The 144,179-nt window shown below is 35.9% G+C and overlaps 1 protein-coding gene across 1 annotated transcript; it reads right to left on the bottom strand.

Moving 5' to 3' along the window:
• Positions 1-55,308: 55,308 nt before the first annotated feature.
• LOC122738186 (bromodomain-containing protein 2-like) lies at positions 55,309-142,325 on the bottom strand. The gene is given in 5 exon segments (XM_043980254.1): positions 55,309-55,476; positions 55,478-57,129; positions 57,132-57,430; positions 57,432-57,571; positions 142,233-142,325. Coding segments are annotated over 5 exon segments (2,352 nt in total).
• Between the last annotated feature and the right edge of the window lie 1,854 nt (positions 142,326-144,179).

Here is a 144,179-nt window from a genome sequence, read left to right as displayed (position 1 = left end):
AATTAAAATTTGTAGCAAGGTCATCTGACTCCAGATCTAGAGCTCTCCCAAGAGTATCAAGCATCCTACAAGACTTCTAGAAACTAGAGCTTTCTCCAGAATGTGAAACTTCTTTGAACTCTTCCCAGAAACTGGAGCTCTTTTCAGAATGTTACCCTTCCTAGGAGAAGTTTATAATAGAATAAAGTGTTTAAAGACAAAGTTATTACTTTATCACATTATTTCAACACTTGGGTGTTTGGTCAATTCCTTTGAATACAGAGATGCACCCACTGATTTCTATGCAGAGGTATGTCCTATGTCTTCAAATTTAGGAGCATAAGAATCTGTCTTATGGGCAGGGCTCTTATATAAGTGAACTAATTGCAAAGGGACAAAGTAAATTTCTGAGAGAAATTATTATTAATAACTAATGATTTGGGAAGATTCCCCATTTTCTCTATCTTCATTTCAAGACCTCAGTCTCTGAAGGTCTAACTAACCTTTTCCTCTATTTGACCCCACCCAACCTTACAAGGAATTTTTAGTATAAGGTGAATTCTATTCAATTAAGCTTGAGTGAATATACACCTTTTTCCCTAAATTGCCCAAGGCTGGTTGTTGTGTGGATATAGAAATAGCCTCTCTCTCCAAGGGTGACATAATATCACTTTCACCTTCTCACTGGAGTAAGGACATTTCTCTTTGTGAAGTTCACCTCTCATTAATTGTTAACCAATAAGACTTGATTGTAATCCTTTTGAACACTGCTCTTCTAAAAGAACATATAACCTATGAGTCTGGTGCCAGGATTGCCTTTGGTCTAAGAGAGATGGAAAATTGACCATCATTTATTAAAATGCTGGCATTATTAATAAAAATTATTAAATTACCCAGACATTATGCCTTGAATCTTTTTTGTAATGCCATATTTCCCATATATCAGTGTTTTTTATTAGATTGATGAATTCATCCTTTTGGTTAGTTTCTCCATTGATGCCAAACCTACCTCATCAGTGCCTTCTAAAGCAATTTTAACATTATCCATGTTCTTCCACAAATTCTCCATGGGGGACTTATATGACATGGTGGAGAATTTCCTATCATATTTCTTTATATCACATGGATACAGGTGTAGATCCAAGGCTGCCTATTTGTCACCATCCTTCTCTTTCATTTCACTGACTACATGATTAAGCTAGAAGAGAACCTCAGAGATCATCAAGTTGAAGACCCTAAATCCTTCTTTATACAGACAAGGAAACAGACTTGGAGAAATTATTTGATTTGCCTAGAGTAATCAAGATAGTATTCAATCTGTAATTTGAAAGCAGTTTCTATAATTCAATGGATTTTCCATTAAACTATGTTCCCTCTCAGATCCTATCATAAACTTTTTTATCGTACATCTCCTTGATGTTAGCTTTTATGCAATTATTTTTTCTATAAAATTGGTAATAAGGTGTAGTCAATATAGATGCTAAGAATTCAGCTCTTCTTTTCCCTTTGGGTTATCTGTAATTATAAATCCTCAGAGGTGTTTGTACTCATTTAGGTAATCTGGAAGCTATCTTTCTTTCTATTGTTGGTATCTTTGTGTTGTTATATATGCTTGTGCTCAGGGTTTTGTTAATGGTTTTCTTTCTCCTTGGGAATTTGGCAATTTTAGTCTTTTTTGCCTTACAATTACCAAGTTTTTTTGCTATGTTCCAGGCACTGTGATAAGTGCTTTATAACTATTATCTCATATGACTTTCACAACATGCTTGGGAGGTAGGTGTTATTATTACTCTCATTTTATAGATGAGGAAACAGGTATACAGAGGTAAAGTAACTTGCCCAGGGTGACAAAGTTAACAAGTTTCTGAGACTGGATTTGAACTCAGTTCCTCCTAACTCCAACTGTAACATTCTATCCACTATATCATCTAGCTGTCTATTTCTCAATCACTGCTGATTTTCTGACTTCTCCATTTATGACAGTTCTGCTGGGTATCCTATCACAAATATATATTATGCTCCTCCCATAATGGAGAATTCACAATTCACTGGCCTTAATCTCTGTCCAAATAATGTGGATGGGGACAAAAGGAGGGCAGGGCTGACCAAACTGGGACATCAGTCTCCATTCCTCTATGCCTTGTAAAGGGGCCCCTACAAACTCTGGCTCTCCATTACAATGCTTTATGCTACTGTGATTCTCCTTCCTGCCAGAAAAATTAAGATATTCCATTTTTATGCCTCTATAGCCATCCCACAGGGTACAACTGATTGTTAGAATGAGTTTTGTTCTTGAATGTGTCATAATGGTGGAAGGAAGGCAGGGGAAGAGAAGGGTTTTCTTTCAGAGACTGCAGGTATATCAAATTAATTATTGAAAGTATCTCAAGACCCAGACCTTTTGAACTAGTTGTGTAGCCCTGCCAGGTATGGCGTCTGGTGGAGGAAGAGATACTGAGTGAATGTGCAAGGGATCATAAATTACCTTTCTTTGCTATTAAATGATTGTTATTATCTTCTTAAGGTTCTTAGAATTTTGACTTCTGAAAATAACTGAAATAAGTTTTTTTTACGTTTTGAATGTAATTCATATTTTGGTACTGTATGAGAAGTGATATAGATAAGAGAAAATATCCAGCTCTCCATAATGTTGGTTACATGACCTAGAAGTACACATGAGGTTCATCCAACTAAGAGTCATTGGGCACATGATATAAACAAATAAATTATTTTTCGTTTAGTCTCCAGCAGCACCCAAAATTAAAACAAAAACTAAAACAAGCAATTTCATTTGTACCATAGTAAAATCATGTCATATATTGGGTTGAACAAGCAAGATATTTATGAGAAGCTATTTTATATTTAATTTGATTTTTTTTGGGGGGGTGGTTGGCTCCAGAATGCACAATAAAGAATGCACAATTGACATTCCAATCTATGTCTCTCAACTCCAACTCAAGCAATGCCCACATTATACCCTACCATTTTTATGTGTCTCAAAGAATAACAATCAAAATATGCCTATAAATGGTTAGAAATTGAAGATGATAATGTTAAAATAATGATGTGGAGGTTTAATGTGATTTTTTTTCCATGTAAAGAAAGCACATTGGTTTCAGGAGAGACCTTAAATAATCATTAACCCTCTCTTTTAATGTTCAGAAGAATGAAATTGTTGTAGAATGGAGTGGGACACATGAGGAAAACTTGAGTTTCTTCTTATTGGTAACTTTAAAGAGGATGGATGGGGAGCCAAGATGGCAGAGAGGAAACAGCAAGCTGCCTGAGCTCTCGTTCTGTTCCCTCAAATAGAACATTAAATCAAGCCTCTGGACAGATTGTGAAACTATAGAATCTGCAAATAGAAAGAGAGACACAGTCTTCCAACCAGAGATAATTTAGAAGACTTCAGGAAAAGGTCAGTCTGACTCGGGCAAAAGGGAGGCCCAGCACAGGGCAACAGCCCAGAGCCAAGGGGGTCGGGGCAAGTCAGCAGGAGTTGCAGGCCATAGCCAACAACTGAGGCCTCTGGAAGCTGGCTCAAAAATCTGGTGGCCAAGAAGGACAGTGGAAAAACCTACCTGCACCAGCCGAGAGGGCAAGTTGCCAGCTATAGTGCCACGATCAGGTGGGATCAGGTGCCTGACCCAGAGTGCTCAGACAGGAAGTGCAGGGGGGCAAACTGCACACACTATAAAGGCTTCAGAGTAAAAAGCCAGTCACACAGCACCTATACCCCTGCACAAGAAGCCCAAAACAGGGACCCTGTTGCCCCCAGAGCAGACCTCAACTTAAAAAAAAAATAAGCTGCAAGAATGAGTAAGAAGCAAAAAAGAGCCCTCTCCATTGAGAGCTTCTGTATCAATAGGGAAGAAGCCAACACAAGCTCAGATTAGGACAATACCCTCAAATTGCCTACATGTGAAGCCTCATGAGGGAAGGTGAATTGGTCCCAAGAACAAAAAGCCTTCCTCGAAGAGCTCAAAAAGATTTTTTTTTTTTAGTGAGGCAATTGGGGTTAAGTGACTTGCCCAGGGTCACACAGCTAGTAAGTATTAAGTGTCTGAGGCCGGATTTGAACTCAGGTACTCCTGACTCCAGGGCCAGTGCTCTATCCACTGCGCCATCTAGCTGCCCCTCAAAAAGAGTTTTAAAAATCAATTGAGAGAGGTAGGAAAAAAATGGGGAGAGAAATGAAAGCAAAACAAGAAAACTATGAAAAAAGAATCTGCAGCTTGGAAAAGGAAGCACAAAGATTGATTGGCCAAATGGAAAAAAACAAGTGCATAATTTCACTGAAGAAAACAATGCCTTAAAAAATTCATCTGGCCAAATGGAAAAAAAAGGTGCATAATCTCACTGAAGAAAACAATGCCTTAAAAATTAAAATTGGACAGTTGAAAGATAAGGAATCCAGGAGACACCAGGAATCAGTCAAGCAGAATAAAAAGAATGAAAAAATAGAAGAAAATGTGAAATACCTCATTGGAAAGACAACTGATCTGGAAAAAAGATCCAGCAGAGACAATTTGAGAGTCATTCGACTGCCTGAAAGCCATGACCAGAAAAAGAATCTAGACAACATATTCCAGGAAAATATTAAGGACAACTGCCCTGATATCATAGAATCAGAGGATAAAATCATCTTTGAAAGAATCCACTGATCACCTCCTGAAAGAGACCCCAAAAGGAAAACTCCCAAGAATATTGTAGCCAAATTCCAGAATTATCAGGTGAAACAGCAAATACTCCAAGCAGCCAGAAAGAAGCAATTTAAATATCATGGAGCCACAGTCAGGATTGCTCAGGACCTGGCAGCTTCAACATTAAAGGATCTCAAGGCTTGGAATATGATATTCCGGAAGGCAAAGGAGCTTGGATTGCAGCCAAGAATCTATTACCTAGCAAAAATGTGCATTTTCTTTCAGGGGAAAAGATGGACATTCAAGGAAATAGGGGACTTTCAATCTTTCCTGATGAAAAGACGAGAACTGAATAGAAAATCTAATCTTAACATACAAGACTCAAGAGAAGTTTAAAAAGGTAAACAGAGGGGGAAAAAAAGGTTACTCAATTAGTTTAAACTGTTTATATCCCTACGCAGGAAGATAATATTCAAACTCTTAAGAACTGTAAATATATTTGGGCAGAGAGAAGGACTTTACACAGAGGGTATAAATATACATTGTTTTTGATGTGATGATACAAAAAAAAATTAAGGGGTTAAAAAGGGAGTCTATGGGGAGGAGAGGAAAGGGGAGGTGGAATGCGAAGAATTATATCATATGAAGAAGTGAAAAAAAAAACTATTACAATAGAGGGAAAGAAAGGAGGGGGGAGCATTGTTTCAACCCTAATCTCATTATATTTGAATCAAAGAGGGAATAACTTATACATTCATTGGGATAAAGAAACTTAGCTCATTCTTTAGGGAAGCAAAAGGGGAAGGGAAAGGGTGGAACTGATAAAAGGGAGGACAAAAGCAAGGGAGAAAAAGGTAAAGAAAAGAGAGGGGGGTGATAAAAAGGGAGGGCAGATTGGGGGAGGCAGGGGTAAGAAGGAAAACATCGGCAAGGAGGAATAGGGAGAAAGAAGGGGGGAAAAGTACAAAGGGGATAAATAAAATGGAGGGGAATAGACAGTCAATAATAATAACTGTGAATGTGAATGGGATGAACTCTGCTATAAAACAGAAGCGAATTGCAGAGTGGATTAAAAACCAGAATCCTACAATGTACTGTTTACAAGAAACACATTTGAAGCAGAGAGATACACACAGAGTAAAGGTAAAAGGCTGGAGAAGAATATATTATGCTTCAGCTAAAGTAAAAAAAGCAGGGGTAGCAATCCTTATCTCAGACAAAGCACAGGCAAAAATAGATCTCATTAAAAGAGATAAGGAAGGAAATTACATCTTGCTAAAAGGTACTATAGATAATGAAGTAATATCAATATTAAACATGTATGCGCCAAGTGGTATAGCATCCAAATTCTCAGAGGAGAAGTTAAATGAGTTACAAAAGGAATTAGACAGTAATACTATACTAGTGGGGGATCTGAATCTCCCCCTCTCAGAATTAGATAAATCTAGCCAAAAAATAAATAAGAAAGAAGTGAAAGAGGTGAATAGATTACTAGAAAAGTTAGACATGATAGATGTCTGGAGAAAATTGAATGGAGATAGAAAGGAATATACCTTTTCTCAGCAGTACATGGCACATTTTCAAAAATTGACCATGTATTAGGGCACAAAAACATCATAGTCAAATGTAGAAAGGCAGAAATAGTAAATGCATCCTTCTCAGATCATGATGCAATAAGAATTACATGTAAGAAAGAGCCAGGGAAAAGTAGAATGAAAATAATTGGAAACTAAATAATGTCATTCTAAAGACTGAATGGGCCAAACAACAAATCATAGAAACAATCAATAACTATAACCAAGAGAATGACAATAATGAGACAACATACCAAAATCTATGGGATGCAGCCAAAGCAGTGCTCAGGGGAAAATTTATAGCTCTAAATGCTTACATGAATAAAAAAAAGAGAGAAAGAGGAGATTAATGAATTGGGCATGCAACTTAAAAAGATAGAAAAAGAAGAAATTAGAAATTGCCAATTAGATACTAACCTAGAGATCCTGAAAATTAAAGGAGAAAGTTATAAGATTGAAAGAAAAAAAAACTATAGAATTAATCAATAAAACTAAGAGCTTCTTTTATGAATAAAACAATAAAATAGATAAGATATTGGTTAATTTGATTTAAAAAAGAAAGAAGAAAACCAAATTACGAGTATCAAAAATGAAAAGGATGATGTTACCACCAATGAAGTGGAAATTAAATCAACAATTAGGATTTATTTTGCCCAACTGTATGCCAATAAATTTGACAATCTAAATGAAATGGATGAATATTTACAAAAATACAAACTGCCCAGGTTAACTGAAGAGGAAATAAATTCCTTAAATAAAGCCACATTAGAAAAAGAAATTGAACAAGCCATTAATGAACTCCCTAAGAAAAAATCCCCGGGGCCAGATGGCTTTACGGTTGAATTTTACCAAACATTTAAAGAACAATTAATTCCAATATTATGCAAATTATTTGGAAAAATAGGTGAAGAAGGTTTTCTACCAAGTTCATTTTATGACAGAAATATGGTGGTGGTACCAAAACTAGGCAAAGCAAAAACAGAGAAAGAAAATTATAGACCAATTTCCTTAATGAATATTGATGGTAAAATCTTAAATAAGATATTAGCAAGGAGATTACAGCAAATGAGCACCAGGACAATACACTATGACCAGGTGGGATTTATACCAGGAATGCAGGGGCTGGTTCAACATTAGGAAAACTATTAACATAATCAACCATGTCAATAAGAAAACCAACCAATATCATGATTATCTCAATAGATTCAGAGAAAGCTTTTGACAAAATACAGCACCCATTCCTAATAAAAACACTACAGAGTTTAAGAATAGGTGGAGCTTTCCTTAAAATAATAAACAATGTCTACCTAAAAACATCAGCAAGTATTATATGCAATGGAGATAAATTAGAGACCTTCCCAATAAGATCAGGGGTGAAACAGGGATGTCCATTATCACCCCTATTATTTAATATTGTACTAGAAATGTTAGCTTTAGCAATCAGAGGAGAAAAAGGAATTAAAGGAATTAAAATATGCAAGGAGGAAACAAAACTATCACTCTTTGCAGATGATATGATGGTATACTTAAAGAATCCTAGAGAATCAACTCAAAAATTACTTGAAACAATTAACAACTTTACCAAAGTAGCAAGATATAAAATAAATCCACATAAATCATCAGTATTTCTATACATTACCAACAAAGTCCAGCAGCAAGATAAAGAAAGAGAAATTCCATTTAAAGTAATGGTAGATAATATAAAATACTTGGGAGTCTACTTGCCAAGACAAATGCAGGAACTCTGTGAAGACAATTACCAAACACTCTTCACACAAATCAAATCAGATCTAAATAATTGGAAAGATATCAATTCCTCATGGATAGGCAGAGCTAATATAGTAAAAATAACAATTCTACCAAAATTAATTTACTTATTCAGTGCCATACCAATCAGACTACCAAAAATTATTTTATAGAGCTAGAAATAATAACAACAAAATTCATCTGACTAAACAAAATATCAAGAATATCCAGGGAAATAATGGGAAAAAAAATCACAGGAAGGTGGGTTAGCAGTGCCAAACCTGGAGCTTTACTATGAAGTGGCAGTCATCAAAACTATCTGGTACTGGCTAAGAAATAGAGTGGTAGATCAATGGAATAGGCTAGGCTCAGGAAATGCAGTAGTAAATGACACTAGTAATGTAGTGTTTGATAAACCCAAGGACTCCAGCTTCTGGGATAGGAACTCAGTATTTGACAAAAACTGCTGGGAAAACTGGAAGATAGTATGGCAGAAATTAGGCATAGACCAACATCTTACACCTTATACTAAAATAAGGTCAAAATGGATACATGATTTAGACATAAGAGGTGATACCATAGGTAAATTAGGAGAGAAAGGAATAGTCTACCTATCAGATCTTTGGAACAGAAAACAGTTTATGACCAAACAAGAGATAGAGTATACTATAAAATGGAAAATGGATGATTTTGATTACATTAAATTAAAAAAAATTATACGAACAGAAGTAATGCATCCAAAATTAGAAGGTAGGCAGAAACCTGGGAAACAATTTTTATGGCCAGTATTTCTGATAAAGGCCTCATTTCTAACATATATAGGGAACTAAATCAAATTTATAAGAATCCAAGTCATTCCCCTATTGAGAAATGGTCAAAGGATATGAACAGGCAGTTTTCTGATGAAGAAACCAAAGCTATCTATTCCCATAGAAAAAATGCTCTAAATCTCTAATGATTAGAGAAACACAAATTAAAACAACTCTGAGGTACCACCTGACACCTATCAGATTGGCTAAAATGACAAAAAAGTAAAATAATAAATGTTGGAGAAGCTGTGGAAAAATTGAAACACTAATGCATTGTTGGTGGAGTTGTGAACTGATCCAACCATTCTGGAGAGCAATTTGGAATTATGCCCAAAGGGTTATAAAGCTGTGCATACCCTTTGACCCAGAAATACCACATTTGGGTATTTTTCCCAAAGAAATCATGGAAAGGGGAAAGGGACCCACATGTACAAAAATATTTATAGCTGCTCTTTATGTGGTGGCAAGGAATTGGAAGTTGAGGGGATGCCCATCAATTGGGAAATGGCAGGACAATTTGTGGTATAGGAATACAATGGAATACTATTGTGCTGTAAGAAACGATGAGCAGGAGGAGTTCAGAGAAACCTGGAGGGTCTTGCATGGGCTGATGATAAGTGAGATGAGCACAACCAGAAGAACATTTTACATAGTATCATCAACATTGAGTGTTGATTTACTGTGATGGACTATATTCTTCTCACCAATGCAATGGTACAGAAGAGTTCCAGGGAACTCAAGATAGAAGAGAATCTCCAAATCCAGGGGAAAAAAAAAGAATTTTAGAGTATAGATGCTGAATGAACCATACTATTTCTTTAGTTTTTGGTCCTGATGTTTTTCTATTTTGAGGTGTTTTGTCATTGCTTTGATTTTTTTTTAATAACATGACTAATGCAGAAATATGTTTAATGTTATTACATATATATACATATATACATATACACACACACACACATACACACACACACACACACACACACACACACATATATATATATATATATATATATAAACCTATATAAGATTACCTGCTGTCTAGGGGACGGGGAGGAGGAAGGGGAGGGAGGGAGAAAAATCTGAAATTGGAAAGCTTGTATAAACAAAAGTTGAGAACTATCTTTACATGTAACGGGAAAAAATACTTTATTAATTAAAAAAAATAAAGAGGATGTATGGACATCTGTTAGATATATTGGACAAAGGAGATTATTTCAGTTATCATTGGAATAGATGGTCATTGAAATTTTGTGATTCTGATATTTTGAAGGGATATGGATAAGGCTGGAGCTAGTCTTTGCTTTGGCTAGAATGAATATTTGTTCTTCATTATATGGACAATATTAATTTTCTTTGGTCTGAAGACATTGAAAAAAGAGAAATGAGATATAGATTGAAGTAATGATTTTTACCATTAGATATACATATAGAATCTGTAATAATTCTCACAACTAATTGGTAGATAATTCTCATTTTGAACTAGACCAATTCTCCATTATTTTCTACATTTTTAATAATGATTTCATTTTTAGAGTAAATCAGTTTCTCAATATGATTCCCCCCTCCTGTCTTCTTAGCCAGTCTTTCTTTAAATCATGCAAACCCCCCAAAACAAAACAAAAAGAAAAAGTCAACAATATCAAAGAATATATTCGCTACACCTGAAATGATGTGTGACATACCACACTCATGCTCCTTTCCCACACTTCTTTCCAAAGAAAGGAAAGAGGCACATTTTGTTAGCTCTTCTGCAGAAATGAACTGAGTTATTATATTTACATGGCATTAAGCTCCATTTTACTGTTAAGCCCTAATTTGACTTTCATAGTTATACTTATTAGATATAACATTTTCTTGGTTATTCTTGTTTCATTGTAACTCAGTTCATTTCAGCTTTCTCATGTTTCTCTGCTTCTCTAATATTTACACTTTATTACATGGCAATATTATTGAATACATTCATTTGTCAGAATTTAATAATTCCCAATCAATGGACATTTATTACTACTTATTTGCAACCACAAAAGTACTGCCATGAATATTTAGATATAGCTAGAGCTATGGAAGCAATAGGCCTTTCAGATTATGTTTTTCTTGAGATGTCAAAGACTTTTCATAGATTGGGTATTGCTGGGCTGAAGAAATAATAGAAAGCAGAATGGGATACCATGATTTTCCTAGGCAGAATAATGGAAAAGTCCTGTTCAAGTTATTAAAATCAATTATTTTTCAATATTTTGCCTTTCTTAGAGTATCCCAAAAATTCTGCTTGATTATCAAGCTCATTGTATGTAGTCATGCACTCAGCAATCTCTTAACTTTGTAACTTTGTACTTCTAACTAATATTGTACTATCATTATTTCATTTCCATTTCCCAAAGTTATAAATAAATAATCTATCTCATTCAGCCAGGGAGAACATCTTTTTTTTATGACACTAAAAGCCTTGCCTGTGTCCCTCCCCTTAAAATCACATGTCTTGGATAAACCATAAACAGAGTACTTGGTTAATTTTTCAACAAGATATATTTTTTATTGTGTGTCTAGAAGTAGAATTTCTCAGTCCAAAGGTATGAATATTTTAATTATTTTTAGCATACTATAAAATTATTTTCCAGAATGATCAGACTAGTTTTTAACTCCATCAACAAAGTTCCCCTTTGCTTTTCCATATGCCTTCCATTTTCATCTTTTTTTTTTTGTAATTTCCCAATTTATTGGATATGAAGTGAAACCACTGGCTATTATGATTTTTATTTATCATATTATTACAGAGTTGGGGCAGTTTTTGATGTTGTTTTTCAGTTTGAAAATCTCATTTTATATACTCTGTTGATAACCTTTGCCCACCTATCTATCTATCTACCGTGTGTGTGTGTGTGTGTGTGTGTGTGTGTGTGTGTGTGTGTATAACTTTATATTACTTTATCATGACTCATTTTATATCAAAATGCAGGTGAATAATTAATATTTTTATGTGGAAAAATAATTATTTAAAACTATATTGAGTGTGGTTAATAACCATGGGACAATATTTATTATTGGAAGTAGAAATTTAGAAATTCTTAGAATGTATAAACTTCAAATATAGAGGGAACCTTGTAACGATTGGAATAACGCCACCTGCTGGATACTTACTGTAGAGGAGTTCTGCCCATGAAGGGAAGGTCTTTGAGGGCAAGACCAGGAGTCAGGAAGTGACGCGGGCTAGTGGGAGGAGGAAGGAAGAGACTGGCGCTCAGTCTCGCTCTCTTTCCTCTGGACTCTGGCGGAGAAGGGAGCTAGAAATGTGCTCTCCCTTTAATAGATAGGAATCTAGGCCTTTTTCTCTCTCTTTACCAAATTCTTATTCTCCTTAATAAATGCTTAAAAGTCTAACTCTTGCTAAAGCTTATAATTTATTGGCGACCACTCATTAGATATTTTAGACAGTCTAGCTAGAATTTTAGCCCTTTAACAACCTGCAAATCCTTTCACTCCAGCTAAGTTTAATAGACAAGTCTATGAGGTTTCAAAATGCAAAGCTTATGTAATAAAAGTTGGCCTTGAAAAACTCATTTCATTGATTTATGCTATGTGAGCAATAGTCTTTCCCTATTAAACTATGTGTTTATTTTATTTCTAAAACATTGGAACCTAAAGGCCATTTCTTCATCCTATGTAATTCTATAAGAATGGAGCCTTAAGGGGGGAAGGAAGGAAGTTACTCTGTTTCAATATTCTGCTAATATATACTTTCTTTATGACATTTTGGTGGCCTCCTCTTGGAACCACTATCAACATTTCCATTATGTAGCAAAATAGAAGCTTGGAAGAGATATGTCCTTATTGTAGTGAGGGAAAGAAAGGACGAGTCCATTCAGGTTTGGTGTGTATATATAGATGTGTGTGTGTGTGTGTGTGTGTGTCTTATAGGACATGAAGAGTGCCTTTTTATCATGCTTAATGCAGAATTCAGCAGGGTAAAATGTGCATATAGGGACTGTAGATAAGGAGGGTGTTTGTGATAATGAAAGTGAGTTTGTAAATGACAAAGAAATGATGAACTCAATATACAAAAGGAGACATATTTTTGAACATAGTGAATGTGGGAATTTGTTTTGCTTGATTATATTTATTTCATTTCTTTTTCCAAATTTGAAAAGGATGTGGGAGGGATAAAAAAATCATTATTTGAAAAAATATTATAAAACATAACAAAACAACCTGACGGTGAGAATTATGTTGCCTATATTATAAGCCTGTTTTGACATTTTTTTCATAAACCTTAAAATGCTTCTGAAATGTGAACAATTTTATCTGCAAAATGAGAGATAAAATAGTCCCTGACCTATTGTCCTTACAGGTGCTTTGAAGAAAAGTTAAAGAGCAATTGGGAGGAAAGATGATTCTGAACCCAGAAGACATTGCGGCTGAAGATGTTTTCACCTCTTACTCTATTCCTGTGATTAATTTACAGACTATAATGCTTCTGTCTCCTCTACCAACCCATCCACCAAAAAATAACCCAAATATTCCTCTATAGCACCAGTAAGGCCATGCTACAATTCTGTTCAATAAAAACCTTTGGTTTCCTTATTGGCCACGGGGGGGGGGGGGAATATATATATATATATATATATATATATATATATATATATATATATATATATATATATGATTATCTCTCCAGCTTTATGAGTCATGATAAAGTAATATAAAGTTATATAAACACACACACACATCTCTCCAGCTTTATTGGATAGTACTCTCCTTAATTCATTCTGTATTCCAGCTGTACCTCTTTACTTGGGAATCCATATACTTGATATGTCTATGAACAAACTCTTATGTGTATCTGAAATAAATTTCCTACTTTCTACAGTCCTAAAGGATCTTTAGTTTTCTTTAACTCTCATTTCTGTCATGACCTTTTGTATACAGTGTCTTTCCTTATCTTCCCTTCTCTGGATCTTTTTCTTCCTCAGATGGTCGTATTTTTTAATTTTTTTTATTTTTTAGGGCAATGAGGGTTAAGTGACTTGCCCAGGGTCACACAGCTAGTAAGTGTTAAGTGTCTGAGGCCGGATTTGAACTCAGGTACTCCTGAATCCAGGGCCGGCCCTTTATCCACTGCGCCACCTAGCTGCCCTGGTCATATATTTTTTAATGATGCAAATGTAGTAGATGACCTCTTGTGTTCTCTACCAGCTACAGATCTGTGATCACATTTACACTCAGTATAATGTATGCTCTTTCAGGGCAAAGACACACTTCCTTTGGTCTCATAACACCTAACAAAGTCCCTGGTATACTGCAATCTTGTCCTAGACTTTGGAAAGATTAGATTGGAATGGATTGGTCAGGAGAAACATTAGAGGAAAAGGACAAAGAAGGTACTCTATCCTTCTCCCTTTCTTGGTTATCCCTCTTCATTATTGCTGCTATAGCCAAACTGAAGGGGTATTGATTTTTCTCTGCTTTCTCCAGAAACAGATGGAACATGAACTATGTTTCTTGAGGTGAGTGAGTGAGTATGTCTGTGTGTATGTGCGTCTTTGAGTGTGTGCTTATGAGTGGGAACCTTCACATTACTTATGAAATATTAGCTTTGTTACTACTTTGGGGGAAAAATAGTTGATTGGATGGTACAAGAGACAGAGACCCTCCAATATGTTTGACTATTTCCCACCTTTGTCCCCAGCCTTAAAATAGGGTTTGCAATATGCCAAAGAAGTAAGTGTTCTAAATGACAACATTAGCTCTCAGGAAAAACTTTCTACAACAATTATCATTCCATACCTCCAATGGCCCTTACTCTACAAAAAGGGTGCTGCAGATCCTAGTCTTAATATGCCTCAAAGGAGCAGTTTTCAATCCCTGTCATTTCTAACTATGCTTTCACATCTGAGCATATGCTTGCTCCATGTTGTCATCATTAGCAATGCTTTATCTTTTTTTTTATTGTTTATGAAATAAACTGATTCATGTCAGCAATTGCTCAGCCCACAGTGCTGAAACCCTAAGTGATTGTAATTCTAAACAATGTATATAAAAACAATCAAATGCAGCCATGCACTTATTTGGGATGATGAGGTGTAAGATTAAACAGAAAAAAAAGGAACCACAACTTCAGTTGATGTTTGCCCAATGCTTTGATTAAACTTCCACATTTGGGGCATGGTTGTTAGGACAAGACTGTGCTTTCCTCTTGGAATTTGGCTCTTGGGACGTTTCTCTCCCATTTAATATTTTTTTAAATTTTTTATTTTTTGGTGAGGCGATTGGGGTTAAGTGACTTGCCCAGGGTCACACAGCTAGTAAGTGTTAAGTGTCTGAGGCTGGATTTGAACTCAGGTCCTCCTGAGTCCAGGACCAGTGCTCTATCCACTGCACCATCTAGCTGCCCCCTCTCCCATTTAATATTATGAACAGTGGAGGTAAAAAAAATCATTTTTCAAAAGGTGTTTTAGAAATTTTTCAGTTTTACTTAGGTAAGGAAATCTCTCAGCCTCCGGCTGCTCCATCCTGTTCAAATGATATTGTTGTCTTGTAGTAGGTTATGTGCATCAGCTTTTCAAGTAGGTGGAATATGTGAGTGCTAATTTGATACCCAGGAGAATGCAAGCACCTGGAGAGGAAAAACAAATAAACCTGTTTATCTCCAAGACATAGAACCATCCTTGGAACATATAGGAAAGACAAGGACTGACTCTCTTATTTACTGCTATAGGGAACTCCCAGATGAGGAAGGTCCATCTACCAATGTAGGTTGATATCCCTTTTTTACTTAAAGGTCTTAGAGAATCACATAGAAAACTAATCAATTAAGTTCTTTGGCGAGGATCAGAGAGCCAATATGCATCAGAGAAAGGACTTGACACCAAGCCTTCCTGGTTCTAAGGCCAACTGTCTATCCACTAGTCCATATTTTCTTATTTCCTGATATATGATTGGGTCATTCTGCCCTCCCCAAATAGCCATGCTTCCTCTGACGGTCATCTATAGTTCCCAAATCCACTTCATCACAGCCAATCTTTTGGCTTACTGTTTCATTTTCAATAAATAGATTATGTTAGCATAGATCAATTTATTTCATTTCCCCAGAATGGGACACAGACAGTACTGTAATCATATTAAAGCTTTCCCATCATTCCATTTACTTCAAAATGGCACATTTTTATTACCTGACTGTTATTTTCCTTAGGGAATCATTACTACTATATTTTCACATATGACCATCAACACAGGATAGATACAGTTTGATGAGTAATGGAAACTTAACTAAAGGGACCTGGGGGGAGGAGATGGTTAGATCTATGTGGACTGCATCTGGCAAGGTGTCAGACAAATTTGGCTATTTTGAGGAAGTTGCAGAATGCTCTTCAGCTAAACTTAGGCAACTTTTCCATTTGTTTCTGTGTATCCATCCTATTTCTGCTTTCTTAGGGCAGAGAATGGTATCATTTTGTCCTCAGTGCCTGACACAGTGTATATGACAAATAAATTATTTTATTTATTTAATTGATTGCTTGATATGGATTAGAAAACACTTTCTGACACAGTGACATTTACATTTGCCTATGTGAGGTTAATCTAGTTTTGTTTTTGTTTTGCATTATTTTGTTTTTAAGTAACACAGATTTGTTTAATATATGGGGGTATCCTTCACAGTTGAATTTTGAATATTACCTTGTTTAGGGGAAATAGCTTGTAATCTTAACAGGACAATAGATCCAGAAAGAAGTTTTATCTTTGGATTATAAGAAGACCTAGTTCTCTATCTGATCAAACCCTGTTCCCCTCTAAGATTCAGTTTTATCTCTGAAAATTAATAATAAATTCATTTGTGTGGTAATAAGCACTATAATAAAAAGCCTTTGAAACTAAGGGGCTGCCTTTCTTTCAAGGAATGGGCAACAAAGGGTGTTATATAAATTGATGAAATGTTGTATCATGAGAAATGATGAACAGGACAGTTTCAAAGGAAACTGTGAAGACCTTCAAGAACTAATGTAGAGTAAATTGAGAGGAATTAGGAGAACATTTTTGTATAAAAATAGGAACATTATAGTAAAAAAGTCAACTTTGAAAGACTTTAAGAACCCTAATAAACACAATGATTAATGAAAAGTGTAAGTGAATGAAAATGGAACCTTCTACACACATTCTGACAGAGAAGTGATATGCTTAAAATTCAGAAATATATTTGGATATGTTGAATGTGGGAATTTTGTTTGGCCATAATAACCCTATCTATCCAGAATACACACATACACACACAGAGAATATATATATATATATGTATGTATATATATATATGTATATGTATATATGTATATATATACACATACATACATACATCATATATACACATATACATACATATATTTGTGTGTGCCTATATAAATATATCCCTCTATGTGCATATGATTGTGTATTTGTTGTTCAGAAGTTCAGTAATGTCCAATTCTTTGTGACACCATGGGCTACAGCACACAAAGAACTTCTATCCTCCATTATCTCTCCAAGTCTTTCCAATCTCATGTTCATTGCTTCCATGACACTAGCTATTCATCCCATCCTGTTCTATCCCCTTCTTTTTACCTTCAATCTTTCCCAAAACCAGAGTTTGTTCCAAAGAGTCCTGTCTTCTCATTATGTGGCCAAAGTATTTTACCTTCAATATTTTACCTTCCAATGAATAGTCTGAATTGATTTCTTTAAATATTGATGGGTTTTACCTCTTTGCTGTGTAAGGGACTCTGAAAAGTCTTCTCTAGCGCCATAATTTGAAGGCATCTACTCTGTGGTGCTCAGCTTTATTTATAGACTGGCACTCATAGCCATACATCACTATTGGAAAAACCACAGTTTTTACTATATGGACCCTTGTTGGCAAGGTAATGTCTCTGCCTTATAGCGCGTTGTCTGTCTATATTTGTTATAGATTTCCTACCAAGAAACAAGTTTCTTTTACTTTCATGGTTACAGTTGCCATTTTCAGTGACCTTTGAGCCCAAGAATAGGAAACTGACACTGCTTCCATTTTTTTTCTTCTATTTGCCAGGAAATAATGGGACTAGTTGCTATAATCTTAATTTGGTTTTGTTTTCTTTATTTGTTCATTAAGATTCAATTCAGCTTTTGTTCTCTCCTCTTTTACCCTCCTGAAGAGGCTTCTTAATTTTTCTTCACTTTATGGGATCAGAGTGCTGTTGTGTGCATATCAGAGATTCTTTCTATTTCTCCTGACAACCTTAATTTAAGCTTTGAAAGAGAGAGAGATAGAGAGATTTTTTTGTAATATGATTAATGTAGGACAGTAGTGAGAGGGACCAATTAAATTACTTATTACTTAAATAACAAGTTATCAACAAACCAATAATTACAAAGGAGGGAGGGCCCTGACAGTTTTCAAACAAAAAGCTAGGAGGGTAGGCATACTGAGCAATGGAATTAGAGTTTCAAAGGCTCTCAACCACCTGGAAATAAGGAAGGAAAATTATTTAGTAAAATAATATTTAATAAATTTAAATAATATGTATAAATCTCTAATATTAAATCACTACATAAATATTAGATCTTATCAGTATCATGATTATCGATGTCATTATTAGCATGTATAATAAGATGGAATGCTTGAAGAATCAGCCTCAGAGTTAGGACAAGCTGGGTTTATGTCTTACTTTTGTGACTGATGTCAGGGAAGTCTTTTCACTTATTACTGCTATTTGCAGATCTTTAAGACTATAAATTGTAGATAAGGTGTCTACCTACTTTGGTAGATGGCATTTCTACTTCTGGGAGTTCCTTATCCCAACGAAGTTATGGTTCTAGTACTTTTTACCTATTCCTTTAGATGGATTCAGGTGAAGTTTGAACATAGGATTCAAAGATATTAACTGCCTGGCAGGAAATAAAATAAGGTATGAGGACAATAAAGTTGCAGGCTCCGAGTGAGTCGATTGTGAAATGTCAACTCATAACACTGTGAACATCTCAATAGCACTGATAGAACACTGAATCCGGGGGCGGGGGGGAAGCAATAATCCTACTATGCTATGACCCAGTCACATCGCATCTGTACTGTTGTGAATAGGCCTGAATGAATCACCTGTGTTGAATGATTTTGACAATCTATAAATGATCAGAGGAAGATTGCAAGGCTAGAGAGGGCTCATGAAAATATAATAAATGAGAATAGAGTATAGCAGCTGGCAATATTTAGTTAGGAGATGGACAATTATTGGGAAGGAGGAGCATAATAACTGTCTTGAAATATTTAAGAACTTTCTTGTGATAGAGAGATTAGATTCTACCCCCACCTTGCCACATGAAGGTGTAATAGTACTAATGGATGGAGGCTGATTTCTGTTCAATAGAAGGGGGGTAAATGTAGTTGTCCAATAAAAAAAAATGCATTCCTGGTGAAGTCAAGAGTTCTCTGTCAGAGAGTAAAAGATCATGTATTTAAATCTCTATGTGACTTTGGAGATCAAATATAAATCAAATATTTTACGAGTGATATAACATGTATAGAGAAGTTTGAATTGTCTAGGATCACATGTTAAAAGTATCTGTGACAGGATTTGAAATCAGATATCGCTGACTTGAAGCATTGTGCATTATGCACTCTGTCACCCACCTACCCATCACAGGGGAGCTTGATAGATAATTGTTAGAGATGATACATTAGGTATCCTTGTTTCACATGTGGTTTGACTTATCTAACCTATGATTCCAAGAAATAACTGGATTTGAATAATAAAGCAAGAATTGAATTCATGTTGTTAAGGTCTTCAAATGACAAAAAGGGGAATTTCAATTTGATACTACAGGTGATCAGTCACCAGAATTGAATGATTAAGGGAGTGACATTTTTTGACTTATCTTTAGGACTATCTTTTGTTTTGTTTTTGTTTGTTTGTTTCATTTTTGTTTTGTTTTTTTGGGGGGGGGAGTTGGTGAGGCAGTTGGGGTTAAGTGACTTGCCCAGGGTCACACAGCTAGTAAGTGTCAAGTGTTTTAGGTCGGATTTGAATTCAGGTCCTCCCGAATCCAGGGCCAGTGCTTTATCCACTGTACCACCTAGCTGCCCCAGGACTGTATCTTTGATGGCTGTGTGGATGACACATCAGAGAAGGGAGAGACCAGAGGTAGAAAGAGTGGTACTCTCTTTGTATTTTTAAAGACTGGAATAAAAGTTCTTTCTTCCCACATTTAAACCAGCACCTTTCTTCTTAAGGTTGTCAAAGTTCTGCTAACATAATAAGAGCATAATCTTCCTCCCTACTTCCCTTACTCCTTCCTCCTTCCTTCTTCCCCTTTCCTGTCTTCCTCAGTCTCTTCTTCCTTTTCTCCCTCTCCCTTCCTTTTTTCTTTCCTTCCTTCCTTCCTCCCTTCTTTCCTTCCTTTCTTTCTTCCCTCCTCAAAAAGAAATGTGTTTCACATGTCTTGCAATGACTTATCATTTAATATTTTTAAATATAGTGGTTCATTTTGGAGTCATAAATTCCTGCTAGGCTGAACACTTTGGGATGAAAAATGTCATTCAAGTGAGAAAAAGTAAATATTAAGTTTCTGCCCTGTCCCTGACTATGTTTCTTTGGATAAATCAATTTAATTTTGATGAGTCATATTCTGTATCTATTAAATGATTAGACTCTACTAGATTATACCACGATATGTTTCATCTTTACAAATCTTTGATTTTTATAAGGGAGTTCTTCTTGAGTGGAACATTATAAACTGCCACAGTTAAATATAAAAACATGAGGAAAGTGGTAAAAGAAAGAAAGAAAGAATGAAAGAAAGAAAGAGAGAGGGAAAGAAAGAAAAAAAAGGAAAGAAGAAACATCTACACCATCACATATTCCATGCTCCCCACTTCCTATGCCTGGCCCAGGAAATACCTAATCTAGCACTATGAGAAATCAACATTATACTTTATTAAAGATGAAAAATAATCTGCAATGCATAATTAATTCAGTATGTACAAGACAGAAAGGTTATATTGTGATCAGTGTTCACACAATTTAATTCTCAGTTTAAAGGGTTGATCCTCAGGAAGAATGTTTTCAATATTCCTTGATCCTTCCCACTGTAATTATTTGACCTGACACTAACCTCTAGAAATTAAATCATTTAAATTGCAAAATAAGCTAATAGACTTCAACTATTTTAAGTAGGGTTTTTTTGGTTCATATGATTTATTGCTATTATTTAGATGAATCTGCACAATATTCAATGGGTATTTGGGAACTTTCTGAATGGAGAACAAAAGAAAAAATTATTGCACTTTGTTACTTCAAATAGAAGTTTGAACAATGTTTGGAAATTCATAAATATTTAGAGTTTGAATCAATATTTTTGAAGGCCATAGACAGCTTCTTGCTTATATTAAGGGGCAAAAACAAACCAGAGTTAGACACTTTTCAGAGAATAAAAGTTGATGTTCAGAAACATGATCCATATCCAGATGGGGACTACTATAAAGAGGTTTTTGATATCAGAAGACTCAAGTGCCAAACATGAGTATGAATGACCTCTTGAAAAGCCAAGGCTATGCTCACAAATTTCCATAATTTTCTTTCATTCACCCAAGAGCTAGGATTTTGTCCATCTGTGAATTCCATTTACCAAAATAAGTTATATCCTGCCTATAAATAAGGCAATGCCATAAGGTTCAGACTGGTTAGGTAATTTATCCAAGGTCAGGATTTGAATGTGGAATTTCAGAACTGAAGTCCAGTACTCTATTCAATATGGCTACCTGCTCCTCACTTTTCCTTCATAATCCATTTCATGACCATTTTCTTTTCTTTTCTTTTTTTTTTTGGTGGCTCATGAGCTTTAATATTACTCCCTGTAATGAGGACCAAAGACTTTCTGCTCACTTTACTTACTTTTACTTATGTTAAAGACATCTCTTTCAAGTTTCTAGATAGCTTCCCATAACCCAGTGTTGTGGTATTTGGTGAATACATTTAATCCTCTTGATGATTCATTGGACTTGTTCTTTTTTTTTCGGGGCAATGGGGGTTAAGTGACTTGCCCAGGGTCACACAGCTAGTAAGTGTTAAGTGTCTGAGGTTGGATTTGAACTCAGGTCCTCCTGAATCCAGGGCCAGCGCTTTAACCACTGCACCATCTAGCTGCCCCCTGGACTTGTTCTTTACCCCTCCAAATCCCTCTCATTCATGGCCATGAGATTCTCAGTGTTTTCACCTAATTCATATTTAATTTCAGACAAATAGAACAGGAATAAACATTATCATGTATCTCAATTTGATGTTATTAATTTTCCCCTTTTTCTCTCCATAACCTCTTCTATTTTCCAATCTTTGTCCTCCAGTTCAATATATCAAATGTATCTGACATCTATTTTTTATGGACAGTACCTTTATCATGTGAATAAGAGATACTTTATAAACCAACATGAGAAAATCAGCAGATAGTTTTGACATCCTCATAGAGAGGATTACATTTTTTGTCATTTGTTTTTTTTTCCCTATAAAAAACATAAGTATTTAGGGAGTCAATTAGATATATCTGAGTTGCATAGCAGGTGTAGTGGAAAGATTATAGGACTGGAGCTCCAGAAACTCCATATTGACCACAATGTTTTTGCATATAGCCATGCTATTTTGGAGAAATCAAATCTCTCTGAGGATCAAGGTCCTCCATTTATAAACTGAGAAATGCAAAATGGAAACATTGAGAAGAATACCATTCATCTTCTTTACATGTTGCAGTATATATATTTTATGTTAAAAAAATATGAATATGTTGCTTGCTGGAATTGGTAGAGAGTTAGAAATAAACACAAGTCAGATATTTTCATAAAAAGAGGCAATGGGAGTCTCTCTGGGTAGAGTAAAAGAGAAGTCATATTGAAATGATTGTTGAGTTTTCAAAATTAACCCCAGTCCAAATAACAAGGGTATCTAATGTAATGTTTCTATTACTTTAGGTCACAAAAGCGATAAGAGGGATCTGGATTAAAATATATATATATACATATATATATATATACATATATACATATATATGTATATATGTATATATATGTATATATGTATATATATGTATATATATATATAACCAGCACCTTTATCCTTTAGATATGATATTTAAATGAATCAGATACAAGCTATGAATATTATAGTAATTAACAATATACCATAAGTAGTTGCCATTATAAAGACAGAATAAAAATGATTATGTCTTAGGGATTTTTCCAAGGATCTAGAGCAGAGATTCATCACACATTCTGGGATCTCGTCTGGTAACAATCTGACTATTTTTGTGATAATAATAATATACTTTGTAACTGATAAATGAAAATGTATATAGTATGTTTTTGAATATATTCAAAAACCAGCATAAAATTCTGTCTTTATTGCAAGGTGGGGAGGGAGGGAGGAAGTTCAAAACAAAATGTAACAAAAATATCCATAAACTTAAATTGAAAATATACTTTCTTGTTCATAATAACTTACATGAATTTATCAGTCTGTTTGGAAAAGGATTTGCATACTTTTTTCACATTAAATCTTCAATGAAACACTTTAATGTTTAATGGAGGTGCTATACGAATATTAACCCACCCTATTTTTCTTTTTGTTTTTTGTTTTTTGGCAGGGCAGTGAGGGTTAAGTGACTTGCCTAGGATCACACAGCTAGTAAGTGTCAAGTGTCTGAGGCCGGATTTGAACTCAGGTCCTCCTGGATCCAGGGCCAGTGCTTTATCCACTGAGCCACCTAGCTGCTCCCCCCCTACTTTTCAGATGAAGAAACTAAGACAGCAAAAGGGTATGTGACTTGCCAATGGACCACATACATTCTAGGTTTCAGAAGAAAGATTTTAAAGTGTTCTTCCTCATTCCAATTTTGGTACTATATTTATTATACCATATTTTCTCTGTAATATAACGGCCTAATAAAAATCATAGTGAGATTAAGAAGAAAAGCATTTTTATATAATAAACCTTTTTATTTAAAGTTTTGAGTTCTAAGTTTATCCCTCCTTCCCTACCTCCTCACCCCACTCCCTAAGGCAGTAAGCAAGCAGATATAGGTTGTACATGTGGTATTATGTAAAACATGACCATATTAGTCATTTTGTATAAGAAAAGTTAAATAGAAGAAAAAATGAAAGAAAGGAAAATGGCATTCTTTGGTATGCATTCAATCAGCATCAGTTCTTTCTTTGGAGGTGAATAGTCTGCTTCATTATTAGTCCTTCGGGATTATCTTGGATCATTGAATTACTGAGAATAGTTGTCATTCACAGTTCTTCATCAAACAATATTGCTGTCACTATGCAAAACATCCCCTTGGTTCTGCTCACTTCTATATAGATCAATTCATACAAGTCTTTCTAGGCCTTTCTGAAATCATTTCGCTTGTCTTTTCTTATAGCACATAATAGTCTATCACCATCCTTTACCACAGATTTTTAGCTATTCCCCAATTGATAGGAGATTGTTTTTCTTCCAATTATTAGCCACTACAAAAAAAAAGCTACTATTAATATTTTTGTACACATTGGTATTATTTTGATGTTTTTGAATATGTCTTTAGAATAAGCCTAGCAGTAGTATTGCTGGATCAAAGGGTATGCATATTTCTATACCCTATTGGGCATAGTTCCAAATTACTCTCCAGAATGATTGGATGTCAGAAAAGTACTTTATAAGGAGCTTTGAAATTTCATAGCGATTTTTTTTTGCTGGGCAATTGGGGTTAAATGACTTGCCCAGGGTCACACATCTAGTAAGTTTTAAGTGTCTGAGGCCGGATTTGAGCTCAGGTACTCCTGAATCCAGGGCCGGTGCTCTATCCACTTCACCACCTAGCTGCCCCTTCATAGCAATTCTTGAAACAAAGAAGTGATGAATGTGTGTTACTAAATAAGAATTTTGGGACTTGCTAATAGTGCCATTTTTTTTAAATTTCCATTTGAAGAAAAATGATCAATTGCCATTAAGCTTCAATCTAGTTGATATAAATTGTCCTTGATTCTAGTGGTTGAAAGAATTTAGTTTAGATACTCTCTTCTATGTTCCTATATGGAAATATACAATGCTAAATCTCTCTAGCTCAAGGAGATTAGTCCTTTCTTCCTGGGCTAATATTGGGAACATTAATATAGTCCATGAGAAACACATGCAACTCTCCAAAGGATTATAGAGACTTTCAAAGATTCCGACCCCCCCCCCCAGAGGATTCCTAATTATTACTATAATGCATTTTCTAAAATTATCCATTCATACTTTGATGAGAAAAGAAGAGGATTTTTTTAATGCTTACAAGGCAACATAACTAATTGACCCAACACTAATTACTTGAGTTGTGAAAAATACATTGTACTCTGCAACCTGATAGAACATTTCTTTCATCTGCCTTACAGAAAAGAGGCTCATTAGGAAGGGGTCATGGTGAATTCAATTTAATATCCTTAAATAGAATCAAAGTGAATTAGGTCCCAAATTTTTAGTAGTTACAACTAAAATTGGTACAGATAACACATTCATGTCCCTCTCACAGCTCTGTGAAAGGGATTCTATAACTTGAATGTGTCATGAACTCCCTTCTCTAATAGGTTAAGGCAAACAAAAGTTAAGTGATTTATCCAGGGTCACACAGCTAGTAAGTGTCTAAGGATGAATTTGAATTCAGGTCTTCCGAATTCCAGTCTCAGTGTTCTAACTACTAAACTATTTAGCTGACCCATATACAGACATGTATACACAATATATACTTATATATAATGTAATGTTATATGGATGTAACCAGTGTGTGCATATGCAAATATTTGCATATGTACATATACAGATATATAAACCCTCTATCTGTATATCATCTATCTATCTATCTATCTATCTATCTATCTATCTATCTATCTATCTATCTATCTATCTATCTATCCATCATCTACCTGTCTGTATTTATGTATGTGTGTGCACTTACACAGTGAGTAAGTGCCAAGTGTCTGAGGCCAAATTTTAACTCAGGTCCTTCTGAATCCAGGGCCAGTGCTGTATCCTCTGTGCCACCTATCTGCCCCTGTCTAGGAATGTTTCTAAGACTCTAAGTTACAGAAAAGGGGTTGATGTATTTTAGTAAAAGGTGTTTCTCCAGCTAAAATTTCTCTGTATGATTGAAATGTCTAATCACTACCCCTTCTTTTACTTGTAATATCACCCACCAATTTCCAAGGAAAATTGAAATAGTTCACTGCAAGGAAGGAGTTGGTTAGCACAGTTTTTTGAGGTTTGGTGATGTCTATGAGATTTTGTGACCACCTAAATATGGGGACAATAAAAAAATGGGACAAATTTAGGGGAGAGACAGTTTGAAACCAGATGTCCATCAAAAACAGAGAGTGCAACAACCATAAAGTTCCACTTGAATAGTATTTTTGGTCAGTATTCATTTCCTTGTGCTCCATTGGCTTTGAAGACAAACACCTAATAGCATTGTATCTCCTTTCCTTCCCTCTCCCCTCTGTCCTTGAGATGGAGGTTTCATTTTCTCTAGTGATTTCTTTCACTTCCTGATCACAGCCTTTATTTATTTGTTAAGCTTGACTCATTTAGATCAAGAACTCTTTCCCTGATAGATCCATGAGAATTTGATAGATAGATAGATAGATAGATAGATAGATAGATAGATAGATAGATAGATAGATAGATAGATAGATAGATAGAAAGGGATGATTGTTTACAAATTATATTCTCAAACATTAGTGCTTATATATTATTTAAGTTAGTTTAAATTATTGGAAAAATGATCATTTTCTCCATCTTTGTCTATGTCTACTTCTTTTCATCATCTTGGTGCTATAGCTAACTTTTCTAGCATTGCTTATAGTTAATAAAGATAATGATCATAACATTTGTTGTTATTATTTTGACCATTATTATAGCTAACAGTTATAGCATGCCTAATATGTATCACATAATGTGCTAAGTGCTTTGCAAATTTTCTCATTAGATCTTCATGACAACCCTGAAAGCTTGGCATTATGATTATACTATTTTACAGATGAAGAAATTAAGGTCAACAAAAGTTGTGGTTCACCCAAATTAACACAGCTAGAAAATGTCTGAGGCTGGATTTGAATTGAAGACCTCAACTCACTGCCAATGATCTATCCCACAGTGACACCAACCTGCCTTTTAATAATGGGCATTCTTGCTTTTCCCCTGAACTTGGTAGAAAATCCTCTAAGTTTTCTCTGTTGTATACAATATTGCTTTTGCTTCTTGGATTTAGATAAACACTAATTACTATATTAAAGGTTCAATTTTTACGATTTCTAGAGTTTGAAAAGAAATGAGTCTTGAATTCTGTTTAAAGCCTTTTAAGTACTTAATGGCACAATTGTATGATTTATTTATATTAGTGTGATTTGTTATGTTTATAAATATTTACATGTTAAAACCAACACGTATATTTGTGCATATACTCAGTTATGTCAGCATATAATCTTTTGAATTTATCATTGTAGGCTACTTGATATTTTATTTAAAGTGTTTGCATCAATGATCACCTGGGATCTAGTTCAGCATTCTTTATTGTGTTATTTCTTTCATTAGGCATTTCATCATATTTATACTTTAGAAATTTATTAAAGTGTGATGACTTTTTTATTGAAAACAATAAATAAAATGAGTTGTTCTTTGATAATTTCATTGAAAGTACTAAGGGATAAATCTGGTCATGGAGATTTATTTTTGCTCTTTTGAATTTGATTTTTTGCGTATCCAGTTTATTTTTTTTAATATTGAGTTATTTATATGGTAACTTATGTTAACCTGCTTACTTTATATTTTTTTACATAGGAATTAATTTTCAGCTATCAATTGTGATAGCATGTAATTGGGCAAGGTTTCTATTAATTTGCTTTATTTCTCCTTTGGGGGTAATTTCTATATTCAATAATTAATAATGAATAATTTGTTTTTCTTCTCCCTTTACAAAATCAGGTTTGCTAATTTTCTTTTTTATTTGTTTTTAATAGCTCTTAATTTTACTTATTAATTAAGTGGTCTTTTGATCTCAATTATCCCAATCTATTATTTAGTATAATTTCTAATTAATTGTTTAGTTTTGTGTTTCAAAAATTTGTTGTAAAAATTTAATTTTTATCAACTGCATGCCCACCTCACTTTTTCATTTTTGTTAATCTAAAATATTTAGAGATATAGGTTTTCCACTCAAAATCTTTCCATATGTCACATAAGTTTTAGTACATTTTTATAGTATTGTCATTTTCTTTTATTTAATTTTCTATTTTTTATAACTTGTTATTTTACTCATTAGTTCTTTAAAATTATAGTATTTATTCTCCAAGTGTTTTACATTTTACTTAAGGATTTTTCTTTGAATATTTTTTTTATTATATTATGATGTATATGATAGGTTTTGTAGTTGCTTTTTCTGCAATTTTATGACATCTTTGTGACCATAATACATGGTCATTTTGTAAAATATTCATATATAGATGGGATGCATGTCATGGGGACTATAGATACCTTTTATTTATTCATCTAGAAACTGCCCGTCCATTTCCTTTGACAATGTATCATTTGCGGAATGATTGATATTATGAAAAATTTGACTCAGTTTTTTATATATTTAAGAAATAGGCTTTTAGCATATGCTTTTTGTAGAAATGATTTTCCCCAAAATTTCCACTTTCCTTCTAATCTTGACTATATTGGCTTTTTTTAAACTTTTAAATTAAAATAATCAAAATTATCTATTTTACATCTCCTAATAACCTTTATCTATGATTTGGTCATCGATTCTTCCATTATTCATAGCTCTGACAAATAAACTATTCCACACTCCCCTAATTTTCTTACAGTATAATCCCGTTATATCTAAATCATGTTTTCATTTTGATTGCATCCTGGCATATTGTGGAAGATGTTGGTATATACATAGTTTTCCCCACAATGTTCTCTATTTTAACCAGCAGTTTATTTTTTTTTTCAAATAGTGAGTTATTGCCCCAAATGCTTGAATCTTTGGGTTTCTAAAGCAATAGATTACTTTGATCATTTACAACGATGTCTTGTGCACCTAATCTAGTTCACTGATCTATCATTATATATCTGTGATGAAATAATGGGATTTAGCAGATGCTCAAAGACCCAAATGGAGATTAATTGAGACTGATTGAATCAAGTGAGAGTGATTGACTGCTGATTAGCCTACTTCAAGTTAACTGGATTGTAATCACACCTGGCTAGCCCTTAAGATGGTATTGTTCTCAGAAGCTAGACTATGAACTCAACTTGAGAACACCTTCAAAACCAATGGATTTGCATGACACCAACCAATCACCTTGAAGCAGTGTGTAAGGACCACCTTTGTTCCAGACCCAGCTTGCTGGAGAGTTCCTGATTAAAGCAGGCTCCTGGAGGAGGACTTCAGGAAGAAGCCAGCCAGGGGGAACTCTAGGCTAGATAGGCTTTTTCTTAACTTTCTGAACTCCTTGTGAATACCTGTATGCTTTAATAAATGTTTAATGCCGAAAGACTGGTGCTGAAGATTCTAATTTAAGGCGACCACAATATAGATTTTAAACATCACATACCTAAGCAAGTACCAAATTGTTTTGATGATTACCATATTATAATACTGTTTGCTATCTGTTACAGCTACATCACCTTTCATCACATTTTTTTCCCATTAATTCCCTTGATATTCTTGAACTTTTTGTCTTCCATATAGATTTTGTTGCGGTTTTTCTACGTCTATTAAAAAATGATAATTTTGTCTGGAACTGTCTTGGCAGTTAGAATCCCAAATATTTTCTATTATTTACAGCTATTTTAAATGGAATTTCTCTTTCTATCTCTTGCTGCCGGACTTTGTTGTTTCTATGAAGAAATGATGATAATTTGTATAGGTTTATTTTATATCCTACAACTTTACTAAAGCTGTTCATTCTTTCAACTACTTTTTCTTAGTTGAGTTTCTAAGTATACCATCATATCATTTGCAAAAAGTGATGGTTTTGTTTTCTCATTCTTTATTGTAATTTCTTAAATTATTTTTCCACTTTTTTATTGTTATAGGTAGCATTTCTAATACAATATTGAATAATAGCGATTTTAATGGGGATCTTTACTTGTAATCTTATTGGGAAGTCTTTTATTTTATCCCCATAATAGAAAATATTTGCTGATACAACTTAACATTTTAAACAAAGCTCAATTTATTCTTATGTTTTCTCCTGTTTTTAATAGAAATGGGTGTTTTATTTTGTCAATTTTTTTCTGCCTCTTTTGAGATAATCAAATGATTTATATTTGTTTCTTTTTTAGATATGGTACATTAGGTTAATACTTGTTCTAATATTGAATCAGTTCTAAATTCCTGATATAGAACCCATCTTTTCATAGTGTCCGATACCTGTGGTACACTATCTCCTTACTAGTATTTCATTTAAAATTCTTGCATCAATATTTATTAGGGAAATTTCTCTATAATTTTATTTTTTTCTTTTTTTTACATATGTGTACCAAATTTATATCATAAAACAGATTTCGTAAAACTCCTTCCTTGCCTATTTTTCCAAATAGTTTATATATATTTGGAATTAATTGTTTAAATTTTTGCCAGAATTGTCTTATAGGGGCAGCTAGGTGGTACAGTGGATAGAGCACTGGCCCTGGAATCAGGAGAACCTGAGTTCAAATCCAGCCTCAGACACTTGACACTTACTAGCTGTGTGACCCTAGGCAAGTCACTTAAGCCCAATTGCCTCACTAAAAAAAAAAAATGTAATCCATCTGACCCTAGGTATTTTTTTTCTTAGGGAGTTCATTGATGGCCAGTTCAATTTCTTTTTTTGAAGATGGAGTTATCCAAGTATCTTATTTCATCTTCTGCTAATTTGGACATTTTTTATAAATATTAATCCATTTTGCTTAGATTGTCATATGTATTACCATATAATTTGGTAAAATAATTCCTAATAATTGCTTTAATTTCTTTTTTATTGGTGGTGAATTCACACTTTTCATTTCTGATACCAATATGATTCTCCTTTCTTTTCTTTTTTTTAATAAAATGAATCAATATTTTATATATTTTATTGGTTCTTCCATAAAACCAGCTCCTAATTTTATTTCTTTTTGTTTGCTTGTTTTGTTTTGTTTTGTTTTGTTTGAAGAAGCAATGAGAGTTAAGTGTCTTGCCCAGGGTCATAAAGCCAGTAAGTGTCACCTTTCAGGTTGGATTTGAACTCAGGGCCTCTTGAATACAAGGCTGGTGCTTTATCTAATGTACCACCTAGCTTACCCCCACCCCCATTTTTTTCTTAGGTCAATCATTTTCTTATATTGTTTTATTAATCTATCTTGATTTTCAATATTTCCAATTTGCTGGATAATTTTTTAAGATTAGTTCCTTTTTCTATAATTATTTTTTTTTTTAGTTCCTGCTCAATTCATGGATATGTTTTCTATTTTTTTTTTTGATGTAGGCATTTAAAGATAAAATTTCCCTTGGGCACTGCTTTGCCTGTATCCCATGAATTTAGGTATATTAGCTCATTGTTTTCATTCTCTTTAATGAAATTGCTGATTGTTGCCTGATTTATTCTTTCACTCACTTATTCGTTAGGACTACATTAGATTCTAATTAATTTATTCTATGTTCCATGACACTTTATTGCATTATCATATAAAAAGGAAGCATTTAATATTTCTGCCTTTCTGCATTTGCTTGTGAGGTCTGTATGCTGTAACACATAGTTTTGTTTTGTTTTTCTAGGCGTCATGTACCACTGAGAAAAAGGCATATTCATTTCTATCTACATTCAATTTCACCCCAGATGTCTATCATTTTTAACTTTTCTAAACTTCTATTCACTTCTTTAAATTTTTTTCTTGTGTAATTTTGGTTAGATTTATCTAGTCCTGAAAGGGGAAATTTGAAGTACCCCCAATAGTATGCTTTATAGTCAATTTCCTCTTACAACTCATTTAAAAGATGAATGCTATATCATTTGGTACATGTACTTATGGGATGGATATTACTTCATTGTCTGTGGTACCTTTTAAGAATATGTAATTTCCTTTCCTATATCTTTTAATTAGATCAATTTTTACATTTTTTTTCTTTCTGAGATCATGATTACTACCTCTGTTTTTTGTTTGTTTATTTTTATTTACTTGTTTTGTTTTTGTTTGTGTTTGTGTTTATTTCAGCTGAAGCACAATAGATTCTGCTCCAGCCTCTTAACTTTCCTTTGTGTGTCTTTCTTGGTTTTTAACTTTATGTTAAAGTTGGTCTGTACTCCCGGGATGAATAGAGCATTGTTCTGAACTCCAGGCTTTTCATGCTGTTGTGTTTCAGAGCTAATCCTGAGCACCTGCAAATTTCCAGTTCTTCTAGATCTAAGGAAAGTTCTGATCACTACTGGCCTGACCTGTGTTCTGCTCTGTGAGCAACCACAAATACTTTTTTCTTCTGTGGACCTATGACCAATATCCCTGCTGTCCTGGAGCAGCATGCTGTACTTTGATAATGCCCTTCCTCACCTTGGGACTGAGACCTAGGTCTGTGGTCTGGATCACCTTTTGGACAATGAAACAGAGTCCTTCACCCTGTTCCAGCAAAGTTTCTCATATAATAACTTTCTAATCAGTTCTCCACCACCATCACCTCTTTCTTGTCTATGGACTAAGATCTCTACCATTTGCTGATGATGATTCAGTTGCCCTGAACACCTGCATGGACAGGCATTGAGGCTTACTGCTGGCTTACTCAAACTGCCTGCCCTGGACTGTGCTGCACATTCATCTCAGTAATACACATTAAGTTGTCTTGGGCTGATAATACTGGCTATACCTTCTGTGTACACACATCTATCTATCTATCTATCATCTATCTATCTATCATCTATCTATCTATCTATCTATCTATCTATCTATCTATCTATCTATCTATCTATCTATCTATCTATCTATCTATCTATCTATCTATGATAATACCTGCTATACTGCCCACCTACCCCCCACACACACACAGAGTCATTTTGAATATCAAAGGACATAGTATCCAGAAAGCACTTTGGGAATCTTAAAATGTTGTTGATAATGTCAACTTTCTCCTCTATACATATCGATTCCTTTTTTGGTTAATGAAATGTTTATTTAAAGTGCTATTGAATATCAATACTGCCAAGTAACCTTGCTTAGTAACTATTTCTATTTCCATTAATTAATTCTAACACATAAAACATCAGAAAAACTTTTAATTTTTTCAAAACTTTTTTTCTATTCATGATCATTCATTTGTCCTTTTTGTTGTTTGCATTTAGATTAAAATTTTGTTTTTCTGATTCTTCTTCCTCTCCCTACCTCCTAAATTTGTATTATTCTAAAGGTCTTTCTAGGATGCCCCTGGAGTACCTGGAACTCTCTTTGTAGTCCTTACCCTGACATTTTGACACTCCCTACCTGAATTCCATAGTGCCTAAACCAAGCCTAGCTTGAACCTTCCACAAACCCAGATCTGACTGGCTATGCCAAGATCTCCAGAGAGCATCCTCAAAATATGTGTGGTCGTGATAAAGGTCGTGAGTGTCAAAATTCCCAAAGTGCTTTCTGGATACTATGTCCTTTGATATTCAAAATGACTCTGTGTGTGTGGGGAGGTACAATAGGCATTATGATAGATAGATAGATAGATAGATAGATAGATAGATAGATAGATAGATAGATAGATAGATAGATAGATAGATAGATAGATAGATAGGTGTGTGTGCTTTAAATATAACATTCATAAATATTTATGTAAATTTATACATTATATCTCCCCAAAAAGAATGTCAGTTTTAGGGGCCGAGATTATTTTGTTCACCTCCCTTTTTGTATCCTTAGTGTCTGTAATGTGTCCCATGTTACTAAAGCAAAAAATGTTATCGTAGATTATGGAGATTATCCTAGAGTTTCTCCCGATCTTCAAAGTAACTGAAAGAATGTTTTCCAATTTAAGACCATTGCCAATCTTTCCCAGTGAATAGAGTGGAGGTGTTTGTTCTTGTATATCCTTGAAATAATTATCCCTTTATAAAACTCTTTTGATGTTATATGGTTAAACTAAGTAGTAGTTATTGGCCCCCTAGCAATGGGGGGGGAGGGTGGCACACAAAGCTGCTGGAGACTTGAGCCAATGGCAGTTGAGAAAAGACCACTACAAAGATTTTATACTAGAATTCTTAAGAGTAATGTAATAAGCAGGCCTGGCTTTGGGAGGGAAGGCCAGGTCAGTCACTACACAAAAACAAGTCAAACAGTCCATGGTCCGTAGGAGGTAATGCTGTAATAGGGGAAACAACAGGTAAAGAGATAAGAATGATAAAAGATAATATGAAGAAGGAAACAGCAGAAACAACTAAAATGCTGAAGAGTATATGACCTTGAAAAATTCACTTTATGTCTCTGGGCTTCCGATTTCTCATCTCTTAAATTATAGGGTTCAATTAGATGTCCTCTAATGTTCCTCCCAGGTCTAAATCTGCATTTCTGTGTCCCTCTGGGAGTCATGTGTAATAATTAAAGAAGGAGAAGCTCCACTGAGACTGTGAATGGCTTTAAATTCCAAACTCAGTACTTTGGAAACTACAAGACAGTCACGAATTGGATATTTTCATGAGGCTTCAGGTGCGTGCAATATAAAATGTTTCTGCTAGTACCCACCCCAGGAGGCTTAGACTAGTGATGTTATCAAGTGTGTTTGGAAAGAAATACTCATTTTGCAAGCTCCTTTATTGAATTCTTGTGATTTGTGTTCTGGTTTTTAGTTTGAATCTCTCAGCTTCTCTAGCAAACAAGACAATTATTTTCAAGGAAGAAGCAAATGGAATGATCTCATAGAGAGGGTTCTGAGCAAGTTTGCCATGTATAGAGCTAATTGATTATATTTAATTGGAGCCTAACCACTTAGGAAACTCCAGGTGTATCTCAAGTAATAAAAATGGGGGGGGGGCAGGGAATCTACATCATCTGTTAGCATAATGGAAGGAATCTAAACAGCTTTCAATATCCTGTCTACATTTCATGTTTTGTTTGTTTGCTTTTGTAGTTGTTGTTCACTTGTTTTGCTTTGTTTTAATAATCTTTAGAACACATTAGTCAGCAGTCATTTTGATTTTTAAAAAAAAAGCAATGGGGGGGGCAAAATCAAGCCACCTCTTGATAAAGAATCCTAGAGCTGCTTGTAGTTAACTTAATTAGTTGTACTCACTTATTTTACATCTGTTGAAAAATAATTCTAAAGATAATAGGATCATAGAGGTGCTTGCAGTTAACTTAATTAGTTGTACTCACTTATTTTACATCTGTTGAAAAATAATTCTAAAGATAATAGGATCATAAGCTTAGAGAATGATAGAGGCTATCTAGCCATCACTGATTTCTTTTTATAAATAATAAAACTGAGGCTCTTGGTGATGAAATGACTTAATGATGCATAGTAAATGGCACAATGGTGATTTGAATACATGTCTTCTAACTCTAATTCTTTTTTTGTTACCCTCCACTGTAATGATTTAAGCAATGTCACAAAACAAGTAACAGACAGAGAAATTACTTGAATGTACATCTTTCTTCCTTATCAGAATTAATGGATGAATGAAAAGGAAAGTATTTTAGAAAGCAATGGCTATGATATCTGTTATATCTATCTCTATGTACAACACCACATACCCACCTTCTACTATGGATGATGAGAAGCGGCGTTGAGTTGTATGATGGACTTTTCCTATTTTCTTGGGGTTGGAGATATAAAAAGGAATGTTAATTCTGGTGGATGACCCTTTCTAATGAATGGTGTATAAAGTTAGTTAAAAAATACTAATATGCATTCCAAATGTAGCAAATTAATTGTCAGCTCCAGGATATCCCTAGCAAAATAAGAAGATCAGGACCCCATTATTTTGGCAGATTGGAGTGTAGGTCAATTTCAGACCCAAGAAAAATATTTTCTTTTGGAAACTACCCAGAAGGATTCTTCCTATATTTACCAATGTCTTCAAATATAGTTAAATGGGTCTTGGAGCTTATTGATGTTAATATTCCTGCGAGTAATGTAAACCACTACCTCCATAGCTGTTCATCCTGAGTAACTCTTGTCTATGTCCTCTCAAACTTTTTTCCCAGGGGTTCCACACAACATTTTAGGGTGTCTCCTAACAGTGAGATACAGTTGATCCCTAGCAATTTTAGGTTAAAATGTCAAAATTCTCTATTTGTAATTGAAAATGTTTTTATAACCTGGACCCTTCTTCCCTTTCTATCTTTTTTTTTTAATTTTTTAATTTTTTTAGTGAGGCAATTGGGGTTAAGTGACTTGCCCAGGGTCACACAGCTAGTAAGTGTTAAGTGTCTGAGGCCGGATTTGAACTCAGGTACTCCTGACTCCAGGGCCAGTGCTCTATCCACTATGCCACCTAGCTGCCCCTCTTCTTCCCTTTCTAACTTTCTTATCTTTTAATTATGTCCACACATTCAGCAATCAGGTTACACTTATGCACTTGCAGTTCATTAAGTAGGACATTCTAGGTTCCATTTCTGTACCCTTGAAATGATTGTTCCCCAAACCTAGAATGCTCTATCCCCTCACATCTACTTCTTAGTTTGGCTGTTTTTCATCAAGACAGCTTAAACAGAACTTTCTGCAGGAGGCCTTTTGTGGGTGTCTGCCTCTTTCTTATCAGTTTAATCTGTTATCTGTAAAGCCCTTTATTCCTAATTATCTAAATATTGTCTCTACTGTTCAAATGTATACACCTTGTGGAAAAGGATTAAGGATTGTTTTTACCTTTCTTTATATCTACAAGGCATAGCACAGTCCCTGACAAATAATAAACTGACAATAATTTCCTGTTGAGTAAATGAATGACATTACTGTTACCAATGAAGCACATTGATTATACCTTGTTTTTACTGCATAACTAGTCTATCTTCTTTTCTTATATTTTACTTATGTCCACACACTCAGCAGTCCAGTTACACTTATGCAGTTGCAGTTCATTAAGTAGGACATTCTAGGTTCCATTTCTGTACCCTTTCAATGATTGTTCCCCATACCTAGAATGCTCTATCCCCTAACATCCACTTCTTAGTTTGCCTGTTCTTCAAGACTCATCTTAAACAGAACTAGGTACATTGTGCAAATCAGGGTGCCACATCCTGTTGAGAAACACATTGTGAGAACCAGGGCAACACCCCCCTGAAAAGAAAGCATGTGACTAGCATCCGGAAGCTGTCTGGCATTGGGAAGTTAAGTGTATTCATAGAGCACCTGCCACCTGTAAGTCATGTCAATCAATGGACCAGACAATTAGCTTGGAGCTGTGTGTAGGGACCGCCCCTCTTCAGTTCCCGTGGGAAACTTCCACTGGAACGCAGGGAGGATCCAGCCTTTTTTGTTTGAGAACTTGCTTGTGTTGGCAGAATTTCAAGTGTTCTCTTTGGAAGCATAGATAGCTAGGTGAAGGTAGCTTTCTCTCTCTCTCTTTGCTAACCCTTAATATACTTTAATAAATGTTTAAAAGCCTAAATTATTGCCTAATTTATCAATAAACTTAGCTAGTTCTACCACACACACACACACTGGGAGAGCAGATTTTAAACATCACAACATATATGTATATATATGTAGACTATATATGTATATATGCATATAGTTAGAAGGATGGAGAAATAGAAGGAAAGAAGGGACAGACAGAGAGAGAGAGAGAGAGAGAGAGAGAGAGAGGTATATTGATCAACTCTGTAAGCAGTGTCCTTCTAAAGGTATACCTTAATATGAATAATAGACATTTCTCTATCCACTTAAATGTCCCTATGTGACTGGTCAGGTTAATGTCTTTTGGTTTATCAGTTTATATGCTATAAATATCATGCCTCCTTAACATAAACCTAGAGGATCTCTTTAATATTCAAAGACTTTAATGTATTCTGAAAAATAACTTACTAATCCTAACCTTCTTCCTTCCATTTTTGATGTAAATGATTTCTATGAATAAATCACTATTCTTAAGCTTGAATTAAATTAAAAAAACTTTAAAATTGAATCCTACATAATAGCAACTAATAATAGCACACATCTACTTGAGTCCATCATTATTGTTCCCAGTTGTAATATATTATCTTTCTATTCATCATTATAATCATCATAATTAAGATCATTTACACTATCATTGTGATCAATATCATCACTGCATTTTTAATAATTGATTGGCTTGTTTTGTTGTGTATTTATTTGTTAGTTTTTAACTCTTTATTTCCTTTTGGTTCTTATGTCTTTTCACATAACTCTGAACCCTATCTATTTCAGAAGCCACTCTCTCATGCTTCTTTTAAAGTAATTCATGGAACTTTGCAGTTTTCAAAGACTAATGATTAAATTGTTGAGTGCTTTATTTGAAGAATTGCTTTTATTCCTGTCATGAAAAATAATTGTTTTTCTCTACATACCACTTCTTTTGGGAGAAGCTGGTCCTTGAAGATGGAGTTGGCATCTGAAATTCTTTGGATTTTTTTTCTTTAGTGTATTTTATATGTTTAAAAGATCTGTCTCCTTTCAGACCATGCACAATTCTGCAATTAATTTCATTGGAGAAAATTTCAAACCAGTCAGTGAAAATGGATTTGTAAGATATCTTTTAAAATGGTCATATCTTGTGTTTGGGGCTTATGACATCTTAAGACATCTTAAAAACAACAACAACAACAACTGGATACATGGGCTTAATGAACCCTGTTTTTAATTTGGATAATCTAATTGGATCATACAGCTAGAGCTAAAAGGAACTTCAGAGGTTTTCTCTTTTAATCCCCTTGTTTTGAAGATGAGACAAGAAATGATCAGAGAGGTCGAGTGACATCCTCAGTCACAATGTTAGGAAGTGTCAGAGGTGAAAACAGATCACAGTTCTTTCAAATTTTATAAATACCACTCTATGCACTGTGTTTTCTTGTCTCTATTGACTGTCAAGCTATTTAGAAATAATTATAATGATTTGAATCCAGGTTTTTTCCAGATTCCAGAAGCAGAATTCTTTCTAAAACATTATGCTGCCTTAAAGAATTAAATAGCTAATTGTGATAAAATGAGTGGATTGTAAAAAATAAAATATGGTAAGAATAATGAATATGACAACTGGTCACTGTCCTTTTAGTGTGATGAATACATCTCCAGGGTGTCATTTGCAGTTAGGAATATAAAGTACTAATATTAAATTCTCACATTGACTAACTGATTTATCTCAGAGAAGATACATCACTTCCTCTTTTAAATGATGGGGGTTTGACTAACTGGCCACTGAGCTCCAAACAATCTCAAAAGCAAGGATCCTATAATCCTGTGATCACTACATAGCAATTTAAAGTGTGCAGAGTGTTACATGGATTTTAGTTAAGTGAAGCCTAACAGCAAGCCCATGAAGTCCTTAAGAAATATATTAACATTTCAAAAGGGAGGAAACAGCTGCTCAGAGAGATTGTGATTTGACAAATTAACACAGTTAGATAGATTTGAATCCGAGCCTTCATAACTTCAAATCAAGCATTTTAATCTCATCATTCCCAATTATAACTGTCACTTGCTTATTTCTTTGTGAATTTACTTTTTGGTCTATTATTCAGCAGTTACAGGAAACAAAGATATTTGCTGCTAATATATAAATGAGTATTCAAATATGTGTGGTTGCTCAGAAAAATAAGAGATGTGATCTAATACTCTTCAAAACATCTACCTATGGGGGGAAAAATGAAGAAGCTCATTACTTAAACTAATTTAATACAGTTGACATAAATACTGTCACTTAGAGTAAAGCTGTATGACAGCCCATAAATTATGTCCCAAAATAATAAATAACAAAGGATCAAATTAGCAGAAGATGTCCATGGTTGTACTACAGGGATCTGCATTAGAAACAATTTAATCAAACATCTTTATTAACAATCTGAAAAGTAGCTTTAGTGATGTATTCTCTAGCACTGTTTATGTTGCTCTGTTGGAACTGTAAACATGTATCCAAAAAATCCTTGAGAATATATAACTTTTAGAGTGGGAAAAGACTGGTGAATGGGAAAGCAAAGGGGAAGGCAAGCACATATATATACCTAACACTAATATGAAGAAAGATTATAATGGACATAAATATGTGTGATAGACACATATACAATACATAATAATATATAACATGTGTATATAACAAGCATGGCATATGTATAACATATCATATATAACATATAGGTAAATATTAACAAATAAAACATATATATAACAAATATTTCTGTCCATTTTAATCTTATTTTGTATGTGTATGTCTTTATGCATGTATATTTGTTTGTGTATGGGAAACAAATTGGATTTGCTATCACAAAACCACCACAAATTTGAGTAAAATTGATATATGCAAATAATTCATCTTGAATTAAAGAAATTGATTCAAGGAATGAGCTAATTATACTTATAAGCATAGCTCCTATCCAAACTAAAGCCATTCATATATATCAATTTATCGATCACAATAATAGAAGAAAATCTCTTCTATTTAATTAAATTTCTTGAATTTAGCAAGCATTTATTAATTACTCTTTATGGGAAATATGTAAGGTGGTTTGACATCCTTATTATAGACCAAGGCAAGGATAATTGAAATCAAACCTTGCATCTGACACATAGCATCTCTGACCCTGGCCAAGTCACTTTATCTCTCAATAACTCTTAGAAAGTCTATAAGACTATAAATTACAGATAAGGTACCAACCTGCATTGGCATAATAAGATTCCTTACCTTCTTGTGATTAAGTCAATGAAATCCCAGGTCCAGGTCCTATCCCCATGTCTGATTTGCTCTGCTGGCACTGGAGAGACAAAAAGGGGGAAAAAGAGACATTTCCTATTTTCAAGGTGTCTTCCTTCTATTGGCTGAATATGACATTTATGAAATGAACAAAAGTGAGTAAATACAAAGTAATATCGAGAAGGTGAAAGTGTTCATATTTAGGGGAACTACCAAGGACCATAAGTAGTAGAAGGTGGTCTAGGATGTTTCAAAGGACTAGACAAGCTCTAGAAACTCCTCCATAATCCACAAACTGGAGTTTTGATTTAGTGAATAGAACACTGGACATGGAGTGAGGAAGATATGAGTTTAAATCCAGTCTCTGACACATTCTAACTGTGACACCTTTGATGAGTTACTTAACCTCTATTTGCCTCAGTTTCCTCATCTGTGAAATAGGGATAATAATAGCACCAACTCCCCAGGGTTTGTATGAGAATCAAATGAGATAATAATTGTAAAGCACTTAGGACAGTCCCTGGCACAGAGTTAAGTATTAAATAAATATTAGCTGTTATTATTATTGGCTATTAATAATTAAATGACACTGAAACTCAACTCTGCTGTCAATTCAATTTAAAACTAGACCAATCAAAAAACAAACAAACAAAAAAAAAACCCAAAAAACAAATTCCATAGGTCTTTAATGCCATTGGTCAAGAAGGGGAGAGGAGCAGGGATAGATGAGTGACAAGGTAAGGAAACAACAAGAAATTCTTTTAAATCCATACATTTTAAAAGGAGAAAACTTCATAAAGCACTTGTTACCATAATAAGGCTGGGCTCAGGAAGGCCTTGAAAAGATCATATGCCTGAATTTGCTTCTCTATCTTTTTGTCAACAAAATAAACCTCATTACTGAGTAATGATTCTTTGAATAAAAACAGCAGTTTTCTTTGGTTAAAAAGGAATTGAGGGGCAGTTAGGTGGTGCAGTGGATAGAGCACCAGCCCTGGAGTCAGCAGGACCTCAGTTCAAATCGGGCCTCTAACACTTAACACTTACTAGCTTGTGTGACACTGGGCAAGTCACTTAACCCCAATTGCCTCACCAAAAACAAAAAAAAAAAAGCAATTGAGAAAAATAAGTTGAAGAAATTGGTGGGAAAGGATGAGTACAGAGTTTCTACAACTACCTTTCCAAATGGTATTACTCTGAAAAATGTCTTTTCAATCAAACATGAGGATCTACTACAGTCAGACAAACCATGGTTAAGTAGAATTCTCAGTTAATTTGTATTTTTATATAATCATAACTTATTCTCTTTAAATATCTAGACCTCAATTTCTTCATCTGGAAAATGGGGAAAGAGTTGGCTTAGATGATTGTTAAAGTTCTTTCATTTCTCCGTCAATGAAAATACAATGAATTGCTACCTAAATGCTATAAACATATCACCTCTCCAATATGCTGGGTAGCATAATTTTCTGATGCCAGATGAATGAGATTTGACCAACACATATTTATCAGTGTCTACTATATATAATACATTGCACAGCTATTCTTCTTATCCTACCTAATCCCATTCTGCACAGTGGATGTGCCAGAGCTTGTTTCTCATTAAGCCTCAACTGGCAATCCCATATTTTGTCTTCTCAGTAAAAGAATCCATCCTATATTTTAGTGGAAAAATTAAGTCCTTTCCCAGAGAGCTATTTTTCCCTTTGCTGATTCATCATCTATTAAATGTTCTCACTCTGGGTATGCCCCAAGACTCTTTCCTGTGTCCTCTTCTCTCTATTACTTGAAGAAATATAAAGTGCTGACCTAGGAGCCAGCAAGGCCTAGATTCAGGCCAGCGTCTGTCACACACTAGCTGTGTGACCCTAGGCAAATCATTTAGCCTCTTAAGGATTAGGACATTTTCTAAGAGTATAAATTGGAGAGAAGAAGCCTGACCAACATTGGCAAAGGAAGTTTCTTAATCTGAGAATTTCCTACATCAATGAAATCCCAGAACCAGTACCTATTTCTAACTTCTAATTTAGGGATCTCATCAGCTCTCATGGGTTCAATTATTCTTTGCATATGATTCCTACATCTATTTTTAGACTTCTTCCCCAAATCAACAATATCTTTTGTGCATCTGGAAATTGATATCTTATAACTGTGAGAAAATAATAAGGTTCTGTGCATGAGAAAATAATGGAATTTGGGCAGATACTGTGATGTTTAAAATCTAAATTGTGGTCACCTTAAATTAGAAACTTTAGCTGGTCCTTGGGCATTAAACATTTATTAAAGCATACAGATATTCCCATGGAGGTCAGAAAGTTAAGAAAAAAGCCTATTTAGCCTAGAGTTCCAGCCTGGTCTGGTTCTTCCTCAAGTCCTCTGCCACAAGCCTGCTTCAATCACGAACTCTCTCCAGCAAACTGATTGCGGAAGCTTTTTATAAGTCTGAAACAGAGGCGGTCCTTACACACTGCTTCAAGCTTATTGGTTGGTATCATCCAAATTCATTGGTTCTGAAGGTGTTCTCAAGGTGTGATTACAATCCAGTTAACTTGAAGTAGGCTAATCAGCAGTTAATCACTCTCCCTTGATTCAATCAGTCTAGATTAATCTCCAGGTGGGTCTTTGAGTATCTGCTAAATCTCATTATTTCATCACAATACTCAAAGGCCCACCTGGAGATTAATCTAAACTGATTGAATCAAGTGAGAGTGATTGACTTTGCTGATTGGCCTATTTCAAGTTAATTAGATTGTAACCACACCTGACTGGCCCTTAAGGCGGTATTGTTCTCAGAAACTAAGGACTTTGAACTCGACTGGAGACAACCTTCAAGTCCAGTGAACCAATGGATGTGGATGACACTTACCAATCAGATTGAATTATTGGGTAAGGACCATCTCTGCTTCAGACCTATAAAAAGCTTCCACACCCAGTTTGAGAGAGTTTGTGGTTGAAGCAAGCTCATGGTGGAGGACTTGAGGAAGAACCAGACCAGTATGGAACTCTAGGCTAGATAGGCTTTTTTTTACCTTTCTGAACTCCATGTGTTTTCCTTTTTACTGATGCCTAGTATGCTTTAATAAATGCTTAATGCCCAAAGACTGGTGCTAAAGCTTCTAATTTAACGTGTCCAAACATTTAGATTTTAAACATCACATATGAGACCCAGAGAGCCTTGCTTGATCTTTCTTAAGGCCAGCCTAGTCAGAAGAATTCCAAAGGAAATGTAGTTGGACCTTGGGTTGTGAATAGAGACAATTACAGATTAAAACCACACATACCTGAAAGCCTTCCCCTCAGAGGGTCTGTCTGCTGTACTTTGACCTCAGCACATACTACTCCGGACCACCCTCAAGTCCAGTAAACCAATAGATTTGAATGATGCTAGCCAATTAGCTTTGAGCAGTGTGAAAGGACTGACTCTCCTCCTGACTGAAGCTAGCTTATGCTCGAAGTCTCTCTCTTTGCATGGGAAAGCTGGAGCAGGCAGAGGTGCTTTTACTACCTCTCCTTTCTCAACTTTCTGAGGCATGTGCTATCTCTTTACTAATATTTAATATGCTTTAATAAGTGCTTAATGCCCCAAACTGATGCTAAAGCCACTAATTTATAAGTAGCAATATATTAGAAACCCCAGCTAAATTCCCTAAAACTTGGGACATAGATAGAGCACCCCATATAATTTTAAATCACACATAACCATTCCAAACTCAACATATACAAAAAGAACGCACACTTCAAGCCTCTCTGTTTTTTGTTTGTTTGTTTGTTTGTTTTGTTTTTTAGGCAATGGGGGTTAAGTGACTTGCCCACAGTCACACAGCTAGTAAGTGTCAAGTGTCTGAGACCAGTTTTGAACTCAGGTACTCCTGAATCCAGGGCCGGTGCTTTAACCACTGTGCCATCTAGCTGCCCCAAGCCTCTCTGTTTTTAAATTTTCTTATTAGTGTTGAGGAATCTACTGTTCTCCTACTTAACCAGGCTGGCAAATTCAATGTCATCCTTTATTTCTCATTTTTATTCTTGCCCCATTGCCAAGTTCTACCATTTGTACCCTTACAAAATCTCCTACACACACCTGTTCTTTCCTCACTCCTACAGTCACAGACTTAATTTAGGACCTTATCAACTCATGCCTAATATTTTTCATATTTGTTTCCATGCAGTAAGTCTCTCCCTACTCCCATGCTTTAATCTACTCAGGTGTCAAAGTGATTTTGTCTACACTAAAGAGTAGGATGGTTTAGGTTATGCATCCTATTCTAAAATTAGCACTCAAGTGTCTTATTACCAGTAAGATAACATAGTTCTAGGGGGTGGCACAGTGGATAAAGCACCGGTCCTGGATTCAGGAGTACCTGAGTTCAAATCTGGCCTCAGACACTTGACACTTACTAGCTGTGTGACCCTGGGCAAGTCACTTAACTCCCATTGCCCCACAAAAAAAAAAAAAAAAGATAACATAGTTCTCTGAGAGGTATTGAAAGTTGTTTTGTGATCTAGTTCCTTTCTACCTTTCCAATCTTCTTATATGTTACCCTCTTCCGCATACTCTAGTTAAAAGCCCCCTTGGTCTCCTTGTTATTTGCATTGACTGTCCACTCGCACCCTATGCTTGCATTGATTTTCTACTTCACCTCTCTCTGGCTTTAAGAATCCTGTTAATTTACACTTTCTGAAGAATATCTTTCCCAGTTCATTTCCTCATCAATTTCTCCTCACTGTGCTGATTCTCCTTGATGCTAGGGTTTTCTCTGAAATGATCTCTCATTCACACTGTATATAACTTGTAAATAACCCAATAGAGACCTGTCTTGAATTCCAGACTAAGACATCTGTGCATACTAAGTCCTCAGTGAGGAGTTACTGAAGTTTTTTGGGCAGGGAGTATCATGAGCAGATCTATGTTTCACTATTATCATTCTACAAGTTATGTGAAGGATGATTTGGAGCCCAGGCACATGATTGCTCCTACTAAGGAGGCTGAGGTTGGTGCATTGTTGGGTTTTAGTACTTCTGGGCTTCAGTCAAGCTAGAGACAACTGTGTATCTGTACTGATTTCAGAATCAATATTGTGAGTCTCCGGGTAGTAGTGCCACCAGGAGTTCCTGAACTACTGAACCTGACCAAAATCAGAAAGAAAAAAAAAGAGCAAATCAAGTTTCTGTTCTAATCATCAGTTGTACTATGTCCATTAAAAGTCACTGAACTTTCAATCCAAATGAGATAGCAGGTTCTAATATCAAAAGAAAAAAGAAAAGATGATTAGGAGAAGGAAGTTGCTAAAAGCAAAGAACTTTGTACGATGTTCAAATGAGAGTGCAGGTACAAGACAATAGGGCCTTGAAGTAGGAGAAAAAATGTTCCTAAGGATGGAAGTAGTTATAAGAGTTATGGTGGAGGTTTCCAGTCTAGGTGATTAAGAGAATGATAATCTTATCAATAAAAATATGTGTTAAAAGAAGTAGGTCAGAGAAGGGGTAGGGGAGGGAGGGAAGGAGGGATAAAAATTGGAAGTCAAAACCATAAATAAAAATGTTTATTGTTTTTTAAATTAAAAAAATAAAAAGAAAGTCATTTTGTGGTGAGAACGACTTAAATTTGAGGTGACAGGAGGAATTTGATTATAAATAAGGGGTAAGCAGTTGAAATATGAGAGTGAAAATCAGATAAATAATGTTGTCAGTTTGGGCAGTGGTCCCTGTAAAGGGAATTATTGAAACCATCCCTGAGCTGCCCCATGAGAGCCTGGAAAGCAAAGAGAGGAGGTTTGAGAAAAATGACAGAGGAGATCCCAGCACCTAAAATAATATACAGAAAGTTAGGAAACTAAGCAGAAGTCAGTGTCATGGTACCCTAGGGATGAGATAATGTCAAGTAGAAGAGAGTGACTCAAGGTAAAAAATGAGTATGGAGAAGTCAGAGAATATGAGTTCTTAAGAGAGCACTTCCATGATGATATCATTAGTGACTCTGGAAAGGGAAATAGTAAATGGAAAATGAGGATTGTCAACGTATTACAAGGAAGTGAGGAAGAACAGGATCATCCAATAATGTTAGTTAACCCATGCAGGCAACTCAATAGTGTCTTGGAACTAAGCAACAGGGGCAAGATTCACTTTTAGGTGTTTATGATTGCATGTGCAGCATTCTCTTGCCTTGTTGCCAATATTAAAAAATAGAAGAAATAAACCAGAACGAATGGGAAAACTATAGGGATGGATTTCCCAAACATTCCACTGAATAGAAAGGCAGAGAAGGTTAAAGACTAGGGAAGAGTACGGTCAAGTTGTAATGAGAGGTGTGAGAGAAGAGGTAGTAAGGTAACTTTGACTTTGATAGAAACTGAAGTTGAATAACAGGGATTAGATGAGGAGACAAGAGTTTTCTGATCAAAGAACAGAAAACATGCAAATTCAGTGTGTTGATTAGAGGAAGGGATTGGATGGGGAAGGGAGTGGTCAGTAGAAGATGACAATCAGATACGATATTCTTGTTTTTATTTTCCTTTTTGATTAACATTATTAGCCCTGTACCCTCACTTTCATATCCCTAAATAGAAATCCTCTTACTGAACAAGAATAATAAAGCAAAATAAAATTTGATTTTAAGTCAGAAAATGTTTCATGCTACACCTTTAGATCATCATTGCTGTGCCCAGAGGTGCTGCACAAGTTTTATCATCGAGTATCTTGATGTCATGATTAGTCATTGAATTGATGACCATTATGAAATTTTTCAAAATAGTTTTTATTTACATCATTATGCTTTATTCACTATATATGCATATAGATACAAACAATGATTAAGCATATAACTACATACACTATGTTTGTCTATGTGTATATGTGTTAACTTATGGATATATTTGCATAGCTCTTAAGTGTAACAATTATTCTGAATCCTGGATATCAGGTTTTTAATATATATACACATATATGTGTGTGTGTGTGTATATACATATATATATATATATATTTATTTATTTATGTATTTATATGTATATGTGTGTGTTTGTATATGTATGTAAATATGTGTCTACTATACATGTGCTATATATATGTGTATGTATATGTATTTGTACACACACACACAATTTTAAAATTGCCCCATCCCAGTGAAATAATGTTCTATCATTCTACCAAATTCCCCATCAAACCTCAATTTTATCTTGGTCATTTCTCTGCCATAACTACACTACATTGTGACAAGGGTTGGTGGGGGTCAGAGATGTGTGAGTGGAACAGTAGCTATGTAGTTATAGCTTGCTAGCTATATAGCTAGATCTCTAGGACCATTTTTTTATGTGAAAGAGATCAACATTTTTTTTTTATCATGAAGTCTATTTTGTTTGTTTGTTTGTTTTTTGTTTTGTTTTGCGGGGCAGTAAGTATAAAGTGATTTGCCCAGGGTCACACAGCTAGTAAATGTCAAGTGTCTGAAGCCAGATTTGAACTCAGGTCCTTCTGAATCCAGGGCCAGTGCTCTATCCACTGTGCCAGCTAGTTGCCCCATAAGACATGTTTTAATGTTTAAAGTATGTTTTCCTGGGCTTATTTAAACACAATATAAAGGGAATGCATAAAGTGAATTTGAGACTATAATTATTCTTTAAATATTTTTGGAAATTCTGAAAAAAACAATCTCAAGAAAGATGCTTATAAAAATGAGTTGGTGATGAATTGATATATTGTGGAAATTAACTGCCAATCCACTCTATTCTAACAGTCAATAATTAAAAGTTAAAATGTAGTTTTCTTTAAAAAGAAAGAATGCTTTTGCAAGTTCCACTAATTAAGTTTCTCCTTAAACTTGTCAAATATATTAAAGACAAAGGTAAAAAATTTTTGGTCGCTATAATTACTGTAACAGCAGTTCTTTTTGTTAGGCAGCTTTTCCCTTCTTTCCATTCTTGAGTAGATTATAATTATTCTTGTCAATTTTATGTCCATCATTCTCTTAGAAATAAAAATTTACCACTGGACTATTATCTTGCAGATGATAACTCCATAGTAAAACTATATGGTATTGTGAAACAGAAACAAAACTTTCCCCAAACCCTTAGTTTTATATTCAAATATTTCTATCTTCCATCACATGAAATTTATATTTGTTTTTTTTTTCTTGGATGGTTGGCTATTTAATAGATTATTATTATTGCTGTTTAGACATTTTCAGTCATGTCCAATTGTTTACGACTTGATTTGGGGTTTTCTTGACAAAGATACTGGAATAGTTTGCCATTTCCTTCTCAGCTTATTTTACAGATAAGGAAACTGAGGAAAACAGGATTAAGTGACTTGCCTGGGTTCACACAATTAGTGTCTAGTGTCTGAGGCTGGATTTTAGGTCAAGTGCTCCTGACTGTAGGCCCAGAGTTCTATCCACTGTGTCATCCAGCTGATCCATAAATTATGATAGTTGATAAAATCAGTTCAAATCAGTTCCTGCAAATGTCTAGTCATTCTATTTTAGTTCTACCAAGGAAAAAATTGAATCACTTTGGTGTTCTCAGTTTTAGATCTTAATACTACTGGATAAATATAAATCAATCATTTATCAGTGTTTGGTTTTCAATGTGAAAAAGACATGACTGTATTAGAATGAACACAGTTTTTTGGTGGTCAATTGACAAAGACTAATACAGAAGAATTAAAGATGGATTATGCCTTTATATGTCAAAGCCCCATAAGTCTTTCATCTACAACAGGGATAAAGTCAGCATCAGAAACATTGAGTCCAACAAGAATGGGGAGGGACTCTTCCTTTAAAATAGATAGATAGGAGAAGCTGTGGAAAAATTGGAACACTAATGCATTGTTGGTGGAGCTGTGAACTGATCCAACCATTCTGGAGAAAAATTTGGAACTATGCCCAAAAGGCTATGGGACTGTTCTTACCCTTTGACCCAGTGGTACTACTGCTAGGTCTCTATTCCAAAGAGACCACAGAAAAGGGAAATGTCCAAAAATATTTATACCAGCTCTCTTTGTGGTAGCAAAGAATTAGAAATTGAGGGAATGACCATCAATTAGTGAATGGCTGAACAAGTTATGGTATATGAATGTAATGGAATACTATTATGCTGTAAGAAATGATGAGCAGGAGTTCAGAGAAACCTGGAAAGACTTACATGAATTGATACTGACTGAGAGGAGCAGAACCAGGAGAACATTGTACACAGTAACATCAACATTGTGTGATGAACAATGGTGATAGACATGGCTCTTCTCAGCATTGCAACAATCCAAAACGGTTTCAAAGAACTCGTGATAGAAAATGTTCTCAACATCCAGAAAAAAGAACTGTGGATTATGAATGCAGATTGAACTGTACTGTTTCTACTTTTGGACTGTTTTTTCCACTTCATTTTGAGGTTTTTCCCTTGTGCTCTGATTCTTGTTTCACAAGATGACTAATGTAGAAATATGTTTAATGTGATTGTACATATATAACTTATATCAGACTACTTTCCATCTTGGGGAGGAGGGAGGGAAAGGATGGTGGGAGAAAAATTTTGGAACTAAAAATCCTATGAAAACAAATGTTGAAAACTATCCTTACATGTAGCTGCAAAATAATAAAATACTTAAAAAAAGAAGATAGATGGATGGATAGATAGACAGATAGATAGATGATAGATAGAAGCTGAAGTTGAAAATGTAATCACAGGGATTAGATGAGGAGACCAATTTTCTGGTCAAAGAATAGAAAAAGTTCTAGTTCAGTGTGTTGATTAGAGGAAGGGATTGCCTGAGGGTAAAAGGAATTTAGAATGTTCAGCTTGGAGATGTTTATTCAAGGTGAACATGAGATTAAATTGAACACTGGACTTATTCTGTGGAACTACAGATGTTATAATTAAGAACAATAGATAGGAATGAAGATCATAATGCAAATTAGTATATAAGGTGTTTGAAAATCAAAATTGTATGTACCTGTATTCTCAGCACAAACACAGTGTATGGTACTTAGGTCATTTAATATTTAATACTTAATGCTTTGTACTTAATACTCATTGATTGGTTTTATCTCCTTATGAAGAAAGATGCTTATAGCACAAATTATGTTATGTAGTTTGATGGGTAAACTATAGAGTTCATTTCTCTGTCAAGTTTTTTTATTCATCTACCAATCTATTTGATTTATCTCATTTATCATCTACCTCTCTATCTCTCTGTTTTTCTCTTTATATTTATTTACATGTACAGATAATACAAATAGAGAAGTTTGCAACAAGAATTGAAGAAATAGATTAGGTTGGTTTGCTTTCGGGAGATTGCACAACCCCTTTAATATCTACACATTTTCCAGAAATAAAGGTTCATTTTTCCAGTATCGATCTTATCAGTGTTGTATGTTTGTGAATCATGAAATACAGTGTCAGAAGAATTAAAATTGAGCATAATATGCTTGCAAAAGGATACATATCTGGTGAGTATGAACAGACTGCAACATATAAATATATGGCTGAAAAAGGAGAAGGACTAATCACATAGAATGATCAAGTGGTAACCAATGAACAAACCAAGCAGCCCACTTCTATTCTTACAATGGCATGGGAAAGTAGGGGAAGTTCCAAGCATGTTCAATGAATGAGAAGACAAGGACAAGAATAAGACAGGATGGGGAGAGGTGAGAGGGTTGTGATCTGAATGATTTCAGTAAATAATAAAATAAGATGTAAGATATATTGTGAAGATTGAAAATAAAGAAAAATGTCTTCACCTCAATTTAAGAAAAAATAGCATTGTCCCATTTATAGAGAAAAAGCATTTGGGTTTTTTGTTTGTTTGCAAATAAGGAAACCGAGATCCAACCAAAAATAAATGGTTTTATCAAGAGTGACACCAGGACTATGAGTAAAATGAACTCTTTTCATTCAAATTTTATTTCTCTTTCTACTCTAGGGAAGGTAATAAGCCTTTATACATCACCTACTTCTTGTTAGATATTCTCCTAAGTGCTCTAGCCATTAACTGCATCTGGAGGTGGCTTGACTCTACAGAGATATCACAAAATATTATTGCTCCATTGGTAGTTCTCAGTCCCAAAAGTCCCAAATCACAGAGTTTAAAGGAACCTTAAAGAGAGCTTAGATAGATAGTATTTCATGTGGAGTTAGTAATATTTGAGTTCAGATCCTAATTCAGACATTTGTAGTTGTTGGTCCTTCTTTCTCAAAGAGGACCATGACAATTGGAAGGTGATGTCATGACTTATAGTGAATCGTATTTAAGTGATGCAGGGCTGTGCAAGGTCACCAATCTAACTCTCTCCTCCAGAGACATCTGGGTCCAGCGGCAAGATATATATCAGGTCAACTAGAGATAGCTCTGGATATTTAAGGCAATTGGACTTAAGTGACTTATCCAGGATCACAAAGCTGATAAGTGTATGAGGTGTAGATTTGAACTCAGGTCTTCTTGACTCCAGGACCAGTACTCTATCCACTGCACCACCTAGTTGTATGATCCTAGGGAAGTTACTTTTTCTCTCTAGGGCTCCATTTCTTCATCTGTAAAATGAGAAGGCTGAAATCAATGGATCCTAAAGTCCTTTGCAGTTCTAAATTTGTGATCATATGACCTGAGGGGAAGCAAAGAAATAAACAAACAAAAAAACTTGTTTAATTCCTTGACTTTATGGATGAGAAAACTGAGGCAAAGTGTCATTACTTACACAGGATAACACAGTGAGTTGGGATCATTTAAGCACTCTCCAAGATGTTGTAGTGGATGTGATATTGATCAATTAAGTAATAAGAATGTGTAAGTGTCCATTATGTGGTACACACTTGTGCAAGGCACCAGAAAAAAAAATATATAAACCATAAGCAATTCTCTATTCTTAGAGAATTCTATTTGAAGGTTTTTACTAGATGGACGATAATGTAAGGCTTCTCAACTCAGGATTTTATTTTTATAAAATAAGAGACTATTGTCTATAACAATCTGCAACTGTGCAATAAAGGTTACTAAGTAGATTGTGCTTTGTTTTTTGTTTGTTTGTTTTTTTGTTTTTTTTCAGGGCAATGGGGGTTAAGTGACTTGTCCAGGGTCACACAGATAGTAAGTTTCAAGTGTCTGAGGCTGGATTTGAACTCAGGTACTCCTGAATCCAGGACCAGTGCTTTATCCACTGTGCCACCTAGCTGCCCCCCTAAGGAGATTGTGTACCATTTACCCCAGGGATCCCAGAAGGTAGCATATACTCCAAGGAGATCAAAGACAGAAAGAACAGTTCCATGTACTACAAAATAGTCATAGAAACTCTTTTTGAGGGTAGTCAAACAAAACAACAATAACAGCAAACAGAAACTAAGTGATATCCATCACTTAAGAAATAGTTGAAAAAATTTGATATCTCCCTGTAATGGAATATGATTATTCATAAAGGAGGAAAAAAGAATTCAGGGTAAAATGGAAACTCTTGCAAAGCAAGGAAAGTCAGATCAAGAGAACAGTTTACATAATGATTACAAGACCATTAATGTCAGCAATACTGAAATACCTAAACAGAGTAAATTTAAAGGTCATCATTCGTTCTCAAGTCCAAATAATAATACAACAATTCTATTCTCAATGGAAAATTCTGGGAGATATATGTATATAATGTTGGATATGATCTCAGACTACAGTCACAATATCATTTTGCAAAACTGATTTATATTTAATTCATTACAGGGAATTTGAGATGAGCTATATTAGGATATGATCAGGCCCTCAAAAACAAAATCTATCAACAAAACGATAATAAAGCAAAAAAAAAAAAGGTATCAATTTGAGCAACAGAAGTTTTCTCTTAATTCACTGTATCCTAATTGTGTTTGTCTTATGAAATATCCCTGTGTTCAAAATTATAGCAATCCCAGTTCCCAACTTAACTTTCAAAGGACAAGAGGTTTATAAGTTGGGCAATAGGTTTTCTGTGGTAATGAAAATATCTGGAAGGTTTTTTCTTTCTCAAAGTAGAACCTTCTCCATACATACATACATATATATATATATATATATATATATATATATATATATATATATATATATATATATGTACATATGTACATATGTACATATGTACATATACATTTATACACCAAAGCAAAATATACAAAATTTAACAATCATATAAAGCAGATATAATATATTTTCAATGCTAAAATAGAAAATAATACAAAAGTAGACAATGCCAAAAAGCAGCTGAACTCAAATCCATTGCACTTGAATATCTCAGTTACAAAGATCAGATGATAAAGCACTGGTCTTTTTTCTTATTTAAGTTCATATGCTACCAGATTTTTGTTTTTTGTTTCTTGTTTTAAATTCTTCATTTCCAAGACAGGTCAGGAGGGAATATCAAGACATGAATGATATATAAAAATGGAATCAATTTGAAATATATTTTTAAAGTTATTCTCTGATGAAATGAAATGAAATGAAATAAAATCAATCATAAAACAATTTGATTGCCTTTTTAAAACATTAAAGTCACTGCCTGGCTCTGTAGGTGGTATTTGCAAGGACAGAAAGATTTGTGTTGGAGAGAGAGAATGTGGTTGAAGATTATATGCAGTTTGACAGGTCAAATCAGCAGGTTATTAAATAACCAACCTCCTTTCATAAGAGGTGAGCTGGGCTATTCTCTCTTTGAGCTTCCCTGGGACACTGGGAAATAATTCACTTTTATCTTCCTTAAGAACTACAGCCTTGGCATGAGAAAAGAGAGCCCAGCTGCTTCCTCTGGTACCACCCTCAGCTGAGTCTGGGCTGCCCTTATTAATTTATAATTCATTAGGTGGTGGTGGCCTATTTACAAAGTTAGTGCTTTTTTTTTTTTAATTTGCAGAATTAGAATATAACATCAATGTATCCCCTAGGAACACAGGCACAATAGCCAGAGATATGAAAGATGAGTATTATGATAAAAAAACAAGTCAGGGCAGCTAGGTGGCGCAGTGGATAAAGCACTGGCTTTGGATTCAGGAGTACCTGAGTCCGAATCCAGCCTCAGACACTTGACAGTTACTAGCTGTGTGACCCTGGGCAAGTCACTTAACCCTCATTGCCCCTCCAAAAACAAAAACAAAACAAACAAAAAAAAACCCAAAACAAACAAAAAAAGCCAAGTCAACACATATTAAAGAAACACTGCTTCACATACACACAAACAAATAGGCACCATAGACATTCTCTGTTTTTTTTCAACTTGAATGGTATATTCTTTATTTATAAATTAGAGTCAATACATACAGGAAAAGGGGGGAGAACTTAGCAAAGAAAGCCTCTGGGAGAAAGAGAAAAGGTATGACCCTAAGGGTCCCAACAGGGTAAGATATAGAGTAGGGAGAGGAAAAAATGTAATGGGGAGGAATTGGCTCTGGAGCCCCCCTCCTTAATTCTCTTGAGTCTGAAGGGTCTCCCTAGCTCCACCTCCCCTAACCCTGCACTATTTGAAATAAATGAAAACTTCAGAAAATAGGGCCTTTGGAGGCCTCAGGCTTTAGCCCAACCTGGTAGTTAGCCAAGATCCCCCCCCCACTTTGTTTTATTTTAAGTGGGAAGTGCCCTTTGTATCCCACAGGAGGGACTTTCCATGTATACCTCCCCCCCTTGCAGAGCCAGATTTCCCCCACTAGAAGATGGGGAAGGGATCCAATTAGAAGGAACCTCAGGAGAGGGCCAGAGGAATCTGGTTTGCACCACTGATGGCCCCTTATCCTGAGTCAGTCACTGGAATCAGAAGAGGAAAATGAGGATGAGGATGAGCTGGAGTGTGAGTCACTGAGGCACAACACAGTGGGTAGCTGTGCTGTCTCAACTCTCTTCCTTGCCTTCTTGGGGGTCTTCTTGGTAGCATTGAGCTGAGCACTCACATACTGCAGCCTCTTCTTTCTCCAATTGTCCCTTCTCTAGAGCTAGTTCTTCCTCTGTCTTACCTACTGACTTTTTGACCATATAGTGTTTCCTTGACTTCTTACACAAGCAGGAAAGAACATAGTGCTCTAGTTCTCGAAGTGTGGATGGTCTGAGAGTATCAAAATCAATATTAATCTCCTTAGAGGGTGAGTTGTAGAATGAGGGTTCTTGGGCCATGATGATGTGGATTACACCACTTAACTTCTCTCTAGGTAACTTCTTGATGTCCAGTCTCAGCTGCGATTTCTCATCATAACTCATGGGCCCGTTCTTTTTTTCCTCTGAGCTATAGGGAGCAGTTAGTGGAGATGAAGCTGTCTTCATCACCTTCTCTGAGGGCCTAAGTGAACCACTTCCAGGAAGACCAAAGGCAGGAGGCTCAGCTGGCCCGGGACCACTGCAAACCCCACCATCACCTGCCTTCTTGGAAGATTTTTTGGGTTGTGGTGGGTGAGGCAGCCTGTAACTCTTGTCTTCTTTGTCCATCCCCCATCGCCGCCACTGCTTTTCTGCCTTCCTCTTCTTTTTTTTCTCTTGTTTCTGCTTAAGCTTGGAAATTGACTGCTGGTACAGGGCAGCCAACTGTTCATTTGCTTCCCGAAGCTGTCCCCATAGTTCACCCAACATGTTGGCCCCCTCCTTCTCATAGTGAGAACTTTTAGTTTCTTCTTCCTCCTCCTCTGAGCAACTTTCACTTCCACTCTTCTCAGAGGATGATTGAGCTAAGCCAGGAGGTACCAGAGTTGAGGCAGGTAAGGGACTTGGCTTTGTTGGCTCATCAGGTGTCTTAGCATACTGGAATTCAAACTCATACTGTAGTTTTTGTGCCATGGCAACAGTGTCAGGGTCATACTTGTAACGGTTGGAAAACATAGAGCACACATCAGCTGCAAACTCTTGTGCATTCTGGAAATCTCTGTTCTCCATCTTTTGCTTGACAGTGCTCAGGTCCATGGGGTGCTTAAGAATGTTAGGGTAGTGAATCAGGTCAAGGGCTGAACCATCCACGGTCTCATAGAAAGGATAGGCATAAGCAGAATGGTTTGGGGAAAGTAGCTCTTTTAAAATGTCATCTGAATGTTTCAGTTGCTCTGACAGCTTCTGTTTCTCAGAGCTCAGATGCTGCTGCTGGGAGGCTGGAGAATCTTCACCTTGGGGTTTAATGGGAAGGTCATTTTCCTGGTGTATATGGGCCAGCTGGGGAGTCTTGGGCTCTGGGCCACCCCCAGGGGGACTGGTTGGGTACTCAGGAACCAGGATAGCTGCTGCTGTAGGTGTGATGGAGTCTGCTTTCCACTTCACCCCCTCCTTGGTAAGTGAGGGGGCAGGAGGAGGTGCAGAGACTGTCTGCAATGGGGTGCCAGTGGAGTACAAAGACTTGAGAAGGGAAGAAGAGATAACTGAACAGTGGGGGGTGTTCAGAACAGTGGTGGCCATCTCAGATGATGAGGAATTCGAGGATGTGTGAGACAAAGAAGAGATAGCAGGCACCTGGTGTACAGTGGAGAGGCTGCTCTCATGTGTCCTCAGCTTTGCCTCCTCCTTGTGGCTCTCCTTAGGGACGGTCACCACCAGTTCATTCTCTTCAGTTGGCATCAGTGCCGCCATCTGTGCCATCAATACAACCCGTACGTGCAGCAGTTGTTAAGCATGGGATTGAAATCCTACACACACTCAGATGTTACCAGTAATGGTGGCTCTCCAAACCTTGTTTTTATTGTTCCCACTTCTATGGGTTTCTTGATGATCTTATTATGATAGTCCAACAGGATCAATTTCTTGGCATCTGTTGGTTGCCGATATGGTCAGGCAAATTGATGTTTCCACAGGACTTTCATCAGCACTTTGTGTAAGTATGGTAACTGGTTAGTGGCCTGGCCTGGTTTCTCGGGATTGAGTACTTGGGGTGGTAGTGGACTGGCAGGGGGCAGGCACTGGGGTCAAAGTCAGGCTCCCAAATCCCTCATATGGCAGCACTGAAGGCTTCTGCTTCCCTGGGGCTGCTGCCTCAGGGCCCACACTCCAATACCCCTGAAGCCCCTCCACAGAAAGCTTTCTGCAAGGGGTGACCTGAGTCAGACCACAGGGGATGCCCTAGGCAAAAGCAGCTCCACTGCACTAGGGAACTGGGACTTCCCAGCCCAGCTCTGACCTTTTATAAGGTGTGGGTGTGGGGGGTGGGGAAGAGAGCAGAGATTCTCAACTTCCACACTCTACAGAGTTCTCAAGGTGGGGAGGAGTGGGTGGGGCAAGAACTCCGCCCCTCTGCTAGTGCGACTTCCGAATTGGAGGGCTGCTGTAATACCCTCACTGTACTTCATTATTGGCACAAATGGTTGGTGTTTGTCCTTCGGGGTGATGTCAGTGAAGTGCATTTAAGGGAGGGGGTGCTGTTCAAGGTCACCAAGCTCATTCCTCCAAAGAAAGAGATCAGGACAACTGGAAATGGCCCCAGATGTTTAAGGCATTTGGAGTTAAGTGACTGGCCCAGGGTCACAGAGTTAGAAAGTGTCGGAGCTGAGGTGTGAACTCAGGTCCTACCACCTCAAGGGACAATGCTCTATCAGCTGCCCCACCTAGCTGCCCTGTGGTACCAATTGACCCAAGAACTGAAAGAAGGTAGCCAGAAGGGAGGATATGCCAAGGCACCGGTTCTCACACAGCCACAGTTCCTTCCCATAAGCATTCCTTAAACGAAAAAAAGAAAAAAAAAGAAAAAAAACTAATGTCAACATAAATGAAAAACATGGTGCAAATGCAGAATTTCCACGAATTTACTCCAAAACAGAAAATGCTTTGATTTAGCTTTCTGAGTCTGGTTAATTGATTTCTTTTAATATTTCTTTGACATGTTACTTCCCAAAATATTTGACATCATCTGCAATCTATATCTAGTTTATCTTTTATTAATGTTCTAAGGAAGCTTTACTTGCAAAAACACTAGCTCTCAATCTACAACCCACTTCCCCTCCCTGCCCCCGCCCCCCCTGCAAGGATGTTCTTTCTGTTTGTCTTTGGGTTTTGTATCACTAACATTTCTGACCTTGTGAAAAGTCATTAAATAATGCTGTTGCTATGTATGATGAAAAAAGCGGTTGCTCATTTATGCTGTGTGAGTGACAGGGACGAGTGGCAGGACTCAGTTATGGGGACTGAGCCTGTAGCTGATGCTCACTAGGGAAGTGTCCACACTCAGAGCCAGCTGACAGATTAAATCACAAACCGGCTTGCAGACAGTATTTCTAGATTGACCTCTACCTCTTACAATTCACAACACAGCTTCCATGCCACCTTAAATCAATGTCAGTCAGTTAATATTTATTAACTGTATACTCAGTGCCTGATACTCTGCTAAGTGTGCTAAGTGCTAGGAATTCACAAGAGTCAAAAGAGACCCTGCCCTCAAGGAGTTCTCAGTCTAATGAGAGAAACAATTAGCAAGCACATTTGTACAAATCAGCTAAATGGAGGCTACATAGGGAATAGTTAGGAGGGACAGCACTAGAATTAAGAGGGATTAGAAAAGGTTTAACGAGTATAAGATTTTTGGTTGGAAATTAAAGGAAGCTGTGGAAGGACGAGATGAGGAAGAGAGATGAGGAAGAGAGTATCCAGGCATGGAGGATATCTAGAGAAAATATCCTGCCCTGGCAGATGGAGTGTCTTGTTCTTGGAACAGAGAGACAAATGTTACTGGATCAAGAAGAATCTGTCAGGAATTAAGGTGTAAGAAGATTGGCAAAATGTGTGTGGGGGTGGGCGGGGGAGCTAAGTAATGAAGGGATTTGAAAGCCAGAGAATTTTCAGTGTTTACTAAGTAGAGAGTAATGACCTATGCTTATCAAAGTCATTTTAGTGACTTAATGGAGAATGGATTGGATTGAGAAGATTCTTGAGATCCTGAACTACTAGCAGCCTACTGCAGTAGGACTTCCATGAAGTGATGAGCATCAGAGGGAAAAAGCAATGTATACATTTTCCCAAGGTGAAATTGACAGGCTGTGACTACTGATTAGATAAGGGGGATGAGAAATAGTGAGGAATCAAAGAAGACACCTAGTTTGGCAGCAAAAGGCAAAACTTCTTAAACTGTGGGTAACTAAATGTGGAGGTCATGAAAAATTTGGCAACAATAAAAGGTTATATATATATATATATATATATATATATATATATATATATATATATATATATATATATATATATATATATATATATATATATATATATATATATATATATATATATATATATATATATATATATATATATATATATATATATATATATATATATATATATATATATATATATATATATATATATATATATATATATATATATATATATATATATATACACACATACATACACACACCTATATACCTGTATACTTATATACCTATATACCTATATACCTGAGGTCATGTAAAAATTTCTCAGGCAAAAAGGGGTCTCAAGTGGAAAAAGTTTAAGAAGCCCTGGAAAGATGATGCTCCCCTCTGCAGAAAAGGATAGTTAGGGTGCGAGTGTTTGAAGAAAATATAATGAATTTAGTTTTAGACATGCTGATTTTAAGATGTCTATTAGATATTCACTTTGAGCCATCTGAAAGTCAGCTGGAGAGGTGAGATTGGAGGTTGGCAAAGAGGTTAGGAAAGGACAGGTATATTTGAGGATAGAGATAATCATTAAATCCATGGGAGCTGATGAGATCATAATTTAGAGGAAGAAGAGAGCCCAAGACAGAACCCTTTTCAACACCAGTTCTGGCCTAGACAGGAGTCAAAAAAGGAAGAGTAAAAGATCAGAACTGGAAGTGAGTGATGCTCTGAAAACCTTCACCGTAGGAGAGGAGGGTGATCAATCATAATAAACACTGTAGAGAGGTCAAGAAGCATGAGGATTGCAAAAAGGCCCTTGAATTTGCCTATCAAGAAATCATTGCTAACTTTGCAGAGAACAATTTTAGTGGAATGATGAGGTCAAAAGCCAGATGATAAGAGGTTAATTAATAAGTGAGTGAGAGGAAAGGAAGTGGAGACACTTTCTATCTCAGAGGGTCTGGTCAAGGAGTTTAGCCAGAAAGAACTGAAGCCATACAGGATGATGGTGAGGAAAGAAGGACCATTTTTTCTTTCTTTGTTTTGTTGTTGATGTTGTCATTGGTTTGTTTGTTTTGCTTTTTGATGATGGGAAGCCATGGGTATGCTTGGAGGCAGTAGGGAAGAATCTCATAGACAGGGAGAAGTCGAAAATACATGAAAGAGTGGGTTTAAGTTCTTAGGTAATGTTTTTGTTTCTCTTTCATTCTGGAAGAGGACCAATGACATCAGGAAGGTGATGTCTTTACTTGTAAGTGAACTGGATTTAAGTGAGGAAAGGCTTTGCAAAGTCACCAGCCTCAATCTCTCCTGTGCAGCCATCTGGATCCAGTGGCAAGATGTAGATGAGGACCGCCGGAGATAGCTTGGGATAAAGTGGGAGATCTTGGCTTTTTTAAGCTAAGATCTTTCCCAGGTCTCATTTTGGCTGAGACAACATCCATTCAGTGATTGAGGTTAAGTAAGAAATGAAGCAAATGTCCTCTTTCACCTAGTCAAAAATAAATAAATAAATAAATCTGGAGGGGAAGACCTGGTGCAATGAATATAGTGCTGAGCCCAGAGTCAGGAAGACATGAATTTAAAGCTGGATTAAATTCAGATACTTATTAGTTCTGTGACTCTTGTCAAGTTACTTGACCCGTGTCTACGTCAATTTACTTATCTATAAAATAGAGATGTCAATAGTACCTAGCTCCACGGGTTATTGTTAGCATCAGATGACATAATGTTTGCAAAGCCCTGCACACAGTGTCTGGCACATAGTAGGTACTATAAAAAACTTTTGTTTCTTCCCCTTTTAAAAATGTTTTCTTTATTCCTCTGTTCCTTCCTCTAATGCTCCACCAAAATAATTAAATGGATTATGTGTTACGTTCTATATATTAAAATAGTACCAAGCCTTTTGGGACACCCTACACTTTAGAGTTCCTTTTGTACATATCATATACCCCCGTTAGAATAAGTTCCTCTAGAACAAGTCTTTGTATCCCTGTGCTTTGTACACAGCAGACACTTAATGACAATCTATGAATTGATTAATATTGCTCAACTCCAACCTTTTTTTTATTAGTCAAAGTGTGTGACTTGCAGCTTCTTATGCACAAAATTCCATTTTTTCCCTCTGTTCCTTTGCATAAGCTGTTCTCCATGTTTGGAATTCCTTCTTCCATTGCTTCAACATTGTAGAATCCCTAGCTTCTTTCATGACCTTCTACATGAACCTTCTCTGGCTGTCCTTAATTATTGGTCTTCTCCAGTTCCCATCAATATAATTTTATATTTCTCTTAAATATACTTTGCATTCACATATATGTGTACTTATTGTAGGCTCCCAACATCAAAGCAACTGCTGGAGTCGAGACTTTTCGAATTTTGTATGCCTAAAATCAAACACAGTGCTTGGTATATGATACCAATGCTTGGTATATGATACCAAATGCTTGGCAAAATGAAGATTGAATTTACTTCATTAGTGATAATCAATATTTTTTTCTTCAAAAAATGTAGCATTTAATCCAAGTCATCAAAGTTCCTAAAGAACTACCATCATATCCTACTGAACTCTGTTCGGATACAATTCACATGACTGTATCTATATATACATTTGCATATATGTGTACACAGACTTATATATATATGTGTGTGTGTGTGTGCGCGTGTTTGTGTGTGGATATGTATATATGTGTGTATGTATATATATGTATGTATGTATATAGATATACATATATATGACACATACACATGATGCAATATATTATATATATATGTCTACACATGCATATGTATATATATGTATTCATATAAACATGTGTGTCTGTCTATTTATCTATATTTCTATCGATCTCATCTATCTTATCTCTCCTCTTACCTTTATTTTTCCTCTAGTTTGGGGTGGGGTAGATGATTTAGGATGTTAGAACAGGCTTCCCCATAGCCAAGAGTCACCTAGAATTAAAATCATCTGACATCTCTCTTGCCCAGCATTAAAAAGACATGGCATAATTCAAGAATTAAATGATATAGGTCAGTTACATTGTGGATTGGTTTCTTTATCTCTATTATCACACTTACCAATGAGACTGGATTTAACTCCTTGGTTACAGTATCTCCAGATTAAATGCCAACTAATAATTGGAATGACTAAAGATTGGAGGACAGCAAATTGTAATGATATGGAAGAGAATCCCTAAAGTTACCAGAATCTCATAACTAGTCATAATCAGGATAGCCTAGCAATTTCTGAATATTGCATATAATAACAAGACAATTTCATTGTCAAAGCCAGCCACAGGATTCCATTGAGGAAGTAAAAGAATACAACCCCAGATAAAGAAAAATAAATAAATAAAAAGAATGTGTTTTTTGAAATGTACTCATGGCCAGAAAGTATCATGGGTCATTGAATTATGGATGATAGAAATTGACATTTGCTGTCTCATAGACATCATTGTTGTAAACCCAGAAAATGTAAGTCGACAATTGTGACATTGAGGTAAAATATATATATTTTTTATATTTGGATAACATTTTTTGATCTGTGAAAAAGGCTCAGAAGATATGAATTATAAAATTCTAGAAAGGATTTTAAAGATCAATAGTTCACTAAAATGTGATTTTCTTGAAAACAAGGTAGATTTAAATTTTACCTTTGTATATCTTAGTTTGTAGAGTATATGGCACATAATAGATCATAGAAATAGAGCCACTAGGAAACTTGCTGTTCAGTCCTTTCAGTCCTGTACAAATAGTTGTGAACTCATTTGGGGTTCTGTTATCAAAGATACTGAAGTGGTTGGCCATTTCCTTGTACACCTCATTATCAGATGAAGTTCATGTAAACAGGGTTAAGTGATTTGCCCCGGGGTGACACAGCTAGTAAGTATCTGAGGTCAGATTTGAACTCAGGAAGATGAGTCTTCCTGACTCCAGGCCTGGCACTCTCTCCATTGCAATACCTAGCTTACCTAACAGGGAGTTTAGAAGATATTAGGTCTGTGGTGGTTAAGCAACGTGCCCAGGTTCAAAGAAATAGTAAATATCTGAGACAGGACTATACTCAGGTTTCCCTCACATCAAGTTCAACCCTGTATCCATTCCACTACCTATTTGCTTCCAATAAATGTTTTTGTTTTTCTTATTCAACTGCTTCCCTTTTCACCTTAAGTGTGTTAATTTTGTTAAATGAAGAAAATTTTGCACTTCCATGTAATCATATTTTATCTTTTTAATTACCTCTGTCTCTTGTTTGGTTAATAATAAATACTTCTGCCCAGAGCTGTGAGAGTCATTTGATGTTTTTCTTCCCTTTAAAAACATATAATCTTTAATATTAAGGTTAGTTATCCATTTAGAATATATTTTGGAATATGTTGTAAGGTGTTCATTTGAGGCTAATTTCTGTCAAAATGCTTTCCAATTTTCCCAGAAATTTTATTTTTTATGAAAAAGGAGTTTTTCCCTTGGTAGATTATGTTTTCCTCTTACAAATGGGTTACTGAATTCTATTGTTTCTGATTCTCTATTGTTTAATATGTTCCATTATTCTATCTATAGACTTTTTTTGACCACTACCAGATGGTTCTTATAACTTCTGGTTCATACTATAGTTTGAGGCAAGAAGTACTGTTGCCCCTTAAACCCTACTTCTTTTCATAATTTTTATTGATATTTTAGGTATTTTTTCTTTATAAATTTTTAAAAATTATTGTATTGATTTATATTTCTTTAAGTAGCATTTTTCAATTGAATCTGTGAAATTCATTCCCTTTATTTACTTGTGTAAATTTATCCCCAGATATTTTATGCATTTCATAGTTAATTTGAATTGTTAACATGGTCAGTACAGTTAATTGAATCTTCTATTATTGATTATATTTTATTATTATCACATATAAATGCTGTTCATTTTTTGAGGGTTTATTCTTTAGTTTACAACTTTTCTGAAGCTAGCCTTTTTCTAATTAATATCTTTGCTTATTTCCTAGGATTATCTAAATGTACCATCTGCAAATAGTTTTATGTCCTTTTTATATCTCTTTAGTCTTTAATTATTTTCTCTTGTCTTATTTCTTTTGCTAGCATTTCCAGAATATCACATAAAAATGTGGAAAGTGCTTGGGCATTATTACTTCATTCTCATACTTTTTCTGAGAAAGGTTCAAAGTGTATCTCCCGTGCATATGATGCTTGCTTTTAATTTTAGATCAATGCTTTTTATGATATTAAAAAAGCAGTTAGGTGGCATGGTAGATAAAATGCCAGGCCTGGACTCAAGAAGGCTCATCTATTTTTTTAAGATTCAATATATAATAATAAATTCCCATTTTATGAAATCCTACACATTGTTTTCAAAGAAACACAGCTTTTCTGGCTTTTTCCTTCTAGGTTTATTTTTGTTCACTGCTGTTTACAGTTTTATTTTATTTTATTTTTCTCCCTCCCCCACCCTGCCCTAGAAAAGACTACAATTAAACCTGAATATATGTACACATACATACACACATATACATATCTCTAAAAATATACAGACATATATACACACATATGTGTATATATGTATATATCTCCATTATCTATCTATCTAAGACCATACTATACATAGTTCTATTTGTCAATTCTTTCTCTGAAGGTGGATAGTATCTTCCTCCATAGGTCCAAGTTTTTCCATGATTTTCTAAATTGACCAGTTTGTCATTTATTCTAAATTAAAAAAAAAAGATTTATTAGGAGAGAGGACTATACAGCCAGGAAAAAGATCACTATGGAAAACTGTCCCACTTGAGTAAATGAATACCTGGTTTTTGTATTGTGAGAAAACAATGGTGTTCTAGGGGACCCAGGGGCCCTCCTACTCAAGGGCCTAACCCAGAGAGCTTTGTGTGAACTTTTAAGACAGGCCTAGAGTCACTCAAGTTGGACCTTGGATTGTAAATACAGACAATAGAGGTTAAAACCACACCTACCTAAAAGCCTTTCCCTCAAGAGAGTCTGTCATCTGTCCTCTGACCTCAGCAAGTACTGCTCATGGACCACCCTCAAGTCCAGTAAACCCATAGCTTTGAATGATGCTAGCCAATTGGCTGTGAGCAGTGTGGAAGGGCCTCCTCTCCTCCAGAACACAGGAAGCTTGAGCTTTCTTGACCTGAGACTGCCACGCCTTGCTCTATCTCTCCTATCCTAGATACACAGGGCTGCTGAACTTTCTGGGCCATGTGTTCTCTTTTTACTAATACTTAATGTTATGGGCCCAGAGTGCCCCAGAAGTTCTCTGGGGTACATCAAAGAACCTTCTCCTTGAATAACTAAACCAAGGGACAGACACACCAAAAGAGATAAGTGGAACAGGATCAGACTGAGGTAGCTCCAGGACCCCCAACCTTCATCCCAGTCTCCTCCACCCCTGGGGAGATAATATTAGGTGTGGCTGCTGCCTTTGTGGCTTGAGGAGCAGAGAGATGGCTTGAGGCATCTGCAGCCACCCCTCACCTAACTCCCCCAGCCGCCACCAGTGGGGGATGTTCCTCTCTCAAAAAGGGAACTTTCCACAGTCAGAAGATAACCTCATCGGACCACCATCAGATCTCTATAAAAGTATCTGCCTGTCTCCTGCTTGAGGAGATTGGTATCTCAGAGCCATGCACAGAGTGCAGTGCCTTTCTCCCCATGAGAAGAAGTCCAAGGATTTCTCTCTTGGTTTCCCTTCCCCAGCCCCTACATAAACTACTATCTTATTCTAATTGCTTTTGTGTGCAAGAGGGTGTAATTCTTCAAAGAGGAATTCCTAAGGACCCCAAGCTCCTAACCCGTATCCCGAACCCCCTACCCCATTTTCCCCATGCCATTTAATATGCTTTAATAAATGCTTAATGCCCCAAACTGGTGCTATAGCCTCTAATTTATAAGTACCAATATATTAGAAATGCCACCTAAGTTCCCTAAAACTTGGGAAAGAAATAGGCACCCCCAAATAAGGGGAGGGAAGGCCAAGATAACTGGAAAGGGATCTTTGAATAATGAGGTATCTGTAGGACATGCAGCATCCATCCATATCCTGCATCTCATCTTGCAGACCTTGTCACTGCATATCAGCAAACCTGATATAACACCCATTCCAGAGGTAAGAGACAGAGTCGCCCCTCCCCCAGGGGAAGTTCTAGGATTCCTTGGGGATTGGGGTCCCTCATCCCACAGCATGACCCCCTCTTTTTTTCTGGGGAGAAAGGGGTGAAGTTCCTTCTTCTGTAGCTTCTTCAAGGCTGAAAAATAGGGCATAGAGATGTCCCTGTGGACTAAGGTGAGAGGGATTAAAAGGTTTTATGGGCAGTCCAAGTGTCACAGGGGCATGGCTCTGGCTCTAGGGAAGGCTTTAATGCTAGAAGGGACTAAAGAAGTGACAGTATTACAAGACCTGACTGGGAAGGTTTATAGTCTCAAGGAGGCCCAGAACCTCCTTTCCATGCTTCACAGAAAAATCCTTTGAGGACAATATTCCTCTTTCTTTCCAAATGGAAAACAGGAAATGCATGACTCTCTTTAACCTAAATAAATCCTCCTAGTCACCATACCCCCTCTCATCCAAATGTATTTGCAATGGGGAGGAATTCCAATTTCTTCTAAACCAAAAAGGAAGATGCCCAAATAATTGAGCTTTATCATAGCAGGCAAATGGCAAACCTAAGCATTGATGTACCTAGAGGTTTGGCATATTGAGTGACCACATATTGAGACTGAAAACAGTAAAATCTTACATATTTGCATTGTGCTCATATCTTCTACTGACTACTTGCTCTGATTATATCAATCTGATATAAAAGAAAAAGCACAGACATGATTATAACAGTCAAGATAAAGCTTCCTTAGCCCTGTTTGACTTCAGGTAAGAGTCACATGTGACAACCAGTTATGGAGTAATGATTAGATCTCCTTGAAGACATCTGGAATAGCTAGGCGGGAAGCATTTCCCATTCAGCAGCAACACAATGGGGAAATGAGCAAGAAAGATCAAGATCATCTCCCTGGATTTTCCCCAGATGCCTTCACCTGCAACAGCATGTGCCCTGAGTAACTTGGAATTCTCTGGAGTAGTGGATTACTGACTTAATGATCCATCAGGCACCTATACCTGAATTCAAAATTCAAAACCATATCGATTACATTCCCAAAATATTTTATCTTAAATAGCAAATTTCTACTCTCATGGAGTTGCAAGGAACAAAAAAACTTTACCAGGAGACATACACATGTAAGAAGTTTCTCATAACATCTTTCACTTTTTTTTTCCTTTTCTTTTTCTTGAGTTTACACTTATCCTAGTGTAAAGATCAATCATTAGAAATTAGTTTTATATAATAAGGAAACTTACAAATTCTCAATAATACCATTTCTTGGATAGGAATTTCATAATTAACATAGCCGACAAGAAAAACAGAAAGGAGTCTCATATCATTTAGATATTTTTAATTTTAACACACACACTGGAATTAAAAGTCACTTTAAAATTGACCAGTACCTTAGTTTGAAAGACTATAAGTATCCAATTAGATGTTCCAATTAAACTCAATTACTTTTTGGTTGTTCACAAATATTTTAATTGCAGTTAAGCACTTAAAGTGACAGTACACTTCTTTTTTTCCCCCTCAAGTTTCAAAACTTTACTTTCAAGTTCTCTGTTCACTATGTCAGTCACAACTTTCTTTCTACTTGCTTTTACCAATCAAAAAAACTTCTCTTGCCTTATTCTCTCTCTCACCCACCTCTATAGTCAGTATCAGGGAGGGAAGGAGGGAGAGAAAGATAGAGGAAAAAACATGGAAAATCTATGCAACTCCAAATAACTTAGTTAAGAGTAAAAATTACTACTTCAGCACATATGACATGGTCAGAGACCAACAGCTTCTTAAACCATCCATTCCATTTTTTAACAGTAACCAAATTATACACTATAAGTGTAGTACCTTGAAACAATATTAGGAATTTTTAAAACTTGAAACAAAACTAATTAATTATCAATCAGGTATTCTTAGTTTAGTTGAATTTGCTTTTGCTCTATACACAGAAAAGTTGGGGTTTAAAATGTACAGGCTTTTTTCCTCCCTTTTGCAGTAGCCCTTGCAAACAGAGGAATTTAAGATTTAATGCTGAAAAGGAGTGGCATGTACCACTGGAGTTAAATAATTCTTAATATTAATAGCACAAGGAAATGTTTAAGATTTTATACAATAATTCACCCTTCTAGTTGTCTTGCAGCTCAACTTTGTAAGATGTCAAGGGTTAATTTACAGATTCAAACTCTGAATCTACGAATTACAACCAAAAATTTCTGTAGATTTCAGTCATAATTAGGTTTGACAGACACATAAATGCACATAAAACACAAAAACAAACCAAGTGAGATATACTAAAGGTCACTTATTCCTGTCTAGCCCATACTGGGTATGATAGGGACTAATCAGGAGGCCTGTCTACCTTAATTCTCCTCTCTCTTGCAAACAGCCATTTGGTGTTACAATAGAAAATCATTTGTTTCTTTTCACCTAAGTCCATTTTTTTTTTCCTTATCAGGTATAAGGTTCCCATATAAATATTATCTATTGTTGTTGTTGCAATAATCATTGGTGTTTTGTAAGGAAATCTCCATTTTAAAGTACTATATAAATGTAGTTTATTTAAAGAAAAATAAGATGATCAGGATCCTATGAGAAAAACCTGGAAAGACTTACATGAGCTGATTCAAAGTGAAATGTACTGTATGAAAAATTACAGCAATATTGTAAGATAATTGGCTATGAATGACAGTTAATTTCAGCAATGCAATAATCCAAGACAACTCTGAAGGACTTCTGAAAAATGCAATCCATCTACAGATGACCTGAGAAAGACCTGATGGTTCCTGAATACAGATGGAAGTATATTTTGTTGTTGTTGTTACTTCCCTTTTCTAAAGATTTTTTTTGTCTGCTATGTTTTGTATGACTGCACATGTATAATGTATATTGAATTGCATAAGTTCTTAAGGGGGCAATAGGGAGGAAGGATGAGAATTTGGAACACAAAGTTTTAAAAATTGATGTTACAATTTGTTCTTACATGTAAGGTGGGGAAAAATTCTAAATAAATAAGCAAAGAAAACAAACAGCAAAAAAAAAAAAAAAGATTTATCTGCTGATGTGGAAGGTCTTTGAGTTCTCTAGTAATTTCATTTCCCAACACCTCCTCCCCTTATTTTTCCCTGTTCCTCACATTCTCACTTTCTTACTCTCTCCCTTCTGATGATGATTTCCTTGAGGACTCGATCTCAAAGCATCTCAGTCTCTTCCCACAATGGCCAATTCAGGATTCAGCAGACTAGATTTCTCCCTCAAGTGAATATTATATGATTAGAATGGGATCCAGTTAGATGGTGTTTTCTTTACCTCAGGACTACTGGATTATTGTATGGTCTCTTCCTCAACCCACCTCCCCAAGTATCTTGCCCCATTCCCTCTGTTCCTCAGTTTTCTGGCCTGGCCTTAACAGTTCAGAGCTTTGCCACACTGGTGCTACAGGGTTTTCAGATGTGGCACTAATTGTCTTTCCCACACCCCAGAAATATTCTGCTCCTGAAGGGCTGTCTGTATGTCATAGCCCAGTCAAATTTTTGTAGCCTGGAGCTGGGTCTCCATGGCACTGGAAACAGTGAGGATGAATCAGAGCGTGTAGGGGGGGAGTTTTTTATTGTAATTCAATATATTTAGTCCTTTGGGCAGCTAATGCAGCCTTGCTGCCAGTGGCATGGAAAGTGAGGGAAGGCTACTAAATGAGCTCAGTGAAGGCATCAATTCATTTTTAAATCATTTTTTTTTTCTTTTTAGAATCTGGGTGTCTGAGATCATGGAGACAGCTTGTATTGCTTGATTTTGCCATCCAATTTCTATTTTGGAGAGGTTTGAGAGGTTAAGAAGATCATAGAAAATGTTTCATCCTCTTTATTTCATTTGTATAACCTGTTGTTTATATCTGACAGCTGTATGTCATTATAATTTGTTTTCTTTGTATTATGTATTTTATCTGGCATATTTACAAACATTATTCTAGGAAGTAGTCCATAGGCTTCACCAAACTGACAAAGGGATCCATGACACAATGTCAAGGCCTTCTCCTTTAAGTTAATATCTTCGATGTTCAAAAGAGAAGTGGATTTAAAATTATACATGTATCATATGGTTTCCTTAATAGATTTTAGCTGCAAGTATAGAGCCTCAATTAAAACAAAAACAATATTGGTAAAAATTTAAGGCCTTCTCTTCAAGAAACTGTGACTCTAGAGGCCTTTACCAAAGACAGTAGTAATGTGGATTAATACGATTACCTCTTATTGACCATCCATGTGTTTTGTATCTATTTTGTTCAGTCCACCTTACCTTTTGCTACTAGGGTAGCTTTCCTGCAATTCTACCTTGGCTCCACTGGTCCCTACCTCTTTGACCTAGATTTAAGTTATTTAAATTCTCAGAAACTCAGTTTCTCCTTCTGTAAATGAGAGGATTGAACCAGACTGCTTGTAAGCTTCCTTTCAATTCAAAATCTTATAATACATGGTATATACATCACTGAGTTGTTGTGAAGATCAGATTCAATAATCATTTTGAGCAACTTTCAAACCTTCAAAACTTTCCTCCCCTCCCCTCCTCTCCTTTCCTTTCATTGGTATGAATGGAGGCCAACTAGTTACTGCTTTGCATCCAATTCAGATTTGCCTTTTGCACAAAGCTCATCTGCATGACTTTTAATTACACTTGATTCTATCTTATAAGTAGCAAAGTCATCCAATATTGGGAGAGACAGGGAATAAGCATTGACATACTACCTATAATGTGGCAGGCACTGTGTTAAGAGCTTTTTTACACATATTATTTCATTTGAACCTTGTAATTACCTTGGTAGGTAGGTGCTATAATTATCCCCATTTTGTATTTGAAGAAACTGAGGGTAAGTGACTTGCCCAGGGTCATAGAGCTAGTAAATTTTCAATCTGAAATTGAACTCAGTTATTCCTGACTCTACCCAAGTTCTCTATCTACTGTGCTATTTAGCTTCCCTTAAAGGGTAAAAGCTCAAACAAAAATAAATAATTATTTTTGTTAGTAAACTATTTAAAAATAAATAAAACTATTCTGGCAATAATTTCCCCTTGATTCATTCTGTGTTATACTTTTCTGTGTCCTCATTTCATCCTCATTTTTTTGTGTTTATTCCTGAAATATGTTATTGTCATCCTGACTCCTTTAGTGGCCTTATATTTTAATGTTAGATTTGGAAATGGAAAAGGTTATGAATGTTGTCTAAATTATGCACACTTCACACTCCACCTTTGTTTTTGGTCCTGACTCTTTGTGTTGTTGTTAATTTTAAGTTAAATAAAACTGGTTGACACCAGGATGCACCTCCATATCTCCATCATTCAGTAAATTCAATGCCCCATAACCAGAGCCATTAACACCAATTTTATCACAGAGGGCAAGTTTCAGAAAACATGTCGTAGAATTAGCTATTTAAAGATTAATATGGTTAGAGTGAAGCAGGGAGAAATCTTGTCATGCCATGGTAAAAACTCTGGTACATTATGAGGAGTAGAAACGAGAAAGCAATCTATCAAGTAACTTCTAATTTTGCTTAACTATCCTTTTTCTTCACTTTTTAAAAAATGATTTTAAACAATATTTTCTTTTTAAATTTTGAATTCTAGATTCTCTGCCTCCTTCCCTGCCCCATCCACTGAGAAGACAAGATACCAATTATACATGTGAAATTATGTGAAACATATTTCTGTAATCGACATATTGGGGGGAAAGGAAAGGACACAAGTGAGAATGAGAGAGATAGAGACAAGGAAGGAGGGAGGGAAGAAAGAAGGAAGGAAGGAAGGAAGGAAGGAAGGAAGGAAGGAAGGAAGGAAGGAAGGAAGGAAGGAAGTGTTAAGGGTTAAAATTCTAGCTAACCTGTCTAAAATATCTAATGAGTGGTCACCAATAAATTATAAGCTTTAGCAAGAGTTAGACTTTTAAGCATTTATTAAGGAGAATAAGAATTTGGTAAAGAGAGAGAAAGGCCTAGATTCCTATCTATTAAAGGGAGAGCACATTTCTAACTCTGCTCTCCACCAGAGTCCTCAGGAAAGAGAGTGAGAGTGAGCGCCAGTCTCTTCCTTCCTCCTCCCACTAGCCCGCATCACTTCCTGATGCCAAAGAAAAGACTCCTGGTCTTGCCCTTAAAGACCTTCGTTTCATGGGCGGAACTCTTCTACAGTAAGTCTCCAGCAGGTGGCATCATTCCAATCGTTACAGTTGGAAGGAAGGAAGGAAGGAAGGAAGGAAGGAAGGAAGGAAGGAAGGAAGGAAGGAAGGAAGGAAGGAAGGAAGGAAGGAAGGAAAAGAAACAAAGAAAGTTCAATTTACATTCAGAGTTCAGCTCTCTGTGGAAGTGAATAGCATTTTAGCATCATGAGTGCTTTAGAAAGGACTTGGATCACTTAATTGATAATCATTGCAACATTTTTGTTACTGCTCAAAAAGATCTCTTGTTCCTTCTGACTTCACTTTGCATGCATTCATATAGATCTTGTCATTTATTTTCCTGAAACCACACCCCCTTGTCATTTCTTATACCACAACAGTACCACATCACAATCATATGCTACTTGTTCATACATTCGCTAACTGATGAGCAACCCTTCAGTTCGTAATTATTTGGCACCATAAAAAGAGCTGTTAAAAGTATTTTTTTACATATAGATCCTTTTCCATTTCCTTTGATCTCTTCCAAGTAAATACCTAATAGTCGTACTGCTGGATTACATATTAGAGAGGACAGTGGACTTTTGAATATGATCAGGGATAATGTTCATGATGGTTAACTGAAATTAATTAAGATAATTTCACCAAAATTTAAGGATATAAAATAAATTGAATAAAAAGATGAGCATTCCTATATACAACAACAACATCAAATAGCAGGAAGAACTGGAAAGTAAAATTGCATTTGAAATAATTTCATAAACTATAAAAAAGGGAAGTGTTTCTAACAAGGTTCATCCAGGCATTATATGAATCCAATTATAAAATACTCTTAATAATTAAATAAAGAAGTAAATAGTTGAATAAATACAATGGTTAGATGGAAGTACTATAATTAAAAAGAAAATATTACCAAAGTAATTTATTTATTTAGTTTACATCAGTCAAACTCACCCAAAATAATATTTTATAAAACTAAAAAAGAAACAAAACACTAAGGAAATTCATATAGTGAAAGAAATAAAAACCTCAAGTTTATTACAGAAAAGATAAGTGGGAAGAAAGGCAGTCTTTCAGCACTAGATCTCAAGCTGTATTTCTCATTTTCCCAAAACTGCTCTGATTGGTTTTGATACCACCATTATCATCACTATGCATTGCCCCATATCAACATCAACATCTTCATAGAGATTGATTTATCCTTAGCATTCATACCTCATCAGTACTTTCACTTGCTTCTGGCCCACTTAAGAAATGTTAAAGGATGGTGCAAAATATTACTTTGTGGCTGTTCAGTCAAGTCAAACTCTTCATTACCCCATTTGGGGTTTTCTTGGCAAAGATGCTAGATCGGTTTGCTATTTCCTTCTGTGACTCATTTTACAGGTAAGGAAACCAAGGCAAACAGAGTTAAGTGACTTGCCCAGGGTCACACAGTTAGTAACTGTCTGCAGCAAAGGTTCAACTCAAGAATATGAGTCTTTCTGACTTTGGAACCAGCACCCTATCCACTGTACCACCTAGCTGCCACCCCAGCAATTTCCTAACATCCTGTTTTTCAGGATGTTAATGAAAAGCAATGACAGAAAAAAGACTCATATATTGCTTTTCATTAATGTCCTGAAAACTCCTTTCCCTTTCTTATACAGAGGGCTTGAATTTTCAGCCACATCTACTCCTTACCTTTTTATCAATTCATGTGGGTCTTCCTAGGTTTTCCTTAAACCATTTCCTTATAGCATAATAGTATTTCATCAAAATCTTATACCACAACTTGTTCTGTCATTCCCCAGTTGGTGGGTATGCCCTTGATTTCTAATTCTTTCCTACCACAGAAAGAGCTGCTATAAATATTTTTGTACAAATAGGTCTTTATCTCTTTGAATATAGACCCAGTAGCGATATTGCTGGGTCAAAAGGTATGCATGATTTTGGAATTCTTTGGGTGTAGTTCCAAATTCTTCTCAAGAATGGTTGAACTAATTCACAATTCCAATAGCATATTTTTTTCTACATCCCTTCCAACATTTATCATTTTCCTTTTCTGCTATTTTAGCTAATTATATAGGTGTAAGGTCTTATCTCAGAGTGGCTTTAATTTCCTTTTCTCTAATCAGCAGTGATTTTAGGCCATTTTTTTTTCATGTGACTATCAATAGCTTTGATTTCTTCTGAAAACTGCCTGATTATATCCTTAGACCATTTATCAACTGGAAAATATCTCTTATTCAACTTTTCTGAATCCAAACACTGTCCTCTCTCCCTTGATTTTACCAGGAGATACCAACATTTTCTGGGAGTAGGGGAGATTGAGGGTAGCATAAAATATATATAAGGAACCATGTAGTCATATTTGCTGTGTAAATATTATTTGATGTCTGTCTATCTATCTATCTATCTATCATCTATCTAGATATATTTGCATGTAAATAACTTTTTCTTTAAACCTTTTTATGTGTATAGTTGCTGTGCAATGAACACAATTTCATTTAGCAGTGGTACTGGATTTAGAGTATTTTTTTCTTTTGTGATAAAAATTTTCTCATTCTGTGGATTCCAATCATGTAACTACTGTTGTTCAGGAAATTACACTTTTTTAATGTTTTAAAAGACCTTAATCATAACTTGTCTTCTATGTTGAACACTGACCAAAAAAACTTTATGATTTTCCATGTGCCCCTTGTCCAATCTCTTTTTAATAAGAGCTAGACTTCAAAACTCCTTGTAAAATGTAAGCTTTTTGAAGCCAGTTGTAGTTTTGCTTTTGTTATGTGGGGACCAATTTTTAATTGGGGAGTGCTAGTTAAGCCACTCACCGCAATATTGGGGCAAGGAAGGAGACTGGCAGCCTCCCTCAAAACAGAACAAGATTTATTTTAACAAGAACAAACTTTAAAAAAAAAACACAAACAGAATCAGTAGGATCAAGAGAAAGGAAATAAAATGGGGAAAGGGAAATTATGATACCTGAAAAAATACCACCACCCAGGAATCAGCTGAAAATACACAGCAGAACGCCTGTCCCTTTCCAGCTTCCACCTAGAATGCCCAATTCTCCTCTCCCAAACCTAGAAACACCCCACACAGCCACAGCCAATGGGATGGCTGCTCTGACAGTCACATGACTGCCCTCACTAGGCTTCCAATCATTATAATTTTGCCAGGCCCATGTAGGCATCAGGAGTGGTGATGACAAGAGGTGCCAGCACCACAGCAATGGCTACAACCAGTGGGTGGAGCACCCTGTGGTTTGCAGAGCCCCAGGCCAGTGTGCTGAGGCATAAAAACCTCAAATAACAATTAATTCTTTACAGTTATTTTATATGTAGCATCCAGAACAGCATAGTGAACAAGTTCAATTGCGATTAAAAGACTTGACAACCTAAGAATGATTTCCTTATGATGAGACCAAATTACAGGAAAATGTAATAAAGCTAGTCCCTTATATAGGCCTCACCGAGTCAGTGAAGACAGTTTACCCAAACGTCAGGTGGTAGCTCTGCTAACAAAGCAAAATTTGTTTCTTCTCTGAAGGGATTCCAAACTACTGGGTGGGCCTATGAGTCTGCATAAATTTAAGACACTGTGGAGGGTGACATTCCTCAGAGAGAGGATGATTCTCTTAATTATTTACTAGTGAACATGGATCATTTTTGGATTTTCTAAATTTTCTATGAGTAGCATAAGAGCTATTAAATACAGATAAATTCAGCTTTTCTATGAATGCTCTTGCCTTATCTGGAGATTATTTAACACCCATTTGGTAAGACCTTATATAATATGAAGCCCAAGGTTTTCCAGAGAATGTTGTTGATAAGGATATAATATATTAAAGACAAAGTGGTTTGGGTATAGTTGATAATACTGAATCCATTCTACTTGAGCCCAAATCTTGGGGTAATGGGCCACAAAAAAATAAAATTAAAATGATAATAATAAAAACACAAGCATTTCAATGTTTGCAAAATACTTCTCCTACATCATCTGACTCTCACGACCAGATAGAAGGCAAGAACTATCATTATCCCCATTTTACAGATGAAGAAACTGAGCATAAGTGACTCTCCCAACTTTACAAATCTAATAAGTGGCTGAGTCAGGATTCAGTCAGTTATTTTGTAATGCAAGTCTATTGTATTATACTTAATTTAATTCGAGACAGCAGCATTTTGGTTGTGCCTCTTCTATTTTCTGAGTTGTTAGAAATTTCCAAATCATTTTTGAATGCTGTTCAATTTACTTAGGATGGAATTCAAAGCCCTCCTTCATCTGCACCTGACCCATCTTTTAGCCTAATTTTACACTACTCACTTATTTACTAAATTAATTATATTTCTATGCTCCAGCTAATTGTATTATTATCCCCAAGTGAACTGTGCCATTTTTGATATCTATTTTTTAACTCATGTAATTTCTTCCTGGGATGCTTTTCAATCCCCACTTCCACCACAGACATTTCCAAATAGCAAGGCTTGTCAATCCTTTACCCACTCTTCATTATGAACCCCTTGTTCATCTCAGCTAAGAGAAGCATTTCACTCTTTTAATCCCCCATAGCACTTTGTTGAGAGATTAAAGAGTTATATAAACTTGAGCAAGCATCTTGAATACTGTGACCCAGTTTCCTCATCTCTAAAATGGGGGAAATGATTCATATAGTCCTACCCTTCTAGAGTTGCTGTGGTCTTAATGAGGTAATGAATGTAAAGTGTTTGGTAGAGTTTAAAATGCAAGAGATTATTATTTTCTTGTAGCCAATGCATGTAAAATCACATTTTGTTTGAATTATAGTTCCTCATGTAAATGTACATTTTCATTCAGAGAGACTGGTAACTGTACCTTTTATAGCACAATTGCTATAAATAATAAATTCTAGTATGTTAATACACACAAGTATATGGTCACACAGCTAGTAAGTGTCTGGAGCATAGGCTGAACTCAGGAATATAAGTCTTTTTGACTTTAGAACCAGCACTCTATGAGCCAATTCAAAGCAAAAAATGCCTAATGAGATGAAAAATCTCTCTCTTTCTCTCTCCCCCCCCTCCTCCTCTTTTTTCAATATCAAATACTGAAGAATTATATATATTATATATATTACATATATAATATATATAAAATATCAGCTGAAATCTAATAAGTATGGTTTACCTATGCAAGTAAGACTAACAAGAAATCCTGAATTCAAAGTAATTTTAGAAAGAACAGCTTTGGACAATAACCATTTGTATTCAAAGAGGCAATACAATTTCTAGGAGAATAAGATATAGTAAAATAACATAGAGAATGAAAATGTGTGATACAAATGAAAAGAAAAATAACAATAGATGTGTCCAGCAATGCCCAGAAAAAAAAGTCCAATAAATATCAAACAATAAAAACCTTTGCCCTCAGAGAGGGGCAAGGTGAGGGAAATTTGACCTCAAAGATATAACTTGGCTTTGCTAGAATGGGACTTGGGACTGGAAGATAGCTATATAAAGGTTTCCATTATATATTATGAATATCTAATTTTCATTAGGAAATTCAGGAAGCATAGGTGATAAGCCTGTTGAATGAAAAAAATGATTGAATAAATGGATGGATAAAATAATTTATTAGTTTCTTATACTGTTTCATTCAAAGGCCTTCCTAATATGATTTCTTATACTTCTCAATAGTTGTTCTTAGTTCCAATCTTTTTTTGCTTGTTCCATGAACAAGAAAATCCATCTGTACTCATTCATGGAGATGTCCTCAACAATCTTGTCTAGTTTTAATATTCTATGATCACTGATTTGTTCAATTCTATTGATGAAAGTTAGGTAAAGTACTCTTATATGTGAATGAATAATAGTGATGTTAGTAACTAACACTATGGCTTTGGAGTCAGGAATGTCTGGGTTCAAATCCTGAAGCCTCTGAGACATACTGGTCTTGTGATCCTGGAAAGCCACATACACAACCTAAAAATTTCCAAGGAATCTGTAAAACCCCGAAGTTACAATATGTGTCTCATTTGCATTAGTGGAATTGCTTCATTTGATCATGAATTTAGACTTAGGAGTGATAGAAGAGACTATTTTGTACAGAGGTGTCAAATATGCATAGTCTATAGCATCTCCTGGGGAGGGGGTGGGGTAACCAGGTGTGAGATTTAAAATTGGATATTAGATCATAAATCTCCCCTACTTAACCTTTCCCTTAATTTATCTCCCAAACTAGTAAATGGAAGAAGCTTTTGGTTTTTTAGATAGACCTTTTATTTATTGTTATGGTAGTCACAAGGTGATGTTGATTAGAAGGATAGGAAAGTAGAAACACAATACAAATCGTCTTAAGTCTAAGCTTAGTCTATGTTCCTTATAAAAACTCACCAAACCGAAAAGGCCACCTTTGGAGAGAGACCGTCTGTGCCGCGCCGTCAGGAGTCCCGCCAAGCAGGCAAAAGCCCCACTTCCCTTCTCTCCACCCCGGAAGTCGAGTCCCCGTAGGCAGTCTCACGTGCGCAGCAGCAGGGGGACTGTTCGTCTCCTCCCCAAAAGGGTGGTCCTTCAAAAACTGGAGTCTTTCAGTTATCCTAACCAACTGGTAAAAACTTTCATATTTTTTTACCACATTTGCCCCCTTTGCTTCCTCAAGAAATGGAATGTTTCCTTGATGGAACAGTAAAAAGAATATAATAACTATTGCTAACTAATAATATGTGAACAACAATATAGAAAAGGAAGAGAGGAAAGTTTTGTCCAGAGGGGCGATTTTTTTTTTTTGTCCTCATGAACCGACGCTTTGACATTAGTCTTGCAAAGGGAGAGCCTCTGCAGAGAGTACATGTTACAGATAGTATATATTATAACAGAAAGGAGATAGTAAAAGCTAATAAAGCAAAACAGTTCATATAAAGTCTCTGAGTTCTCGTCTTCTTGAAGTGGTAAGATGTCATCAGGAGGAAGCTGGATTCTGGTCTGGAAAACTGGATTCTGGACTCTGGACTCTGGTCTGGAAAGTTGGATTATCTTCTTTAACTGTTTGAATTGCTGTTTTTTTTACTAAACCTTAGCATAGCATTGTCAATGATCAAATTAATAAATTCCATTACATTCCCTCCTTTATATCCTTAGACTTCTAATAGAGGGTTGAGGTAGTTATGCAATCTGTAACACTTTTTACCACCATGTGTCTGGATCAAAGCCAAATTTAGTATGTGTTCATGACACCTGAAAATGTTATGGAAAGGTTATCATACCATATCTCATGGTTCCGAGACAGCCAGTGATTGTGCTAGGCCACAGGTGAGTTCAACTGAGTGAGATAAAAAGATAATTAAGTTCAGTTAAATTAGGTTAAATTAGGAGGGAGAGAGGATGAATACTGGACTGTGCCTAGTAATTGTGCTCTACATAGTCACCATCATAAGCAAACCATGGACTTACATATACCTGTCTCTCCTTTTGTTGTACATATATTCTCTCCAGGGCCTGCATCAGAGTTCACAACAAGTTAGTCTCTGAAATGATGTTTCCATACTTCCAAAATCTCATTAATTTCACCAAAGACAGTATGATGGTAAAAATTCGTGCTATGCTGCATAACTGAGAATATATTAGTGATATATACAATAATTCCAAACCATACCCAGAGTATAATGACATATAAATAATAAATGAATGTAAATAGCTGATTACATTAGACATTATTACATAATCTTCTTTTAGACATTATCACATAATCTTCTTTTAGCAAGTAAACCATATCATCTTATACATGAATTCTCTAGTATAACAGTAGCAGATACTTAAAGTGGTGATTAATTTATCAAAAAGAAATAAGATTTCAATATTCAATGTTTTCAGTGAGGTATCAAGCAATAGGGTTCAATAACCCTTTCTGGTCTTTTTTAGTTAAACAGAACAATATACAAGAGAAAGGAGATAAAACAAAACTCATTAGAACTCATGGTTCTCTCAAAAAGAAAGAGTAAAAAAAAAGAATTCTGGTAGCTTCTGAGGCCTGATGGCCTCACCGACAGCATATACTTAAAATGTCTCTGAATAATCACTTAGTTTACAAAATTTAGTTTTAAAGAAAAGCAAAAGAAACAAAAGTCAAAAAAAAAACCAAAGCAAAACCAAAAATAAAAAATAAAAAGCAAAAGATTCGCTAAGCACCCTTTTGTGCTCTTAAAGAACTTAAAGGTGTGGTGAATTCCAGGTCTTTTCAGTGCCTTTCAAAAGTCAAAACAAAAACAAAAAAAACAAAAATTAATAAAAAAAAATAGTTGAGGTGGGCCAGAAAACTAGGCCATGTGCTTTAGTGGTTTGCCTGTAGAAGGAAATGCTTGTTAAATTATAAGGTATTTAAGCTGCTAGAGTTTGGGGTATGCTACATTGTTTTAACTGGTTCCCCAATTCTCTGCATGCCAAAGTGGCAGGGGTTTCTGAATTGTCATTGATCTTTCTAATGCTGTCATAATGTTCTTTATGGTAGAAAATGTGGAGTTCTCTAGCATCAGTTTTGTCTGTGCCACTGATTTTCAATAAAGGCCGATTTAACTGATGAACCATCACATTCAGCTGATGCTGCTTAGCAAATGCTACAATCGTATCATTTCCTCCCCACTTTCCAAATTTCTTTAATTTGTCAACATATTCTTCAAAAGGGGAGTCATTTACTCTAAAAGACTCAAACTCTTGTCTATGGTTAATCATATAAGAAGCAGCTTCTTGTCTATGTCTGAGATGATTTCTACAGTGACCTTCTAGCTGGTCTGCTAAAGCCCTAAAAAGGCAATTTCCATCTTCTGTTACTTTACGAAGACTGAGTCCCAAAGCATTTAACTGATCAGTGGGATTATCAAATGGGAACTGTCTATTTCCTCTGAACTCTCTTTGCTCTTTAACAGTTGCTATCGTTAGGGTTTTTACCTCTTTAGCGTCTACCTCAGGTCTATCTGAAATCTCTTCACCTATGAATGGTGCAGGCTTTATATGAGAGCAATGAATCCATGAGTCTTTTTCACCAATTTTAATGGCAGTAGGAGTTGTCAATAATACCTGAAAAGGTCCTTCCCAGGCAGGTTGGGTTCCAATGGTTCTCTGAAAATTCTTTACATATATTTTATCTCCTGGGTTGAGGTTGTGCAATGAAAAGTCTAATGGGCCTGCCTGGACCACAGCTCCTGCCTCATGGAGTTCACGTAGCCTAAACGTAAATGAAAAATATTAGCAATATAGCATATTAACATGTTTTCTGAGTCAATATGGGACCCTTAGGATCCTTAGGTACAGTTGAGTGGACCCTGACTTTGACTACACTAATCTAGTCCACTTTCTTCTGAATCCCCAAGTTCAAAGACTTGTCCTAGGTAATATAGATAAAAGTAAGGGACGGGATTTGAATTCAGGTAATTTGACTTCAGAAGCAATGCTCTTTCCCCTGCACCATGATGTTGTACAAGGCAATTTCTTTACTTAAATTATAATTCCAGACCAAAATATTGTATATAATATAGATTTCTTTTCTGGAACTATAATTTCATTGCTACAGTGAACTTCCATTGTGAAAGCATGACTTTTACCAATCTTAAACAGGTTTATGAGTCATCAGTATTCAAATTCTTTTTTTAGGAATATTCTTCTGGAGGGGTGATATTTCATTCCTGATTAGAAGATATAATCATCTTTAACTGGTGAAAATGGGATGTCAGCTAATAAGAAATGAGATGTAGGGGTAGGCATCAGTAATCTGCAAAAAGATTACATAGAAAAGACTTGAATGAAATAATTGGCATAAAAAAGGGCTGATCAAAATAGATTATTCGAAAAGGAGTCCAGCTGGTCAGTCAACAAGGGTGAGAGAAAACAGAGCCTAGCTTGATTGTCTGCTGTTAGTCTGGGTGGCGTAAGGTTGCTTTCTAGCTATACTATCTAAAATATCTAATGAGTGGTAGCCAATAAATTAGAAGCTTTAGCAAGAGTTTAGACTTTTAAGCATTTATTAAGGAGAATAAGAATTTGGTGAAGAGAAAGAGGCCTAGATTCCTACATCTATCTATCCCAGGGAGCCAGCATTTCTGCTCCACTCTCCACCAGAGTCTTGGCAAAAAAAAGCAAGAAAGCAAGCCTTGCTCCTTCTTTGTTGCACAAGCCTCCTGTGAAACTGGGAACATCCCATCCACAGGCACACACAACTCCAAGCTAATTGGCTGGTAGCTTTGATAGACAGTATCCATGAGCAATCGTCACTTCCTGACGCCAAGGAACTAACTTCCCAACCACATGGTTTTCCCTCAGACACCTTCTCCTCATGGTGGAGCTTTCCTACAGTAACTCTCCAGCAGGTGGCATCACTCCAATTATTACAGTGGTGGGGGAGGTGCTGAAGTCAGCTCAAGCTGCCTTGAAAAACAATAGCTAATTGTTCAGTTTTCAATGTCAGGATTTATGTCATGGTTTTCCATAAATGCTAAAATCAGGCTTTATTTATTGTTTCACTGAATGCTTAGACCTTAGAAAGTGATGAAGGGAAAACATCAGCCATATATTAAATGTAAAAGCATGTTCTGCATACATTTTTTGAAAGTTAATTGTTAAACATTTTTCAGCAAAGCCTTAGTTGGTTTCCACAAACGGTTAAAGATCTTAGAGACATTTTTCAAAGCTTATTTGCATGTCATACACCCATTGGTCAATATGGGGAAAACTAATGGCTTCTTACACATTTAAAATGTCTTTAAGTGCCTAAATTAAAACACATAGAATCACAATGGAAATCAAATATATTTCAGTGGTTACAATATTAAAAGAAAAAAATACTAACATATTCAACCCACATTGAGAAACCCTGGAGAAGAATAGGCTCTGAGCATGCTATTGGACCATTTATATATGATTAATGAAGGAAATAGACAAGTCACAAGGACAAGAAGGCTTAGGTTGGTTGAAATCTATACTATTTAAGGGGATACCTACATTAATGAGATCATTGATGAAGAATACAAATATAGGAGATATATTTTGTTTTCTTTGCCACCATGCTAGGCATGAGATAAAATCTTATGTTGCTTTGGTGTGTATTTCTTTTATTATTAGTGTTTTGTAGCATCTGTAAAATGAATATTCATAGTTTAATTCATTCTTTTGAGAATTTTATTTATATACTTTGACTAATTTTTTTAGCATAGTTTTCAGTACATATTGTTTTGTCAAGGAAATACTACAGTGTTCCTCAAGGAAACAAAACGGTAATGATGGGAATGATGCCACCTGCTGGAGAGCTACTGTAGGAAAGCTCCACCATGAGGAGAAGGCATCTGAGGGCAAGCCATGTGGTCAGTTCCTTGGGATCAGGAAGTGACATTTGCTCATGGGTACTGTCTATCAAAGCTAACAGCCAATCAACTTGAGGAGCCTCCCATTTCTGGGAGGAAGACACAAAGTAGGAAGTAGATGCTGACAGAAGGCTTTTTCCTCTTTTTGTTCCTGACCTCGCCATGGTGGGTCAGATGACGGGGTCTCTTAGAAATAGTTAGATTTTTACCTTTCTCTCTGATCCAAATGCTCCTTCATAAATACTTAAACACTTAAATACTCTTGCTAAAGCTTATAATTTATTGGCAACCACTCATTAGATTTTAGATAGTATAGCAAGAATTTTAGCCCCTTACAATATGCATGCATATGTACACATATTTATGTATGAACAGTGTATACATATTATAAACTTTTATCATATTTCTTATAAAATGAAAGAAATGTACAGACAACTATAGGGACTGGGTACCAAACCATTCTATAAGAAATATAATAATAAGATATTTTCCCCATTTTACTCCTTCTTTTTCTTTACTAAATGCATTAATATTGTTTGTGCAGAATTTTTTCAGGTGAAATAATAAAAAGTTTTAAATTTTATCTTTTGTAATCAGCTCTATCCTTGTCTATTAAGAATAAAACTCCTACCCAAAGCTGTGAAAAGTATGCTATCTGTTTTTCTTCTCAAATTTTTATAATATGATATTTAATATTAAGTCAGGAATTCTTTGAAAATTTATTCTACTTTGACATAAGATGCTGGTCAAAGTCAACTTTCTGACAGATGGCTTTTAAAATTTTCAGGAAGTTTTTTGTTTTGTTTTTGTTTTTGTTTTGTTTTGTTTTGTTTTGTTTATTAATTTTTAATCAAATAGGGAGGGCTCCCCCCACCCCAGTAACAAAATTGATTCTGAGTCTCTGTGCTTTTTTGTTCCATTGTTCTACTGTATTTTTTAAAACAATACCAATTATTCTGATGACCTGTTTTAAAATATAACATGAGGTCTAAAAGTACAATTCTTCCATCATCCCTATCTTTTTCTCCCCCTCACCATTATTTCCCATAGTATAGTTAATCTTTTTTTTTCCCCCAAATGAATTAGGCTTTTGAGTTCTGGAAAGTATTCCCTTGAGAGTTTGATTGTCATAATATTAGAAATATAAAACATATTTGGCAATATTTCAGTTTTAACATATTAACTAGCTATAAGTCTATACATTTATTTAGCTTTTAAAAATTATTATTTTTCTTTAAGGAGTATGTTGTGATTTGAATATGTAAAAGTTCAGTATTTTGCTCACAAATATTGTACGCATTTTGAAGTTATTTAGAAGTGAGTTTCTCTGTCATTTCTTGTTGGATTTCATTATAATGATATAAATATATATTAATTTGGGGCAATTTATTTTGTATTCTGAAACTTTCCGGAAGCTGTTGTCTCAATGAGTAACTTTGGTAACTGTTAGAATTTCCTAAATGAACCATCATACCATCATCAAAAAGACAAGAATACGTAATTTGGCAAAGGCTCCCTCACACTCCAAATCCATTGAAATAATATACTGGCTTTTTAAAAAATAAAATTAATAATTTTGATTATTTCTCTAATGTTGAACCATCCTTGTTTAACAGGGGAAATAAATGTTTTGGGTCCTTAGGTATTCCTCTGTAAAGAATTATACTTTGGCACACAGTCCAATTAGAATGAAATTGTCTTTTATTTGAGTGCTAGAGAAAGTGACAGAGAGGGAAGTTGAAGATGACACCTCAAGGGAATGAGATGGCTTAGAAACATTCTCCTCCCAGGACAGAAGAAAGAAAAAGCTTTTATAGAGGAAAGATGAGATGATCACCTGATAATGGAATAGTAGCCATGTCTAATAGACTTATCTGCTATAGAAGCTTATCTCCCCATACTTATTAGGTGTGTCTGTGCTGATATCTAGTTGGCCAGTTTAAACTTTAATAGGCCTTTGATTCCTTGACATATCCTAAGCCCCCTGTCACTTATATCTGTGCTATAAATCCACATTGCTTATAATCTAATTGACCAGTCTTTGTTGAAAACCTTATGAAACAATATCAATTAATTATGATGATCTTTAGTCCCCCTTGTATGCATTATTGTTCCATGGTTTAAGTATAATAACTCAGTCTCACAAAAGGAAAATGGTATATTTTTTTCTTATGTTTTATGGGATTACTGGCAAATTATTGGTACTAATCATATTTTGTTTAATAGAAGATAAAATTCTCTGATGAATCTATAAAGAAGCTATTTTTTGTCCTATTCAGTCCTTTTTAATTTCTTTCACTTAGTTCAATTTCTTTTTCCTGGGAAATTGGGTTAAAGATCTCTTTTTGATCTTCTGTTTAGTTTTCGTATTTTATATTCTTAATTTCAATCCTTTATTTCTTTTGAATTCTTATTTCCATTAGTATATAGCTGGGAATAGTAGAGTCTGATTATACTTGTAATTCTGGTTTTGTGATTTTTGCCTTATTCATTACTTATGTCATTGATTTTATTTTCTGCTCTTTTTAAAAATCAAATTCACAAAAAAGAATTATCCATTTTTTTAGCCCTTTCAAAGAAGCAACATTAAATTTAGTTCACCATTTCTAGATCATTTCTTTTGGGTTTTAGGTTTGTCTATTTCATTTATCTATTTTCAATATCTCTTCTTTTGTGTTTATTTTGCTTTTCTATTTATTAACTTTCTTCTAAAATGTATATTAAATTTCTCAATCCTCTCATTTCCTATTTCTGTTCATTTATTTTTAGGGATACTTTTATGGTTTCTTTCCACCTAAAGAATCCTATAGTTGCATCCCAAAATTTTTGATGTGTTCTTTCATATGCATGTTTTCCTTTCATGTAATTATAAATTATTTCTATGAACTATTCTTTAACTAACTCATTATTTAAGGTTTTATTTGGAAACCTTCATTTGAGTATTTGTGTTTTGTTTCTGCTTCCTTAATTAATCTATTTTATTTCAGTATGGTCTTTAACTTATATTTCATGTATCTCCATTTGACGTGTATTTCCATTATTTCTTTGACATAACACATGATAATTTTAAAGTTTTACACTGTGCTGAAAAATAAGCTTATCCTTTAATAGTCTCACTTGAAAAACACTGTATTTTATAAAATCTGATTTCTCCAGCAATTTGTTCAGTTCCACATTTCCCCTCTACTTTTACACTTTCTTTTGATTTGACCCAAACAGAAATTTCAATTACTATCAACATTTTCATGTAATTCATTTATTTATTTGTTTAAAAATTTAATGCTAAATATATGGTGCATATAAGCTTTAAAATTTACATTCATTTCTTGTCTATGATTCCTTTCAGAACAATGTAATTTCTTTTTTCATTTTTTATGTTTTTGTTTCTTTATCTGATAAAAACTTGCCATTTCTGGATTTTTTATGCACAGGTTACATGGTAAATTATCCTCCAACACTTTTTTTTTAATTCTCTATACATCCTTGCTTTTTGAGTTGTGATTCTTCTAAACTAATTCAGGATTATTGCTTTCTAAGTCAATATAATAGTATTTTGTGAATATATTGGATTGCTTTATCCATTTACATTTAAAGTTATGAGATAAGTTACCATTTTTCTCTGAAACTGGATTTATTTGCTTGTTTTGTTTCCCTCTTTAAAAGCATTATTTTGGGGGGCAGCTAGGTGGCACAGTGGAGAAAGCACCAGCCCTGGATTCAGGAGAACCTGAGTTCAAATTCAGCCTCAGACACTTGACACTTACTAGCTGTGTGACCCTGGGCAAGTCACTTAGCCCTCATTGCCCAGAAAACAAAGACAAAGACAAAAACAAAAATAAAAAAAAGGGGCAGCTAGGTGGCACTGTGGATAGAGCACCAGCCCTGGAGTTAGGAGCACCTGAGTTCAAATCCAGCCTCAGACACTTAACACTTACTAGCTGTGTGACCCTGGCCAAGTCACTTAACCCCAATTGCCTCATATATATATATATATATATATATATATATATATATATATATATATATATATATATATATATATATATATATATATATATATATATATAAACTCTCTTCTCCTTTTCAGCTTCTATTTGTTAGTTTATTTCATCTTCCTTTGATTTGATTTGTTTCTGTTTTCATTTTAATAAGCACCATTAAGGTCTTGGTCTCTGTTTTAGGAATATAAATACAAAACAACCCTCCCCACCCCCAAATAAAACAGACAATCTCTTACGTTAAAAAAAATAGTATTCATTCTAAAGGATGAAAACAACACAAAATGATATTGAAAAACAGAGTTGATATGGGAAGAGAAGGTCCCCACATGACAATATGGTAGGGGGAGTTCAAAGTGTTGTGCTTGGAGACCAGAGAGCAATAATAAAATCAGCATGGCTGGTCTGAGAACTTTCCGTGAAATGCCAGTTACCTGAGGAATTGACCACTGAGAGGCAGGTGATGAAAAGATGGCTTAATCCTCTAATTTCAACAAGCCCCAGGGTCTGATTGAAGCTCCAGAGTGAGAAACTACAGGACTGAAGATCCAGAGTGAGAAGGCTGTGGCATGATAGATAAAGAAATCCAGTCAGGATCACAGCCTTGGGAGTAATGAAGCTGCATTTTCTGTTCTTTTTCTTTCTTTCTTTTTTTTCCTGAAAAGGGATTTTTTTAAAAACCTCACTGTCTTCATTAATTCTCTTACCTTCTAGACTTTAGTGTTTGATTCATAATCCTTCTACTTATTTATTCCTTCTGTCACTGCATTCCTCATGGAATTAAAATTTCTAATGTACCAATTTTGAGTCCCCTCTGCTGAAAAAGTTTCTACCTTAATTTAAACCTTATTACTTTGTAAAAATTGTTCCCCTCTCACTCTTTTCCCCCATTGTGCTTCTCTTTTAGGTGTATGATTTCCTAGAGAAGATTAAGAGAACCAACCCAATATAAGCTTATGTAGGGAAAAAATGTTTTGTTTTTGCATTTGTACTCCCAACACATGGTGTAGAGCCTTGAACATACCAGGACCTGATCAATGTTAATTTCTGTGGTCAGCTATAATATTCACCTTTTTGTTCAAAAATAAAAAGAAACCAAATGTATATGGAGAAGTGCATTATGATGATGCAATACACTAAAAATGAGAGAAACTAGTGGTAAGCGATCATTCATTTCATGTCACTCCCTCGCCAGTTGCCTAGTCCTACAATTTCTACCCTCATGACTTCTCTCAGAGATGCCAACCTATTGGTTCTGATTGTCACCTTCAGTCCTTCATTATGTCGAGTCTGATCAGTTGTAATATTTTGTTGGTTGGTCTCCCTTTCTCCCTCCCTCCTCAATTCACTTCTTTACTCAACTATCAAAGTGATCTTCCTAAACTTCAGGCGTGACCATGCTATGCTTCTAGTCAATAAATCCCTATCACCTACATAATCATCTGATCTTTAAAGCCTTTCATAAATTCATCCTTTTTTGCCTAACTGTTCTCCTATCTCATAACCCTCTACATTCTCTGTGATGCAGGAATGCTGACCTCTTTCCACCTATTCCCAGAAGACCATCCATGGCTTGACTTAACATTTTTCTTGGTTTTCCCCCGACTTCTACAAAGAGCCCCAGATGAGAGTTGGGTAACAGGTGGACACCAAAGATGGATGCACAGCCAATAAAAGGACTCAGCAAGCCCTCATCCCAGATGTCCTGGTTTTCCCTGAATACCCCATGCCGCCCTTGGCACATAGTAGGTACTTTATAAATGTTTGTTGACTCAACTTGATTCCCTCTGTGATATTAAATCCATATCATGGTCCTTTTAGTATTAAATGGATAAGACATGTTGCTAGAAAGGAGATGGGGAAAAACAAACAAACAAACAAAAAGCATTTAATATAGTACCTATCATGTGCCAGTCACTGTATTAAGTAATCTACAAATATTTCATTTGATGCTCATAATCATCTTGTGAATTGGTTCTATTCTCCCCATTTAACAGTTAGACCAAAGGTAAGTGGTTGGCTTAGGTCCATGTAGCTAGTAAGTGTCAGAAGCCAGTTTTGAACTCAGATCTTCCTTTCTCTAGGTCCAAGATTCCATCCCTTAAGTCACCAGGCTACATCATTCATGTCTAGTTATATAGACAATCTATAACTAGAGGAAGGAGTAACAGATGCACAACACATACTTGGGATAAGAAATTCACAGGAGCAATATCCAGATAACAGTTACCATTTCTATAGTGACAACATTTGAAATAATTTAAAATATGATAACTTCTTTCATACTTGCAATGACCTTGTAAGGTAAATGCCCTTATAGCATTTTTGTTTTTGGTTTTGGTTTCTTTTGGGGGGTGGGAAGTTTGCAGGGCAATGAGGGTTAAGTGACTTGCCCAGGGTCACACAGCTAGTAAGTGTCAAGTGTCTGAGGCCAAATTTGAACTCAGGTCTTCCTGAATCCAGGGTAGGTGCTTTATCCACTGTGCCATCTAGCTGACCTCCCTTATAGCCTTTTTACAGATGTGTACATTGAGTCTGAGAGAGGTTAAAACACTTGTTCAGTGCCCAATAACTGGTAAGTGCCTGAGGCAGGATTTGAACTCAGGTCTTTTTGACTCCAAGTCCAGAGTCTCTATGTACCCTACTACTTGTATGGAGTTCTTGAATGGAAGATGACTCTTCAAAATTTGCACAACCAGAACCTTTCATTCTATTCCTGGATACACTCAATTGTCAAAAGTATTATATAGAAAATCCATGCCATAAAGGTCAATAAAGAACTTAATACTAACTAACAATTTGGCAGCTAGACCGTGTTGAGAAGAGGGCTGTAGATTTGGAGTCAAGAAAACGGAATTTAGATTTTGCCTCAAACTTTTTCTAACTGTAGGCACAGAAGCTAAATATTTACCATGTTAGCCACATTTCCTCATCTACAAAATAGGGATAATATCACTTTTTTCAATGTGTTCTTATACATGATTGCTCTGTGACCTATATCTGATTGCTTGCTGTCAAGGGAAGAGGGGAGGGAAAGGAAGGAGAGAGAGAGAAAAAAATTGGAACTTAAAATCTTACAAAAATGAATGTTGAAAGCTCTCTTTCCATGTAATTGGGAAAAAAAAATAAAATACTATTAAATGGGAAAAATCACTCTTGTTTCGAGATCAAATAAGATAACATACAAAGTCCTTTGTAAGCCTTAAAGTATTATATAAAGGTTAGTTTTATTATTGGCATTACTGTTGCTGTTGTTGTTATGGCTATTGCTGTTGTTGTAGGCCTGTTGCTCATTAGGGAGGTTGGGCCAAACTGATAGACCAAGAAACCCAAAAGAAACCTCCAATTTGTTGAAAAATGTTCACTTTTTTCCCCTTGCTGTGGCCTGGAAAGCCTAATTAGAAGAAATGCATAGGAATTTCAAAGAGCCTTGATGAAAGGAAAAAAAAAGAAAGAAAGAAAGAAAGAAACAGAAAGAAGGAAAGAATCAAAGGAGAGGGCAGAAGAGGAGAAAAGAGAAGAGATTTGGAACAGCCTCAGCTTTCTCAGTTTATCTCAGTTTCTTCTGTCAAATGGGGAAATCATAACACCTACATTCCAGGGTTGTTGTGAGAATCCAATAAGATAACAATTGAAAAAAGTAGTGGGGAGGAGAGAGGAAAAGAGAGGGAGAGAGGGATGAAAAGGAGAAAGGAATGGAGGAAAAGAGGAAGGGAGGGAAGGAGAAATATATGGAAAGATTTCTAACCCTGTAATGAGCTGCCTTATGAGCCAGTATAGCAATACCTTCCCCTCCCTTGAAAATGTCAAATGAAGGCACCAAGACTCATTGTCATAGAGAATATGTTTGGACACTTGAGGGAAGGGATTATTCCTATTTTGTTTTTGTCTCTTATGTCCTCCTATGTGCTTGGCACATAGTAAGTGCTAAGTAAATCCTTTTCCAAGAGTGGTTTGACCTTGACAACCTCTAAGAGCCCTTCCAATGTGTGAGGCTGAGCTCCTCTTATGCTGCCTAGGGTGCTGTGTTTGTATGCAAGGGAGAGAGTATTTTCTCATTGAGTTAACACTGCTCTTTTTTCTTCATCTTTACAGCTCACTTTGCTGTGAAACATTTAAGCATTCTTGGCTCAAAGACATGCCACTCAAATGAGACATTTAGAAAAATTATCCCAACATGGCAACTCTTGCACTTGAGCCCTTTGAGCTGTTAAGTCTCGCCAGTCTTCCTAGGGATTTAGTGAAATTGTTTATTCATTTCCTTTTGCATCCATAATATCTGTTGTAATAGCTAAGAGCAAATTAAGTAAGTGGCAAGCATTCCAGTGGCGTTGTTGTTCCATAAATCACAAAGAGCCTACTGAGCCTAGCTGAACAGTGAAGCGAAAGGGGCCAATTATCTTAAAGCAAATTCTCTCTCCAAAAGGACTGTCATGTTTATCAGGTATGAATTTTGTCTGCTATCCTAGGAGCTCTTTCCAATTTAAAAGTTTTGCCCTACACTGTAGGCTACTCTCAACTTTGCCTCAACTTTTCCATTGCCAGGCTGCTTTGGGTCTGGGATGTAAAAGCTATATAGTCTTTCACTAATTATCTCTCTAGAGCCAACATTCCCAGATCATGTCTCTTCTTATACTTGACTTGCCAATTTTAAGGCAATAAGAGTTCCTCTAGAAATGGAAGAGGGAGGGACAACAGGGTTGTGGTGTGTTTTTTGTTTTTGTTGTTTGTTTTAAGGTTCATTTATTTATTTATTTTTAATTTTTCTTAATTATGGGTAAAGATATATTTTAAATTTCAAATTTTTCTCCCCCCTCCCTTTCCCCTTCCTGAAGCCAGCAAATAATTTGATGTTATACATTACTATCATGCAAGGAAGAATAAAGAAGAACAATAGTTTTGTTTGTATTTGAGAAAACAAATTTTATATTTTAAATATTGAACCTGGAGCATGTGTTGGATTTTGGAATGTTTCCAAGCAGTGATTTTAATTAGGACATTAATATCAAAGGAAAAAAAAATATTTACAAAATGGGAAGTAAGAAGAGCCCATTTCCTCGTTTATATCTTGTTCTCTACCCCCATCCTGTTTCCAGAAAGGACTACCATCTCAAATTTATATAGCGCTTTATTACCCAAAGTACTTTATAACCTCATACTCTTTGGGGGAATGCTCAGGCACTGCTGACACAAGATTTTTCAGGTCCTCTCAGTTTAATCAATTCAAAGTGTCAGATTTATTTTCTAATTTGCACAATAATTTCTGATAGCTTGCTGACCTGGCTGCCAGTTTTTCTAAATCAAAGATTTGTATGTTTTGAAATGTGACTTTAGTCAACATTTTATGAAGTTCTCCATGAAAATATTTCTTAACCATATGTAAAGGGTGAGATGCCAAAGGGACATAATGCTGAAGGGTAGTAGCCAAATTGCAAACATTGACAATCCCCTCCCCCCCAAGCAACTCTTAGCTGGGGAGTTACTTTTACCTCTAGCTAAGGTAGGTAGTTCAATGTAATAGCTAATTAAGAGAATAGGATCATAGATTTAGATTGCTGATTTGGCCAGGAGTCATGGAGAGCTGTGTACAAATTTTACTTCAGACACTTAGGCATATGATCCTGGGCAAGTCACTTAACCTCTGTTTACCTCAATTTCCTCAACTATAAAGTGGAGGTTACAAGTACACTTATTTCGGGGAAGCTAGGTGGCACAGTGGATAGAGCACCAGCCCTGGAGTCAGAAGGACCTGAGTTCAAATCCAGCCTCAGACACTTGACACTTACTAGCTGTGTGTCCCTGGGCAAATCACTTAGCCCCAATTTCCCCACAAAAAAACAAACAAACAAACAAAATATCAAAAACACAAAAAAACCCCACAAAAAACAAACAACAACAACAACAACAACAACAAAAACAAGTACACTTATTTCACAGGGCTGTTGTGAGGATTGAATAAGCACAGTACCTAGGACACAGTGTCACTTTCCTCATTTGTAAAAAGAAGATGGCAATAATAGCTATCTCCCAGAGTTGTTGTAAGGATTAAATGAGATAGTAATTGAAAAAGCAAATGAAACAGTGTGTGGTCCATATGATGTGCTATATAAATATTAGATAATATTGTTCTTATTATGAGGTGAGATTTATAGTCAGATCATCTGGACCCCAAGTATGACATATTTAGGAAGAGATAAACCACTTACAAAAAGCTAGGTGTAGTCAGAATAATATAAAAAGAAAGAAAACCATGGAGCAAGAAATACTAATCAAAGGCCTTGAAGACTCGATGTTTGTTCTTGTTGTAGTTCTTTGTCCTTCATTTTCAAAGAGGACCATGACATTGGAGTGCTTCCATGACTTGCAATGAGTTCAGTTTAGGTGAAGGAGGGCTGGCAAGGTCACCAACCTCCCTCTCTCTTCCAGCACCATCTGGTTCCAGAGGTAAGATATATAGCAGGATGACTGGAGATGGCCCCAGATATTTTTAAAGGCAATTGGGGGTTAAGTGACTTGCCCAAAGTCACACAGCTGTGAGGTGGGATTGGAACTCAGTTTCTCCTGACTCCAAGGCCAGTGCTCTATCCACCGTGCCACCAAAATTGTATGGAACTTCAAACGGCAGACATGTGGGAGGCATTTTAGGCAGAATAAAGGTATGGAATGTGCAGCTAGGTGGCACAATGTTTGGGGTACTGGGACTGAAGTCAGGAAGACTCATCATCCTGAGTTCAAATCTGTCTTCAGATACCTACTAGCAGTGAGACAAACTAGCTTTAAACATAGTCCAGTTCTTTTGTTTGTTTGCTTTATTTTGTTTTGTTTTTAAAGTGGGACCCCACTTTTAAATTTTTTTAAGTGAGACCTTAACTTTGGGTTAGAATTGAGTAGTGCTGGATATGAGGGTAAAATTGTAGAGGAGAAGAAAGATTAGCAGAATAAGTATTTGGGGATGAGGGAAAGGAGTGAATGATATTTCAAGCCTGGATGACTAAGAAGAAAGTGGCACTATCAAAAGACATGACACAGTTGGAGGAGGGGGGAGTGTGTTTCAAGGGGCAAGCAGTGAGTTCTGTTTGCACATAATGGATTTAAGGTGACAGTAGGAGTTACGTAGCAATGCAAGTGAAAAGGCAGCACCAGGGTAGAGAATGGGTGGTATCCTGGGATATTGCTCTTTGTCAGAACACCCAGGCCACAAGTGGAAGTCTGCCCCCTTCACCTAGCCTTCTTGGCATCTGCTCCCTTATTATGTCTTCCAGATATGGATTTCTTCCATTAAATATCTTTTTTGTATTCCTGTTTATCCCTTGTATTTTCTGTTTGATCAGCAGAGTAAGGTAAGGATGATAAAGTTCTGCTAAATATTCAGAGCAGTGTTACCCTTTTGTCACTACCTTCCTTCTGAGAAGAAAGGCCTTGGTATGCATAGGAAAACATTTACTTCTGTGTATGTTTACCTCTACCTGAAGTATGAGGTTTTTGGTTTTTTGTTTTGTTTTGGCAGGGCAATGGAAGTTAAGTGATTTGACCAAGGTCACACAGCTAGTAAGTGTCAAGTGCCTGAGGCCTCATTTGAACTCAGGTCTTCCTGAATCCAGGGCCAGTGCTTTATCCACTGTACCACCTAGCTGCTCCCTTGAAGTTTGATTTGTGAAACTTCAGTACCTGACATTCCCCCAAGGATAGTCACTAGCTTCCTTTACCAACATACAGGTTCACAAAGCTTTACACATAAGGGTAGATAGATAGATAGATAGAAAGATAGATAGATGGATGATAGAGAGATAGATGATAGATGGAAATAGATACACATATATATGTATATACATGTATATATGTATATGTATATACATATATATATGTATATGTATATAGTAGTAGGCTTCCGCCAGTCACAGATGACCATGGATCAGCTCCTTGAAGAGCCACAGGCCACAGTGTGGCTGTGCAGTCCGATATGGGAGCCGCAACTCCTGCCACAAAGAGGACATCGGAAAACTGCGCTCTCTGTTGCCCGTCGGTTCCTGGGTATCATTCGTTTTTCTTCCTCCAGAGCTTGAAGGCCCATCTCAGCTGCACACAAGCTGCTCCTGAGTACTGAGCTCCATCGGGCGCGGTCCTTGGCCATCTCCTCCCAGCTGTTGGTGTCTATTCCCAGAGCCCTCAAGTCCCACTTGCATACTTCTCTGTAGTGAAGCTGGGGTCATCCAGCAGGTCTTTCGCCTGAGGCTAACTCACCATAGAGTAGGTCTTTAGGAATGCGCCCGTCTTGCATGCGGTACACATGACCGAGCCAGCATGGCTTTCTTTGTTTCAGTAGCGTGTATACATATACGCAAACATATATGTATGTATATGTATACATATATGTATATATAATCAGCTTTCTCCCAAAATCTATATGTTAACAGAAATCATTAATAAGGTATCCAAATACCACTCTACATATTTTCCATGACTTATGGTATTGTCCTTGATAAGGCAAGGAAAAATATTGGCTCTACTGTTCATTGCCCCCCTTTGTAGTCCCTTTATTTAAATGTCATTCTTTGTTTCTACCAGCTCATCTCCACCTACTCTCAACAGCTGTTGGAAGTCAAGGGTCCCTGTTTATTCTCCAAGTTGCTGACCTCTAGAGTTATACTGCATCATTCCTCTGTCACTCTCAAATAGCAGCTGTCCCTTTGCTGGTGCTTACCTCCATAGACCCTGCTTCAGGAACACGTCTCTCTCTCTCTCTCTCTCTCTCTCTCTCTCTTTCTTTCTTTCTTTCTTTCTTTCTTTCTTTCTTTCTTTCTTTCTTTCTTTCTTTCTTTCTTTCTTTCTTTCTTTCTTTCTTTCCTTCTTTCTTTCTTTTTGGTGAGGCAATTGGGGTAAGTGCCTTGCCCAGGTTCACACAGCTAGTAAGTGTTAAGTGTCTGAGGCTGGATTTGAACTCAGGTCCTCCAGGGCCAGTGCTCTATTCACTGCACCACCTAGCTGCCCCTCTCCATTAATTTCTATGGTTCATTTTTCTCAGCTATGTTGGTTGTACTCTAGATTGTGCTTTTCTTAATTTAACTAGTTGATTGTGTCTTGCTAGCTTTTATTTTCAACCCCATGATAATTTATACTCACTGATTACCTTTTCCCAACTTTTCCAACTGAATCTCACCAACACATCTCCTTTCATATCAGTACACGGGACTTGTCATATGAGTTGAGAGCAGTACCCTCCTCTTCCTCAGTTGTTCTCTATATTCCTTATCTCCTTCCCACAATACAAGGACCCAAGTATACTCAATTTCCCTGTATATTTCGTGAATGATCTAGAACAGTCAATGGCTCCTCTGGGTGAAGTGGACCACCAAATTTGGTTAGAGAGAAGTATGTGGACCCTGCTAAACTGGCTTATCTAAGCTAAGAAGTTAAGTTTACCCGGTATTGTATGAGTTTTCTTGTCATGATCTCTGGAGTTCAACTTTGCATGTTGGGATCCAGAATCTTCAAAGCTGACAGAATAGGCTACAGAAAGGATAAAGATATCTGATATATTATATCCAATAACTGTGCCTACTCTGTGCTTAAAACTATACTGGGTTTATGTGACACAGTCCTGGCCTTCAGGTAGCTTGAAATGTTTTGGAATAGATAAGTCTTAGGTATAGGAAACAAACAACAAATAAGATTGTAAATGATTAAGAGTTATTTGGATAATTTGAGGAGTCTGTGAAATTTCACTAATATGGGTGTAGTAGAAGAGAAACTATAAAGCATTCACACATTCTTATTTTGTTTTTTCCTATTCACCTACAACTCCTCCAAGGTACCATGGTGGTGAACATAGCCTCTCTCTCTCTCTCTCTGTATGCATGCATGTATACATGTACATAATGTATATGTGTGCATATGTAGATATGTGTATATATATATACATGTGTATATATACACATACACATGTATGTATAATTTATATTTAATTTAAGTAGCTATCAATGGAGTTATTGGACTGTCTATTCATTATCATAATATTCCAACCAAAAGGAATAGTTAAGACAATGTTATCAAAATGCACAGTGAAGAAAAAGCCTTCCAATTTGGTGGCTTAAAATCTTCTTGTGTGAGTCCCTTCTATGTGTAGGATAATTTAAGAACAACACATCCATTTGAAGGTATAAAAAACCATGTTTTTAAGGTAGTTAATACTCCCCAAAATAAAGAATATATACCATATAGAAATTTTTAAGAGTAAATTGTCAAATAACTATATGATTTGAAGGAGAAACAGTTTTAATTTAACATTTTGTGGTGAAGGAATATTTCAATTTAATATTTGTTTCATGAAAACCATCAGAGGTTTGGTAAAAGAATTGTTTTATTTAATAGTGGCTCTGCCAAAAGGGCTTTGGGGCTGAATTTTATCTTAGCAGCTAATATTACACACTTACTTGTTTTATCTTCAAATATTGATTTGATTCATTCCTTTTAAAGAAGTGCTAGAAGGTAAAAGAAAACTTTTAAAACTATATATAAAGGAATCCCAGATTTTCCAAAACAGGGAATATTTGTTTTGTATAATCTGGACTTGGAAAAAAATTCCAGTGCTTACATTTAGCATTTATTGAATATACATGTGAACATGTGTATATATATATATATATACATACATATATACATATATATATGTGTGTGTGTGTTTATATATATTTACATGTCTATAATAAATATATTAATTATTTTTAATTTATGGAATAAAATAAGTATTTCCGGGGGCAGCTAGGTGGCATAGTGGGTAAAGCACAGGCCCTGGATTCAGGAGTACCTGAGTTCAAATCTGACCTCAAATACTTGACATGAACTAGCTGTGTGACCCTGGGCAAGTCACTCAACCCCCATTGCCCTGCCAAAAAAAAATAAAATAAAATAAAATAAGTATGTCCATAAGATAGTATAATAAAAAAAGATTATTTCACATGAAACTGAAAATCTACTCTGTGCAATCTGCTATTACTTTCTTTTTTTAATTAACATTTTTATTTAAAATTTTGTGTTTCAAATTCTATTCCTCCCTCCACCCAGATAGTAAACATGTACAATTACATAAAATATTTCCATATTTTCTGTGTTCAATCATTATCAGTTCTTTGGAGGCAAATAGTATACTTCATCATTATTAGACCTTTGGGATTATCTTTGATCATTTTATTGCTGATAATAGCTAAGTCATCCACAGTTCTTCATTGAACAATATTCTTGTTTGTGTGTACGATGTTCTCATGGTTCCATTCACTTCACTATATATCAGTTCATGTAACATTTTCCAGGGTTTTCTGAAATCCTCCTGCTTATCATTTCTTACAGCAAAATAATATTCCATTGTAATAATATACCACAGCTTGTTTAGCTATTCCCCAATTGATGGGCATTCCCTTGATTTCCAATTCTTAGCCACTACAAAAGAGCTGCTATTAACATTTTAGTACAAATGGGTCTTTTTCTTCCTTCCTTCCTTCCTTCCTTCCTTCCTTCCTTCCTTCCTTCCTTCCTTCCTTCCTTCCTTCCTTCCTTCCTTCCTTCCTTCCTCCCTCCCTCTCTCCCTCTCTCCCTCTCTCCCTCTCTCCCCCACTCCCTCTCTCTCTCTCTCTCTCTCTCTCTCTCTCTCTCTCTCTCTCTCTCTCTCTCTCTCTCTTTCTTTCTTTTCTGGATGTCTTTGTGATATAAACCTAGAAGTAGTATTGCTGGTTCAAAGGCTATACACAGCTTTATAGCTCTTTAAGCATATTTCCAAATTGCCTTCCAGAATGGTTGGATGAGTTCACAACCCCACCAATTGAAGATCAGCATTCCAGTCTTCCCATATGCCCTCCAACATCCAGTCTTTTACTTTTCTGTCATATTTTGTTATTACTTTCAAATATACAACAAAAAGATCATTTGATTTTTTTTCTTCTCTCTTCCCTCCTCCCCACCCTAGAAATGGCTACCATTAGACCCAAATACATGCAAACACATATGCATGCATGGATACATGTGTGCATATATATACACACACATATACATATACACATGTCTACATATCTACATATATAGAAAGATAGATGGTAGATACTTTGACACATTGATGGATAGATATATACATATATAGATAAATGTGTTATATTGTATACATTATACATATGTTTATATATAGTATATGCATTCAAATATACTTATCTATATATACATATGCCAATATGTGTGCATGTTTATATATATGCATATGTCTATATATCTGTATATGTGTATGTATATATTTTTAGATTTATCATCTATTCATTTTTAATTATTTTAAATCTAATATATAACCAAAATATTTTGATTTATTATTAATACTTCATAGTAATGAACTTAACACCAAAAGGAGAGGGGGGAATTTGTGGGATCATTTGGATATTAATTTTTATTTTGGTGGGACAATGAAAGTTAAGTCACACAGCTACTAAATGTCAAATGCCTGATTCCAGATTTGAACTCATGTCCTCCTGAATCCAGGGGCAATGCTTTAACCACTGCGCCACCTAGCTACCCCCATATTAATTGATTTTCAAAGACAGCCTTAAAAAAGTATCTGAGGGACAGAGTCAAGAGACTTATCCACAAATAATAAATGGCAGAAATGAGTTGTCTTGCCAACTCAATGCTAATTTTACTTCATCATAAAAAAGTACTAAAGGAAAACAAATAAATAACACCACTGGACTCAAAGTAAAAGTTTGTGGTTGGACACTCTTGGATGCCTCTTGTAAGCTTTCTAAGCCTTATTTGCCTCTTCAAACTAATAGAATATTAGCTCCTCTTGTCAGAGAATGACTGTAATTTTTATCTGCTCCCTTATACTTGGAACCATGACTGGAAGAGAGTAAGGGCTTGATAAATGCCAGTCCAGTTCCATCTATAAATATCATGCACTTATGTATTTATTATGGAGGGAGTAATCTCGACTCAGATATTTTTTAAAGCATCAATAAAGGTCATGCCCCCTCCCCACCCCAAGGACATTGAGATTGAGAAATGAAGTTAGTTGCCACAGTTACAAAGATAGTAGTGGAAAATCTGGGAACCCCAAACCCACTTTGCTGATTTTCTGGGGACTACTCTTTCCATTACATAATTCTGCTTCCGTCCATGCCACCCCACCTTTATGTGTGTCTTAGATCTATGCCCAGTTATAACACTTGGAAATGATGGAGGTGTTTTTTTTTTCTTTTACACTGTTTATGACAGTGAAGCTGCTTAAAAATATTTCTTGCTTATTTAATAAAAAATATGTTTATTGTGTGCCATGTACCTACATATATGCCATCAAATGTTTAAGGTAAATATCAAAATGCATATACATGTAAGTGTGAGGGAAAGAATGAAAGGGAGACAGAAAGAGAGAAAGAGGGAGAGGGAAGGAAGAAGAAGATGGAACACAGAGAGAGAGAGGAAAAGGGGAGAAGAGATAAAGGAGTTGAAGAAAAATGGTAACAAACTTTATGCTCCATTAGGAATTAATATATGTAAATGTTGGAAATAAGGTATAGGTAAAAATACTATTAATTGTACTTGACAGTTATAGAGGACTTTAGTGTTACAAAGTCCTTGGTGTGTAATATCTCGTTTGCTATTTACAATTATCCCATCAATAGATATTGCTAACATCCTGGCACTTGTCTTAGCAAGATGACTACAAGCTAGTTAGTGGCATGCTTCCTTGGATCCCTGCAACTGTTTCCAAATCATTTCTCTCCCCACAGATGAAAATGATTCTGTACTTTCCACAAATGTATTGATAAAGGCTGAACTAGTTAAATGAGTATTCAAGGCTAATCCTCTCTGGCTTCTTAGCTTTTGAACCCATTATTCTATTCTCTTTTACAATGATAGATATCACCTCTCCACACACACAATACACTTTGGACACTCCCACTTTTTGAGATTTCTAAAAGGAGCTCACCCCAAATATCATCAGTGTTCTAGAAGGAGGTAACTATGAGAGAATGTATTACTATTACTGGAGCCAATGAATCTTTACTGTTATTCACCCGACTAATAAACAATTGAATCTATTAGCTTTGGGGGGGGCATTTAGAAGCTAAATAGAAAGTATAGTAAAACATTAGTACGAAACATTCCTCCTTCTTCCTCCTACTTCACTGCCTAAAGGGACACATTCTCATTTGCAAATATAAATTCCTCAGATTGAATTGGTTCCAAACTAAAAGCACAAAGTTGTGTGTTGCACATAGATCTTGTACGGCAAAGGGATTTATGACAATTGTTGGCAGTCATAGTGCTTTTTCCCCCCAACTTCCCTTAGTCCTCACCAAGTTCCCTTGATGGGCCACAAGGCCAGCTAGGCTTAGGGAGTCAATGTCTCTATTGCTAGTCTATGTAACACTTCTTTAGGGATCACTAGGGACCTCTTCCCTGAAGCCTTCACTTTTCTTTTGACTGATACTACTAATCTCTTTGACCTTGGTGTGTCTACTTTTTCAGTGCAGAAACTACCATCATGCTACAGTAGATTCCTCAACCAAAATTCAGCTCTGACCACAAATGGGAACTTCATTTTTTCCTGAATATAGAAGATTAATTTACACTCTTGTTTTAAATATTTGTTAAAATAATATCAGGAAAGAAAACACACACACACACACACACACACACCTGCTTTATTCCAGGCAATGGCTTGTCTAGGCAGAACATGTATTCTAGGCAGTCATTAGACGGGATGAATGACTATATCGATGTCCTTCCTTCCACTGAGTTCTCAAGAGATAACTCAATTCAGTCCTCTTGCTCAAAAAGCAAATGGACAGAGAAAGAGATTTGCATGGATGGACAAGCTTAGTTCCAGCTTAGCAATTTTTGAGTAATCAGTTCTGGCTCAGCAGCCAGTAAGAAAACTCTTTACCATAATAAAGTACAAACCCCCAAGTTATCAAGAATGGAAGTAGGCTCAAGCTAAGCGTCCATAGTTAGACAGGGAGTATTTATACATACTTTTAAGAATGGCCTTCCATTTACCACTACACCCTCGCTTTATAGATATGAGCAATCTTAGGCTCAGGAAGTTTAAATCATTCAACCAATGGCACAGAGGTGGTACATTTCAGAAGCAGGATTTGAATCAGAGTCAATAAACATTTATTAAAAATCTGCTATGTGGGGGCAGCTAGGTGGCACAGTGGATAGAGCACTGGCCCTGGAGTCAGAAGGACCTGAGTTCAAATCCGGCCTCAGACACTTGACACTTATTAGCTGTGTGACCCTGGGCACATCACTTAATCCCAACCGCCTCACCAAAAAACAAAAAACTAAAAACTAAAAGCAAGCAAACAAACAAAAAAAGAGTCTGTTATGTGCCAAGCACCATAATAAATACTTTAAATAAAAGAAAATGCAAATAATATTCCCTGCCATCAAGAAGCTCACAAGAAGAGGAATTACCCTGGTTAGGCTGGGAAATGGACAGAGGAGGTATGAGTTTCATAGTTTGTTTTATCTTGCAGAATGAGTTTCTAGAGATCACAAAGTTCAAGAGAGTAGCTGGATGGGAAATGATGAGGTGAATTCCATGCACACCCTCCTTATATGGTGGGAGATAAGGGAACAGTTTTCTAATATCCATCATCCACATTCTCCAATCAGAACAAAAGAGAGACCTCAGGGTCAGGGGTTGCTGAGAAGTCATGATTTTCAGAGTCAGTTTTATCTTGCAAAATGATGAGTTTCTGGAAATCATGAAGTCTCAAAGAGGAACTGGTTGGGAAACAATGAGAATTTGAGAACAGATTTTTCTTTTTTGGAAACCTGAATTGTTAATCATATGAACATTTTATTGGTTGCCAAATCACAGTGTTGATCCACATTCATGTATTTACTGATGCTATCTTCTTGGCTTGGAATGTCCTCCCCACTGCCCATATTTTCTCATTTCTAAGTAGTTTTCTTCCTTGGAGGCTGAGCTGTTTCCACCTTGTCATTAAATCCTTCTTGGCATTTCTCCCTCCTCTGGGCTCCCATATAGAACTGAGTGTATGCTAATTAGATAGCAGTCAGCTCTTTTTTGAAATATTGTCATGAACTTAGTGTGTAACATAATGGAATGGGAGAGTCATTGGACTAGAAGTCAGGAGACACAAATTTTAAAAATTCAGCCTCTGTTCTCTATTAATTTTTGTCCACAATGTATCTTAAATTTCTCTGCAAATATCTTAATTTTTCTGAGCCTTGGCTTCCTTAGTCATGAATAAATGGGTAATAATAATCTTTGAGTACATACAACAAAGGTTGTCAACAAGCTCAAACTAGAAGCTATGTGCCAAGTACTTTGAGATCCAAAAATGTTTTGTGTACACACACATATATATATACACATACACACATACACACACACACACACACACACACACACACACATATATATATTCACATAGGCTATCAGTAGTTGAGTTTAAGTTTTGTGAAAGTATGAAGTATATTTGTGTGTGTGTATGTGTTTGTTTGTAGCACATCACTTAGTCCAATTTCTTAGGCGTAGAAGGAAATTAATGACCAGCTATTTAATTAATTGTAGTGAATTAAACTGAACTAAACAAAAATAAAATTGAATTGAAAATTTCACAACAAGTGACCAGGGTTCTGTATTAATTGTTAATCAGTTTCTTTTAGTTTCCATCTACAGGGCCTTAGGAACTGTGTGAACATGTGTCATTATCCTGTAAAGATCAACAGTAAAATGATTACCTTTTTGATGAACTCAGTAATACAGGCAACTTAGTTCATGACATAATAAAATAAGAACCATCATGGGTTTAAAACGCAGGACTTCATCTCCTAGTGGAATTGTTAATGGGGCTTTGAGCACATAGCTAAGCTGGTACTTTGAAAGAAAATCGTCATTGAGCTTTGAACTGCCAAATTTTCTCCTTACTAGGATTCTAAATCCAATCCAATCCAATCATCATTAAGCACCTAGGTGTGACTACATGTCCTGTACTGTTAAATTCCAGGGATAAAAGATAGAAATAAAATTTATTGCTTACCATCAACATCTTAGCCTATACATAACATATATAACACAAACAATACATATATACATATACGCATGTATGTGCATATCTATAATCTACATCTACATCTACATCTACATCTACATCTACATCTATATCTATATCTATATCTATATCTATATCTATATCTATATCTATATCTATATCTATATCTATATCCATATCCATATCCATATCCATATCCATATCCATATCCATATCCATATCCATATCCATATCCATATCCATATCTATATCTATATCTATATCTATATCTATATCTATATCTATATCTATATCTATATCTATATCTATATCTATATCTATATCTATATCTATATCTGTATCTGTATCTGTATCTATATCTGTATCTGTATCTGTATCTGTATCTACATCTGTATCTACATCTACATCTGTATCTATATCTGTATCTACATCTACATCTGTATCTGTATCTATATCTATATCTATATCTATATCTATATCTATATCTATATCTATATCTATATCTATATCTATATCTATATCTATATCTATATCTATATCCATATCCATATCCATATCCATATCCATATCCATATCCATATCTATATACACACTTAATACATGCATATATATTTGTGTGTATATTTTACTGAGTCACCTGAAAAGGGAGATGCTTGCCAAAGATTTTACTTCTTTGACATTATCTTTACATGTCTTAGTCAATTTATAAAATAGTTCATGACAGCACAGGGATAAGGTACTGCATTGTATTCTATTTGCGTACTGGAGTATTAACAGAAATGTTTCTGGTCTGAGTCCACCCTGGTATGTTTTTCCTTGGAGATGACCTCAAAGATGGTATAAGGAAACAGTTAGTTGTACATTTTGTTTGGGTTTTGGAGTTTTGAGTTTGGGTGACATCTGGCTTGAGGATAAAATTTTATTGTGTGCCCTCTAGGGACCCCTGGTGTGTATAAATCTTTGAATAGTCTCTTTCTCTGCTCCATTTTGTGCCTACAATCTTCCAGCAGGGGAGAGAATGAGGGAAATTGAGTCTATATGATGAAATGAGGAAGGTGAAAGAAGGCATATATCCCATACAAAGAAATCTCTCAGAATTGGAGGTTTGACGAAGAGGCTGACTGCTCTCCATTTTAATACCCCTAACATAGGAAGAGGTTTTGTGAGAAAGAATGGGAAATCAGAAGTTTTATTGCCTCATCTCAAGTCCCATCCCTCATAGCATTCCAGTGCGGCCTATAAACCTTCTGTATGCTTTAGCAATGGAAAACAAATAAAACATTTTCTTCTCTGAACACCAACAGTGTATTTCTGACTTTTAACTCAGCTCTGCAGGGATGCTGAAATTGTACAAGGGGAAGGGGAATGCAATAGATTTAAAAATGTTTAAAGTGATTTTTATTTGACTCACCACAGTCTGGGTAAAAAATGCCCCTTAAAAAAATGCAGTCTGCCTATAAATTATTTAATCAGAATCTATCAAGAGAAAAGTCTCTTCCCCTGAGAACAGTATGCATACCAGATCCTGAGTATGTGGGGCAGAGCATCAGTATGTCAAATCATTAAAATATGAAATCTTACTCTTAAGAAAGAAAATGCAATGTAAATTTTTGTCTACATACATATATTTTACCATGTTATATGAGATGAATATGTAAAGCACTTTGCAGGCTTGTATGATATGTTACCTATTATTATAATGGTTATTATGGCTGTGTTGTGATTTTTATATCTACCATGTAGTACAGTGTCTTGCAAATGCTAGACAATTAACAAATGTTTATTGAATACCCAGAATTTGCTTTAGAGAAGTTCTAGAACTATATCCTATGTGAGGTCTTTCTGGACCACTCCAGTTGTTTGCATTCTCCCCTACTTGAAATGACTATATATTCTTTCTACTGAGGCAATGAGATAGCTTAATGGAGAGGGCTCTGGTCCTGGAGTCAGGATGATCTGAGCTCAAATCCTAGCCTTAGATACTTACTAGCTGTGTGTTCTTAAACAAATCAGTCTCAGTTTCTTCAAATATTAGTTTCCTTAGTTTCCTCAACTATGTCTCAGTTTCCTCAACTGCCTCAGTTTCTTCAACTATGAAATATAGATACTAACAGCACCTACTTCAGAGGGCTGTTGTGAGAATTAAATGATATATTTGTAAAGCACTTAGCATAGTGCCTGGCACATAATAGGTACTATATAAATACCTATTTCCTTCCTCTCCCTTCTCTTTTCCTTTTTGCATTTATTTACTTTCCAAGTTCATCACCACTGAATTGACTATACTCTCCTAGCTTCTCAGCCTCATTCATTCAGTAAAGCACTTCAACTCTATGTTATCTTTTCCTTAGGAAATCCTTGCTTCCTTGTACTATGGTCAATCATACCCCAATTCTAGAATATTCTTAATAATGATTACATTGTTTTGGTTTTTTTTTTTCTCTCACACATGTTGCTGAATGGAGCTATAAGAAATAACTGAACCATGTTAATTAGAATCACTACAAAGTTATCTTATCTAATCTCAATTATGCTCTCATGGCAGCTAGGCAATCCTCTTGCTCTTCCCTCAATTCTCTTTTTCATGCACCTATTGGTCATTTGGTCAACAAAGATTGATTAAGCACCTAGTCTATGTCAGGTAGTTTGTTAAGCATTGTTATTTGACCTTCATACTTGAAGAGGACCAAAATGACATTGACATGTTGGTGTCAAGGTCCAATATATTTAACTGGGTCTGATAAAGCAATAGGAGCAAGAAGGCTCAATCATGGGTTGGGCACACACATTCTATTTCAATATCTGTGATAGAGATGTCTCTAGATTGGCATATATCACATTTCTTTTCAGCTACTGTGATTCTGCTTCTCTCATAGAGCACAGCAGCTTGTTTGAAACAGGCCTGCCATGCTGAGTGGTCCTGTGCCAATATCCCTCATATATCATAATTGATACTAAAGTTCTTTAGAGTTACCTTGGGGGCAACTCATCTTCTGACCTATGTATGAACACTGGCCTTGTGTGAGTTCTCCACAAAATAGTATTTTAGGTAAATGAATGTTTGCAATTTGAACTACATGGCCAGTCCATTAGAATTGGACTCTCTGAGTTAGACTTTGAATGATTGGCAGTTCCACTCAAAAGAATACCTCAATGTCTTGTACTTTATCTGCTTTCAGAATAAAACTGAATCTCATCTGTCTTCTTATTGAACCAAGAATTCTGTATCTCTCTACACTTTACTTGTACTTTAATTTTGATAGGCAGTTAGGTGATATACTGGATATAGCAAAGGCCCTGAAGTTGGGAGGACTTGAGTTCAAATCTGACCTTAGATATTTTATGGCTGTGTGACCCTTGACAAGCCACTTAACCCCAATTCCCTGAAACATCCAGGGCCATCTCCAGTCATTCTGATATATATATATATATATATATATCTGATATATATCTATATCTATATCTATATCTATATCTATATTCTGATATATCTATATCTATATCTATATCTATATCTATATCTATATCTATATCTATATCTATATCTATATCTATATCTATATCTATATCTATATCTATATCTATATCTATCTATATCTATATCTATATCTATATCTATATCTATATCTATATCTATATCTATATCTATATCTATATCTATATCTATATCTATATCTATATCTATATCTATATCTATATCTATATATATATATATCTTGCCACTGGATCCGGATGGCTTTGGAGGAAAAAGTGAGTCGGTGACTTTGCACAGCCCTCCGTCACTTAAATCCAATTCACTGCAAGTCATGACATAGCCCCAATGACATGGTCCTCTTTGAGAATGAAGAAGAGATAACAACAACTTTTTTTTTTGCAGGGCAATGAGGGTTAAGTGACTTGCCCAGGGTCACACAGCTACTAAGTGTCAAGTGTCTGAGGCCGGATTTGAACTCAGGTACTCCTGAATCCAGGGCCGGTGCTTCACCACTGCGCCATCTAGCTGCTCCCAACAACAACAATTTTGATTGAGTTAAACGCTGCCTTCTTAGAGATAGATGAGCTGTCCTAATAACCAACCTGAGTTCCTGGTTGGTTGGTTGGTTTTTAGCAGTCTCTGAATTTTCCCATCATTTTCATCAAATCAATCCACATTTTCGCAAGTATTCTGACCAAGATGAGCAGATATGGTACTACACAATACATCTCTGAAAGCTGCCCACTCCTCTTCTGCTCCTCTGTGCCTAACTACTTAGCTTTCCCTCCAGATTAACAATAAACTATTTACACACAGAAAATTGTTCTAATATTTGGAAGTTGAGTGTTCTAACAGTTGTCTTGCCTTGGGGCCACCACTTTTGTTAAATTCAAATGTTTAGCTTGGGGAAGATAAGTTTATGGTTGGTCTAGTGCTCTTTGTCACAAATTACTTTCATCCCTCTCATATCCTGCCTGTCTGTTCTCCTTATGATGATGTAGTTTATTAAATGCTAGTGCTTTCTACATTATGACATTTTGATACATTTAGGAAGACAGAGCTTGTGATGAGGTCATGAGATACATAAGTTTGAAGTAGTAAATGACCATTGTTCTTGCTGTTTCAAACTGCACACTTTCCAATGACCCTCTGTCATGCATCATACTCTATGCCTACTCTAGCACTGAAGTCAACCAGAATTGCAAGCTTTCTTTATTTCAGCCCATTAATGATAAGGTTCTCCAGGTCTTCATATTTTCTTTCTTTGACCTTATCAGGGTTCACCACTCAGAGAACATATGCACGGATATGGTGACAAGATGCTTTCCTGCAATTGGCAGTCACATTTCCATGAGCCATTTCGTTCATTTGAGAGGGAAGATATACAAGCTTGCTGACTAGATTAGATCTCATTCTAAAACCTGCACCAGCTTCACAACAGTCCTCTTCACAGGGCCACTCCAGAAAATGTGTGCCCAGCTGTGACTTTGGTAAGCCAGCCTTCATTTAACAGCCTAGTTTTACTCAGGGATGCTATTTGCATATGCTACCTGTTAATTTCTCTCACAACAAGGGATATTCATCTCTCAGGTCTACTGGCCTTCAAGTTTCCCATTAGCATACACATATTCCATGTTCTGATGGTGAGTGAAATCACCTTAACAAAATTTTTTGTATTTTATTTTTTGTGTGTTTTAACTGCATGCTAGAATCCTGCAGTAAGGAAGCCAGGGTTAAGTGAAGGAGACAATTTTTAGGTCACTTTTATTATCTACTTCCTCATGCCAAGATGTAAGCAATATAGGTAGTCCTTTTTTAAAAAGCTCCTCAGACACCCAGGGTTCTACAGGATCCCATGTATGCTTCAGTTCAATGAGGAGATAGCCCCCAAACCCACCTGTGTGCAGGGTTGTAGCTACAGCTCCCAATGTATCAGCACCTCCTATTTCAACACTCACCTGTTTCCACAGGACTTCAAGGCTTGTAAAATAGTGATATTATAACACAATAAAATAGTAAACATAGTTAAATAGTAAACAAATAGTACAGGTGATTTCTTGTCTTGCACAAAAATTGGATTTAAGTGTGACAATTTTGCAAAATCATCAGCCTCACTCTCTTTACCAGAGTCATCAAAGTCCAGCGGCAAAACAAAGTTAAGATGAATGTCAATGGCCCAGGATGCAATGACTGAACTTTTTGTCTTCAATGTCTGATCAAGCTTGAATTTCTACACAATGCTTGCTTCCACCACTTTTATGAAACTTTGGAACAATTTGCTATTATTCATTCTGGAGGGAAAGAGAGGCAGAAGAGTGCTGTATACACTCACTGCTTCTACTTCTCCTATTCTTATTCTCTTCTAAACATTTTTTTTTTTACTTTTTGCCTTCTGACCTCATTATTCCACTAGAAATGCTCTTTCCAAAATTTTTAGTCATCTCTTGGCAATTCAAATGTCCTTTACTCAATCTTCATCCTGCTTGATATCTCATCATCATTTGTCACTATTCATCATCTTTTTTTCCTGGATACTCTATCTTCTCTTTCTTTCTTTCTCTGTTCCTTTCCTTCTTTGTTTCTTTATTGTTTATCCCTTCCTTCCTTCCCTCCTTCCTTCCTTCCTTCCTTCCTTCCTTCCTTCCTTCCTTCCTTCCTTCCTTCCTTCCTTCCTTCCTTCCTTCCTTCCTTCCTTCCTTCCCTCCTTCCTTCCTTCCTTCCTTTCATTCCTTCTTTCTTTCATAAGCAGTTCCCTCTTCCAGTGCTCCTCCCACTCACCTGACTATTCTTTTTCAGTCAACAAAAGTTGAATCTTCATCCAAACCATGATGACTAGCTATGAGTCTTTCCCAAAACTGTGGCATGAGCCATTATCTACTTTTCCTCAACAAGATTTCCTGAAATAATATAGAAAGTAAGCCCTAGAGACAGACTTCCTGGCTTCAAGACTCACCTGAATAATACTGACTGTGTGACTCTGAGCAAATCCCCTAACCTCTTAGTACTCTAGACTAGTGACATACTCTCAAATGGAAACTTTACAGGCCCATGTTGACTTAGAAAATCACATTATATCTGTTGCCTTATATTTTCATTTATTTTGGTAAATTTTCCTCAATTATATTTCAGTCTGGTTTGGACTCAGTTCTGGTTTTTGGCTTTGAGAACTGTGTTCTAGGTAGCTATCTATAAGGTGAAAAGGAAATGCAACATGAGGATTAGTAGAGAGTATTTCCTCATTGAGAATATCCTTATATGATGGAATTTACAATTCCAGTCTCTATCTTTTGGTAATTTCATCAGCTCTCATGGGTTCAATTATTATTTCTATGCTGATGATTATTAGATCTATATATATTCCTTCACTGGTCTCTCTTCCTGGAATTAGCAACTATCAAATATACATTTCATGCCAGTAATGAATGTGAGAAAATAATGGGATTTGGCAGATACTCAAAGGCCCATCTGGAGATTAATCTAAACTGATTGAATTAAGTGAGTGATTGCTGATTAGCCTACTTCAAGTTAATTAGATTGTAATCACACCTGGCTAGCCCTTAAGGAGATATTGTTCTCAGAAGCTAAGGACTTTGAACTCAGCTTGAGAGCACTTTCAAGTCCAGTGAACCAATGGATTTGGATGACACCTACCAATCAACTTGAAGCAGTGTGTAAGGACCGCCTCTGCTCCAGACCTATAAAAAAGCTTCCTCCAGACCTATAAAAAAGCTTCCACACTCAGCTTGAGGAAAGTTTGTGATTGAAATAGGCTTGTGGCAGAGGACTTGAGGAAGAATCAGACCAGGCTAGAGCTCTAGGCTAGATAGGCCTTTTCTTAACTTTCTAACCTCCACATGAATACCTAGTATGTGTTAATAAATTCTTAATGCCCAAAGACTGGTGCTAAAGCTTCTAATTTAAGGTAACCACACATTTAGATATTTTAGACAACACATTTAGATTTTAAACATAACACCCATAATTGCCTCTAACTCAGCATATCCAAAACAGAGCTCATTATCTTTAACTCCCAAAGCTGCCCTTTTCTGAATGTGACTCTTACTATTGAGTGCACTACCATCTTTCCAGTCACTAATTCTCAAAATTGATGTTATCCATAACCTCTATTACCACTCACCCCATATTTCCAAACTGTTGTAAAATCTTCCCAAATAATTGTGACATGTTCCTTTCCTTTTGCTAACATAGGCCATTACCTTATTTCAGTTATTCACCACTTCTTGCTGAAACTATTGCTATAAGCTTCTAATTGGTGTCCATGTCACAAATCTTTCCCAACTCTGTCTATCCATTTACCCTCTATGTAGCTATTCTAAAGCAAAAAAAATTAACTATGTCAACTCCACTTGCTCCTATCTCATCTAGCATCAAGTAAAAACTACTTTGGCCTTTAAAGGTTCTTATCTCCTGAGCTCTTTCTATAGTCTAATTCTTCTAACACATCACCCCATTCTGTGCTTTTTTATGGATCTGCCATATTCAACAAATTCCTTGATATTCCCTGTCTCTACGTCTTCAAACTGGCTCTCACCTCTTACTTTGTAGCATAATGGGCTGCTTCCAGGACTGAATTGAAATGTTCCTTTCTACTATAGGTCTTCCCTCCCCTCCCCATCTGATCTCACAACACTTTCCCTGCTCAAGGTTGTCTTATATCTGGTCTGGGAGATATTGTAAGTTCCTATTTATATCCACATTTCTCTTCCATCGGAATGTAATCTCCTTGAGAGCAGGGGCCGGTTTTGCTTTCCCCTAGAGCTTAGCAGTGTGGATGTTCACATGGATTATTTTTGTCAGACCTGTGGTAGAGCATTTGAAACTTTTATTGGTCTGATGAGCCACACTCAGACACAATGTAACTTGACTCTAACAGGGTGATTTCCTTTGGTCATTTTCAAGAATGAAGGACAACAAGCAACCAACCAACCAAGGAAACAGCAGAGTAGATTGAATAGAACTGTTTCTTCACTTATTGACATCATTGCCAAATTTTTTTTTTATGTGGGTCAGAAATCTATGAAGTGGTTTGATTTGCATTGTTCATCTTATTAATAACTTGTAGTGATGTTTCATGTAATTGCTAATTGTTTGAGAATCTTTTGAGAATTCTTAATGCATATCTACTTATTCATAGGAAAGTGGTCTGTTATATGTTATATATGGTGTTATATATATACATATACATATACACACATATACACACATATAGGTTATATGTTCATGTTAGTTACCTATACATTTTCAATATTAGACATTTATTGGAAGAGTTTTTAATAACTTCCTTTCTTTATTATTCTAATTGCTTTGATTTTTCACTGGCAAAATTTAATATAATTCAAATGATCACATATATATATACATATACACATACAAATACATATACGTATGCATATATACACACATACATATTCATACATATATTTACCTATATTATTATTTGGTTAAGTATTCTCTCACCACCTGATTTATTGAAGTATACATTTTAAGATATTGATCTAAATATAATTCCTTCCAAATGCTTTTCAGTTTTTCTCCCAGAAGTTCTTGAGAAATAGAAGATTCTTTGTCAAATAATGTATTTTTGGCATTGAGAAGTCAGTGTTGAAGAGTGGTTGAAAAAAATGACACGCTAATACACAGTTGGTGAAGCAATGGCTTGATCCAAATAATCTCAATAGAAATTTGGAATTATGAGAAGGAAGGGAATAAAATTTCTTTTCTATGACTCATAAATCCCACTGTTAAGAACATATACCAAAATGGGGGAATATTTTTAATGTGAATATTTATAAAATTTTTCAACAAAACATTTTGTAGCAGCAAAGAAGTAGAAAGCAAGTAGATAACTACTGGGGAATGACTAAATTAATTTCTTACCTAAATATGAAGGGACATTTTGTGCCTATGAAATGATAAATATCATGGAAATATAGGGACATTTATGTAAACGGATCTGTTCATCATTTATTATATATTTATAAAGCATCTACTATGTACCACACTGTGTGCTGTGATCTTGAAATATACTATATATGTCTAGATATCTATAGCCTAGATATAAAATTGATGGACAAAATGAACTGTTGAGTACAGTGAAGGGAACAATCCTTACTTATACAAGCTTATATTTTAATACATGATTACAAGAAGTCTATGCAATACAGAAAATAACACACATGTATAACAATATATGTATATAAATATATTTATGTACATATATATATCACTTTGCCTTGTTAAAATGAACACATACACATTCTATAGATAGAGTTAAATGGATAGACAGATGATAGAGAGAGAGAGAGAGAGAGAGAGAGAGAGAGAGATATGAGTATGGGTATTGGTATGGGTATAGGTATAGGTATAGGTGGAGGTGGAGGTGGAGGTATGAGTAGAGATAGAGATAGATAATATAAAGGAAGTAAAGTGAAGTGAAATATATAGAACCAGAGAAAATATGCATAATGAGGTAATGACTACAACAAAGTAAATGGAAAGAACAAGAAAAGTTGAAATTTCACATGTAGTGAATATTGTGACCATTTGTATCCAATCAAGGAATATGAAAATTTATCTCCCTACGTTCCTTGCTGAGATGAATGACCAAAGGTGTGGAACACTGAATCAATTCCTGGTTTAGTAGAAGGTTTTGGTTGCTTTTGCTAGACATCCCCTCCCCTATTCATAAATGATAACAACAATTTTTATAACTCTTTACCCTAAACCTAAACCTAAATTGCATTGCAATTAATTAAATATTTTAAGAGAATATGTATCATTTCATATTGAACATAAATTTCTTTTGGTACAGATAAAAGAAAATGAAAAGCATGAGTTATTGCCTTATTAAAATCTTGCCAAGGTGATGACACAGAAAAGTCCTAGACTTAATGGGAAGATAGAGGGACCCAAACTGATGCTCAAAAATAGTGTTCTGTATCGACTCAACAAATGCTAAAACAAATCTGCCTTCCTATGATTGATGTAAACCTAGCTAATGGTTTGTTATTATTCAAGAGAAACCTGGAATGTAAATTACATTTAGTAAGAGCTGAACTTTCCATCAGACATGCAGAGAAGTGGAAAATGTGTTAACACATTAACACTGTCAGTTTCAAAAATGCACTGACATCCTGGAAGGGAAATCACTGGACACAACCAGGCTGCTAATGCTAAAAGGAAGAAACACTTGTCAAAGGGAAGACAATCTGATATGGGCAGAAAGACAAAAGCTGTGCTTTTTAAACAGTGGCAGATGGACAACATTCCAGCACAAACACAACTCAATTCTAAATCTATATCATTTAACAACTTTCAAAGGGCCTTCATTCATGTGCCATCTTCCCAATGGAAAAGCCCTTTGGACACTTTGTTCTCATGACTTCTAGGCTCTGTAAGGTTATTAAATTGTGAGCATTTTCATGGGGCTTTAAGTTTTGTTAAGCACTTTGTACATATGATCTCATTATATCCTCACAACAATCCTGGAAAGGAAGTGTTATTGTCATATCCATTTTATAGGGGAATAAATTAAGACAGACAGATGCTAAATGACTAGCCCATGGTCAAAAACCTTATGAGTATCTGAGCCATGATTTCAACTCAGTTCTTTCATATTCTAAGGAAGTCCTATAGGTCATCTAATTGCCTCTTTATTCGCTGTATTAGCTGGTTTGGTTTTATTTTTTTCTTGTTGCTTTTTTATATCAACATTGAGTAGTAGATAGAGAGCTGAACTTTATGCCTAGGTCAAATTAAATCTTTGACATGCAGTACCCTGAGGGCCATGGGGAAATCACCTATTCTCTCTACACCTCAGTTTCTGCATCTGTAAAATGGCGATATCTGTGGTGCCTCCCTCACTGAATTGTTAAGGTAGTTGAAAAAGGCTTAGATAAAAACAAATATTTGCAACCAAGGATCACACATATATGGTCTTGCTTTCCTACTAGGGGTGGGTCTTGAATCAGCTGCTTTAAGTTGCTATTTCTGCTCAATCTGTGTGAAATTTAATTAACCAACTCACTGCAAACTTAGGATGATCAGATATACACTCAACCTCTAATCTCCTACATGAATATTCCTAGCATTCTGGATTCAAATTTTAGGTTAATGGTATTAATTGCTTAGCTCACTATCATACAAAGTAATAGTTTTATTGACCACTGTCAATCAAATTCACTGTACATCCTTTCTTTCGTCAAGCATGGGACCAAGTAAAACACACTCTTAATTTATAATAAATGAAATTTATCAAAGAATGAATTAAAATTAAAACATAAAATATCATTATGTCCAAAGGGCCTTGGGCACAGCCTGAATTTCCCAACTGATCCCTCCTTTTCTCACATTTTGTCCCTTACTTCCTTAATGTGAAGCAGAGATTCTGAAAGGCCATTTTGTAAAGGATTGCTAACTTACATTATTTTTTTTTATTTCAGAAACTAAAGTACATGGGGGAATCACAATTCATCATCCTGCATTAAAGTAAAGAAGATTGCAAAACTTAAAGTCTTACATAAATGTTAGTGAGAATGATCACGATGTTAAAGAAGAAAAAAATGCTGACTGGGTTATTATCAAATTCAAGTCCCTGCTCCTGTAGAGGTTGCAACCCCATTTTTTGCCACCCCAAAGGTGAAAATGGTTGTTTGCTATGTAGAAAGACTAGACTATTGAGATACTCAGGTCACAGACTGACCATGTCCTTTTCACTGATTTTTTTTCAAGATGTGTAGAATATATCCTTGGAAGCCAGAAAAAACTGAGAGGAGACTCAAATCCTCATGTATATATATATACCTTTTAAAAAGTCCTAGCTGGGTTTAGAAAGATCATAACCTTTGGCAACTGTCTTTTTTATAAACATTATTCTGGAGGCAATATAGATCCTTGTTTTCATTTGTCTCCAGCACCTGAAGATCCAGAAAAGCCTGGGGGAAAACAAACTAAATTGTGTAATAAAGGAATATTTCTTCAGGGACTTATGGAAATTATATCTATCTCTATCTCTATCTCTATCTCTATCTCTATCTCTATCTCTATCTCTATCTCTATCTCTATCTCTATCTCTATATCTAAACATTATCTGTTTAAAAATGAAGAAGTTGGGGGCAGCTAGGTGGCACAGTGGATAAAGCATTGGCCCTGGATTCAGGAGGACGTGAGTTCAATTCCAGCCTCAGACACTTGACACATAATAGTTGTGTGACCCTTGGCAGGTCACTTAACCCCCATTGCCCCACCAAAAATCAAAAACAACAACAACAACAAAAATAAAACAAACAAAAATGAGGAAGTAGGGTACTTATTATATGCAATCTTCTTCCAAGGGGTGTGGAGATAATTGTTTCAATTTATATTGTTTAAAACAAGGTGGGGGGAAATGATAAATTTTGTGGAAGCCCTTGAATTTAGCATTCTGAACTCAAAGATTAATTAAGATCCAACTGGGCAAACAAACAAACATAAACAGTATTTTCTTTTTTTATTCACAATAGTATTTTATTATTTTTTAGTTATATGAAGAGACAGTTTTCAACATTTGTTTTTATAAGATTTCTACTTTCAAAATTTTCTCCCTCACTTCACAGTCCCCAAGACAGCAAGTATTCTGATATAGGTTATATAGGTACAAACACATTAAACATATTTCTGCATTAGTCATGCTGTGAAAGAAGAATCAGAGTAAAAAGGAAAAACCTCAAAAAAGAAAAACTACAACAACAAAAACTATAGAAATCATATGGTTCAATCTGTACCTAGATTCCACGGTTCTTTTTGTTTTTTTTCTGGATTTGAGGAGCATTTTCTATCATAAATCCCTTGGAACAAGTCTCTCAGAGTTGATTGGCATATAATGTTGTTGACACTATTTACAAGGTTCTCCTGGTTCTGCTCATCTCATTCAGAATCAGTTCATGCAAGTCCTTCCAGGTTTTTCTGAAATCTGCCAGCACATTGTTTCTTACAGCACAACAGTATTCCATCAAATTCATATACCACAAATTGTTTAGCCATTCCCCAATTGATGGGCAACTCCTCAATTTCCAATTCCTTGCCAGCACAAAAAGAGCAGCTATAAATATTTTTGTACATGTGGGTCCTTTTTTCCCTTTTTTATGATCTCTTTAGGAAAAAAGACCTAATTGTGGTATAGCTGGGTTAAAGGGTATGGACAACTTTATAACCCTTTGGGGATAATTCCATATTGGTCTCCAAAATCACTTGCTCAGTTCACAGCTCCACCAACAATGCATTAGGCTTCCAATTTTTCCATGGCTAGTCCAACTTTTATTATTTTCATTTTTTGTCATAGTAGACAATCTGATAGGTGTCAGGTGGTACCTCAGGGTTGTTTTGATTTGAATTTCAATAGTGATGTAGAGCATTTTTTCATATGGCAATAGATAGCTTTGATTTATTAATCAGAAAGCTGCCTGTTCATATCTTTGACAATTTCTCAATTGGGGAATGACTTGATTTCTTATGAATTTGATTTAGTTCCAAATATGTTTTGGAAATGAGGTCTTTATCAGAAGTACTGGCTATAGAAAGTGTTTCCCGGGCCCAGACTAGTGAACAATAAAGACTTCAGCATGGCTAAAGGTGACCCCAAGTAACTGAAGGAAAAGATGTCTGCTTATGCCTTCTTTATGCAGACTTGCTGGGAAGAACATAAGAAGAAGAATCTGGAAATTCATGTTAACTTTGCAGAGTTTTCTAAAAAGTACTCTGAGAAGGCTCTAGGTGGTGCAGGGGATAAAGTACCGGCCTTGGATTCAGGAGGACTTGAGTTCAAATCTGGCCTTAGACACGACACTGACTAGCTGTGTGACCCTGGGCGAGTCACTTAAACCTCATTGCCCCAGAAAAACAAACAAACAAAAAACAAAAAACAAAACAAAGAAAAGTTCTCCAAGAGGTAGAAGACTCTGCCAGGGAAAGAGAAATCCAAGTTTGATGAGATGGCAAAAGCTGATAAGGTATGATATGATAGAGAAATGAAAGACTACAGGCCAGCAAAAGGTAACAAGAAGCAAGATGGCCAAGGAAAGGCAGTGAGCTCTTGAACTCATGACATGATCACTCCAAAAAACATCCAAATAACGCCATAGGAAAATGCCTGGAGGAGCAAAACTCAAAGAAGAATGTTCTGAAATCATCTTCTAACCAAGGACGGCTTGGAAGGTCAGAAGGAGGGAGCTGCTGTGCTGATACAGGAGTGGAGTCCTACCCCACAGACACCCTGACAGAGATCCAGTCCCAGGAAGGCCTCACCAGAGAAAGAGACCCTCAGAGCCTCTGAATCAGCTGAAGCATGAGTGTCATCTGGAAATACGCTCACAGTCTGGTGAGAGGGCTGAGCCCTGGGCAGGGGGGAGACCACAGGGGTCTGGGCTGGTGTTGAGACAAAATTTGGATTTTTCACCCCTGCTGAGAACCAGGAGGTAGACTTGAGTAGCAGTGGCCCATATGATGGAGGGGCACAGGCTCATTGGAGCTAAATTAGCAAGTTGGTCTGGGGTCATGAACAGAACAAGGAACAATCCAGGTGATTGAAAAACCTGATCCTCCTTAAATCATACCATCTGGGACTTCTTAAGCTTGGGATACTGCAGCCTGGAAACAGTGCCCCACTTTAACAGCTAAAAGTCAAGTAAAAGAAAGGCAAGATGAGCAGACAGAGAAAGGTGAGGACCATAGAAAGTTTCTTCAGTAACAAGGAAGACCGAGGGGCACCCTCAGAGGAAGATGTCAACATCAGGGCCCCTCTATCTAAAGCTTCCAAGAAAAATATAAATTGGTCTCAAGCCATAGATATGCTCAAAAAGGACTTTGAAGATAAAGTTAGAGAGGTAGAGGAAAAAATGGAAAGAGAAATGAGGGTGATGCAGGAAAGACATGAGAAAAAACTCAACAGCTTAAAAAATCAAATTGGCCAAATGGAAAAGGAGGTAAAAAAGATCATGATGAAAATAATTTTCTAAGAATGAGGATTGAATAAATGGAAGTCAGTGACTTTATGAGAAACCAAGACACAATAAAGCAAATCCAAATGAATAAAAAAAATAGAGGGCAATGTGAAATATCTTCTGGGAAAAACTGCTGACCTGGAAAATAGGTCCAGGAAAGATAATTTGAAAATTATTGGTCTACCTGAAAACCATGATCAAGGAAAGAGCTTGGACATCATCTTACAAGATATTCTCAGGGAAAATTAACCTGAAATTCTAGAAGAAGAAGCTAAAATAGATATTGAAAATAATCCACCGATCACCTCCAGAAAGAGATCCCAAAAGAAAAACTCCTAGGAATATTATAGCCAAATTCCAGAATTCTCAGGTCAAGGAGAAAATATTGCAAGCTGCCAAAAAGAAAGAATTCAAGTATTGTGGAGCCCCAGTCATGATTGCACAAGATCCATCATTTTACCAAATGGAATAGTTATTTGGGGAGTAGAATTTCAGAGACTGCACCAATTTGTATTGTGATCTGTATTTTATTGAGATTTTTTTTAGTGAGGCAATTGGGGTTAAGTACCTTGCCCAGGGTCACACAGCTAGTAAGTGTTAAGTGTCTAAGGCAGGATTTGAACTCAGGTACTCCTGACTTCAGGGCCAGTGCTCTATCCACTGCACCACCTAGCTGCCCCAAAACTTTCTCTTTTTTTTCTTTTCTTTTTCTTTTCTTTTCTTTTTTTTTTTGTGGGGCAATGAGGGTTAAGTGATTTGCCCAGTGTCACACAGCTAGTAAGTATCAAGTGTCTGAGGCTAGATTTGAACTCAGGTCCTCCTGAATTCAGGGCACATGCTTTATCTACTGTGCCACCTAGCTGCTCCCCTGTATTGAGATTTTAATATGGACATCTTAGGAGTCTCTATATGCAATTTGAAAGCTGAGAAGTAAGTCTGCTGAAGAGGTGCCCAGGAGACAAGACATCTTCCAGACTGACCCAAGAAAAGTAGTCCCAGAGACAAGACAGTTATATGGGACATCTGAGAGCCATGATGAAATTGCTAAGTGAATGGATACTGTGAGTGTGTTACTGAAATTACAAAGAGACTTGATATTAGCTAATGCTGTTAACCATTCTTGATGTTGTAGTCTTGGTAGTCATTGAGATTTGTTCCTTGTGTTATACATTGGGGTTGTTACCAAAAACACAATGAGCATATAATTTTCCAAGGAACAAAACTAGTCTTGAAGGAACACTGTACAACATATTTCTGAATATCTGGCTGTAACTAGCACAATGGCTTATGAAAACAGGATTGCCCTTGATATGATGATAGTAGAGAAAGGGGAAGTGTGTGTCATGTTGGGTGGCCAATACTGTACCTTTCTCCAAAATAATAGAACCCCTGATGGTTCAATAATGTGACAAAATAATGGAATTTGGCAGATGCCCAGGGTTCCCCCCGATTGATTCAGTATTGTTTGAATTCTGTGAGAATGAGTAACTAAGTACCTACTTAAGGATGATTGGATGGAGGCCACACCTGGCTGGCCCTGAGTGATGTGTTGGTGTACTACTGATCAGCAAGGGACGACTCTCAACTAATCAGCTTGAAGGACCTCCCCTTTTTGGGAGAGAGAGAGGAACTAGGAAGTGAAGAGACATTCATTCTGGGGTGAGAGCTTTGGAGTGAACCCGAGAGGGACTGCACAGCTGACTTTCATTGAAAAACTATGGACCCTAGGTGCTGAGCAGAAGTGAGGCTAGGTCTTTGAGCTAGCTGAGAAGCAAGCAAGTTTGGGGTTTGAGTCAGTCTTTGCTAGAGCCAGGGAGCTTATTCATTTTCTCTTCCTTGTTCTCCCTGGCTTTATTAACTTCATCTGTGTTGTAAATTTTGTTCACTTTGATAAAACCTGGTTTGTTTGTAGAAAAGAGGCTATTAATCTCCTTTCTTATTAGTCTGGGAGAAATAACTAAAAAATCAGTTTGGAAGGGAGGAAATTTTGGACCTAGACATCTCTCATTATTTTCTGAACCCCAATATTACAGTGAGCCACCCAATTAAAATTTGTCCCTTACAATAACTAGAGTCTTGAAAGCCTTAAGTACACTGGCTGAGGAATTAGCAGAAAATTCAGGGGTTGACACTACCTAGATAGGATGGAAAGAATCCTGGTTCGGAAAATGGAAAGATTTTTCTGCCTCTATCCCCATCACTCTAGTCATAGTGGCAGGGGTTTTAACAGTGATAGGATGTTGTATTATTCTCTTCCTTTCAGTGTTAATTCAGAGGCAGAGGATGTATTCAATACATGGAGTGAGAGGATCCCAATAGTTAAAAATAAAGAGGAGGGATTGTGAGGAAATGGGGACTGGTCTCCTCTCAATAACAAGATAATAATCACCATTCAAATTACACTCCTCCAGACTTCTTTGAGGAAAAAGGTCTCTTCCTCCCTTCCCCATCTGGCAAACAAAATCACATGGTTCATCAAAACCCTGATCTGGCCTCAATTAGGTCCACTTGTGAGCTGTGTCCACATAAGGGAGGAATTGAAGAATTGTCCCTGTATGACCACCCCCATTGGCTAAGATGAGAAAGGGGAGGGCCCATTTGTGTTGGGGACTAGGGTTTAAAATGGGGGCTGTGAGCCTCCATTCTTTGCTTCTACCAGCTGCATACTGGGCTGCCCATTCTCGTGAGAATAATAAATACTCCTTTGACACATTACCACTGCTGAGTTCCCAAGAATTATTGAGCAGGAGTGGTTTTTCTCACAAGTAACAAGAAAATGGCATGTTCTACAACAGTGTTTTCTCCAACAATAAATGATTTCCTCTTGAAAGAGAATATTGTGACGTTTTTTTCAGAAACATTGGATATATAGATTTATCTTGGATGTATGTGTGTATATGAGTCTATACATATGTATAGAATATATATTTGGTATTAGGAATATTAATAATCACAAGAATAATAAAAATATAGTGCTTACTATGTGCCAAACATTATGTTAAGCACATTAAAATTATTGTTTCATTTGATTGTCATAACAGCCCTACCAGACAGGTGCTATTATTATGTCCATTTTACATATGAAGAAACTGAGGCCAACAGGGGTTATGACATATCCAGCTAATGTCTGAGATCAAATTTGAACTCAAGTCTTCCTGACTCCAAGTCCATCTTCTTTATGCAATGATTCACTGCAGGATAGTTTGTAGAGAAGTAGGAAGGAAGAAAAGAAGATAGGAAGGGAAAAAACATAATATTAATTTGAAAAAATCTTAATGTCAGAAGAAACAAAAAAGTGTTTTAAGAGGACACAGTACAGTTTTATTACTACACTGTTTAATCAGTGATGGTCATTAAAAAGTGTGAATAGTAGAATTTTTCACTTTTATATATGGTCTTTTTTTGTGGTTCTTTGTAAATGCTTGTGTTTATTGATGATTAATATGCCCATAATATAAAGGAAAATATCTATTAAAAAAAGAAATTGTATAGTTGATGAGAAGTAGGGAAGTACATTTTATTTACTTATTGGTATAAAAATTGTGCTCCCAGAGAGAATGCATACCTCTTGAAAGCTATAGTAAAGAACAATTTTGATGCTTATATCATTTTTATAAACTTTTTTGGCTACCATTTATATAGTACTTTAAATTTTGTAAAGTGTTTTGCAAATATTATCAACCATTATCCTCACAATCCTGAAAATAAGGACTATTTTATCTCAATTTGACACTTGAAAACAACTGACACAAACAGAGGTTGTGAGTTGCCTAAACAGCTAGTAAAAGAGACAGGATTAGAACTGAAGTCTTCCTAACTACAGGTATAGTTATATGACCATTATACCATCTATCTGTCTCAAATCTTGGTACCAAATTTTATTTCAACAGGTCTATTTTTTTTTTTAAGCAATAAGGGTTAAGTGACTTGCCCAGGGTCACACAGCTATTAAGTGTCAAGTGTCTGAGGCCAAATTTGAACTCAGGTCCTCCTGAATCCAGGGCTAGTGCTCTATCCACTGCACCACCTAGCTGCCCTTTATGATTCTTAATAGCATACCTAATTTGAGTGCTAACTTCATTTATTCAGATCACAGCCCATTCATATTATTTATCTTGGGTAGCTCCTGCCATTGTCCTATCATAAAGCCTTCACAGTCAGGTCCTTTGGATTGGGGGGGGGGGGTGATGAAATAATGGGATTTAGCAGATACTCAAAGACCCACCTGGAGATTAATCTATACTGATTGAATCAAGTGATAGTGATTGACTGCTGATTAAGCCTACTTCAAGTTAACTGGATTGTAATCACACCTGGCTAGCCCTTAAGAAGGTACTGTTCTCAGAAGCTAGACTGTGAAATCAACTTGAGAACACCTTCAAAGCCAATGGATTTGGATGAAGCCAACCAATCAGCTTGAAGTAGTGTGTAAGGACCACCTCTGTTCCAGACCTATAAAAAGCTTCCACAATCAGCTTGCTGGGGAGTTCCTGATTAAAGCAGACTCGTGGAGGAGGACTTCAGGAAGAACCCAACCAGGCTGGAACTCTAGGCTAGGTAGGACTTGTTTTTTCTTCTGAACTCCTTGTGAATACCTCTATGCTTTAATAAATGTTTAATGCCCAAAGACTGGTGCTGAAGCTTCTAATTTAAGGCGACCACAATTTAGATTTTAAACATCACAGGGGTAAACATATCAATGGAACACAGAAATGTTCTACTGGGGGTAACCTTTCTGGCAATGCCTAGCTTTTAAACCACACTTTTAATATTTTAATGTATATATTAGTTGATCCACTTTCCTTTACAATAATATTTTTAAAGGACCAATGAATATAATTAACTCAAGTCCCCACAGGAAAGGGATAGGAAAGAATGGGATAAAAAGTCAAAAAACGTGTTTGGCATTTGGAGGAGAGCAGAAGGGAATGACACTTAATTTAGGGGTTTTCTTTGCAAAGATACTAAAATAGTTTACCATTTCCTTCTTTAGTTAATTTTACAAATGATGAAACTGAGGCAAACAAGGTTAAATGACTTGCCCAGAGTCATCAGTGTCTGAGGCCAGATTTAAATTCAAGAAGATGAGTCTCCCTTACTCCAGGGCTGGGACTCTACCCACTGGGCTACCTAGTGTACTTTGTAATTATATTCATATAAAGTCTGAGCATATATTTGTAGAGGGATTATCAGATATTTTATGTAGTCTATATATTTTTTTCACTAATTTCTTTTGTCTGTTGGTCCCTTCTGTTAATAATGATTTTTTTTTTTTGGTAATTATTTGTGTCCTGCTATTTTACTGAAGTAATTATCTCAGTTAAAATTTGCTTTATTCCACATGTTTCTATAAGTAAACTATCCTTTCAGTTTCAAAAAGAAATAATTTTTATTTCTCTTTGCTCATATGTATTCTTTCAGTTTTCTTATTTTTTTTCTTATTGTTCTGACTATAATTTTTATACTTATATGACATAATAGCGGTGACAACAGACATCTTTTTCTATCCCTAATCGTATTGGAAAGTCTCTACTCCTTCACTAATACAAATAATAATACCTCCTTTTCAATAAATATTGATTTTTATTTGTTTAAAAAAGAACCATTTTATCCCTATGCTTAGGCTTTAATATAAATAATTATTATTTAATGGTTATAGTATGTTCCCTCCCTCTATTAATGAACCTTTTATACCATGTCACAAAAGACTCCAAGTAGATACATGACCAAAATATAAAACTAATGTCATAAAACCAGAACAGAAAGGAAGCAGATACTACACAAATAAAGAGAGAAACAAATTCGTACTTAAACAATACACAGAGCTGTCCATAATGGGTAATGGAGACAATTCTGATTTTTAAAATTAAAATAAAAAGCTTTTACATAAACAAAACAATTAGAAAACAAGTGAAAAAATTTTATACAATTAATGTTTCTAAGTTTCTAACATACAAGAAATGAAATAACAACAAAATTATATATAATTTCCCCCTAGACAAATCACCAAAGCATATGAAAGGTGGTCTTCACATGAAGTGAAGACTGTTCAAACATATTGAAAATAGTGATTCAAATGATAGATAGAGATATTAATAAATGAGAAGAATTATGAGGTTGTACCCCTTATATATAAAACTGACAAAGAGTGAAAAAGAGGAAATTTTTGGAAGGGTTAGGTGAGAAAATGTCAATGGAAATAAAGATAAACTAAGGCAGCAAAGATCTGAGCAATATCAATTTATTAAGTAGACTAGGAATAGTCAATAAATGTAATCAATGACTCTGAAATAGTCAAAGATCCAGAGTTAGGAAAGTTAGAGTTAAAAGGGTCATTACAGGGATGACTAAGACTCTTGAGGGCCACAAGTGTGTCTTCTGATTAGCTAGATATTTTAATGTGGAGTTGTGATCAGTGTCATTTTAGCATCTCTGAATTACTTCCCTGAGATATGAGCTCAGTTCTCAGGTGATCGAATTAGTCTGTAGGCTATGAGAGTTGCTACAACAGTTTTCGAATGATGAGATTCACTTTTAGGTTTAAGTTTCTCTGGAAATGGAGTGATGAGTGAAGCTACAAGGGTGGGAGTACAAGTCACAATGTAAGGGTAGGGTTATAAATCAGAAGAGTAGAATCTTGAACCAAGTAACTTCAGGTTACCTGAGTGAATTTGCAAGAATTAGGAATTTAGGCACATACGGTGAAGGAGAATAGTTAATCTAAGATAGCTTGATAAAGTCTTGATGAAATAAAATTAAAATCAATTTTCTATTTCACAAACAAGCACACTAATAGGCTATTGGTAGAACTGGAAGTTTTTTCAACCATCTGGAAAATAATTTGAACCTATAACCATGAAATTCCTAAATTATGCATAACATTATACCCAAGAAAATAAGAGGTAGTTATATATCCCTAGGAGGCCTTGGAAGGAGCAACATGATCCATGTTACAAGATTATTTAAAACAACAATTTTTGCAGTAAGAAAGAATTGGAAAATAAATGCCAGAGGCGTGCAATAATCCACTAGGGAAGAGAAGAAAAAATGAGAAATTCACTTTATAAATCTTTTCAATATCTGTTTGAGCAATATACATATATGCATATGTTGCACATATCATATGTGTATATATATATATATGTATATCTATATGTATGTGTGTATATATGTATTTGTGTGTGTGTGTATATATATAAACATAGAGAGAGAGAGTGAGAGTGAGAGTGAGAGAGAGAGTAGGAGCGAGGAGAGGAGGGGGAGGGGAGGGGGACAGGGCCAAGGACATGGAGAGAGAGAAGTATGAAAACAAACATATGTATGTATTATATTGTGGGTACAGCTAGGTGGCAAAGTGGATGGGAGAACCTGAATTCAAATCTGGCCTCAGGCACTAGTTGTGTGTGACCCTGAGTAAATTTCTTAATCTCTGTTTTATTCAGTTTCCTCATCCATAAAATGGGGATAATAATAGCCCCTATATCTCAATGTTGTTTTGAGGATGACATGAGATAATTTTAAAACACTTAGTATAGTGTCTGGTGCATAACTCTCTGTGTATGTGTATACATATACACATAAGTGTTTATGATGCACCTATACATATAAATACACAGTACAAGAAAGGTTATTTTTTAAATGAAATATATTTAAAAAAATGAAATAAATTAAAATTTTAAAAAATGAAAGATATTTTGACATGTTGAAAAGGTATTGACAGATTATGATGTCCACAGTGGAAAGGAATATTAACAATAAGAAGATCTATCTATCAAAATATAGTCATTTTTAAAAACTTTATACTTTTCTCGCATTAAATTATACAATATATTTAAACTTATTTTTTGCCTTTTTAAAAATATAGAATTTAATTTTTTAAAGTACTAGATTAGTTAGGGGCTGGAGAATAATTTTTTAATTTAAATTTTTGTAGATCTCCCTTTTGTTGAGATGGAGTGACTACTCTTTTCCTAAAGTTTTTTTTTATGTAAATTCTAGTAGATACCATCGCAGCTCTATTCTACCTTGTAAATTTTACTTCTAATGAAATTCTGTGTTAGCTACTTATCTCCTGACCTTTGATAACTGGAGGGAAGAGTCAAGTTCTGCTTTATTTTTAACTCCTGGTGCCTGAGAAATTGTTTGGTTCACAGTAGATTTGACACAGTAGGATGAATGAATGATTATTAACCAAGTCTGGAGTGTCTTCAAATAGGTATTTTAATTCAAAGCACCTGTAATCAGTCTGTTTTCCCTAAAGTCAAAATGTCAAATCCCAAGGATTTTTATTTGAAAGGCTCCTTAAAGGTCTAGAAGAATAACAAAATATTTTCAGTCTACATGGGAATATAAGAAACTGAGCAAGACCTTGTTTGGAATGAATGGGATTAATTCATTCATTTATTTTCTCATTCATCATTCAGTATCCATTTTAAAGGACTACTGTTTGCAAGTCATTATGTTAGATGGATGTTACTTCGTCCCTGAGTGACCCTCCATTAGACTATTAGCTCACTGATGCCAGGAGTTATTTTTCTTTTCTCTTTGTATATTCCAAGTGCCTAGCATAGAGAATCATAGGAAGGTATAATCAAATGATCTTCATTCATATTCTACCTAAAGTCATAGATTTGTGATGGTAAATTGGGCCATTTTTTGTCTCAATTCTTACCTATGCCTTAATCACTGAATGGGTGTTGTCTCAGACAAATTGAGACATGGGAAAGACCTAATTTAGAAAGGCCAATGTCACTTGCTGCATCCTAAACCATGACCAGTTGTCTTGATGTTTGTCCTGCTACTGCATTTTGATGACTGGAGGAGAGAGTGAGGCTGATGACTTGCAACTTTGTTTCACTGAAATACAATTCACATGCAAGTCAAGACATCATCCTTGTGATGTCATTTGTCCTCTTCAAAAAAAGATGAAGACAACATAAGGCACTTCCAAGTTCACTGCCATGTGATCCAGAGGGAAAAGAGATGAACTTTTAAATCAGAAGACCTGGTTTAAAATCCTCCCCCTGGAATTTATTTTCACATAATTCAATAAACTAGAATTTATTACACAACAGGTACTGAAGCCAATGGTGGGGATACAAAAAGAGAAAAATATATATATTCCCTTTTCTCAAAGAGCTAAGAATGTAATGGGGGAGACAACTTGCAAACCAATACATATTTGGCTTGGTGATTTGAAGATTTTTTTTTTTTTTAAGTGAGGCAATTGGGGTTAAGTGACTTGCCCAGGGTCACACAGCTAGTGTTAAGTGTCTGAGGCCGGATTTGAACTCAGGTACTCCTGACTCCAGGGCCGGTGCTCTATCTACTGCTCCACCTAGCCGCCCCGTGATTTGAAGATTTTTACAATTTACTAGGAATTACTTCATTTGAATAGATAAGTAAATGTATAATCACTTGTGGGAGCAGAGAGAACCTTGTGATTACAGAGATAAGGAAAGCCTTCTTAATAGAAATGATGAATGGAATGAATCTTCAAAAATTGTTTAGGATTCTAGGAGACATAGGTGAGAAAACAATGAATTCTACAGTGGAGAGACCATCTATGCAAAGGAAAAGGAGCAAGTGGTCAAAAGATAAATTTGGGGAACAGTAACTAGAATAGTTTGGCTAAGATGTAAAGGGCATGAGGCTTAATGGGAGAGGAAGTCCAGAAAGGTAGGCTTTATTTTTTTTGCTTCTAGTGCTGATAAAGAATGGAACTTTGAAAGCATAAAGAATATTAATTCATTTAGGAGAGCCAGAATTTATTTATCTAGCAGGGGAGGTGGGGGAAGACTAGACAAGGTTAGGGAAGGAGTCAACCCACCAAGGTAGATCACAAGCATCCATGACTTAATGGTCTCACTGAGTTGCTGTGACCAAATAAGGAAAGCTGACCATCATTGAGCTGATCTTTAAAGGATGAGTCTCCCCAATATTAGCTAAGACATTCCCTGGACAATAGACAACCTTTTGTTATCTCTATATTTGAAACCTTTCCAATTTGCAAGATGCTCCCAGAATTTGTCTTTTGCTGATGTAGTCTCCACAAATAGAAGTTCAACTCCACCATAGTAAGACATTAGGGACCAATATTCAATGGACACTGAATTTGTTTCCACACTTTACCACCAGAAAAAATGTTATCTGTGACCCTTTTGGTATATACAGACACACAAAAAGACACATGCATATACATATTTGTATATGTGTGTATGTATATATGTATTTATGTATTGTTTCTTTCTTTGTCATACATGGAATAAATAATAAATTTCTAATGGTGGGATTCCCGTTCTTAAAAGGACATTGATAGCTTGCTCATTTCTCCCTCCTCAATAATAAATACAAAGAAATGCCTAGATATATCAGAAGAGCTACAATTCCCCTCAGAGTCAAATTATTATGGCTAATTTCAAACAATCATTAAGAAAAGAGTGTATTTTTGTGTCAATTTGTTAGGCATAAGATGAAATAACAGAATTATTTTAACATATTTATCTTACTAATAGTTTTTTTTTTAAGTTTTATGGTAACATTATTGAGTTTCAGTTCTTTTTCTGAAGACTTTTCATAACTTTTGACCATGTGTCTATTTGAGATTGGCTGTTCTAAAATAATTACAGTAATTTCCTACATATGTTGTATATCAAGATATATTTGATAGAAATCGTTTCCCTTATTGGAATTTTCTATTTTTATTATAACTGAATTGATTTTGTTTGGGCAGATTTCTTTAAATTTTTAGGTTATTGAAAGTGTTTTGTATTTGATTATGACTTTTATGTATTGTTTGTTTAAGCATTTACAAATGATACCCCCTGTTTTCTTTCTTATATTTTTATTTTAATGATACCATCTTTTAAATTGTTATATACCAGAAGAAACATTTTATAGGATTTCTTATACCCAAGTCTTCCTGAGCTACATCCTCCCTTTCTTCAACAATCATCTTCTGATTTTCCTTTGCTTCAACTGAAATTGTGTTTCTTATATGAAAGTCACCCTTCATATTGATCAATGAAACAAACAGGTAAATTTGAACTGATATTTTTGATCAAGAAAAATTGTTCCATTGGAAATTTTTAAAAAGGAACTCACAACATTTATATTCCTAATGAGACACAATATTTTTTCATCTTCCTTCTTCTCCAACCTCATAGCCTCCATCTAATAAGAGTTAATGAAGACTGGCATAGTTTATAATCATTTCTTGCATTGACCATTTCAGATGGTGAAAGGTGAGTGGAACAGCTTCTTGGTGTTATAGGCAGGTCATTCTACACATAAGCAGAAAAATGATAGAGCACAGTAAGCAGTGTCATGCAACAAAGGAAATAAATTAAAACAAGTAATTTTTGGAATTAGTTTTCTTCAATTTTGTCTCTGAATGGCAAGGGTAAAGATGAAATCTGAAGGGCAGAAGTAAAATAATATTCTAAATATAAACGCAGTCAATTTAGCAGTCAGGGTCTGGACTTTCTTTCAGATTTCATTTTTCATTACATGTTTATGTTTTAAGTCACTCTCCAGACTACCTACCTCTTAATGTAGAGAGAAAGAAGGATTGTCAATATACCTTTCTCCTGACATGTGTATATGATATGATATATGAGTGTATTAATTATAAAACTCTACAGATGCAAGGTATTATTTTAATAGTAATATACTTATAGCTTAGAGGAAATTGACATTGCAGCTAGTCTAGTCCAATACCCTAGTTACATTTTCTTTTTCTTTTTAAATTTTTTTCTCTTTCCCTTTCTTACTTTTTTCCTTCCTTTCTTCCTTCCTTCCTTTCATTCTTTCTTTCTTTACTTCTTCCTTCCTTCCTCCTCCCATCTCCATTTCTTTTTTCTTTTCTTCCTTCTCTCTCTCTCTCTCTCTCTCTCTCTCTCTCTCTCTCTCTCTCCCTTTCTTTTACTTAGGCCAAGTGAGGGAAAGTAAATTACCTAATATTTCAGAGGTTACAAAGCTTGTATTGACATTCAGATCTTTTGACACTAATTATCAATGCAGTTTCCATTATAATGTATTAAATATTATCCAGCCAAAGTGATAGGAGGTGGAGGATGCAAAAAAGGTATTACTAGAAATGGAATCATAAGATGTGGGTTCAAATACCAACTTTGCCACTTATTCTCTGAGTTACCATAACCTTGAAATTAAAAAAGAGGTAATGGCCATATCCTTTACTTTTTTTTTTTAAGTTCTGGTCATAAACATCCAGGTACCTATATGACATCTCCATTGGAATGCATTATGAACATTTCAAACTCAATGTATCCAAAATAGAAATTTTTGTTGCACTGCACCCCAAGCTATTGAAGGCACCATCACCCTTCCATTCAACCATGTTTTTATGATTGAGTCATCCTCAACTTCATATTCTCCCCCATTTCCCATGCCCAATGACTCCCAAATTTTGTTGCTTACAGACCTCCACATTAATACTCGTTCCTTTCTCTCAACTCATAACATAACTAATTTGTGTAAAGGATTCATCACCAATTTCTTAGATGACTAAAATAGTTTCTTAATTGGTTTTCATGCATCTAGTCTCTGGCTTTGACAATCTATTCTCCACACAAGTGATAAATTGATTTTCCTAAATTACTTCACACCTGCTCAGGAAGACCCATTAATTTCCAGTGTCTCTGTGGTAAAATAGATCTAGCTGCAATGGAAATCCTTTTATGTATATAGCAGCAATTCTGATGGTTCTATAGTAAGAGAACATGGGTGCCAATTTCTCCTGTCGTCACTAATTGTGTGATTTTGGACAAATTATTTAATCTTCTGTACTCTTATCTTAGTCATTTTTTAAATGGGGTGTGTACTAGAATGCCTCTGGGGTCCTCCCAGTTACAGAACTATGATACCATGATGACTCTCACCATGTTGACTCTTCCCACTAGAATGGAAGCTCTTCGAAACCAAGGATTATATTATGTTCATCTCTACTTCTAGTACCTGGCTAAGTGCCTTGTATATTGTATGCCTTAAAAAGTCATTCTTCCAGGGGCACCTAGGTGGTGCAGTGATAAGGCACCACCCCTGAATTCAGGAGGACCTGAGTTCAAATCTGACCTCAGAAACTTGACACTTATTAGTTGTGTGACCCTGGGCAAGTCACTTAACCCTCATTGCCCCACAAAAGAAAAGAAGAGAAAAGAAAAGAAATTCTTCAGTCAGGTATGATGGTGGTAGCTGCAATATCCCCCCCCCCGCCCCCCAGGAAGGCTGAGACTGGTGAACTGCTTGAGTATAAGAGTTTTGAGTTATTGTAGGTTTAAAGCCTATTATGTCTTTGTAAATAAGCATTTATATAGCACCTCCTATGTGCTAAGTACTGTACTAAATGCTGCACTGTCTGACACTATGGTGAATCATTAGGAAAAGAGGACCACCAAACTGCCCAAACGGGATGATCTGGACATTGTCAGAAAACTAGAGCAGGCAAAATTTCTGTGCCAATCATATTGGGAATAAGTATAGTAAATAAATGTCCATGGTCTTTTCTCTTGACTCTTTTACAGGTAAACACAATCTAAATTTTCTAAGTTGAGTGAAACTGTAGTAGTAGAAACATGTGATATATATATATAATAAATTAAAATATAAAGGTTAAATGGAAATCATATCAATACAATTCATAGTCTAGTGATATTTCATATTTTTGGTGGAGCAATGGGGGTTAGGTGACATGCCCATGGTCACACAGCTAAGTGACAAGTGTCTGAGCCTGGATTTGAACTCAGGTACTTCTGAATCCAGGGCCAGTGCTTTATCCACTGCCTCACCTAGCTGCCCCTAATATCTCACCTTTAATGCATTATTGTTTGTCTCTAACTCTGGGAGTCACATAAGGTTTCATGGAGGGGGCAACTTTTGAATTATATTTTGAAATGTAAAGTTTCAACAGGTACAAGAGAGTGGAAAGATTTCCAGATTTGGAAAGAATTCAGTTACAGATAGACATTCCAGAAAGCATAAGAACTATATGAAGATATGTCCCAAAGGGACATAAAATATACAACAAATATGAGGAAAGAGCTTGACTCAGTGCTCAGAGCTGATGCTTACATTTTTAGTGTGAGCATTTATACCTTAGCAATCAGCCAACACTACAAATCCATGCTTGAATACTTGCATTGTTGATTGTCTAGTCTTAAGAAAGTGATGGAAAAAATGCAAGTAATGCAGATTAAACTTGAAAAGTGACATTTACTTTATCTATCAATTTATTTTTAATTTGTTTTTTAGCTTATTGTTTAGAGAGATATTTCTATATGATAAAACAACAACAAAAAAAATAAAGGCAGGTTAATGACTCAGGATTTCCCATACTGTGCCTCAGTTAATCTCTCATTTCCTTGAGCATTTGTGGCCTTCTCCCCTTTGAATGTCATTCCACATCTCAGGACCCCTTTTATTGGAAACTTTACACAAGCTAAGTGTCTCTATTTTGGGAATAGACCCAGGCCATCCATGGCATGCATCATTTTCCTCCTGGCTCCATGTATTCTACTCTGACTCTCAGGATATCACAATGATCCCCACATGCAGGTATCTCCTTCCCCCACATACTGTATTTGCCCATCTATACTGCTTTTCATCTTAGTTTGGAGTTGTCTTCCAACATTACAACTTAAACTCTTTGAAGGCAGGGTTTTTCTTTTTGCATGTCTTTGCATCTTCAGCTTTCACCAAAGATGCTTGGTTGCTTACCTCCATGATAATGTAAAGAACCTTGAATAAATGCCATATTAAATAGTATGTATTTTATTTAGGAGACAAGAAGGAACCATTTAAGGCATTTGAGTGGAAGACAAACCTTATCACATATCATTGGTTGGATGAAATCTGTCCTTTAAAAATGCTCTGAGTTGGTCTTGTTGATTTGATAAACCTAGATTTCATCATTTCAAAGAGTACATATATGAAATCAAACTGAATCCTCTACTTCATTACATTTAAATAATGCTTTAAAGATACATAAAATGAAAGAAAAATGAAATGTTTACTCTGATACATTTTTTTAATTATGGAAGAAAATATACAAATATAGACTAATATCTTGTATTTAATTCACCTTTGCAGTTAAGCAGATAATTTACATGTTTCTACTTCCCTAACATGCTTTTAGGATCTAAGGTCTTGGTTACACACTATGATTTTTTTTGGCATCCCTTGTACATCACTCAGAACAGTACACAAAGATAGGATTTATACTTAAACAACCTACAGCTCTACAACGTATCACAGGAACCTTGGGAAAGTCACTAAATGGCTTTCAGTTTTCAGTTTCCTCATCATTCCAAAAAGTAGGAGTCTCTGGAGTCTGTTCTATCTCTAAACCAGTGATTCTCCCAACAGATTCTTATTTCCTGATAGCAAAGCAGGGCTGAAAAGTGGAAAGAGAGCTTAGTTTGAATTTAGGTCAATCTGGCCTAGAATCTCAACCCTGAAACTTATAAAATCATAATCATAGTCATAGAGCTTAAAGGGATCTCTAAGGTCATACAGTTTGACCCTCTCACTTTACAGATAAGAACACTGAGGCCCAGTGTAGTGACTTGCCAAACTGGGCAAAGTCAATAAAATGCAGTGTTTCAATTTGAGACCAAGGTCTTTAGATGCCCCAACTAGCATGAATTGTGCTTTCCCAAGCTCTCTCCTCTCATTAGCTGCATGTCCTTGGACAAGTTTTCTAACTTTTCTGAGATGTAATTTCCTAGATCTCAAAGTATCTTGAGGCCTAAAAGAGATAATGTATGAAAGGATTAGGAAATTGTAAAGCACTGCATCAATTGACCTAATGGTGAATTTGCAATAAACATTCAATAAATGTATAGAATATGACACATACTGTGCCAGATAGTAGCACCATAAAGACGAAGATGAAATATCTTCTGCCTTCAAAGAGCTTCTTTATCATCATTAATAATAATCATCAGAAGTGGAGAAAACATATTTTAAACACATATTTTGTTGTTGTTGTTGTTTGTTTGTTTGTTTTTGTAGGGCAATGAGGGTTAAGTGACTTGCCCAAGGTCACACAGCTAGTGTCAAGCGTCTGAGGCTGGATTTGAACTCAGGTCCTCCTGAATCCAAGGCCACTGCTTTATCCACTGCGCCACCTAGCCACCCCCTAAACACATATTTTTTAAAGATACAGACAAATTTGTGATTAAGAGGAAAAATGGTCCAGTATCTTCAGCTTTGAGAGTTTCATTCATATGACTCTATTGGGAAGGTCTTTTGAGTGTTTTTGAAGAATTTTTATTTTATTTGCTGTAGATGTGGGGCAGGTCACAAAAGTGTAAGTTTGTACAGAATAGTGTGGATAAATAACTCAAAATACTTTGGAATGTCAACAAATAGTTTTCCCCCTTCCTGCTTCAGTTCTTTAGCTGAAACTACCAAGTAGAAAAATTTTAAAAAATTGAAAAGCTTTCCTTTTCCTTCGATTTCTATAATTGTGAACATCAAAAGTATAAATAGCTCCTATATCCTTCTCTAATGTGCTAATTATTTATTTTATTGATTTGTTAAAGGATCAGCATTTATGGAAGGAAACATTATAAGCTTCTTAGCTCCTCTTTGCCACTAAAATTGCTATTTAGTAGGTTTTTTGAAATGTGATTTTTCTACAAATTGAATGATATTTTGGGTAGCTATTTTATATATTAAAAATAAGATACATCATTACATCATGAATTTAGAGCCTTAAGGTCCCTTCAAGTCACTTAGTCTAACCCTTCACTTCACGGATGAAGAAACTGAGACCCAAAGAGTTTAATGATTTCACTAATGTCAGAAAGCTAGTAATAATAAGAGGTAGAGCGGCAGCTAGGTGGTGCAGTGGATAGAGTACCAGCTCTGCAGTCAGGAGGACCTGAGTTCAAATCCGGCCTCAGACACTTGACACTTACTAGTTGTGTGACCCTGGACAAGTCATTTAACCCCAATTGCCTCACCAAAAACAAAACAAAATGAAACAAAACAAAACAAACAAAAAACCCCACCTCTATTATTGGGGGCAGCTAGGTGGTGCAGTGGATAAAGCACTGGCCCTGGATTCAGGAAGATCTGAGCTCAAATCTGTCCTCAGACACTTGACATTTAATAGCTGTGTAACCCTGGGCAAGTCACTTAACCCTCATCCCCCCCCCCAAACAAAAACCAAAAGAAAACAAAACAAAACAAAAATAATATGAGGTAGAATTAGAACACAAAAGTCTTAAAGTCTAAGTTTACATTATTTTTCCTTTCACCAAATCGGGAAGTGAAAGAGAGGAAGAAAGTAGATAAAACTGTCTCACTTAGAAATGGCTGCACCAGGTGGTTGTGAAGTCTTCAAACAGAGATTAAATGACTTACCTACTTAATAGCATATAGGGGATTTTTGTTAAGATATAGGTTAGATAATATAGCCTCTGAGGCAACTTCCAACTCTGATACTCTGCGATTCTGATGATTTTTTTCCATCAATATTGATGACTATTTTCTTAAATTGTTGTTAACCAATGTGTTGTTGGAATAAGGGTGTGTGGTGCCCTCTCTGATGAGGTCTCAGTTCCTTTAGAGAAAGAATGGACTAGTTGAAATAATATTGAAATGAAATATTTTGGATTTAACATGGGCAGCTAAGTGCCACAATGCATAGAGCACTGGCCCTGGAGTCAGAAGGACTTTAGACATTTGACACTTACTAGCTGTGTAACCCTGGGAAGATCACATAACTATGATTGCCCAAAACATGTACGGCCATCTCCGGTCATTCTGATGGATATTTTGCCACTGGATTCAGATGTCTCTGGAGAAGAGAATGAGTCTGGTGACTTTGCACATCCCTGCCTCACTTAAATCCAATTCAAGGCAAGTCAAGATATCATCTACCTGATGTCATGGTCCTCTTTGGGAATGAAGAATAAACAACAGCAATTAGATTTATGGTTGAATCTTTGTCTCCTTGTGATCTTTGGTTAAACCCTCCACCTCCATACCACAGTTCTTTATTTCTAAAAAGAGGTGTTTGGAATAATTAATTTACAAATTTTCTTCCACACCTGTTGCTATATTTCCGTAATCCATGAAAAAAATGAAGTATCTGATAATTAAATGTTATTTTGCATGATTTACAAAGACTATACAATACTTTAGAATACTTTACAAGACTTTACAATAGCCTGAACCTGGTTTAATAAATGACTGAATCAAAAGGTGATTGAGACTGTGGGATCTAAGGAGTGTTTAGAAGAACTAGAACCTTTGGTATGATGGCTTGTTGAACCATTTTCAGAGATGCTCATCCACCTTCAATATTCATCTGATTCACCCAACTATCACCTGTGGCTCCAAGAAGTTACAGCAAGCACAGTGGCTACACTGTGGTAAACCCTCTCCACAGACCAGGTTGAGAGTAACCAAAAGTCTTAAATCTGTCAGTGAGGATGTCAACTCCAAACATGTGAAGACTTCCCAGCAGAATGGGGTGCGGGGGCGGGGAGGGGGGGCTGAAAACAATTTGTTCCAATGGCTATGAAGACTGCTGAAATTGGCACTATGGAACTCAGAGCTTGGTCATATATTGAAGATGTCAAGGTCATACACTATACTCATGGCATTGTTAGTCATCTTGACTTTTGTCCTCACACTGGACCTCAGTGACCCATTAAGAGAGTAAGAGACAGTAAGGCTGATGACTTTATGTAATTATGTCACATTTAAATCAAATTCACATGCAAGTCAAGACATCCCCCTTGGTGTTGTTGGTCTTTGAAAATGTAGGAGAACAAGAGCTTAAGACTTTTCATATAGCTTAGGGTTTTCTCTCTAAAAATATTAATAATTTTACATTGAACCTTGATTAAAGGAATGATTTATGGGATCTAGATTTTCACATGCCACATTAATCCTAGAAATCAGGTAGTGTTGTCAATCATATATTTTGCTGAATTTCTTCCCAACAGATATGGAGAGGCAGAGGTTAACTCTCTTCCACTCACAGTATTGGAATGTTCTTCAGATCTATTTGTAATCTGAATGAATATGCATTAAGGATATCTAATATCTTTAATATATTTGGAGCCCTAAATATCCTGGATAAAAATTTGCTCCTTCAAAAAAAGTCTATGCCTTTTGAGACATTTAACTCTTATCCTATAGATCTCTGGCCAGACCCATTGTGAAGATGAGTTATGTAATCTACTTTGCCAGCTGCCCATATTAAACTCAGGGAGGATTTTCATGGATACACAAAGGAGAGAATAAAGATGCTCATAGTTGATAGTGTGGGTGTGACTTATACAATAGCATTAGAAACAACAGTAGACACAGAAATCCAGTCCTTAAGACATGCTATTTATAAAAAAGGGTTGCTTAAACATTCTTATCACTCATTTTATTCATTCTTTACTAATAATCCAGGTGGGTATATTCACCTGGCCTTATTACAGAAAATAAAATCATACAACATCATCATTAACTTTTGCACTTATTTGAAAATACATTGACTAGAATTACTAATCTAAGCTGAAGATAACAGCAATGACAAAATAAGGTAAAGGATGACAAGTGAGTGTGTGAACTCCCCCCAAATGAATAAATAATGGACAGTCAAACAGAGACAGAGACAGAGAGCAAGAGTGGACTGTAAGAGATAATCTGATTTTAAAGTATATTATAGTTAACTCTACAAACACATTTGTAGAAATCTGCATTTCTTTCTTGTCCTATTAATGAATAGAAACAAAGAGCATTTTGAGTATTCAATTTAGATTAGCCAATTTTTTTAACATTTCTCTTAGATAGATTAATTTTCATGTTTGTTTTTTAAGAGTCAAAGTGGGTTAGTGGAAAGATGAAAATTATGGAGCAAAGAAGAAATGGGATCAATGTGGCCTCTTACATTTATTAGCTGTGAACCTTGGAGAAGTGACTACCTACTGAAGCCTCAAGGAACTTTCTAAAAATATAAGTCACAGAACACTTTTAATCTCTAAAGTTGGAAAAGGTGGTCCCATTCAAGCAATTAGATCCCTGATATATTAAGATTTTATTTTATTTTCATTTTATTGTTAAGCCAGCAATTCTCAACAAGTACAAAAAGAAAAAAATCAAAAGCATTTATTCCATATTTACTATGAGTGGATTGTTAGTAAAGAATGAATAAAGTGAGTGATAAGAATGTTTACTATGAGTGAGGGACTGTGCTGTGTGCTGAGGACCCAAAGAAACCAAGACAAAACAAAACAAAACAAACAGCAACAGCTGCTCCCAAAGGGTCATAATCTAATAGGTAATGCAACATACAAACAAATCTGTCCAAACAAAATTTATATATCTAAGTGGTTACATCAGTGAAAATGATATCTTTCATAAAATGTTGAAAGTCAAGACATATTTACTTCCACTGCCTTGATACTGGAATAGGTTCAGTTTTTTATGCAGCCCATGATGACATCGGATTTCTAGGATGCTAGATCATAAGTTGACACATTAAATTTGCAGCTCACTCACACTAACCTACTTACTCTGACTCCCTATCTTAGTTATTTGAATGTGCAGTGATATCATATATATTGTAGAGCACCAGATTTAGACTCAGGAAGACATGAGTTCCATTATGGTCACAAGCACTTACTAGCTGTGTGACCTTGGTTAAAAGAGTTAAGCTTTCTCATCTTGTTTCCTCATCTGTAAAATAGCAACACCTTTTCACTCCCCCCTGGTACCCTTACCTGGATTCTCTGTCCTGCCCAAGGATCCTGTTCCAGGATCCAATAAGATAACTTTAGCCATGGAATTGATATCTTATCAGTACTCTGCCCACTGGGCCCCTCTCTCCCTCTGACTGGAGAGTTGGGAGCAAGGAACTTCCATTTGAGGAAGTGTGATGTTTAAAATATTTGAGACAAATTCTAGACAATTCATCATTTTATGAATAATACCAGAATTTTAATAAAAAGGAAGCCTGTGGCACTCTTGAATGCCAAAGACAATCATGGTGGCAAGCTCATAGCTTATATGGTACTGGAAAAGGGGTGTTCCCAAGGATAGAAATCAACTATGATTGGTTACTAATTAATGAAAGAATGGATATTACAATGAGGGGCAGAACCTATTCTAACAAACTTTGTGTCATTTACTTTTTTTTTTTTTTTGCAGGGCAATGAGGGTTCAGTGACTTGCCCACGGTCACACAGCTAGTAAGTGTCAAGTCAAGTGTCTGAGGCCACATTTGAACTCAGGTCCTTCTGAATCCAGGACTGGTACTTTATCTATTGCGCCACTTAGCTGCCCTATGTCATTTATTTTTTAAGTTCCTTTCCTTTCCTTTCCTTCCTTCCTTCCTTGCTTCCTTCCTTCCTTCCTTCCTTCCTTCTTTCCTTTCTTACTTCCTCTTTCCTCTCTTCCTTCCTCCCTCATCTGTCCTCTCCTTCCTCCCTTCCTTGCCTCCTTCCTCTGCTCTCTCTTTGCATTCATGGAATAATTCCCTTACCTGTGGGCACTCCACCCAAAAGAATATAAGTTTGTTTCCAGAAATCTTACAAGATTTCTTGGGGTTTACCAGCAGATGACTTCTAAGAACCATGCCTTAAACCTAAATAACTCTGGCCCTCATTCCTTGGCTACAGATGGGTCTCAACGCAGGCCTCATTTAGCCATTGTTTGGCCTCTTGATGGATCTGGATGGACCCAAAAGTCAATTGTATCTCTTTGGTTCAGATATCCTGAGGGTCTCCCCCAACTCCTTAATATGTTTTTGGGTTTTTTTTGTTTTTTTTTTTAATTAGGTAAATGAGTCCTTTCTTGCCTCCTTTCATACACAACTTTAGTCACTGATTGGGCATTGCCTCAGGCAAATTAAAACCTGTGAAAGGCCTTAGTTTAAAAGTCCAAAGTCTCCCACTGTGTCTGGGGCCATCACCAGTTGTCCAGAAAATATATCTTGTCAATGGACCCAGGTGGTTCTGGGGGACAAACTGAGGTTGGTGACTTTGCGTAGCTTTTCCTCAATTAAATCCAATTAACTGCAAAACATGACATCTGCATGGTCCTTAAGATGGGTTAAGGATAAATAAGAAGTTTCTTTTGTGAGAAGGAGAACCAAAGATGACCAGATAACAGGACGGACATGTCAAGGAAGCAAGGGACTATTAAAGTTTAGATTGACCAACTAGATATTAGGACAGACACACCTAAGAAGTAAGGTGAGATATAATTCTATAGCAGGAAAGTCACTTAGGCGTGGCTAGCACCTGACCAGATCGAGGAGGCAAAGATAACCCTAAAGGTCAGGACCATCATTTCAAAAAGATCCCCCTCAACTCTCAGGAATATGACAAGCACCCAAGCTTTGTTCACCCCACCCCAAAAAGGAACTTTCTGTTTTCAGGTGGTCACCCCATTTATGCTCTACAAAAGCTTTTGCCTTCCTTCTACTCTGAGAGAAGGATGTTTCTAAACCACCTTCACCCCTGGGTTGAAGTCTTTGACTTCCCACTGGGCTTTTTCTATAGCACCCAATAAAGGACCATTTTAATTCAAATTGGACTGTATGGGAGAGTATAATTTTTTATTGATGAATACCTAAAGATCCCCACCTTTTTCAGGTGATGGTCTTCTTCAAAAATGAAGGACAAAAGATGGTGGAGGAGAGGCTGTGACTCCCACAAGCTCTAGATAAACCTGTCCACTCATGCCCAAATAATGTGGTAAAACAAAACAAAACAAACAAACAAACAAACAAAAAAAAAAACAGAGCAGCCTAATGCACATAAGAACAGAGTGCGATTATTTCTCAGCAAAAGAGGGCAATTCTGATCACCTACTGATCAGGCTGCACAGCTCAGCATGCAGTCCAGACCCAGCCAGGAGCAGATGGTGCTTCCAGCACCCACCGGAGTCATTAGCACCAGCAACTTTTGAGGCTCTGATCACAAACTGGTGAGGGGGGTTGGTGGTAGGCCGGGGTGAAGTTGAGACAGTCTCTGCTGGAGTTGGAGCAGAGTGCCCTGGGTCTGACACAGTGGACTGAATTGAGTGGTGGTGGCCCAGTGGGGGTGGGGGTGGGGCACACGCATGCCAAGCTTCCTTCCATAGAGAATCAGAGTTCAATTGGACTTCTTTTTCTGGGTAAAAGAGAAAGTGGCCATGGTTACTCACATGCTGTAGCTCAAACAGTGTGTCCTGGAAACAGTGCTACACTTTAAGAAGGAGTTAAAAGCCAAGAAATAGTCAGCCAGGATAAGTAGGCAGGGAAAGCAGCAGCATCAAAAACTTCTGTGGGAGAAAGGTAGACCACAATACACCCTCAGAAGAAGAAGATAATAACAGGGTAAAAGCTCCAACATTCAAATCTTCCAAGAAAAATATGCATTGGTCTCAGGCTGTGGAAGCACTCAAAAGGGACTTTGAAGAGAAAGTAGGAGAGATAGAAGGAAGA

The sequence above is a fragment of the Dromiciops gliroides genome, chromosome 2 (assembly GCF_019393635.1).
Source record: "Dromiciops gliroides isolate mDroGli1 chromosome 2, mDroGli1.pri, whole genome shotgun sequence".
NCBI lineage: Eukaryota > Metazoa > Chordata > Mammalia > Microbiotheria > Microbiotheriidae > Dromiciops > Dromiciops gliroides.
This window is presented reverse-complemented; position numbering and strand designations above follow the sequence as displayed.